This window comes from Amphibalanus amphitrite, unplaced genomic scaffold, assembly GCF_019059575.1.
Source record: "Amphibalanus amphitrite isolate SeventyFive unplaced genomic scaffold, NRLGWU_Aamphi_draft 000403F_arrow, whole genome shotgun sequence".
Lineage (NCBI taxonomy): Eukaryota > Metazoa > Arthropoda > Thecostraca > Balanomorpha > Balanidae > Amphibalanus > Amphibalanus amphitrite.
The window spans coordinates 352,821-495,461 of NW_024881897.1; the positions used below are offsets into that span (position 1 = coordinate 352,821).

The following is a 142,641-nucleotide window of genomic DNA, read 5'->3' on the forward strand; positions in this document are numbered from 1 at the left end:
TTGGCTGAAAAACAGCAGATGAGGTTATCTGGTTGCTCCGAATGGCGTCAAATTGTACTGAAGAATTTATCGTTATTTGAAGAAAGCTTTTGATAAACTATAAAGGGAAAAATAATTGTTGCACACCATGTAACACGATTAAATCTTAAAGAGGACTTTCCGGTTTTCGCTGCACTCAGTCTATTTGCCCGTCTGTTCATTTGTCCGTCTACATCCGTCTACCTGTTCGTCCGTCCGTCCAGCTGTCCGTCTGTCCGTCTACCAGACCAATCCGTCTGTCTGTTTGTTTGTCCGTCTGTCCGTCTGCCGGTCTGTCTGTCTGTCTGTTTGTCTGTCTGTCTGTCTGTCTGTCTGTCTGTCTGTCTGATTGTTTGTCCGTCTGTCTGTCTGCCCGTCTGTGCATTTGTCCGTCTGTCCGTCTGCCCATCTGTCTACCTGCCTGCCTGCCTGCCTGTCTGTCTGTCTGTCTGTCTGTCTGTCTGTCTGTCTGTCTGTCTGTCTGTCTGTCTGTCTGTCTGTCTGTCTGTCTGTCTGTCCTGTCTGTCTGTCTGATTGTTTGTCCGTCTGTCTGTCTGCCCGTCTGTGCATTTGTCCGTCTGTCCGTCTGCCCATCTGTCTACCTGCCTGCCTGCCTGCCTGTCTGTCTGTCTGTCTGTCTGTCTGTCTGTCTGTCTGTCTGTCTGTCTGTCTGTCTGTCTGTCTGTCTGTCTGTCTGTCTGTCTGTCTGTCTGTCTGTCTGTCTGTCTGTCTGTCTGTCTGTCCTCTCTACCGGCCCTTTTACCAACCTAAGCTTCTCTCCATGTCCGCTGGTGGCAGCACCGATCACAGCCCTTCCGCCCTGCACTCAGTGCTCGGTGCACCATTAGTAAACAGACCCGTCTTACTGTACTGCCGCACGGTATCACTTATTCACGACATGTGAAGCTCGCCTAGAAACGAATAAACACTGAGGTGCACCGGTCGATGCAAGTCGAGGAACCTTGACGCTATGGCCGACGCGACGGGGGCCTGCAGGACCATGGCCGGGTGGTGGGCGGTGGGTGGCGCCTGTGTTAGAAATACCAAGTGCTTGATTGCAAGGGATTTTTTTTAGATCTCAGCAAGCATTTGGCACCAATGTTATTAAATTGGTAAAAAAAATATGCAGTACAGTATAGGTATGTTTGCATTCAGCTCAATAGAAAATCATTGTTTGGAATTAAAATTATTTAGGTATCTTCGGTAAATGTACCTACCTACTCGTACCTACCACGTCTGACGTCTCGTTGATGAAAGTAGACACTAAGACAGGTGTTGTAAGTACAAATGCAGCAAAGAACTTTCGTTAATCCTTGCTTTAGAATAGTCATAAAAACTACTTTTAACTTAATAACATGCTACATTTGTTATAGTTAGTGCCAAAACTGGGCCCAAACGCCAATTTGTTTATGACATATATTTATTAGGTAACACTTCCGAGATAAATTCATTTTACAGGCGGGAAGTATCAACAAAACTTTTTCACTGCAACAGTCATGTATCCTCGCTTGAAATGTCACTTACGGACCTAATTCGCTTTCAATGGCGTGCGTAGATGGACAAATTTCATAGATTGTCAATTTTTGGACACCGGAAGGGGGAACGAAATTTCCTAATAACGGTGGCACAAAGCAGAGGCCAACATGCTAGAGGTTGTCATAGCCATGTTGCCAGCGATGTTGAGCTTCCGTGAATGGCCTGAAAGTTGCAATCATCGCATCCCCTCGAAGACTCGCGAACGGGACCAGGGTTTATAGTTTGATGGCTTTCAACAGACCAGATTGGAAACTTTGCCAATTCGCGAGTAAAATGTACCTTATTTGATGGCGGTACAGAGATATTTCGTTAAATGATGAAATCAAAATCAAAAGAGTCTTTTCAGACTTTTGTTATCCATTTACTAAAGGTGGAGCCAGAAGCGTGACCGTCTGAGAGTGCCCAGAACAATACAAAATCAATGCAACTTGTTTAATGCGTGCTCGACACTGAAACGTTTCTCGTCGACATCCCAAGGGTCTGACATTTTCTAATTAAAAACCTCAAAATCACGTAAGAGAGATCATGTTACATAACCGGCATGTCACAGTTACAGATAAGATTCACATGTTTTTCGCGTGAGGCGAACCTGTTATTCACACAGGTAAGGTATTCCTGTATTCTTGTGGGCGTGGTACAAAAGTCACAGAGCTAAAGGGCATTTGGCTGGCTAGCTCGGACGAAAAATCAGCCACAGTAAACAAGGAGATGCAAAATGTGTAACAGGATCGTACTTGATACCTGTGATATCAATGTGCTTCAATAAAATGAATAACAATTAACAGCCTCTCGAACCATCACGCGTTAAATTGATAACAATAAATCGTGAGCCATCAGTGGAGCTAGACCGCAGGGTCTACTTCCCTGCACATATAATTGAACGCGAGTTAATCAGGGAAACGGCATTCGCCATTTGTCGGCATCGGCATTGATAATAGCATAGATATAATAATAAATATCACCATTTCTTTGTTCACTCACACCGTCAGTATACACTCACAGCAGACACAAGGGTGAGGAATGCTAGTCTGTTGAGCCCGCACCGGCACGCGCCGCCGGAGACTGGACGTTCCCCTCCCCTCCCCACCCCTCCCCTCCCTAGCACCCGGTGATAATGATAATGAGAAAACGAGCGCGCGCCTGAGAATGATATGTCCGGCAACCACTGAGACGGCATTCGAGTCTTCTTCTGACGAGTGAGAACCATGTGCCGTTACTTCACGTCACCGGACGTCACATTCGTCACACTGCGTCACGATATCGCTGAACAGATCGGTGTGGTCGCTTCCAAACGAATTGCAAGGATATCGGTCGCGGAATACCATGCGTTGCCGATCGCTGGCGAAGTCAGATGTGGTCGGCACAGCACAAGATAGCCACCCCACGTCACACAGTCCGTCACCAGGACCGCACAATTCCACCCAGGTCTGCACAGTTCCGCACAAATCCACAGCGTTTCGCAGAGTTCCGCACAGCTCCGCACATTTCCGCAGAGTTCCGCACAGCTCCGCACAGCCGGCGCCGGTTGGCTCGCGCGGCGGCCGCCGCTGGCTCACCTGGCCCTCGGCTTCAGGCGGATCTTTTTCTTTGTGTCGGCTTCGGGTTCTTTGGGCGGCTCGCCGTCACTGCGGCTGAGTTTGGACTCGATGAGAAAGGAGGCGATCAGCGGCAGTCGCCACTTGCCCTTCTCACTGGGCCGAGGGATGCCGTACACCAGCAGCTTGTAGAAGCCGATCCGAGGAGGGTGAATGAAGAAGATGATGTCACCGTCCACGTCCTTCCGCTTCACCATCGTCTGCGGTAGAGGGATACACGGACATCGGTAAGGATGTCGGTAAATAGCAGCTTTGACTGACATCTTAATCATAGCTTCAATTTTTTTTTTTTTTTTGCTAAACAAAAATTGAGAAGCATTACTAAAATCGTACTTGTTCTTAGCATGAAGATAACAAAATCAGCTATTTGTTGCATACCTACCATCTGATCGTTCCTTCATTTGCCATGAAGTATTAAATTTTCTGCGTGAGCCAAGATCATTTACGTACGTTTTTTGTTTAAAAACATGACGACAGCTAGTGGATGCCGCCCTTTTCTGTTAGCGCATCGTTATCTCACCTTGGACTCGATCTCGAAGCCGTCGGCGTCGAAGACCTGCACCATGGTGAGCAGGTCCACCTTGGTCTCCAGCACCAGCTGCTTGAAGCCGCCCCAGGTGACGATTACGGGACCCTCCTGGTTGTACAGCGAGGCGCCCATCTCGAAGAAGAAGCCGTTCGGCCCCCACGGCACGTCACTCACAGGCCAGGGGCTGAACTGACGCCGAGGCTAAAGAGGAAAAGAACACACGAATACAAATGCAATGCAGATGTCTAGTGCAGTCTTCGAGCTATTGATATAACTCAAGCAAAGATAAGTTAACAAATCATAGCACGCATTCCAAGAATCGGAAGGTGTGTATGCTGCCATTGCTGCATGCAACGGTCATTATGGTCAACAGTGAGTTAACCTTGACAGTGTAAGCATGGTGTAAACAACACCAACCTCTCAAACATACTGATCAATAGCTCACCTTCCACACGCAAGCAGCTAACTTTAACAAGAAACTAACAAGGCCTTCCGGTTTTTACGGAAACGAACTTCCCGGTGAAGCTAATAAATGACACGCACGGAGCCACCCACACAATGGTGCAGTACCGATTGCATTTCCTGGCGCCTGCTGAGTGGTTGGCCTTTCGGCCGCGACCGAAGGGCCTGTTCCATGACCCCGGCCCCGCCCGAGACGCCAAGGGTGCGACCTTTTGCGCCCCACAGGTGATCGAGTCAGACCATTCATTCATACAGGGACGGACTTGCAGACAAAACACCTAAAAAAGACTGACGCTACCTCGTAGCGTAACTCTCGGCACCCGACGTGTGGGTGACGCTCTAGCGGTTGGGGTAAACATCTCGAATAACGCCTAAACGCCAGCGCCCGATAACATTCAAGAGCAAAGTGAAAGCAACCCGTCAAGGCACCAGGAAGAGGCGAACAGTTGAGAGGCATATACCATCACGCCTCAATAGTTTCATACTGTCATTGTGTGCCGCCGGTATATTGAACGGCGCCCTCAGTGTTATTGCGTTACGTGAGCGTCAAACCGTGACCGTGGGGGGGGGGGGGGAGGGCTGGCCGTGACGGCGTCGGAGCGCACCTTGATGCAGTGCAGCAGGAAGGTGGCCAGGTGGTCGAGCGGCAGCGTCTCGTCGTCCATGATGTCCTCCTCCGGCCGGCCGTACACCTTGAGGAAGTAGGAGCCCGTCTCCGGTGGTTGGACGGTGAAGCTGCCCTGCCGCCGGTCAGCGCCCCGTAGCTGGCAGAACACGTAGCCGTTCAGCTCACTGCTCTCCACCTGCGGGAAGGTCGAGTCAGGTCAGATCACTGCTCTCCACCTGTGGGCAGGTCGGGTCAGGTCAGGCCAGGTCAGGTCAGGTCAGGTCAGGTCAGGTCAGGTCAGGTCAGGTCAGATCAGATCAGATAAAATCAGATCAGATCAGGTCAGGTCAGACCACATGCTCCAACTGCGGGAAGGTCAGGTCAGGTCAGTGGTCAGAGCGGGTCACTGCTCTCTACTTGTGGGGAGGGGTAAGGCCAGGTCAGCTCAGCTCAGGTCACTGAGCCTAATTGCGAGCAGGAACAGGTCAGGTCAGATCAGACCATCAATGTCTACCATATGAGAGGTCAGGTCCACCTGTCAGGTCAGGTCAGCTCAGATAAGCAGCTTCCGCTCACGGTGAAGGTTGATCAAATCCAGCCACCGAGTCCAATCCAGCCGTCAGGTCCGGTCAGGCAAGCTTCGATACCTTGTGTCGGAGACCACACATGCATCTCCAACCATGAGTTTAGACGGTTACGGCGGCGTTACGCCCAGCTGAGGTCACGCCATGACCCCTTGTAACCGCGACTCCGTGACGCAGCGTCTCCGTGATGTCGTGACGCTGACGCCCGTGACCGTGGCCAGTGACCGGCCGGCCCGTGATGACGCCACTGCAGCCGTGTGACACGCTCTGACCGACCCCCGCCAGGGGGCGTGACGTCAGCACAGGTCGTGACCCCGGTCAGACCAGTGACATGCGCGCCGCCAGCCGGTATCGCAATCACGGCACATATATCAGGGTTAATAAAGGTAGTGTGCCAGCTTTCTTGGACCGTATGGAGTTAATGGCCCAGATAAGGAGAACCGGATTTTTAGAACTTATCCATACCTTCAAAACTCATGGAAACGTCTTAAATTCTTCAAATTTTGAGTACCCCAGTGCGAAATTCGCCCCGACGGGTTGTCGGTCGTACCCCAACCACATTTCATACCACTATGAACAATAAATGCACACACTGAAATCGCTATTACCGATATGCTCATCCAATCAAGTTTCGATAAACCCGTTCATCATCATCTCCTGCGGTTTCGAACACGCCTGTTAGGTGGCTTCTGATGCTCGTCGAGGTCGGAATTTCCAAATACGCGTGGTGCGTCGGGCCGCGCGCTCTGACTTCGGCCAAGAAAAATGCGTCAGCTGATCATTGTCATTTCTGCCACTTGCGTGTGGTGAAATGGGGTCATAACTTATAAGACGGCTTTTTCATATCAATTATTTTACATAAAATCATATTTCAAACCATAAATAATGTTCGACAGCCAAATAAAAGAAACAATACCAATACGGGCTTACAGTTTAAGCCAAATAAAAGAAACAATACCAATACGGGCTTACAGTTTAAGGCTCGACATTGTGTTGTCTACGATTAGACAGCTGATAACTCATTCCCGTACGTCGTATGGTCGTAACACTATAATGACCTTTGCTTATTGTCACAAGTGCGCCGCATTCGCGATTGTTGCCCGACGCCTGTTTGCAGGTGAGCCCACTACAGTTGTTATACATATCTAAAAACCGAAAAACTTTTAGGCGAAAAAGGCACTATTCCAGGCCCATTTTTGATTTTTTTGCGATATTAGGTAAAAACAGAAGCTTCTTATCCTAGGAAAAATAAAATGGGAAATCTTTCAAAGGTGGCACACTACCTTTAATCGATGGACTTTGTGGAGCACCGACTGACTGTAGCTGGGCTGTTTAGACGTTCACATGCAAGCAGTGCAGGCGCAAGTATGGACTATATTGCTCTTTATTTGTATACATCATGCAAGAAGGCTAGAGTGCCGAGCAAATATATCCGTCATTGCATGGTCATTTTATGGCGGCGACGACTTTGCAGCTTGCAGCTCATTCCTGACTGGGTGAACTCAAACGGAATGGCAATTTTATTTAAATGGAACTCCAGCTGAGCAGGGCTGGAATGCAAACTCCTCAACATGCATGCACTTGGCCTGAAGAATAAGGCTCTTGACTGTCTGCTGGCACAATACATGCACGTGATGAGACACGTGACCGTTTCCGTTGCTCTTCTGGGTTTGTTGCCCGTGTGCGGTGCCTGCCGCCTATGCGTCGGTGTAAGCCTCTAATGCGCCGGTGTTTGTCACCTGTGCACCACTCTTTGTCTCTTATGCGCCCGCCGTTGCTGTCGTTTATGTGCCACTGTTCATCGCCAGTGCGCCGCTGTTCGTGGCCCATACACCGTTGCCAGTCTTCAGTGCGTCTCTTAGGTGCGTCGCTGTCGCCACCGTTTCCAGCTGGTGCCACGTCTGTCGCTCATTACAGGTCAGTAGAACCCATGAACCTCTCACGTGACCAGACCATCGCCAGTGGGCGCGATGGGAAAGGGGAGGTGTGTGACCTTGGTGACCCTGGACGCAGCCGAGTGCCATTGGACAAAAACTAACACCCAGCGGGTGACGCGAGCGGGTGGAATTCGATGGATGTGAACGTCGGGCGAGCAGCACCGCCTTGGGGGCACACAGCGACCAGACAGGAACTTTGGCCGCTGGTCAGGTCTTGTACGTTCAAAGAACCCATAGGCGCAGGCCACACGTAGTCTAATTCTAAATTCTTATCCCTCTCCTCCAAACTTTCGCACGGGTGTCTGCGTCCAAATACGAGGGACACGTGGAGTCTGACTGCAGACACGGGTGAATGAAATGGCCTCTGACGGTCGCGTGAGGCCAAGTGGACAATCGGTGAAGGCCTCGGGGAGGGTGAGAGGGGGAGGGGGACGGACAGCGCGGCTTTTGGCCCACATCGGCGGCGCCGTCCCGGTTTGGAGCGGTGGCCATCAATATTTCACCGGCTGGCGCCACGCTGCGCCGGTGTCACGGCGAGACTAGCCGACTGGAGGAGGGGCTGGAACCGCTACCGTTCGACCCTCCCCGCCCCGACCGCCCCGGTCCGCCCTGTCGCAGGCGCTAACCTCGATCATGCTCACAACCCTGGAGGGAACTGATGCTTATTGTGACCGAGAACTACAAATCTGTCCGATCAACAACCATATGGTCAACTATCTCTAACAGCGAGCAACTGCGGAAAATACAATTGATATCAATGCGCTCGTTTCAAAATATCTCGACCGCTCCACTTACCTCACTAACTGAGTAGAACTTGTACTTGAAACGCATGATGGGTCCTTGGCAGAAGATCTCGATCTCGGTCTGATGTTTGAACGACACCGGACTAGCATACAGCCGTTTGAGGCGCAACTCGTTCATGAAGAACCAGGGCGTCACCTTCGGCAGCCGGTTGAAGTCCTCCAAGGACTGTGGCATGACGATCAGCTGCCACCTGCACAACAGACGGCATCGTCATCGGTCAGACAGTGCACAATGCTGACGTATGTCTCAGAGGGCAGGGCACATAGTTGACGCATCGGTCTCAGCACACGAGGCCAAACGTTGACATATCGATAATGGGGCTCGGGCTCACAAAGAATTGGCTTCCAAGCTGCCACGTTATGTGCTCCTTATAACAGCACGTAACTTTTACATGTCGGCTGTCGTGATTCGTGTTTCAATTAAGATCCAGAGAAGACGTGGTTCTCACCTGTCCTTTATACGTAACACAGCAATATTACTTGGTTGTTAGTCGTTCAGCATTGATGACCATGACCGAATTCTCAGAGGCGATCAATGAAACTGCTCAACGACTCATGAATTGGCGCTTCGTCGTACCTAAACGTGACATCGACATTATAGTCACAAACGGAACCTGGGTTTCTTCCGAAAACAATAGACAACTTCAAAAGGCCCTGATCACGCGTGTGGTATTTTCTAACCTCATTAAGTCAATTCCATGAGGCCGAGGAGAGGACGACGCTAAGCTCTTATCGTCACTCATCTTATTTTTGCTCTCTAAGCTTGATAACTAGATCAGCACCGATTTGAGCATGACTATGAAATGGGACAGTCATTGTTGCACAGCAGTTTTGCTATGTCGCGTTACAAGCACCGGTCTCTGAAAGTGACCGTGTGGGGTATAGGGCCAATTGAAATGAAAAGGAATGCACTGGGAAAAAGTAAACATTGTAAGGTAAATCCAAATGTATTTTGCAGGCCCTCCAGGCTGTATTTAGCGTTACGGCAAGTAAAAATTCTTATACATTCATGCGTCCAGCACAATTATATATGTATATGAGTTATACTCAAGCTTGAGTGATCTGGCCGGTGCAGTGGCAAGGCTCGTGGGTGGGCCACATATGTAGTTAGTAGCTCTAAGCGCAACTGCACCCGAATTTGACCCACGAAAAGTTTCGCAAATTATAATTATTATCGTGAGTAAAAAATTGTGTATAGTAAGCTAGACGCTGTGTGATAATAGCTATAGATTTAGCCATCGTTTTGCCCGACCGCGATATCACGAACATCCACCAAAGTCAGCTCCGCGCCCTGGCCGAATTCATCACTTGAGCGGACCACATTCATCACCGAGTGCATTAAATTCATCGCTGAGCACATTTCGGGTGGCCATCCGGGCCGCAGTCACGGCGCAGCTCATCAGGCTGATGTTTGGCCGTGCACCAGTCCCCCCCCACAATCAACCCCCCCCCCCCACCGTCGTCGGCCCCCACCGTGACCCGGCCGGTCGATTGCACGGCCGGCCGTGCCGCCGGGCCGTACCGAAGGGGCGTGCTCGGCCGTGCCGACCCCGACTGATGGCGGCTGATCAACTCAAACGACTCGTGGCGTGACCGGTGTGTAGTGGAGCTAACCGCGGTCAAGACGCTGCGGGCGGTGTGCTTATGCTGGGGAACGGAACGGGAACCTACATAGACGGCACGGAAGTCTGCGGGCCGGGAATTCACAGAGTATGGCGGTCCGAGAGTCGGGGACTTACATAGTGGGCGGAACTGCTCAACTAACTATAAAGACCGTGCTGATTGGTCCTGCAGGCGACCCACTGGGTAGGGTTTTCACAGAGGAGGGTACGGCGTCGTAGCAAGCCGGGGACTCACAAAGTAGAACGGCACTAATCAGCCGGGGTTGACTAAGACCGATACTGGTTGGCCCTGTCACATACTATTATATAGAGAGAATAGAGAAGTATGTAGCCCAGGGCGGCACGCTGGGCCGGGGGTTTACAAGAGTAGAGTACGGCGTAGTATTAAGTCGGGATTTCACAGAGTAGGACGGCGCTATTGCGCAGAAAGTTGACAGATTAGGGCGACGGAGCTGGGTCGGGGACTCATTGGGAAGGGTGGCATTGTTTTGGTGCCGTTAACTGGGACAGCCCTGCTGGCAGGGGCGGATCCAGGAAAACTGCAAGGGGAGGGTCATGAATCGAAGTGGTGCCCCTACCTATACCCAAAATTAAAAACTCAACGGATTTCGTCCACTTCATTTTGGTGGTGCCCCCATTTTCAGTTTTTTATTTTTATTTTTTTATTTTTAGTCAGTATCTTAACTCTTAGCCACAACCACATTTACCAATTGTAAGCAAGTATATATGAATGTGCTACGTGTATATGTTACGGGTCATATGCTAACTTGGGCAGTATGCAAACTACCCGGGCAGTATGCAAACTACCCAACAGCCCGGGCAGTATGCATACCGCCCGGGTAGTATGCATACTACCCGACCCCTTGGGCAGTATGCATACCGCCCGGGAAGTTTGCATACTGCCCGGGTAGTATGCATACTACCCACCTTTCAGCTCACGGGCAAGATGTTTACTCGGGCAATATGCTGACCGTGGCTCGTGAGACTAGTTAATGCAATAGCTTGCATATACATGTCAATGACAGACGCTTTAACCCGCGCCGGGGCGGTGCTCGGCGCCAGCCGTGCCGGGCTGTGGGGGGGGGGGGGAATTGAACACTCCTGCTCGGCTCCTGTGCCACTTAGCGGCACAGGAGTAAGCGGCACGTAAGATGCGGTAACCGGCATTCGAAATAGCGTAAAAAATCATGACGAAAATCATGACTCTAGTCACTTTTTTAGGTCAGAGGCCAATTTTACCAACATAAAAATAGACGCCTGCTGCAATTTCTCGCCTCAAGACGGCTTCACATACGGAGCGTTAACGGTAAAGCCCTATCCGCTTATGTGCCCATCGCGTTTACGTTCCGTATGTGAAGCGGTCTTCAGGCAAAAAATTCCAGCAGACGGCTATTTTTCTGTTGCTAAAACTGGCCTCAGGTCAAAGAATAGGGCACCAGAGGTCATCAAAGGTTAAATTTCCCCTTTTTCATTTTTTTTTTTTACAAAATTGCCCATAATTCAGTGTATTCGATAGCTCTTTTAGCGGTTTCTGGAATAAGCACTCAAAGTTGATCTAAGCTTAAAATTTGATCTGAGGTCAAGGTCACCAGTTTTACCAACAGAAAAATAGCCGTCTGCCGGAATTTTTTGTCCAAAGACCGCTTCACATACGGCGCGTAACCGCGATGACCACGTAAGCGGATAGGGCTTTACCGTTAACACGCGCAGTGGAAGGGTTGCGAGTACTACGCCCAGTGGAAGGGGGGCGGATGTCGCCCCCCCCCCTAAGATCTCAGCTCCCACTGGAGCTAGAAAGACGAAATTTGGAGGGTAGTTGGGGGCCCAGGTGAACTCTGTTGTGTGCGAATTTCATGACCCTAGGTCAATATCTTCAAGGTCAAATGAGGTCAAAAGTGGTCAAATCTGCCATATTAGCGACTTTTTTGCGCTTACACGCCGATAACTCAAAAAGTTACCGGCCGATTTTCTTTTTTCTTTCACTATACGAAAGAACATACATTTGTGAGTATGTATGATGAATTTCTTGTTAATCCAACGATAAATATGGCAGTTAGAAGCCTGCTAAGCGTAAGATGTCGCCGGCTGAAGCGGGATCGGCGGACGCGGGAAACGCGGCAATCACAATTTTGTGTTTACACACTCATAACTCAAGTTGTTACCGGCCGATTTTCAAAATTCTTTGACCATAAGATTGCCTGTACATTTCTTAGTCTTCTCACAAAAATTGACGCGAATCGAATGTAATCAGCGGTAAGGAGCGCGATGTAAAGACGGAACCGTCCCGCCCCGGCACAGTCTACAATTCAGGCGGCGCGTAACGGCTAGCGCCGGCCGCCGCGCCGCCGCGCCGCCGCGGCGGCAGGATGTTTGACTTTACACCGCTATTACTAGAAAAGTTGTGAACCGATTTTTTTATTTCTTGCACGAGAAGATCCGCAGTTCAATTCTGGACAGGTAGCCAAAATTTCACATTGATATCATGTTTGCGGCGCGAGTTATTGGCGAAAAACAGGAGGGGTGGGCGAAATCCGCCCCCCCCCCCTTCCACTGCGCGTGTTAACATATGTGAAGCGGTCTTTAGACAAAAAATCCGGCAGGCGGCTATTTTTCTGTTGGTAAAACTGGCCTCTGACCTGGTAACCTGACCATAATAATTTGTGACGTCTTACGTGTAAATGGTTTCATGCAACATTAGCTATTGAAACTATATTAACGCCCTCTACAGATCCAGGTGCCAAACCAAATCGAGTGATGACACTATAGATCTGTCGTCATTTCAGATGAAAATGACTTGTTGGCCGCCGGCTAATTAACAATAAAATTCTGGGAAAATAATTTTAAGTCTTTATATTCCAATCGTTACTCTACCCTTCAATCGATAAATCACGTTTGACGGCAAAAAGACTTCGCGGTTGACTTACGTTACTTAGATAGTCATTAATATTTTGAAAATGGACATGGAATACACAACTTCAATACAAGAAGCGGGCAGTATGCAAACTGCCCAAGCTTTTGGGCGGTATGCATACTGCCCAAGGGGTCGGGTAGTATGCATACTACCCGGGTGGTATGCATACTGCCCGGGCTGTTGGGTAGTTTGCATACTGCCCGGGTAGTTTGCATACTGCCCAAGTTAGCATATGGCCCGTAACATATATATGTTGTGGACGCTGAGTAGTGAGTATTTACCAGGAACGTTATCAGGTAAGCGAATCGTTGTCAGTCCGACGAACTTGACCCTGGCGTCTAAAGGGTCTGTCCTTGACACTTCAGGCTTGTCAGGGGCACCAAAGTCCTTCCAGGGACACCACAAACCTGTCAGGGGCACCTACGGCCTTGTAGGGGCGCCACAGGCCCGCCAGGAAGCAGGGGCACCACAGGCCTAGCAAGGACACTACAGGCCTGTCAGGGGCACAACGGGCTTGTTGGGCCCATGAGCACCCCTAGGGGCAGGGGCACCACAGTCCTTCCAGGGGCACCAGAGGCCTGCCAGGGGCACTACAGGCCTAGCAAGGGCACCACTGGTCTATCAGGGGCACCACGAGCCTGTCATAGCAAGGCATCTCAGGCTTGTCAAGGCCCAGAGGCACCACAGGTCTGTGAGGGGCACCAGCGACCTAGCAGGGGCACCAGTCAACACAGGTCTGCCAGGGGCGCCACAGACCTGCCAGGGGCACCACAGACCTGCCAGGGGCACCAGAGGTCTGCCAGGGGCACCGCCGGCCTCGCAGGGGCACCTTGGGCCTGTCAGGGGCACCAGAGGCCTGCCAGGGGCACTACAGGCCTAGCAAGGGCACCACTGGTCTATCAGGGGCACCACGAGCCTGTCATAGCCAGGCATCTCAGGCTTGTCAAGGCCCAGGGGCACCACAGGTCTGTGAGGGGCACCAGCGACCTAGCAGGGGCACCAGTCAACACAGGCCTGCAAGGGGCACCACAGACCTGCCAGGGGCACCAGAGGCCTGCCAGGAGCACCACCGACCTCGCAGGGGCCTGTCAGGGGCACCACGGGCCTGCCGAGGACACTTCAGACTTTTCAGGGGCACCAGTTCTCTCCGGGCGCAGGGGTACCAGCGGCCTGCCAGGGGCACCACAGGCCTAACAAGGGCACCACGGGCCTGTCAGGGGCACCTCAGGCTTGTCAGGGCCCAGGGACACCACAGTCCTTCCAAGGGCACCGCAAGCCTGTCAGGGGCACCAGAGGCCTGCCAAGGGCACCACTGGCCTGTCAGGGGCACCACAGGCCTGCCAGGGGCACCACCGGCCTTGCAGGGGCGCCTCAGGCCTGTCAGGGGCACCACGTGCCTGCCGGGGACACTTCAGGCTTGTCAGGGGCGTTACAGTCCTGTCAGGGCCCAGGGGCACCAGGCCCGTGGTGTCCCTGCTAGGCCTGTGGTGCCCCTGGCGGTCCTGTGGTGCCTCTGTCAGGACTGTGATACCCCTGATAGGCCGGTGGTGCCCCTGGCAGGTCTTTGGGCTTCCGGGCCTCAAGGGGGGGGGGCATGACCCATGTGACCCCCCCTTGGATCCGCCACTGCCTGCTGGGCGGGGGTTTTGCAGGCCTGGACGGTATTACTGGACTTATGTAGAATATCCAAGACAGTTAGGGTAAATGATAACAATAACGTTGTCATTTATCCTACTGGACTTATGTGAAATAGGGTGGTGCCGAGTGCTAACTGACTGGAATATCAATAATTGGGCGCCAATGATGTGTTCGAAGGAGCTGATGTGGTCAGAAATGCCACCACTTTCATATGAATTGGACCGTGTTGCTGGGGGATCTCAAACAAAGGCGGTATAGCAGCATCTAACTCATTTAATTTGTTTTCTTTCTAAACGAAACGCAGTACATATTCATATCATATCATTATTTTAGTACCAGCGTGCCAAGTATTTGAGGAAGCTGACACACATTGGACGAAATACATAACTCAATGACTGGCTTGCTGTCCTTGACCCAATTACCTATATTTGGTGACCCGTGGAATGTGTCGCGAATGACCCAAACAAGATCATTAGCCGACTGCTTTGCACAGGTTCAGGGCAGTACTCGATGGAAGCTCGGCTCATATAAAATGAATGTTTTCCTGTGAGTGAAGACGATGGAAAGACATGGTGTCAGTCATGAGAAGGCAAGGCACGTCACCATTCTACATTCAGCAGGAGCTATTAAAAAAAAAATGATACACTGCAAGCCCGTCACTCGAAAGTCATTAGAGAGTAGAGTCCGAACCGGTCAAGGCTTGTCAGATGTATGCTGGTATAAAGCCGAAGAGATATGTGCTAAATAATATCGTATGTAGAGGCACAAGTCGGCTGTCCACTTGGAGGCAGAGCGTCATTACGATTTGTTCATCCTTGCAACTTTGAAATTACCTCACTATTTGATAGCTTATAATTCTTCCCATGACTACATTTTTTTGCCTTTTGAAGATACTCAAATATAGACAAAATAAAATATCAGAGATGGAATGTTCTCCTCGAAACTTTATTCAGCACTTTGAAACAAAGCTTATGAGACCCATGCAAGAAGCTAGGAAAACGCCATTTGTTGGAATAAGGTCGAACAACGGCGTGAATCAAATACGAATTTACGTCTCGTTATGTAGTTGGCTTTGTTTCCCCACACTTATATCCTTTATCAAGTCAACGTGCAAGGAAACCATGAAATACAGAGCCAATACATGTTTTTGCCAAACAATAAATCGCATTCGAAAACTGACAGGAAAACACCACTGAAAATGATTAAACTGAACCCCATGACAGGATATATTCCGCAACGCATCGTATGACATCATGGTGGGCACTAATTTACAACAAAACGAAGTTGCAAGGCCGGCTATTATTAGCAAGTCACCTATCGAATGGTCTCGGAGACTGATTATCCAATTTATCCCGATTATCTCCAATCAGCGGCCGTGATTGTGTGAAGGCGACGGGCGTGTCAGGTCGGACAACATACGGCAGTACTCACGGCTGGCTGCACGTGCCAGCGTGGTTCAATTGGGAGGGGGAGGGGTGACTGGCCCAGGGGCTGCCGGATACTGGGCGGAGGGGATGGCCCGTGGTCTCAGCTCGTACTGCGTACGAGTACATATATAACGAGCTGAGGCCACTAGTTGTCGGGAGGGGCGGTGCTCTACCAGGAAGGAATGGTCCGTCGGGAGAGGGGTGGTCTGTCAGGAAAGTTTACAGGCGAGGTAGAGGTGGTAGAGATGGTCCGTCGGGCGGGGCTGGTCCGCCGGGCCGGACAGGGGCTCAGGTCCGCTGGGCCGAGTTTGGGTGGTCTGCGGTCTGCAGTGGCGGTCACTGGTCCATGAGCTAGCGAGTAGCGACCGGCACCGTCCCCCCCCCCCCCCCGCCGCAGCCTTGGGCGGTCGCCAGGCGTAATTCCGCGTTCAACAGTCGCCGCCGGCTGACGGCGGTGTGTTGAACGATCGCGCAGCTTCCGTCTGAGCCGACCGTGAAACAGTTCACTAGCCGCACTTCACACTTTATCTGACCTCAGAATCCACCAGTTTCCGGGTTCGGTGTAAATGTTCGGTGAACTATTGCTCATTTTCTACCCTTATTTGTGGAAACACGTTAGCCAGCGAAGCGGTTTCAGTGAGGGCTGAATCGGTGCTCGATGTGTGATATTGGAAAGAACCTGCTGCGCTCCTTTGCTCGACTATTTATAAATTCGCAGTCGAGCTGAGATAGAAGGGCCCGATTTGTCACATGACACTTTATACCATAAACCATGGAGCTCAGACGCATTCCGTGGCACTGTATAAAGCCAGTGCCTGGTACGTTGCATGCTTGGCTAAACGTCAAAAGCTCTGGGATCTAAAAACTATGGCTGGGGGCTATATGGGCTGGTATCCGATCCATAAAATGCATTCCAATTTACTCCTGTGTGAGACATACACTCCTGTGTGTACATAAAATACACACGAAATAGAGGCTGATCAATGATCATGTTATCTATGACTGAAAGAGTGATCAGGACTGATTTGACGAGCAGAAGTGGGCGCTGACGGACTGGTGCGCTGGAACTGGGGGCGACGGGTAGACGTCATTACCTCGTTCCAATCCGGCCGCAGTGGCCACGTCAACAATGACCGGCACGTCACGACCCCGACCCACGACCCACCGTGAATGCCACGCCAGGTCACAATTAACGGCCCACACTCCGCGACAACCGCAGCCAAAAGGTCAAGGACCGCACCTGGATATGGTCAGCGATACTGATCAATACGCTTATTAACATTATGCGGCAATGTTATATGAATGGTCCGAGTGGTTTTTGCCACTGACCGGCAAGAATACTTTATTTTCCTCACACAAAAAATAGATGTGGAATCGGTTGGTCTATTATGCGTCATATAACGCTCGCTCGTCTTCCCTGTCCCCATGGATGAAGTATTTACTCTATGGAAATCTCTAATCCATGCTGTCCCGTAACATACACTATAATAAGCTAGGTAATATAATAATTTTCACGCTGGTTGAGACGAACCTGGAGGTGGTACACATTGCTGTTGAATTAGACGGCACCGTTTACCAACTCCAGAAAAACTGACTCCCTCAGGTAGTCCTCTAAATCAGGCTCAGCATCTTTTTCATTTTGTGCTCTGGCAACAGCTGCAGTGTGTTTTCCATTGCTTTGCATGGCCAACGTGTCATACTGGAAAAGGAAGTTACGCTTCCCCCTTTCAGGCTTTTCATCGTGATATAGTTATCGTATAAGAACCTTCGAACAATTTGATAGCATTTGCAAGCGAAATTATATTTTGACATCGTTTTTTGTTGATGGTCATACTGCCCATTGGCCACACTCGCATGGCTGATCAAAGAGTGGCTGATGGGCTATACTTGCTTCAAAAAGTGCCTCAAGGCCCTGACCCCTGTCCGCCCTCGACCCAGCTACACCCTGTCCGAAAGGTGTAGCCCCCCGGCCCACATCTCATCACTCACCGGTCATAGTCCCTCTCGTTCTCGTCGAAGGGAAAGTGGGTCCAGCTGAGGTCCTCAGGGTCCGCCAGGAAGAAGAACTCGTTGACACGTGGCACGAACTGGCCCGTGGCGTCGGTGAAACCTGAGGGGAACAGTGAGCGCCAGTCAGCACGTGCACACGCGCACACAGACCAGGCTCATAGCAGCACGTGCCGTGCGTGCTGGCATTGAGGAAACGCACGATCGGCGTACCTTTTGGATTATAACCAATAGCCGGCGACCTTTCCATAATCTAACTACCCAGTCAGGCAAGGGGCAGTTCAAAGGAGCACGATCCTCCGTTGTGACCATTTGTGCATCTGAGTGGCGATAGCCTGTGCCACCGAATGGTATCCATGCCCCGGATTGGCTCGGGCGCTGCAGTAATCACTTATAAATCAGTCATCAACTAATGCACCGTCTTTTGTGCCGCCGTGACTTAATCAACTCAATATCTTCTTGTTGTCCTCTCAGCATACCCGCAGCGTTGAATTAGTTTCATTTGAAAAAGTGCATCCGAAAAAATACGAAGTGTGAAGTTATCGGCCTGCTGACTGCAGACTTTTTTAGGTTATTCGATGGCTTTCTCATTAGCTTGCTGCCAAAGCTGCCAAAAAGCGAGGTTTTTGTTTGTGTTAATCGTTTTTAAGTCTATCGCAAGTGAGGCTGAGCAGCGCATGAGGTCGCATGAGGTCATCTAATGACGCACATACTGTGGCCTTCGTTTTACCTAGCGTGTTATTGGGGAAACTGTTGCAGCAGCATCACTATTAACCCTCGCGGGCCCGGGGGGCGTTTTTAGACCCCTCCTGGCGAATATTTGCGATAGCTCCCGAACGCCTAGGGATAGGAAAGCGAAACTTTCAGTACCTTTTTCCCATCAATTTGACATCTTCTGAAGTAAAAAATTTGGACCTAGTCTCTTTGATGACGTCACAGGGTCGATTTTTCTAGACTCCTGCACGGCAAACTTCGGCGTCACAGACGCGAACTTCAAATAGCTGCTGAAAAGAGTTTTAGAGATAAAAACAAATTACGAGCACGGTTGTGTAGCGTTTGACCTAGACAAAAATAGAAAAATAATTTTGGCGACCTGAGGTCAGAGGTCAGGTCAACGACCCCGAAATGTGGTTTTAGTTTTTTTTTTTGCAAATAACTTCGATAAAAATGGTCCTAGAGCTACGGCAGTGGTACCATCGCATTCACCTGGTCAAGCCGCGTCGAATGATGTATATTTTGTTTGGAAAAGGTCAAGTTTTATGTTGACCTCATGTGACCTCGAATGACCTAAATGATAAAGCTGTATACTCATTATCATCAAAAGTTGAGATGTGAGGGTGCAGGGCACTTGTCGATTTGTCATGGAACGCCTCCTTTGGCTGACCTTGACACATGAAAGGTCGTTTATGATGGATTTGTACTCGCTGATCACGAATCTGGCATCTATTTTCCTCTAAGTCTTCATTCAGAGCTTCCGGATGGCAAAATTGTCTTATCTATTATTACTAACTTGAATCAGTGAAAAAGCCTCTAGCAAGGATACTCTTCTGTGACTTTGACCTTTGAGCAGCCTCGTATCTTAAGATGAACCTCAAATAGGAAACTGATAAGCCTCAAAACATTTCAAAACATCTTGGAAGTTAGCACGCAAGATGTACGAAAAAGTGCAAAGTTTGAGGTCAATTTTGAGCGTGACCTTGAACTTGATCTGGGCACATTTTCGGAATCCTCAGATCCTCTTCTTTTGTTTGACACCCAATTTTGCCGGTTTTATGCATCCTGGCTTCCTCTGGAACGCTTACTTTGAGATCACTACACATGTGCCGGTTTTTGCCTTTGACCTTGAACTCTGACCTTGAAAATTGACCTGAGGTCAAAAATTTTGGGTGCTTTAGAATCTTCTCGCAAGTGCCTTTCGTTTGGTATCGCTTTTGTTTCCGTAGCTCCCTTATTTACGGAGTTAGACAGGGGGCGATAAACGCCCCCCCCCCCCGGGCTGCGGTGGTTGGGATTACCCCCCGGTCCCGGCCGGTTTAAGCCCCTGGTTTACATCAGTCGGATCTTTCTATATCTTTTACTTATCTCTCTTATCATAGGTTACCTATTCGTCGAGTTGATTTGTTGAAAGTTGCACAGTTTGGGGCGTGTGACCCAGCCTTGATGAACCGTTTGTGGTTATCACTTTGACCTGACCTTATAAATTTGCGAAGAACTTGTGCGATTTTTCGGTGGCCTGAATACCACTAAATGCTATACGCTGACCAGGAGCACAAAATAGACCACCTCGCCCCAGGGCATCGCCCCCGCTAGTTGGTCAGCTGCCCCCACCCCCAACTAACTAACCAAAAAGCCGTGGTGGGACCCTTGCAAGTCACTCCTTTGGGCTGATATAGTGATAAATTGCCACGTCGGCGAACGTGAGGGGTTATTGTGCCTATGACCATAATTTGTATTCTATGTAGTACCTCTGTTGCACAATTATTGTACAAAATGAACTAGTTGGTCGGCAAATGATGCCAATTATGCTATGTTAACTGTTAAGCACTTACGAATTTGTATCTACGACACGTTTAGCTGATTTATCTTTAATGATATCCCAAATATGTGTCGATAAAATTGCAAAGCATAGCAACAGTCACAGCTCAACTGCTGCGTTGCGTAATGTTTATCGTGCATTGCTTGACTTTATGCTTGCAGTGCTTGTGAAGTTATTGAAAGATCAGTCAGGCGTGCATGTATAATAAAAGTGGATCTTTTATCTTTTACATCCTTCACTTCACGTCTTGGATCAACGATCGTGTTGAATGTGTGCATAGACATCCAATGTCTCAAATGGGACTCAACTACACCAGTAAAAGGAATATGTTGTCGTCATCCAGGAACAGTTGTCGTCATCCAGGAACACATGATAACAACGTGATCCAGGGGAACCCGACGGTGGTGTGACGACATACATGTCACACCATCCCTCGAGGAAGCAGCACGACAGAAGTACCATGGGGTCCATGATCCGGGCGCCGCGCCGGTCCATGATCATGGTCCACCGACCACCGACCACCACCTGATGAAGCGTCTACAACCCATTAGGATTTATAAATATACATATGGGCAACATCGGGAACAACTTTGCCTCCCTCCTGCTCAGGGGCTGCAGTTCCACTATCCACCGCCACTGAGCTCGACCTGTAACCTATGCGACACAGGCCACTGGGTGTTTGGTTTACCGGATCAATCGGTGACATTTGTTCAGCGCCGCTTTGTGGGAATAGCCCGTGCAGTACGGGGAGTAAGTGTTGGGACCTTCCGAACATGTTGACCAGCCGCTGTGTTTCAGAGTTCAGATCCGGATCGATTCCTCCGCCCTCTGTCAAACTCCAGTCATTTCTTCAACTCTCAGCCATCCCTCCAGCCCTCATCCCTCAGTCCAAAAACTCCAAGCCCTCTGTCAGACCCTCATAGCTCCACACAGTCCAGTGGCTTTCGGGGAATCACGGTAGCCCTTAGTCAAATTTCACATCTCCGTCAAATTCTCAGACCCCTGTCAAGCCCTCAGGCCCAAGTCCCTCGGCCTCTACCCCAAACCCAACCCTTAAACATCCGATCAGCCACCGAGGTTGAAATGCAGTTGACTTGGGAATGAGCTCAACCTGAGATTCCTGACCGTTAATTTTTATTCAGTAGTAATAACTGTAGTTTCACGGATTTTTTATTTCGTGAAGTTTTGTGGAACGTTACATGGATGCCGGGGATACCAATGATCAAGCTATCGTAGCGTAGCGTATTTCAGCACTGCCATGAGTGCCTATTCGCACATGCATTTAGTTACACATTATTTGTGTCCATCAAGCAAATGGGATCTTTTGGTTTGCCTTAGCTTTATTGTCTTACCCGTCCTTGAACTGAAGGTCAGGGGCGGGCTGTATAATAGATGCCTAGCGCAAAGCTGTTCCTTGCAGAAGCTTCAACCATTAGCCCTTTGGAATGCAGCCTTCTGCACCAAGGTCACATTGCACATTATTTGGTGCATCCTCAAGGACGCTCCTCGGTGGCCCACATGCTCCACTTTTGGCAGAAAGTTTACTCGGTCGGAAGTTGCCTGCGGGCAACTTCCACAATACCACAGAAATGACTTCATGAATCATGTGTTAATCATTTCCAGGCGATTATAAAATGTTGTAAATTGATTCATCACTCAATTTTGTGACATATACAATTTTAGTCTTGTGTTATAAACAATGTGACTATAAACAAGTATAAACGAGGTGTTGGAACTGGAAGGTGAATGGTACCCAAGAATGGTACCTTCCTTTTGATACAATTTTAGATATCAATCAATCTATTTTAATGCACGTGCTGCTTGGTGTGTGCCAAGTAACTATGTGGTTCAACATTCAAGTTGGCGGGACCTTGCTGGTATTGCTCTCTGTCACCGTTCACCACGGCCCATGACTGAGCTAGCCGCCGCGGCTCTGGTGGCCGGTGGCATTGCCAGCCAACTGTAAACCACACAATGAGGTAATTAGCAACAGGAACTGAGGCAACGGGCGACGGAAACCGCAAGGACGGAATGAGAGCAGGACATGGCGCCAGATCCGGAACGGCGGGTCTTCCTCGCCTGAACTGCTCGTACTTATAAATGTGTTTTTTTCTTTTAGTTGACGTTTATTTTGTAATTCATTCGAACTTCTACGTAATTGTGCATGAAGACTGGAATATTGATCCGTTATGGTTAACGGAATTTTGTTATGATCTATATTTTCCCTTATGTTTTTGATCCATCGACTCGTGAAATAATGGCATAACAATATTGTGTGACGTACGTGTCAACTTTGAATACGAAGGGCATCCTTGAACAATGGACAATCATGCATTTATGAAAAAAAAATCCTGTCATTGAAACCCCGTGGCTTATGCACACTGGGCCGCCGAGCACCAATGCCGTTCGTTCGACCATGTCTAATCAGCTGCTCCTGACGTCGCGGCCAGTCGGCTCACTCGCCGGCCGCCGCACTTCGGGTCATCACTCACGGTCGTGTGCAATGACGCACTGTGGGACGGTCCGACGGGTCGTTTGGCCATCATTCATCACCATTGACGCTCTATGTGACTGCTGGCACTTGCCTGTATGAGTGGCCAAAATAGCCGACCATCGTCCAGTGCCGTGGCTGATGCAAGTGGAGGTCAGCAAGTGGTATGCCCAGCTATGGATATCTATCTATAAAGAGGTGACGCTAGTGGAGACGGCTCGCAGGGGCCCGGAGCCGTGACATCACACAGCGAAATACTGGGCTGATGTCTGAGGTCAAAGGTCTGATGTCCTCGATTCTCGGTTTAGTGTTGACGACGAACTGGGGCTTCAAAAAATTATATATTTTCTCATTTCCGGCAGCTGACTCAGTATCGTTGTGATGTTAAAATCATCCATCAGGCATTGTTGTTTATCTTTTTTTCTAGGCTTTTAGCGAGCAGTTGAGCTATGTTAATTGTAGAATAATATAAATATGAAACAACCTGGTCTGAATCGGAAGAAAAGTGGTTTCTGAACCAGTGCAGATAATTTTTGTATTATTTCCCGGCACATCCTGGCTGGAACTAAAATGCAAGATCGAAGCTTGCCATTGAAAACACTGTGAATTGATTCCATCAATTTCTACTGCCTATTGTTGTCCCCAGTGTGCCTGATCAAGAAAGCCAGCGCAATACAGCGCAAACCAATGGTACATCATTCATCGAATTGATAGATCATTGGTCCATTTATCATACAATCTCCCATCCGGCCGGCAAGAGTGCACCTGTCTTGCAGAAGCAGCCAGACGCCAAGGGGTCAGCCCCATCCGTTTCCGTCCCGTCTCAATCTATCACTTCCTGTCCCATCTATCCCTTTCTGTCCCGTCCCATCTTCACTCAATATACCCTGGTCCATTCGTCCCACCTTTTCGTCCGTCCGTCCGTTCGTTCCCGTCTTTCCCATCCCTTTCCATCCCTTCCCATACCATCCTTTTCTTTCTAGTCCCGCCTTCCAGCTGAGCAACCCTGAACGACCGGCGAGCAGCGAGTGACCATTTACCAACGGTCACTCTGTCACGTCGTATAACGGCGTCTAACGACACGATAGAACCTCACTGACCGTCGGACCTTGCGACGACTGCAATCGATACGCATATTAAACAGTCGCGGCCGGTGTCGTCGACGGCGACGGGGACGGGTGCAAGGCGCACCGTCGGCACCGTCGCATCGGTACCGTCGGTCCTTGTATGTGGATCGTCGGTAGCCCTCCGTCGGGCGGCAGTACGGACCGACTATTTGCTCACGGCCTCGGTGTAGCCTATATCGGCGCTATGCGACACGCGAGCGCTCTATGCCGCACTGAGCCAGCCTGTCGCTTTGCTGACCGAGGAGTCTGGAGGGGGGGTCTTTTGGGTCGCACTGCAGCGGTGTATGTGGCGCCTTTGGGGTCAGACGGGTCTGGCACATAGTCAGAGAGCTGAGAAGCTTCCGTGTCCTTATAGGATCGTTGCGATCGTAGACTTCCCTCCTCCATGTGCGATGGAGTTTGGTCAAGTTATATGACGTTGAATTTGTTGCATTGATGCTGGTGTTCAATGCCTTCTGCGCGATAAGATGCTAATAGAAACAAAAATGCTAAGCTGGCTAAACCCCCTACATTATAAATTTAGACCGGCGCGGGATGTATAATATAAGCAGCATCGGTTTCTTCTGTCGTTTTTTTTTTTGTATCATCATTCATCACCTGCTGTCATCGTTGCATCATTATTCTTCCTTTACCTTTTGTCACATAATTGGTCGTGCAGTGCCATTTTCCACGACTGCCGGTACTAGTAGCCTATTCACTGTCATTATGCCGTACCGCTCCAATAGCCGGCTGACTGGTTATACACGCAACAGAGAGGGAAATGAACGCTTGCAGGTCCCGAGCTCGCATAAACTGCGCCTCTGGGAGCAGCCGGACACGGGGCGATTATGGTATATAGCCTGACATATTTGTCCTTCCCGCTCATCTATGATATAACACTATGTGTCTGTGTATGTGTATATTTTATCCATGTATTCTGCTCATCAATAGGTATGTTGCATGGAGACCGGAGCATATATTTTGTTCATCGATGTGTTTGCATTGCATGGAGACTGAAAAGGCTGTGAGTTTTCCATAAAGAATTCTTTTAGTGGTACTTAGCTGAAATTTGCAAGCAAGCAGCATGATTCTTGGTAAAGCGTGGTGACTTGCTTATTTATTTTGTATAAGGATACCCGCCATCTGTTCCATTTACCTTCTGCTCAATTTACCATTTACGGTGGTTTGGTGGTTTGCTACGGTGGTTTGGTGCTATGTTGTGGTTTATCTGCGATCAGGTTTTTCCAGTGTGCGTTCAAACACAAGGCCACCAAGCACCGCTATTGACGTAATGATGTTGACATTGTGAGCGTCTGATATCGAAATCTGCGCAAAATGGCGATATTTTCAGGGAAAGATTGCTGCTCCGCCGCACAACTCTTTACTACCACAGCGGGGGGCAGTTTGCGGCCTGCGGACGGTGGCCGTCGCCGTGGCGTCACCGGTTACCCCCAGTCCCATGGTCAGCGGGTAAGACTGCAGACCGTGCAGCGGCGGGCAGCCCACGCCGCCAAGGTCTCAGCCACGCCCAGGCCCAGGGGAACAGGCGCATTGCACGGTGGCAATGAATACCTCATTCGGGGCGAGTCAGAACTTCTTACTCGTTGGTGTGGCATTTTCCGATCTTTTGATCACTGGTCAGTCATTGTCTTGGATGTTATGGGCCTGTAAAGTTCGCTTCTCAGTGATTCGTAATTGTAAAATACGCATTTTTAACTATGCCGAAGTTTCAATACATTATCGAGCTCTTGCAACCAAGCATGGACATAGTTTGATGGTCCAAAACACCGAATGTTTTGGTCTTCAGCTTCAACCTATGCATTATGTATAACGCATCTGTTCAGCCAGTTCGGACTAGAGGTGGCAAAATGTGGACCCGAGGACCCGGTCCAAAGAACCAGTCTGGACCCATATGGGTCCAGACCGGTTCCTGGAAATTTTCTAACGGGTCCAACCGGGTCCTACCATAAACTATACATCTTGCACACTACACATCATTGCAAAATATGAAGTGAATGAAGTGAATCTTTCTTTGCACACAGTAGCTCATGAGTATTTCCAGTAGGAAATAGGCTGTTTTACATGATGCAACTAATGATACCTTCAAGTAGTATGTATTAATTGATTTGGGGAACGGGTCCAACTGGTTCCGATTCCAACTAGGTTCGGGTCCGACTGGTTCCAGAAATGTCCAGCCGGGTCTGGTTCGAGTCTGGTTCCCAAAATTTTCGTCTTTTGCCACCTCTAGTTCGGACGATAGTTGTGGTGTGCATCACATACATTGCAATGCTTCTCTCCTTGTAAGTACCCAGCATGACGTGTTAAGTTTGTGTCTTGCTGCAGAAGTGATCAATGCAATGCCTAACGAGCATCTTATGACTTATTCAATTCAGGGTGCATTCAGGTTGACGATGCAATTGCAACACATTTATAATATACTATCCGCGGTGTTGAGAAGCTGAATAACTCGAATGAATAGTTACATCCCCCTCACATGCACCTCATGTTATACAATCCTGGAACTGACCAGATCTGCTCCCCAAGTCCCCCATGCACCCCATGCCCAGGAGAGGACCACCTCCTGTTCCCGCCTCTGTAACTAACCTGCTCCCCACGTGCAGTCCACCAGCCGCCAGGAGCCCCGCACAAACACCGCGTTCCAGGCGTGCGTCGCGTCCTCCGCCTGCCGGAACTGGTGGCCCGGCTTGTAGTCGTGGTTCTTGGCGAAGCCATGCAGCCGCTTAGAGCGGACACCCATCAGTTCACAGAGCTCGCTAAAGAGCAGCACGTACTGCCGACAGACGCCGGCGCGGCGCCGCAGCGCGCCCGTCGCGTCCAGCTTGCTGTCCAGCAGGCTCCAGTCGAACCGGATGTTGTTCACGATCCAGAAGAAGGCGGCGCGTGCCTTGAGGAGTTCGTCGTCTCGACATGGCTGCGCGAGGTGCAGAGCTAGTTGTGTCAGCTCAGACGCCAGTTTTGGCGGCGTGTCCAACACCCAGCTGTCCACCATATCGAAGATGGACATGTCGCCGATCAGCTGTGCCTTCTTGAAGGGCGGCGGCACGGCAGCAAACTCGGGTGACTCGTCGGTGACCAGGTCGTTCTCAGTCTGCACCCCGGCGTCACGCCGCCGCACGCGACCGGGCCGCTCGGGGCGCACGATCAGCTCGTGCAGGCTCTCGTCGGCGCCGTTGAAGCTGCGCGTCAGCCGATCGGCGGGCGAGATCACGTCACGGCCGTGCGTCTGACTCTCCTTAGCCTCCGCCTCGGGCACCATATCCACCTGACTCTGAACATCCACACCTGCGCCCTGCGGCAGGGCACCCAGTGCCGCGTCTAGCCGCGTCTGCATCGACACTGGAGGAGGTGAGGAAGCATCCAGCAGTTCCGTCAGCGCGTCACTGGGCGCCGGAGAGCCATGACGCGTCACGGTGCGTGACGCCGGCGTTAGCTGCAGCAGCTCCGTCTGCGTGACTCGGCTGACGCGCTCAACCACAGTCTGTGTGCCGGCGGTGCGGGTGAACCGGGCGCGCGGTCGGCCGGCCACCTCACCACCGCCGGCACCGTGCATGATCTGCGTGAATCGCACATCAGTCTGAACACTGACATCGGCGGCGAGCTGATGGGGGAGTCTATACGTCTGCGTCTCGGCGTCGGTCCGGTCGCTGAGGTCCCAGTCGAACTCGTCCTCGTTGAAGACGTTGTCCGTCTGCGACTGGGACGACTGCATGCTCTGCACGGCCGTGGTGCGGCGGCCGCGCAGCGACACCATGGGCTGCAGCAGGGGCGTCAGCAGCGGCAGCGCGCGCAGCTTGTCGGGCACCCAGGCCTCGCGCGGAGCGCTGCTGCCGGCGCTGCCGGCGCCGCTCACCACCAGACGGTCACCCTCGGCTTCGTCAGTCTCGTCCGACACGCGACTGCGACCACATCCCATTATCTCGGACCTGACGGAGGAACAGAGATGGTCAGAGAACGTAGTCCAACTATCCTAGAACTGTCTGAGGGGCAGGGTCTGGTCAGGAAAGAACCTCCCATAATCTCAGACTTGTCAGAGGCAAAGGCTGGTCAGAGAAGATATAATAAAATGGGCACAATTAGTCACCTTAGACAGATCAGGAAGAAAACTTCTCCGAAGTTCCATCACTGGTAATCAAAACACATCATGGGCTTGTCGAAAACCAAACACGTTTTCCTTCTCATCTGCCCTGAATGTGCAGGATAAGCCATCCCGATTGTCTAACACGTTCAGCGCAAGATGGCCTCGTGTAACTTTCTGCACTCTGTCTGAACCTGATCCAATATCAGTCAGTTAAAATATCATATGCAGCAGATTTAACCCGCGCCCCACTGGGGGAGGGGGCTATTCATAGCACCCCCTCCCGTTTTTTCTGCAATAACTTCCAAACCGCTTGACGTATCGACGCCAAGCTTTCAGTACCTTCGGCTGCATCAATATGACACCTTGCGTCAAAATTTGAGCTTCGTACCTACCATAGGTCGGCCGGAAATGACGTCAGAGTGACGTCATGTTCGGCCGATTTCGACGCAAAACATTGAACCACGGCAATCGCTCCCAAGAGCTCAGTTTTTAAGCTAGATCCAATTTCTTTGCATGAGAGGACTCAGAATAGACTGCGCTATCAAACTGCTATCTCGAATTTTCGAAATCTTGAACATTTCGAAAATTTAATATAATAAAATTCAAAATTTATATATTTACATTTTTTCAATTTTTTTTTTTGTATTTTCGAAAAAACCGGAATATATGTGATAGAACGCATTATTATGACTAACTCTAGTAAGTTTAAGCTAAATATCTTCAAGAATGGCCAAGTTATACGCATTATTGCAAAAAAATTCATAATTATTAATTTTTCAAATCAATTTTTAGCACGTATTTGACATCGTACGCCAATATAAATAGCACCATCGTGTTCCTGAGCTCAAACTGCATCCAACAGACACCTTTTTTGTTGAAAAATTTCAACTTCAAAATTTGACCTTTTTTGACCTGAAAGTGACCTGACCTAAGCTAAATTTGACTCAAAATGACCTTGAATGACACAGACGACATCAAATTCGAAATTTTTGGCCTAAATGGACCATAAAACATGTGTCACGTGAGTCGTGACCGACGCATGATATAATATTTTCGTGACCTGTGATGACCTGACCTTGACCTGAAAATCAAAGTACAAGTTTGGTACCCTCAGGGTATCTAGAGCATCTGTTCACGAGTGTGTGAACCAAAAATGAGCCTGATCTGATTTGTAAGACGGCGGTCAGAGCCCAAAACGTGAACAAGCCAAAATGCTAATAATTTTTACTTTGACCTGACCTGTGACGTCATCGGTGACCTCGAGGTCAATGAAATTAGGTTTCGTTCGACAGTTTTTCCGGGGCTATCAGACGCCGTTTGAGTTTTGACGATCGGCCCAGTAATTTCGGAGTTAGGAGGGGGGCTATGAATAGCCCCCCCCCCCCAGTAGGGCGTGTTATACGCAGACCCCAGTGGGGCGCGGGTTAAAAGAATTATTGTTCGGTTACATCAGACTTCAGCGTAGTGCCCATGCGAACTTCCTAGAAAGCGACCCTGCGCGTATCCACCTTCTAAACGCTGCACGAAAACCTTGCTTTAATGTTGAATGAAGTGTGTCCACTGGCTTTTCTTTATTTCAAGACACCAAATGGTTTGTAACAGTGCAAAAGATTTGTTACTTTAGATAATGCCTTTACTTGGGATGATATTTCAATAAATTTTGTCTCCTGGCCATGTGACTCGTGACCGTATTTAGTGATCCTGCAAATGTGCATTATGCACACATTTCATATTAAATGCTTCCTTTTGCATGTGCGGAACCTGTTAACTTTTTCATAAGTCCATTCTCGGCAACCGCTGGTCACCTATTTGCACTTCACAGAAAGTTTACCTTTCGGTCGTTACTATCTCTTTATGAAGTCTTTGAATTTCCTCCGACGGCTCTTCCATTTTGCATAACGTTAGCTCTGCATAATGTTAGCTCTGCGGTTCCGTGAGCAATGCGTCAGCGGAAGTGCACGTGGCTGTTAAATTATTATCCAGCCGGCTTCCTTCACACTCGACTGGTCCGGGTCACTGCCTGAACGGCTGATCAGCTCAGCTGGTGCAGTGCTTCCAACAACGGAGCGTCGCGTGGCTACGGTCGCGCCGTGGCTGCACCAACACGACGCTGGCGCCGGGGCAGGGCGCACACCAATGATCAATGGTGCCGTCAGCCAGGTGACCCTGGACGTCATGTAGGTGCTCGGTGAGTAGGGAAATGCGAATATAAAGATTCGGAGATAGATATGAATGGGTGTGTGCCACGGAATTGCCAGAGTGAAGCTCGGCGAAATATGTCAAAAGATAGATCTCGTTTTGTAAGGACATTGGAGAATAGCAGACATTGAATAAACTTCGTTCAAGCGGCATGTTACAGATGCTCAAAATACCTTAGAATAGGTGCTTTTAAAAACGGTAGGTATAAGGGCAGATAATTTGCATTTGTACTCTGTTTATTTGTGCAAGACTTATTTTAATGTTGACGGAATTTTAACCGTTTGAAAACAAGAAGATGACCTGGGCGACGAACCTATTTTACTCGCAAACGTCATTATGTAATAAATAGGACGTCTGTGGCACGGTCCATTTTGACCCGTTTATTACCTGATTCATTGTTCTAAAAATTTTATGATGGTAGGGGTCACGGTTCGCGAACAGAATAACAGCATTCGAAATAATTTTGACGTCATCCACTGCAACGGTGATCTGGTATTTCCAGCTCATAAGCCCGGAAAGCGGAAAGAAGACTGGAAAGTTTACCGAAGTGTGGCATACCTGGTTGATTTGTGATGTCCCAAGACAATGCTGACATCAATGCCGGAATCGAAAGTCATTCAAAAACTTTTCCGTTGATTCTAAGAATAACCGCAGCTGCGTTTCAGGCCATAGCCTAAAGACCACCACGACAGATTCTACGCCAGACTATCAGGCGCCCATATCCGATCGTGCCCTATACATTGTGCTAACTGGCGTGTCCATGAACGGTATATAACGGTGACGAAGGCTCGCTTGAGGTCAATGCTGAGGGCCGGCCAGGGTGTGGTCCGGGCCAGGAAGCCATGGGTTTGCAATGCTCCTTTCATATTGGCCCAACCACAAGTTCGACCTAGTTCGGTCGTCCGTGAACTTCATATAGCGTTGGCTTTGTGTCCTTCGGTGCTAGCGCTGCTCTCGCGAGCTCAATTCCACATATCACTGTCGACATAACCGTCAGAGCTGGTATAGCTCAATTGACCAGCCGGGCTACGGCCAACAGTGTTGTGTCGTGTCTGATCAAGCCCTGGACTACTTAGGATGGAATGCCCGACGCCGAAAATTTAATCAAGTCCATGCAAGAGCTCAAAAGCAATGCTATTGCATCTGTCCGCGTTATAAATAAGTATTGGCTATTTTTCTAATGAAATTTTGCAAGAAAAGTTATTTTTGGATTGCTGGTCTGAACTCATGACCCTGGTTGTGTTATTAAAATGCTCGCAAATAAATGTTAACCACGAATCAAGACCATTTTTATTCAGACCGTCCTCACAAGCACATCAAACTTTATCCCTCGCCGGCACAGGCCATTTTGCGTCCTTCGACGGCACTTCGACTGGCCTTTGTCACTGGCCGACAAAGGCCAGTGGCCGAAATATCACATATTTTCTGTCAATAAAGTACATTTTTCGGCACTTTTTTATTCAATATCGAGGAAAGGTCATGCTTATATATTTTCAAATAACGACTATTCATGTCCATCAATTTTTCAAAGCGGTCACATCTGGACACCAGGGTCAGCTGCAGATGATACCCGCTGAACGACAAAAGCCAGTTTTTGTCGACCATTTAACAAGACTGGTTTTTAGGTGACAAATTGTTGAGATCAGGTTCAATCAGGAACGTCAAGGGCAAGAGCATCGAACTGTCATGCATCCAGCCTCGAAAAAAATAAGACCGGATAGAATGCACGCAACATTTTACCAAACACTTTACGCCGAGAAGCAAATATCTCTCCGAACGAACAGTCAACACCCTGCCTCCTTTGCTGACTCCCTTCTCACCCTCCCCTCCCCCTCCTCTGTCCCCCTCCCCTCTCACCGGTCATAGCTCCATGCAATTGCGGGCGCTCGGGCCAGGCTCGCGGGTCTGGTCAGTCGGCGTCACCATACCCCAAGGCACTGTCGTGTCGCCGCCGACGCCGCCGCCGCCGCCGCCACCGGCACCGGCGGGCCCTGACGCGTTGACAACCAAGTAAACACAGCCGAATCCGCTAACTGGGTGGACAATGAGTGTGCTATCGACCGGTCGGTGGTCGTGAGCCGTGACCGAGGGGTACCCCCGCTCCGCCACCGGCACTGCAGGGGTTTGCGAAGGTCACACGGTAGCACCGCGCTGGGCCGCAGGGGGGGCAACTGCATGACCGCTGCACGCAGCCACAGGGGGCACATCTTACCGAGCGTCGTGCGAGACACCCTGGCGTGTGTCTATAGACTTACATACAGCTGGCACCAAGCGTAGTTTGCTTCCTGGTTGTCATTATTATATTCGTTTGATAACTATTTCAGCATTCTCAAGTGGAGCTCTAATACCAAAATGGATTAAAGTACGTACCTACAAATACTTGAACAGCTGTCTTCTAAGAAGGTGTTGTTTTGTAATTGGAGACTATCATCATAAAACGCGTGAAAAAGTCGTTGAAAGGTAGACCATTAATTGCTCATTTAGAAAAAACGCAATTGACTTGGTTTTAAATGCAGCCCAGCATATTTTCAGCACTTCTCACATGCAGCTGATTTCACCAGAACCGATTGGCATCTATTTAACCGCATGTCGGACGTAAATACGTCAAAGACCGCGACATGATGTATGTATAATTACCATACCGATTATTTCTGCGAGTGCAAGGCCAATGCTGCAGCGACAGCGTAACGACTGAACTGACGGCTGACGTGATGGAAGGAAAATTTATTAGATCGACGCTACCCAACTATTGATTGTGCCATTGGTGTTTTCGTCGCATAAACTACACACAGAGGAAGCCTCTGCCACCACTCGGCACTTATGCCATGATAAATGATTTTTTTTTTTTTACCTTGATAAATGATGATAAATGATTTTTTTTATCTTTTTATTTAGCTTGTTTTATAGAACACACATTCAAGCTAGATTAACTGCTAAATAAGAACACCTCCTCGTGTGTCTTTCTATCTGTGTGAGCAGTTCAGCAGAGTCATAGCCAGGGCTGCGGAGTCGGAGTCGGAGTCGGAGTCGGAGTCGGTCGGAGTCGACAGTTGTGACCGGAGTCGGAGTCGGAGTCGGAGTCGATTTTAGAAACCCGAGCCGGAGTCGGAGTCGGAGTCACCGAAAATCTGTCGACTCCGCAGCCCTGCTAGGTCTGCGGAGTCGGAGTCGGGAGTTGGAGTCGGTCGGAGTCGACAATTCTGCCCGGAGTCGGAGTCGGAGTCGGAGCTGGTTTTTGAAAGCCGGAGTCGGAGTCGGAGTCGGAGTCGCCGAAAATCCATCGACTCCGCAGCCCTGGTCATAGCACTGCACGCACAATGTCATAGTGCAGAACACGGATACGTCTCTGACCTCAGAAAATGTCCGGGGCGCTCCTGCTATTTTCCCCAGCTCAGCGGATCGTGTCCTCTGGTGGGAGCACTGACCACACCTTGGGCCCTGCAGGCTTAAAGGTAGTGTGCCACCTTTGAAAGATTTCCCATTTCATTTTTCCTAGGATAAGAAGCTTCTGTTTTTACCTAATATCGCAAAAAAATCAAAAATGGGCCTGGAATAGTGCCTTTTTCGCCTAAAAGTTTATCGGTTTTTAGATATGTATAACAACTGTAGTGGGCTCACCTGCAAACAGGCGTCGGGCAACAATCGCGAATGCGGCGCACTTGTGACAATAAGCAAAGGTCATTATAGTGTTACGACCATACGACGTACGGGAATGAGTTATCAGCTGTCTAATCGTAGACAACACAATGTCGAGCCTTAAACTGTACATAAGCCCGTATTGGTATTGTTTCTTTTATTTGGCTGTCGAACATTATTTATGGTTTGAAATATGATTTTATGTAAAATAATTGATATGAAAAAGCCGATTTATAAGTTATGACCCCATTTCACCACACGCAACTTGACGCAAGTGGCAGAAATGACAATGATCAGCTGACGCATTTTTCTTGGCCGAAGTCAGAGCGCGCAGCCCGACGCACCACCACCGCACCGCAGAAGCCGCGCCCAAAGCCAGGGCCCCGGTAACGTGAGGCATCCCCGCGGGCAGCCCCGGGCTATCACATGACACCGGGAGGACGCGCGGCTCCGGCTTGGGTCAGCGCACGCTGCCCTGACTCGGCTACCTCACGTTACCGGGGCACTGGCTTTGGGCGTGGTCTACCGCACCACCTAACAGGCGTGTTCGAAACCGCAGGAGCTGATGATGAACGGGTTTATCGAAACTTGATTGGATGAGCATATCGGTAATAGCGATTTTAGTGTGTGCATTTATTGTTCATAGTGGTGTGAAATGTGGTTGGGGTACGACCGACAACCCGTCGGGGCGAATTTCGCACTGGGGTACTCAAAATTTGAAGAATTCAAGACGTTTCCATGAGTTTTGAAGGTATGGATAAGTTCTAAAAATCCGGTTCTCCTTATCTGGGCCATTAACTCCATACGGTCCAAGAAAGCTGGCACACTACCTTTAAACGTATGCGGCCGGTATTGTTACAAACAAGGGTGATTTGGGGTGTTTAGAACCGGTGGAGTCAGAGTGAGTTGACAGAAAAGCAGAATAATCCGTGTCTAGCGTGGCGAAATGGGTACCCCGCTCATTGTTTTCCCCCTTGTTTATTTAGGCTGGTAGAGGAATGTCATACATAAATACATTCATTTTGAATGATGTAGACGTACACGAAATGTTGCACAACGTACATACCACATGGCACATACTATTGAAAATAAAATGAAATGTAGGAAAGAAAACAGCTGAAATATCAATAAATTTTAGAAACTACTAGAAAGAGAGAGAAAGAGAGAGAGGGGGAGGGAGGGAGGGAGAGAGAGAGAGAGAGAGAGGGAGAGAGGGAGAGAAAGAAAGAGAGTGAGGGAGAGAGAGAAGGAGAGAGAGATAGAGGAAGGAGGGGAGAGAGAGAGATAACAGAGGAAAGAGAAATAGAAAGAGAAAAATAAAGAGAGGAGGAAGAGGAGAGAGTAATTGGGGGAAGCCAGATGAGGTATTTTGCAATAGCAGGAGAAAGAGGGAGAGGGAAAGGGAGGGAACATTCTTGGCATATCCCAACGCATTCAAGCATCACCACTGCTTCAACATTCCATAAGTTACCAAGCAAATTGCGGTACTTGTAGACCATAACACTCATCTTCTGTGATGGGGATTGCTTGTTTCTTGGTTATTTAGCGGTGCATCAGTCAGGCTTGACTATTAGCGTCGGTTGTGATGAGGAGCCCTCCCGGAGACCATCCTCCATTCAGGCATCTCCGCGCCCATCGCCCGGGGGCTGGCCGACGTGATTCCGCCAGCAGGAGGGCTGTGAGGCGGCTCAGAACGTGGCGGCCACAGCCACGCCTGTGCCCTGGGGAGAGTGCTCTCGGCTGACCTTGAGACTGCTCCGAGGTCGCTGCACCCTCCCCTACCCCTCCCCCCTGCCCACACCTTCCGCCCGCGGGCGTCTCAGCTGCGAGCCTTCCGAGCTTCTCGTTCTTCCCGTCGCGCTGGTGTGTTGGTTGAAGACCAGCTTCTCAGTTACTAGCCAGCACACACAAGAGGCAATTTAGCAAATAAATTACCGCGTCGTTAGGCAGCGACAGATCAACATTGAAAATGTCTGTTTTTAATCGTGCACTATTTCAGTTGAAAATGTTTGTTTTCAATCGTGCACTTTTTCAGGATTCGCTCTTCACTAATGCTGCGTATACCTACCTAACTTCCGGGCAGATACAGAAATACTTGTTCGATTGCGGTCAACCTGCAGGTTTGTGTGCGGCATTGCGCTTCAATGGTTTCAGTGAGGTCGAGTCGGGAGTGGAGACCGACCTCACACTTCCGCCGCGCAAATATCAGTCGCTGAAATGACATTGGTCAGTGGCGGCGTGACGCGACACTTTGACACCAGCTGCGCCCAGCTGTGGGCCTTGGCTCTGTCCTCGCGACTAAGCCGCCCTGTGATCTCCGTGTCGACGAAATATCGGCCACGGGACCGATATCGAGAACAGATTATGGGTGGCTGTAAGATCAGATCAGAATCACAAGGTCCACGCGTGTGACACGGTCAGTCTCATGGCTGCTATAAGCTCTGACTTGCTAGTTGTGGTCAGTTTTGTTCGCCTTGAACCCGAACCTGAATAGTCATGTTAAGTCTACAGGATTATGATCGATGTGTGATGGTTAGGTCTTCTGATAAATGTTTCATATTTAGTTGTGACACCTTGTGTTGAAGGACTAATGAAGAAATACATTCATCTTCTCTTCTCGCATCCCTCTTCAAAAATCATAGGGACACGGAAACCTTCAGGACATTACACGCCTATTGCCGTCTCTTGCCAAAATATATAGTGGACAGCGGTCAGCGGAGTGGCATAGCTATCGGCCGGGCGGCACCGTGACCTCACCGTGATGTGATAATGGCGTGTCACTGCCTCGGGGGAATGACGGGTCATTGTTTCCTAGCGACAACATTGCTGTGGCCTAGTTGATGCTGATGATGCCAGTTGATTGTGGATATGAAAAACTGAGTACTTCTTATGGTTTGCTAATCCATTACAAAAAGTACATGTATGATACATTTTTTAAAAAGATGATAAGTTCAATGAGTCTGCTTTAGTTTGCATGCTTTCGCATGCTTTTAGTTTCAAGTACGATCACAGCACGTCAAGCTGTTGGCTGATCACTAACTAGCTTTATCAAGTTTCTATTTTCATTTGCTTGAAGTTGGGGCATTTCGGCGGAAGAGACCATCGCATGCCCTGTTTTGTCAAGTGCTAACAGCATCAGTATTGCACGGGGGACAGGTCACGGGCCGACCCTGACCCCGGCGCGTGCGTGTATCGCACACGGCTCCGTGCGGGTCAGCGGGGTTACCCAAACCGTGTCCTCCGCTGTGTGTGTGGCCATAGGGTCGTGACCCCGGCTCGTTTGGAGGCACGCACTGACCGCTCTGTGCTATCAGACGTGGCGACGGCACGACAGGCCACGTGCCGGGGGTCACAGGTCACGCAGATTGACCTCAGAGGCGCGGGTAGTTAGGGAGTGAGGTGGGGTCGATATTCACGGCATTTAGACGAGCAAAGTGATGTCGAAAACATTTAAGCCAGTTTTGAATCAGTACGATCACTTTTAATAGGACTTTATTAGCATCGTAAACACTTCAAATTGTACGAACTTTAGGTAGTTATAGCCATGTTTTAACCCTCACATGTGTAAGGGGGGGTCGGATGGACCCCCCCATGGTTTTTCGCGAATAACTCGCGTAAAAAGCGGCTGATCGCGACGAAACTTTCAGTACCCTCGCATTGATCAATTTTACACCTACCCTGAAAATTTCATGACCTTGACCCAAATGATTTTTGACCTGTGACCTCTTTTCCGAAACCATGTTTCGCCGGAATCGCGATTCGGCGTATGTCGGCTCGCAATAGCCGCGCGTTTGCAAGCTTTTCGTGGTTTCAAACGTTCAAACATGTGATTTGATGCTGCTCCCATGCATTAGGGTGGGTGTCAAGGTCACCTGAAGGTCAGGTCAGGTCATTGACCTTTGGTGACCTCGGGTGACCTCGGCTCACTTTTTCGAGTTTTACATGTTTCTAGGCTAGTTTTTGGAGCTGAATTCGAATTTAGCAACCATTTGAACATTTACGAAGTAGTTTTGGTGCCTTCGTAACATGTTACGAAGCTGTCAGAGGCGGTTGACACGTACTACGAATACCCGTCACAACCCCTACTGGTTGACCTGATCTGACCTGACCCGACCTGGTCTAAATGCTTAAAGACATCATCTGTGATCAAAACTAACACGATATTCGTTATCAGCACCCCGAAAAACCCCTTAGCAGCCACACTTTACGACTTTCTAATAGGTCCCGATTTTCCCGACTTTGGGTCATTGACCTGACCTGGAAGGTCAACCAATGCCCTAGGACCTTAAAATTGGGTATGATCGGCTTCCTCTCATCACGGGCAACACGCTCGTTTTTTCCGCGAAGCTCTAGCTCGATCAGGGGCCAAACGGCAAGGGGGGGTCCAACCGACCCCCCCCCCCCCCTACACATTAGAAGCTGGCAAACGCCGCACACATGCGAGGGTTGAAATCAACAATTTAGATTGTACTTCTTTCCGACCGTCCTTGACTTTGAAAGATAACCACTCCGGTCGGTCCACAGTCAAATTTATGTTCAACTTTTCTCTCGTCTTTTACGGACAAAAATATAAACAATTAATCACGATGACTACCCGTGAGCTTTAACGACTCGTGTGTGAGACCCGGCGGCAGAAATGGCGCACTTTGTCTGGGAATGGCGCCGGAAGGACAGCTGGCGCGCTGGCCACGCTGCACGAGGAAGGTGCGCCGTCATTGTGGGCCCGGTGCTGGGGGACACGCCCTGGCCCGAGGCGACCGTTCCCGTCCCCTCCCTCTTCTCGGGATGGTAGACCGCGCCTGGCTGGGCTGGGTGCCCGCTGCCCCGCTGCTAAGCTCTGTCCCCTCCCCTGGACTGGGCAGTGTAGTGGGCAGATCAGCCTGAGCACAGCTACTAGCACGGACCGCGGCCGTTAGGTAAAGCTGGTCTGGTTGGTTATTGGTACGAAACATTCCTGGGAATAGATTCCAACTGGTTAGCACATTAGCACTTTCTTGGGGTCGCTGGTTAGGAATCCGGTGCAGCGGTACAAATTATCAGTGGTTGGCCAGTGAGTGAACCATAATGTCATCCGATCTCTGGCGAAACGGCGGGAACCCAACACCACCTTTTAGTAGTGTCGAAACGGTTTGTGGTGAGGTCCCACGATCAGTGTGGGTACGTAAATCGAGAAACATTGAGAATGCAAGACGCCTGAGGTTTTACGTTGCAATGTGTAATGTCAGCTATATATCTATTGCAGTTGTTGGGCGGCGTCTTGCGTTATTTTCCCGTGTGTGTACTCAAGCGAAAACATTTGGTGCCATTCACGGGGCTTTTTATTGCCATAAGGTGAAAAGGTTAAATGTGTGCTTATTCAAAATGATAAAAAATAAGGAAATGCATCGGCATACCTAGGGTACATTTTGTCAGTTTATTTATACCTTTCTAGACTAAATGCCTACGTCATTCCATTCGCATTCCCGGTATGCCGTGCATATAGGAACGTAAAACCTTTGCTTATTGGCTATTGCCTTATCAAGATGCATTATCCCTGAATTTATCATAGCATACTTTGTGAAACATTCCAGTGCCTACATATTCGTTCGCTTCAAATGTAATGTAATTAGCTGAGTCAAGACAGATAATCCAGATATAATAAGCTGACTCAAGTGACGCAGCTGACACTTGTGACGCTAGTCTGACCAATTCTCACAGGCGCCAGTGCATTGCTCATTGCTCAACGTTTAGCTGCCCACCGCAGTTACGTGCTAACACCCAAAGGAAGCCTACAATGACACCTATACACCCGTTCGTGCGAAGTGCAACACTCAGCACACGATTTCTGCGACACATGAGCCGGCACCCTGCCATGATCGAAACCAGTCGTACGACAAGACAACGACCGCAGTACAACAGCGGTTGAGCCACGATTCCGCTACCGAATCCTGAGACAAACAGCCTAACGTGACGAAAATCGCCACGGCAGAGCCCGCGGCGGTGACAGTGTCCCATAGAGACGTGACCCAGGTCATGACCCCGTGACCTCTGACCTTTCAGCAGGGCGCGGTGGGGACAGGTTTCCAGCCCGGTGCTCGGGAGGGTCCCGTTAGTACGGGGCCTGCCTGCTCAGAGGGGAAACCCAGGCCTGCCTTTCACCCAGCGACTCCGGTCAGCAAGTGACGTCATTGATAACGTCACATGGAATCTCCGGTTTGGTGCGGACCTGGATGACAGGGGAGAGCCGCAGTGCGCATTGTGACTCATGTCTCATTGTGATGCCACATTTCCTCAAATTATATTGGCGTGAGAAGCCATGCTAAGTTGCAATGCTATTGGAGGTAGGTACAGATCATCGCAAAGTTCATAGCGTTTGTCCGTAATTGATCACTCTTACTATCTACGAATCAAAAATGCTATGGTGATGCTGTTCATGGATTAATTAAAGTAACTACCTGCAACTCTTATTAACTTCATGACTGAGGTTACGAACTTTATAGTAATTATAGTAAACTGAAAAAATAGAAATGAATGAAGTATTTCCACCTAAATCGTCGATCACAAATGAGCAGGAATGTTTCAATGCATATTCATATTCTACTTTACTTTGATTTTAATTGCAATTGATATTTGACTCTCTTTAACCCTAGAACGCCTAGGGGGGGGGGTTGTATCAACCCCCCCCCCCCTGAGGTTTTTTCGAAGTGCACGCTAAACGGCTTGTCGTAGCGGGCTGAAATTTTCAATACCCTCTGGGGCAACCTTTGCGCATCTTTTGCCGAAAAAAATTGATCGGGTCATGTCAGGTCACGGAGTTATGACGTCATAAGAGGTACAGCCTCCGGCCGACAGTTACCAAACGTGTGCGCCGAATCCCTAGGTTTTCTGCCGGTGATACCCACATTGTTTGATGGATCATGATGAAACTTCCCATGCATGTTGGGGCAAGCATTGGCTATCGTGTGGTGCAAGAAAATTGACCGGGTCAGGTCAGGTCACGGAGCTATGACGTCACAAGAGGAACAGCATCCGGTACTATTTTTGAAAAGCGCCCGAACCACTATTTTGCTAATTCTTGTCACCTCAATGGGAATATGCAGCAATATTAGCTTCTATAGGGAGCAAATGGACCTCCCAAATCCAAAAATACAATCAGATTTCAAAAATTTAAATTTTAATTTTTCGAATTTCTGCCGCCGACTGTGACCTTGCCGACTTCCGGCGCTCTCAACGCGCCATTTTTAGAGCTAGGGAAACGAAATACATACCAAACGATAGAGAATTGATCAAGGAACACGATAGTGAAAGTTTCAAGTCGATATCTCCCACCGTTTTGCCGCAATCGCCGCGGAAAGTTGAAAAAGTTTGATTTTTTCGGAAAATTTGACCTTTGACCGGTCATAAGTAGGTCAAATGTTGACCTAGGACCAAAAAATATACCACCAATCGCGAGATCTCGTTGAGAGCAATCCGTTGGTTTTTTCCGCTAAGCTCTACGACCTTCCGTTTCGAAACGCCAGGGGGGGGTCGTAACAACCCCCCCCCCCTGGTCGTTCGTGTTATGAGAAATGGCCTGGTCGTGCGAGGGTTAAAACATTGGGCTTTCCATAAAACAAAATTGGGGTCTGGTTCCATTTTTCATGCTCTTCTTACATGTAGCACAATAGTCTGCACAAAACAAATTATTGTGCACAATAATCAATGCAGATATCGCCGTTCATAATGCTGATAGCTATCTGCATTATGAACGGCGATATTAAATGTGTTTTATTCATAAGCCTGAACTTATTGCTAAATTTATTATTAGCAGTGCTCTACAGCTTCTTGTAATCGGAACATGATAATCGACGTTTTTTGTAACCCAGCGCCCGTTAATATTGAATTAGGAGTTTGAGACCATCCCGGATAGGGTCGATCAGATAATGCACCGACGAACGTTCATGTTGATAACAGGCGTGTGGGCACGGCACGTTTTACCCTTTATCGCACAGAGAATGTGAGAAAAGAACCTTTATCGGGTGTGTCGATCAGATCCTCATAAGACTGTTGCAAAATAATGCACCGTATGAATGACAGTGCAAAATTGTTGGACAGACAGCTTGGGCATCTCTTTCCTTCTCACCAGAATAAGGTAACATACTTTGTTGCGGATCATCATTGATTTCTGTGATGTAGCCTATTACCGCATTATTTGCTGTTGCACATGTCAGCGGCAAGTTCTGAATAATCTTGTGTGCAGCTTCGCCCCTGAGATGCAGCGACTGGATGTGTTCCAAAACATTGCGGACTGACTGTGATCAAACCTGTTTGATACTTCTGTTGCAAAACTGCTGAGGCGTCGTAAGCATGACAAACGCCCGCCAGATTATTGCACAAGGCAAGCGGTCAGGGCATGGCAGAAGATGAACGGACCGATAGTGCACCCGGTCAGAGCTCAAACTCGTTTAATTCTCATGATCTGGGCGGAGTATGTCCGACTAGCATGACCCCGACTAGGCTTGGGAGACCTAAACGACCTATGTTTGTGACCCAGTTCGCCTGAGGGGCTCTGCGAGATCTGGGGACCCTTAGGAAGTTGGTTTATTTGGGTGGATCTGCTGCACTCTGCAGGACTTGCCTTCCATTGACCTTCTTTTTATACCACGGCAAGACTTGCGATTCTGACCAAAATAGTAGCATGCAACACAACGAACTGAAGGAGATACTCGATACGATACAGGACCTCAGTGCACTTCAGCACGGAAAACGATATCAACTGAACTTAGGCTTCTGCTGTAGCTATGCATTTGCATATGCTTAACTCTTTCAAATGAATAGATTATGGCGAGAGCAGAATTCACGCTAAGCAGAGATCACCGCTCAGGCTCTTGAGACTTACAGTTCAATGAGGAAATCTGCGGAAGACGTCAAGACTCAGTGGCGAAAGTTGAACTTGTTCGCAATTTGTACCGGGACTGTCTGATCCGCCCACTGATTTCAGCAATTGCGGAACGCAATCGCTGCCACTAACTAAAGTGATCCTCATCGGAATCTGGAGCTAGTGAGCGTAGAGCCTAGTTGAACTGAGTCGACCGCTCTTCGCACCATTTCGTTAGTGTAGGATTCCAACTCAAACCTGTTCAACAAACTGAGGCTAGAGCCTAGAAGTCATTTGAATTGAACATCTCATCTCCGAGTGAAGTGTAAAATATTTTAATGTCTTGTTAAATTAACGTTAAGCTATTACTGGTAGTTCTATGTTCGGGACAAAGACCGCGGCACGAGGAGAGGGCTGAGGTAACGGGAGTGTCTTGCAGAGTGGCAGAGTAGGGTGTGGACCGACGAACTCTGATCGGCGGGGTGTGACTGACGGCGAGCCACCCGTCTCCTGAGAACCTCGGTCAGCTCAACCCACCAACACCCATTCGTAGTGCAATGACGGCATTGCACGTGGAGACGTGCTAGTCGCAAGAGACTTGCACAAGATACGTTCTTATTTCTTGGGATGGTTTTAATGTCATCCCATTGTTTTATTTATTGTTGTTCAGTTTTAGCGTATGACTTAGAAAAATGACTGTCTTGAAACTCAGTAAGAGAAAAACCAAAATGATTTCAATGTTAATCACACTGATTTCAATGTTAATAAGGAACTAGGTCTGCACATATAACTATATGCCGGTATGAAATTGTTGGTCAATCAATGCAGTTACGGTCGTCCCTATAACCTATACCATAGATAACAGTAGAACTGTTCTACTGTTATCTATGCCTATACCTATAACCCAATCGAAGTATTTACTGATGTAGTGAGAAAGTATAACAAGTCACTTTGTTTATACATGATGATAAGTACCAAATATCCTCACACAGCGTTAGCTGAGCAACGCTGACTCAGCAAAAGTGCAACAAGGATTTTTAGGTCTGTTGCAGAAGGCGAGGCACAAACGACAGAAAAATGCGCAGCATTTCCGACAATACTCAACGGAACGTGAAACGGAAAAGGGCGTTCAAGGGTGCGAACTGGCAGTGTACAAAGACTGCTATCCAATCATTCATATTATCAATTGACATGTCGAACCGTATGTGCACTGCATTGTTCACCACATACACTGTACATTGTACAATCCACGCGTATACAGTACAGTACAGTACAGTAGTACTGTATACGCGTGGTATAAAATACAGTAGGCAGCCGTTCATTTTATACAGTTGTTGATGCTTGCAACTTGTGTTCAATTTCATACAACATTATATGCATGTTTAGAAAAAGTTAACCTACTTTACGAGCAAGCGGAGCAGCGCTGATGTGTTATTACCAGCGCTATTTCACATTTTATCTGGCTTGTGGGCATTACACAAAATAGAAGCAGAGGGACTCGCGAAATTCGATATCAAATTAACTGCGGATGAACTGACAGCTACCCCTACCACTCGAGTTCAGAGGAGTTCATCGGATGGGTAAGCTGATTCATGCCGTGCGCGATTGGTATGTATGGCATGGAACGACATACTCTCCATCACCGCGAACTTTTACTTGGTTCCGATCGAATGCTCTATGGTCAGAATTCAACGAGTGATGAAACCGGTCACTCGTCATTAGCTCATTCTAGGAAATTTCTGGCCAAATTAAGAAGCATGTAATGGCAGTAACCAGGGCTGCGGAGTCTGAGTCGGAGTCGTAGTCGGAGTCGGTCGGAGTCGACGGTTGTGACCGGAGTCGGAGTCGGAGTCGGAGTCGATTTTAGAAACCCGAGCCGGAGTCGGAGTCGGAGTCACCGAAATCTGTCGACTCCGCAGCCCTGCTAGGTCTGCGGAGTCGGGAGTTGGAGTCGGTCGGAGTCGACAATTCTGCCCGGAGTCGGAGTCGGAGTCGGAGCTGGTTTGTGAAAGCCAGAGTCGGAGTCGGAGTTGGAGTCGCCGAAAATCCATCGACTCCGCAGCCCTGGCAGTAACAAAGTGCTTTTGTCCTCTGCACAGAATATAGCAGGTACTGAGACTGGCATACTCATAAGGGGGCTTTATGGCCGTCAACATTCATTGCAAATTACAACAAACCACTTCCACAACTCAACAGGAATACAGCGATTTCTTTAGTGATTTTTATATTGTATTTTTAGTCATCATGTCCTTAGAAAGGGCAGCATTTATGCAAATGTCTCTTTCACGGGCCAGCCAGACCGGCCCTATCGAATAAGTTAATTGTCTAACTCTAATCTCCACATTTTTTTTTTAATTTATAGGCATGGCCAATAGATGGCACTAGAAACCAGCGCCTGAATGTATACTGTTCCGCATGGCTTGCTGCGAAGGACTGTCTCTCCAAACGCGATAAACATTAACGGTTAGCGACGCCAATTCGCTGTTTTCTTTTTAAATGGAAAGGTGTTACTCAAGCTGTGAAATTCGGTGACTGTAAGTCAGCGCCGGAACTGGATTGACGTGCTTTTGCGCGTTTTTGTTTTCTAGGTAGGCATCGATGCAATATGACAATGCCGTCCGCTGCGCTTGTTTTCCCGCACTCTTATATTGCCTGGAACTGGGAAAAAGCAATAGGAAAGTCATTGATGTTCATATGTATGATAGGGAAAGGTGACAAAGGCATGGGAAACGCGGGAGTGAACAATTAAACGGATTATATTTGAACTGATCCTCTATATGTTTAGTTAAATATTGAATGTGCTTTTTCAGCTCACACTAGTTAAGAGCTTAAACAGTCGAGCTTTAGGACACTTGTGGTGGAGGATGATTTGCATATCATGATAATTACCTCAGCTGCAAATGGCGACAGTGCCGTCCGGCTAGCTTCATAGTAGTGTACATAGTGGAGAACATAAAAGCGTGATTTTAGGTGGTAGAAACCATTTATGCGCTTACCATTAAGCACAAATCATGTGCCCAAGTGATACACTAATTGCTGTGACTATAACCATAATATTATAGCATATAATTACCTTCTGACTCTGTCACTAAACTTCGTGCTAATCATCTCCGGGGTCCAGGTTGTCCCGTGTGTGTGGTAGTAGGTAGTGTTATTGCCCATGATGAATTGAAGTCTCCGCCGGTAGGTTCTGCTCTCTGCCGTCCACTCCAAGGTCCACTCTATCTCCGCTGCTGTTCCTTCCGTACGCTGGCGTGCCGAAGTTACCAGCCGCCGGTAATCACCAGCCGCCGGTGATTACCAGCGGTGACAGCTCGGCTCGGAGCCGTGCCCCTAGTGACGTCACGGTCACGGTCGGGGGGCCCGCCCGGCCCCGCCCGCCTGGCCGTCGGGACGGGAGCGCTGCTGGCGGGCCGGTCTCCGCCGGCGGTCAGTCGAGTCCCAGCGTCTGCCTCGAACGGGTGGAATCGGAGAGAGCTCTGCGCAGTCAGTCGGAGCCGGACCGCAGCAGGAGCATCCTCAGAGCAGCCCGATAGGTGAACGGACGGAACGACCCGAGCGCAGGATCGGACAGAATGATCAAGGTGGGTGCCAGGGTAACAATTCAGCCACCAAGTCATCGGAGTGGAATGTGCACTTATGCATTATGTGATATTTAAGAATGTATGGGGATATTTTTCAGTTTGAATGAAATTACCTACGACTAATGCGCATTCCATAATATCCAGCATTTAACCTCTTGCAAAACATCTTGCTTGACATTAGCTCTAAGCCTGTAACCGACTATCTATTCATCATATCAGATTAAGACGTCGAGCAATTAGAGACGCTCGTGCTCCACCTCCTTTAACATAGTTCACATTCGTCCGACGCAATTAAACACGACTAAGCTGTTCGATCCCTGCTACCGGCGTGGTGTAATCTGCTTACCTGTTGAATGCGAGACCATCCGATCGATCTAGCGCAGTTACGCGAAAAAGAATCTGTGACACGTGTTCTGGATTATGAGCTCTGCAGCACCGATAGACCTACCTGCAGTCTCAGCGGTGGGGTTATATCGTGATAGTTAGTGTAGGTACTGAGCGGGACGCGTCGCATACTGAGTCTTCTGAGGGGGTAGTACTAAGAGGGACCCTCCTCATCCACAGATCTCTGACATTTCTAGGGGCACATCTCCAGCTGAGATTTGTGATGTCTCTTTGATTTATTATATGATTCCAAGAAAACATATATTAAAGGCTGAAACAGACTCATTCCGCTTTCAGGAAATCGCATGCGAGAGCTTATTCAAATAGGTACCTACATTATAATTTTCCCGCATTAATCGCTTGGGATAGGTGCGTGCGATTAATGCGAGCGTGCTTCCATGCATTTGAATTGGCTCTCGCATGCGATTTCCTGACTGCGGAAAGAGTCTGTTTCAGGCTTAACAATTGCCCTTGATGTTCTCTCCTCGCAGTGCAGGGAGGAGATCTATCCACTCTTTTCTCTGTTCACTTTCCACTCAAATCTTTCCCCGTATCTATGTTACCCTGTCCTTCAGAGGGGCTACCCTCGGTCCTGCCTGATTCACGTCACTGACTCGTGATGTCACGACCACCTGTGGCCGTGTCACATGACGGTCACCCCTGTGCACGCGCGTAGCGTGGCCCCGTCCGTAAAATACGACACACACTATTACAAGAACACTTATGTCGATACGCTAATTGATATTCGTAGAAGGATCATCGTGATTTTCGATGAATCCTTCAGAAGAAATATAATGCTCATTTATGAACATTAGAGTTCCGGCGGGGTATCTAATATGTGAAATTTAGTTGCTCCGTTGGAATCAAAGCATTGCTCGGCATCTAAGCCCAAAGCGGGCCAGGTCAAATCAGGAAATGCCGGGATTGCATCGAAGTTATCTCTATCATGTGTGTTCATGGGGCGTTGCAAAGTACAATGAATTATGCTTACTCACTACTCAGCATTTAATCAGACGAATACGTTAGACACGCCCTAAACCTCAAGCAACTGGTGAATAACTCTGTAGATTCGCTCATAAGCTTGTAAAAGGCAAAAGTGGAAAATGGTTCGGCGTAAATGAGCGCTTTGCAAATGACATAACGCATACACGCAATAAGTGCTACCCTGTCAATTAACTACACGGTGGTTTCAAAGTGATCACTTCTGATTGCCCGTCATACAAAGTATAGGAACTATGCAGTCGCCGAGAGTAATCCAGCATGTGCTGTAATGTGCCGATCAAATGCCTACATTCCGAACAAGAAACGTGCTTACTGCCGTTACTGCTTAACCTTGGCCTCGCACGAGAGCCCATGCAAGTGGCATGTTGTCAATCAGCATCAGATACCAATAATTCCTTTCCATTTTTAGGATTGAAATGGCATGGGTGCAAAACGACCTGTCAATTGGCGCGGCTAAGGCCCAACTTACTTAATCAAAGCTGTTAAAGGTGGTGCACGACTCTTGAGCTGAAACATTACGGCGTATTAATTTGTGTATCACCATTTTTCAAGCCAAAGTTTGTTTCTTTTCAAATGCTTTCCCCGTCAATGAAATGTAAATAGTGTTGTGCTTTCGCTAAATGATTATGATATAAAACGCCGCATTATATCGTTTAGTTGAAATAATTGTTTTCTACTGATGCATCTGTCCTCGGCAGAGCATCTGGCATTATCCACCGTCCTCTGTATCCACTCCACCCCTCATCCTGCCACCATTCCATCCTCATTCTTCCGTTCCGGCCTCACGTCTTAAGCGCTCCGTGTTTACGTTTATCCTGGTCTGATTCACCGGGCTCCGGTTCACCGAAAGCACGTGACGCAGATGACGTCAGACGCGCTAATTATGTGATGCTTATGAGGCCACGCCCGCCAATCACGTGACGTATAGTGTCCGACGTGAATTCCCGATCAGGCGTCACGACTCAGTCACGGTGCATATCTGGTGAACTGGAAATGGGATCTGGCTCTCCTCTAGGATTAATTGTGGTTCGTGAGTGGTGAGCAGTGAGCTCCTCCGCCGCCCAGGAATCAGGATCAAGAGGAAAAACGAGAATTGTAGTTACTACAGTTGATTATCTAGCTGCAAACGTTTCTACATGTGGAGCAGCATTGCTTGAAGCCTGAAGGTCAATACATCTGGAGTAAGTCACATGCAATGCGGTAAAATAATGCTGCTTACAAGATATTCCTTCCTGACGTATTTTCCGCTCTGACTGCTCTCCTTTGAGGAAAAGTAGACCACGGAGTAATTGTTATCAAAAGAAGGTAGACATGAATGCACTCCTTTGCACAATGCTAACCTACATTTATACCTTTTTTAATTGTGGTGTTGCTCACGAGTCTTGATGCACAGTCGTATGTGCTTACTGCACAATTGCTTGCCCGTTACCAATGATTAAGGTCAAATAAATATTTTTTTATCAATGGAAAGAATAAAAGTTCATTGGTAAACAAACATTCCTACCTGTGGGACACTATCTGCAGCAGTTTGCAGAGTTGGTATGTGCAGAGGGGCCGGATATAGGTGTGACTGCTCCCCTGAGAGGCCCCTCGCGTCCTTCAAAGTGCAACACAAAGGGTAATATCGACGACCATGGGTGGAGGAATGAGTCATTTGTGCGGGCTGCACAGAGCACAGCAAAAGACACGGACTGCCATCACTGAGAAAAAAATGAGGCATGACGGGATTTTCATGGATTCAACATGGGATGTTTTGCGACAGGACTCGCTCCTCTAATCAGCAAAAGCATGAAGCGCGCACATATAGTAAAATATCGTCACTTTTCATGTCGCAAAAGAAAAAAAAAACGGGAAACAATATATCTGTTACGGTCAATACAAGAAAGTTAATTTCGGTCCGTTGCACACAAGAAGCACAATTACCAAACATAATTTTTTTTAGGCTATGTAAACAAAAAGAAGACAGTACAAATAGGTAATTTAAACCGCGTGCCAAACGAAACGCTAGCGATACAGTGCTGTTAGAAACAGACACAGCTGAAAGTGTCTGCGGTGATGCACTAAGACGTACGTTTTTTTTTTGTCTCACACGTGGTCTCACGCTTCCCAAGATGTTATGGACTGGACGGACAGAGAGGAAATTCCGACCGAGTCTGTCTTTCCGAGAGTGGCTTAGGTTGCTTTCCTCTCCTCTCCATCCGTCTAACATCGATTGCATCGAGAACAAATCGTGAGCTGGCTGCGGACCACGGTACCATCTGCTCTGACTATTTGGTACATGGGCAATGGACATTGTCCAATGTCCAGTGAGCTGACTTTTATTGTACCTAATTTCCACCAACAAGAAATCTGTGACAAACCGGGGATGAGGAGATGGAAACGAATCCAGAACTTTGCACTTCAATCTTCAATTTCTTCCACGGCATTGGAAGAGATTCTTTTCTCGTATGGCATTCACGGCATTTAAGATCGGGGCCAGGAGTCCCAATCTAAAAATAAAAAATTGCTGTTAATGGACTATAAATATAACGAACAAAATTATTTGGTTGCGTGTACTTGCAAATAATATGGCATGTGGGCACTTAGTTATCCATGTAACTGATAGGTTTGCATGATCCTAGGTTCAGGTGATGCAGCAATTCAAACCTGTTTTGTAGAATTTCTTTCCGATCTCTGCTATAACTGGGTTGCGAGTTTAGTGCCTCATTGCGCAACGTACAAATGTTCCGTCTTAACCTTTCCTTGCTTCTTCTGCGGAGCCTTACTGTATTTATACTGCCTCTTCACAATGGTTACGGGTTACGTCATACCCAAGTTGCAGCATTCGTCTCGCACCTGGCCAAGGAGCTTTGGCCAGTCCGGTCTTAGATTCCGTGGGCGAACAGCACTGTATGTATATGTTCGTCTGTTCGAACATAAAGTGCTGCTCATGTGAATTCGCTACTGGTAAAGCTGATACTCTTCTAGGATGCGTCAGAATAAACCACCGTCACGCAGAGTCACACGGGCGTCACGGTAGCCGCGTCACGTCAGCGAGTCACGAGTCCGACTGACGCGGCCGCCCCCGCACCCACTGACACGCAATCTTACGCAGCCGTCACCCGACACGCTACTCTGCGCGGTAGTCACTACTGCTGCCGCAGCCCGCGCGCTACGTTTCGCAGTTACGAGGCGTAACACCGCAGCTCGTATAAAGTGCGTCTGCAAGTCTGCGGTCGTTGGGTTATGCCTATGGCAGGAATTCATTCATACGTGATTTCCGCGATCACGCACTGCTGCCTGCTGGTGGACAGAGGTGCAGAATCATACCCCTTGGATGACAATGATCACGACCAGTGCAAGGTCGTTCCTAGGTTTCCTGAGTCTGCGGTAATTCCCCGTGGATGATTCAAAGCTACAATTTGTAAACGGCGCTGCGCCGGCAAGTAAAAATGGCAAAGTTCACAGTTCCTTGCACGAGATCACGGAATTAGTCGTGGATAGGTTATCTTTCCCCGCAGTCTCTATACAGACCTTTGAACTGCAATACAGGACGACCTGTAGACTGCACCGAGTGGCCTGTGAATCTTCCCGTCGGATGTGCGCGCCGGTGACCGGTCTAACCGGTCGACCGATGTTTGCCCACAGTGCCGGCCCCACTTTTTGAGCTCCCGTTCCTCGGCAGCGCTCTGGTGCGGTTTTTGTTCCGGGGAGGGCAGTCCACTGAGGGCGGCGTCCGGTGGAGTTTGACATCCGTAGACGGAATATTGAGAACTGAGCGTCATCCGGTTTTATGCTTGATTAATGTCCAGTGAACCCTTGCTGATTAAACTGACTTCCGGCTCCCTATACCGCACTCGTGGCTGGAGAATGTAATGAGTAAAGACGCTGCTAGAAAAATGAACTGGATTGCACTCGGTAATTCGTGTACCTACCTGGAAATATCATATTAGCTGAACTATTTAGAAATACAATGTGTAAGACGCTAGTCACTTTAATCATTGTCAGTTGTACAAAGCTAGCGCTTAACTTCCTTATAGCTCTTTACTAAAAAAAACTCGCTCATTCAGCCCTTTGGCTCGTCCTTTTCACCCCCACACCATTACTGTCACCCTGAAAAGACGGTTCGTTTGTTTGACTCCGCGGAACGCTTCTGTTCGCAACAATACGCGTCATGGCAAGTGGGTCACGTTTATGGGTCCATTGTTGATACAGAGCGCCGCTGGTGGTGAATGCTGAACCTGGTGAACAGCGCCTACTTGGTATGGAGACGGGTGTTTGAGACTGCAGCTGCAAAAACTGAATTTGTGTTTGCTTAGTCGTGATGCACGTTTCGTGTCATGCTTCTGAACTATGACGGATAGCAGCCTACTGGGCACTGCAGAGGTGGGTCGGTTATGACAGTGGTTGTGACTTGTGACTGGATGGCAGATGCAAGCTGCAGGGATATCTGGGTTAACCTAGGATGACACTCTCCGTGGGTCGTAATGGTGTCGCCATTGGCTGTGTGTCTTTTCTGCATTGAACACCGGTTCCAAGCCCATGTGTAACTCTGTAAGAGCGGACTGCAGCGCGAGCCTGTCTGGGACACTGAGCTGCACTGAGAGGTATGATCTTAGCGCAGTTTATCTGGCTCATTCCGATGGAGAGCCGAGGACCGCAGTGACGCGAGCTACGGAGGGATGCAATAAGTGATGGCCCAACCTAGCGAAGAAAAGCAACAGGCGTCAGCACCCTGCTCACAACTCTGTGCCAGGTGAAGGGGCATACGGGGAGCCGGTCGCTTATCGCACCACGCCAAAGGTCTTACGGTCGCCGAGGTTTGACATACGACTGTAAGCGATTTTGAAAGACGACTGACGGAGGCTCAATTATCCATACCGTCTAGCCAGAGTGATCCATTTAAAATCCCGTCTTCCATTCACTAGGCCTGTCATTTATCTGTCGTAGGAGCCGTCATCTGTTCAGCGTCATCTTCTCGGAGTGACGTTTTCCATCGTCTATCTGACGCGATCAGCGCATACCGTACATGACAATTTGACATATAATACAGAGATCAGTGTTGAGTAATATCACTTTCTGTCACTATTGTTCAAACGGACCAGCAACGATCCTCGGCAACTTTTCATGCTTGCCGAACGCAGGGCGAGGCAGATTATAATAAAATAGGCCTGGATACCGGGATCTGGCCTCTCGCTCAATCCCTGCCCCAGTTTGGTTTACGGAACCATCTCGGAACAGAATGCAGTGCCAATCATGGTGAGAAGTCTGGCGCGCTAAGACGCCTCTCGTGTGTGGGGGTGTATTTCACGAACTCGTCCGAGCCGGTTCTTATAAACCCTTTCACGGCACGAGCTGAGAGGTAGAGTGGCCTTCTCCGGTCACAAGAGGCGCTTTGTCATGTCCTAGTTAGTTAAACTCAACAGCTTTAGTTATTTTTTATGTTTTATGTATTTTATTTTGTGATATACTTCGTGGTCGAGAATGAACTTGAGTTTGACGCTTCTCTCTGAAAAGGTTCAAGTAAATATGCTGCATTTCTATTCTTTCTTTACGGCGCCATTTATTATAAAAGATACAATCAAAAAACATATTTAAATTTGTGGCAAGTTCGGAAGCTTCTCCGTCCACGGACTGCTTGTGATGGCTAATGTTTGACTGACGTCACGTCCCACGGGCTGTGCGCCTGGCTCTGGTGGGAGCTATATGCATTACCATTTGACTGAAGTCGTCTTCCACAGGTTGTGCTGCTAGCTCTGGCAGGAGCTGCTGTTATCCATTGTATTTGACCGATGTCGTCTTCCACAGGTTGTGCTGCTAGCTCTGGTGGGAGTTGTCGTTTCCTAAGTATGACTGAAGTCGTCTTCCACAGGTTGTGCTGCTAGCTCTGGTGGCGGCGGCCGCGGAGGCGCTGCCGTTCGGGTTCACAGAGGGAGTGGCTCAGTTCAGGGCCCATCCTGGCTCAGGTAAGAGAATCTATCGTAATCCTCCATGTTTGCCGTAACTCGAAACAGACCTGCCAACAACGTAATGCATTAGTATAATCTCAACGCAGACAGCATTGCAGCATAATTCCTTCCAAATCCCAGATTTAGACGAGCGAAAACGGCCAACCTACCTCAAAGGTCAAGGTGAACGAGGGATATTCGCACCCGTTGATGCTTGCCATTCTCTGACGTTATGAGGCACAACATCTGACAACATGATCTGCTTCTTTAGCTGCTAATTTTTTTTTTTTTTTGGAGCAGGCTCAGCGATTAATATCTGGAAGCATTAAAGCAGTCGAACAATCAATGCAATCAAAACAATCAAACTTTCATTTTATCATGACTAAATAAGTATAATAGCAAAATTCATTTATTCGTCAATCTACGTAGATCTTGCATCACGAACCAGTTGCGCAAGTCCGTTTGGGGACAGAATTAGCATGAGACCGTTTCGACGCCGGAATGACTGGACACAGTTCCATAAGGAGCTGGGTTGGCTCCACGGTGACTGCGACACACCTTTCACGCTGGTCACCTTATTCACGGTGGTATTAATGGTACCACATTAGGGCTACCGTAATCGACGGGCAGCTGCGAAATGATAGGGTGAACGTTCTACCATATCCCACGTCAAATGCATTGTCGCAAGGTTTAGTCGGGAGGTGACCTTGACGTGAACAATGAAGAAATGTGGTAAAAAAGTATTCCAAAGAGCGTTTTTTTTTTTTTCGACGAACAGCTGGTCAGAATTGATTTCACTTCTTTAGTTTAATTTACTCTGAAGTAAAATGTGAAGCTCAACGGCTATTGCGTAGCCTTCATTGTCAATGAAAAGCATTTAGCCGTGCCGGCTATTTCGATCGCAAAAGATCGTACGTTCTTCATGGCCAATGATCCCTTGCTCTGTGTCATGCAGCCCGCGCCAGTTACGGTCCTCCCAGTGCGCCGTCGGGTCCCCTCGGCGGTAACAGTGCAGAGGTGGAGCGCTGGCTGCGGCTGCTCGGCCCCCTCAGCACGGCGCCCTCCAACTACGTCCAGGACCGCGAGGGGCCGTCCATCTACGACGACTTCTACCCCAGCGTCAGCCCGCAGGTGAGACTGCTGAAGAGAACGTCAACCCGATACTGAAGTCCACTGTCTCCCCTGGTCAGCATTGTTTTATTGAGGCGCACTGAGTGCTCAGTAGTCAGTGCTGTACCAACCCATCGCTAAACGTCCACGACATCATCCATGATCCATATTGCCGCTCGTACCATCCCTTGAATACTGATCGATAGGTAAACTGTACCACAGCCCGCCTGACTCATGGCCCTCCCGGATGACACAGATTCCCACCGCTTGCCGATTTAAGTTGGGTAAATTTCTGATGCTTATCGAAATGCGATCTGCATTAGTGTCACCGCGGTGAGCCGTGCTCGAACGACCTTGCCCGCATTTCTTTCCGTTGTGCCGTGCCGCTCTCCTTCTATGAGAGCATTTCGCTGAAGTATGGATTGCTATCTGTCGTGAGTGCCTGTTTGTCTGAACACCTGTCTGGATGCCCGCTAATTGTAAGCAACGGGAGCTCGCTGTCCGTTATAACTCCTGAATCTTAGTTTTCTGTCTGTCGTGTTAGTTCCCCTGTTTGTCTTTTCCGTCTGAGTGTCTGCGATCAAAGACTCACGTGTGAGTGCCCATCACCCCCGTGTGAATGCCAGTCACACTCTTAATGCCAGATGATGTGAATGCCAGATGCCTCTTAATCGCCGTCTGGTCGTCACCCGTCACCACATGCTCTTCTTGAGCCTCCTCACCCCTCCTGCCGGCGGTTCTTACCCGTCTCCATAGGGGGGACGGGGTGCAGGGATGGGACGCGGGTGCATTACTGGAGCTCTGTCACGACTCACGAGCACGACACAGGGGGAAGGAAGCCGGTGAGAGTGAGGTAGTCAGACGGGTTAGAGGGAGGAGAGAGGAAAGGGATGCCAGCACGGTGCAGTGCTGTCAGACATCAGACATTGCGAAGGGTGAACCATGCGTTGACCATTGCTGTGCAGTGTGCCGGTTGGTTCGTAATGGTTGTGTCGTTGTTTGTCCTCTTCGTTTGTAGGGGTACGTGAGCGGTTTATTATCTATTATGCTATCAATACCTTAATCAGTCAACCATCATCAATATTCAATACAATCAATACCAAAATCTCTAATCCATTTTTATACGATTTCTGACCTCGTTCATTTCGAGGTTTCGCTGATAACTTTGCGCTCATTGGCTGTCATTTCGTCACCGCGTTGCGTCCAGCTGTCATTCGGCCTGTCATCTCGGTTTTCATTTGTCAGTTGGAGCGTCACCCCTGCAATCCCGTGTCCATCACCAGTCGTTCAAACTCATACCAGCCGACAATAAAAGTGTCATCAGTTTGGCCCGACTGTCTCAGTTCAAAGTCCTCAGATGTCATCAGATACGATGATTAGGCAGATGAGAAAGATGGATGGGATGGTGTTATCGTAAGAACGTATCAAAGGCGGATGTCAGTGCGTGTGTGAGGGGGATGGGAAAGGGGATGAGAGTTGTCCCGTCCCGTGCTGTCCCGTCTACTGTCAACATCCAGTGCTCTCTCGCCTAACACAAACGCCTCCTGCAGTCCAGTCTGACGCCCAGTGTTGTATCTGACTACCCGGCGCTGTATGTGACTATCCTTTGCTATGCCCGACTACTCGGTGCTATATCTGACGCCCAGTGTCGCATCTAACGCCCCACGCTGCCCTCAGGCGGCCGCCTCGTCACGCACGCTGTGGTTCGAGGAGTTCCCTCACCGGCGGGCCGTCCTCAACTGGCAGGAGAAGCGCATCCAGCAGGGCCTGCCCGTCTACAAACTGCTCTCACAGCGACCCGGCTTCCCGTTCTACCAGGGCAACTGAGCGAGCTAGCGACCCACGGCGACACACAGTGACCAAAGTGCTGTGAGAGCCTGACGGCCGGCGCAGAACTGAGGAAAAAAGTGAAAATCGCGATCTCCCAACTGCGAGAACGGCACCCGTTACGAACATTCACGTCTTCCAGGGACGCAAGGTGTTTTTATGAGCGGGCTTCGTGTCGCTCAGTCTTCCCTGCAGGATTTTAGAGGCGAGAGCTAAAACGGAAGCAGCGGGTGCCATAAGTTCGCAGAAGGGAGTGATGGGCGCGTCGGAAATTCGTTGGTGCGCGTCAGAGGGCGATCGGAGGGGCCGAGGACCCGCGTAATGTGTTTGTGGAGGCCGAGGGATGCGGCGCCGGTGTCCCGGTGTGAGCTTTAAGTCGGATGAATGTAGAGCGAGCCGGTGACGACGAATGACGATGTTGATGTTGAAAATCGCGCCGGAGGCGACTGGCGTAGAGCCAGGCTCGTTGACAATACAGTGGTGAATTTTGTAGTTGCTTGGTTTTACACCTGTTCTCTCAGGAGCAGTAGTGTTATTCGAATGGCTGCTGGAGGGAAGCTCGCTTCAGCTTTAGACTTATCTGTCATCACACTCGACACAACCGTGGATCTGTCCGTTCGTAAAGACGACAAAGATAGGCCGTTAAAAAGTCTCACCACAGATGAGAATCTAATTAGACAATACAAAAACAAGCCATGAAAGGCATAGAGTATACTTTCCCAGTAAACATGACGACGTCGGCCCGACGTCGGGCCGAGGCTCGGCCCGACGTCGGCCCAACGTCGGTTCAACCTCGGCCCGACATCGGCTGCACGTCGGATATGCCCGCATGTTCCGACGTCCAGCCGAAGTCCAGCCGACTTCGAGCCGACGTCGGGCCGAGATCGTTTGCCGAGGTTGACGAGATCGTTTGTCGTTGGACCGACGGGGCCGACGTCGGCATGTTTATTGGGACAACGCGCCAAAAATATCAACCGGCGGCGGGATTCGAGCCCCCCCCCCCCCAGTCGCCGACGTCGGCATGTTTACTGGGACAACACGCCAAAAGCATCAGCCGGCCTTGGGATACGAACCCAGTGTCATTCGAACGCGAGTTTAGTGCGCTAACCACTACACCACGCAGCCAGTTAACGAATGTGGTTTGTTTTGTTCGGTTATGCCCTTTCGGTCTGACAAGACCATTTCAGAGCCGGAAGGATCATAGGATGGAGACATTGGTCTTCTTGGCGAGCACCCTGGGTCCAGTTCATATAGAGTCCCTGGTCCCATTGCTGTTACGTGACACTTATTGGAAAGGGCGACCCCACAATGGATTCATATAGCCACTCTTACACACCTGCACCAACGTTTCCCAAAGTGTCCCTTTGATAAGTGGCACTTTGGCAAAGTGACACTTGCCGACTGGCCTTTCTATATGAACTGGGCCCGGCCCTGGTGAGTTGCCGGGGCTGAGCCTGACCAAAGGATAGGCCGAGCAGCCCCCAAGCACTCACCGCACCCGGCTACGGGCGAGCTCGGCTTACGGGCAATCCCAAATGGGATAAAGTTTCCCGTCCAGTCCGGATCAGGGGGTTGCGGCGTGGAGGAAGATTTGAGTTTCCTGAGGATATTTTGAATACAGAAGCTCTTTATGAAACATGAAACATGCATTTTATATTATTTTAACGGTCAAAACAGCGGCCGATGTCGGTCCGACGTCGGCTGGACCTCAGCAATTGATCTCGGTCCGACGTCGGCCCGACGTCGGCTGGACCTCGGCTGGACGTCGGAACATGCGGGCATATCCGACATCCAGCCGACGTCGTGCCGAGGTTGGACCGACGTCGGGCCGACGTCGGCATGCCGATGCCGAGTTGCCGACGTCACCCCGACGTCGGCCGACGTCGGGCCGACGTCGGCATGTTTACTGGGTTTATTCACCAAGTACCCTGGAAAGACAATCCTGATAGTTTGGATCCATTCCAAACCACTGATATTTGATAAACAAGGACAAATGCTCAATCCGAACCGTAGCAAACGCTTTGAAGCTGTGCAAAACTCGACTGAGATTCCCTTCTTGACAATAACACCCGAGTCTGCGCCTACTACGAAGTGCGTCGCCGTTTTTTCAGTTTCGTTGATCCATCAGGAAGTCTCGCTTGTTTCTCCTATAAAACCTGGGGTCACCTGGAGCCGGTTTAAACCACAGGTACACAGAGGAAAGCTAGCTTGTCCTGGGAACCTCCCCCACAACTCGGGAGACCAACCACCAAGGGGTGGTGACCCGAGCCTTGCACGGTGCATCTCAGAAGTCTGCAGTTTGCACTAGTTCTCACGGAGATGAGCTGTCGACGCGAAGAGACAAAGCGATGAACGGAAAAAGGCAGCATATCTACCAACGCGACGAACCGGTGGGCCAGCAATGAGCAAAGCTTGCAATTGCGTCACCGGAAAATTGAGCACTATAATCGGAAGCCTGAGGCCTGAGCTTTCCTCCCACGTTAGTTGGTGCAGCGTACCGCATTCTGGATTTGCAGTCGCGAGGGGTGCTGTTTTTTTTTTCTGAAGATGCTGAGACTCGACACCGAACAGCGTTACCTGGCGTTATCTAAAACAGACTGCCACCGATAGCTCTGCTCCTTCTAAATCCCAACCCTGGGTCGCCATCCACATATGCCATTTTTAGTAAAAAACGACACCCTCAGGACTCAAAAAGAAAACAAGCAGGGCAGTTTGTAATTTGTATCATGCATTAGCCGGCAGTCCTGTATAATAATTATCTGAACACATATATGGCCATAAACACTCACACAATGACTCGCAATGGATGAGATCTGACGATTTGCCACCGTCAAGCTCGCACGCGAGGGTCTGCCAGTTCGTCCAAAAAAGGGACAAATCTTCCCCCCCCCCTACCATTACACTCATACTACATCACACACCACAGTCAAGGCCCCGCGTTCAGAAAAAAAAAACTCTGGGATGAGAAAACACCGAGGGTTGTAAACTAACACAGCCATCACATCACACAGGCCTGAGTGGGCCGCTGAGCTCCGTTAACGATCTGAGCTACGCCGCGCAGACTAGTAACACGCTAGCCTCTGACTCTGCTGTACCACCGACCCAGCCCTCTCCGAGGTAAACTATCACGGGAGCCCGCTCACTTACTGACCGTCTCGGTGACAGCGGTCTCCGGCGGCGCGTCTGTCCTTGCCCCGCCTGTCGCCTGCTGCGGAGGACCGGTCGCCGGGTCGGCCACCTCCCGGGGCGGCTCTGTCGCCTGGTCCACTCGAGCAGAGTTCAGCAGCACCTCCCCCAGACCGGGCGAAGAGTGGAACTGGGCTGACTTGATGCCGTCCAACAGAAACTCGGCCTCCTCCTGGAGAGCCTCCGCCTTCTCCAACAGCAGCATCTGACACCAAAACATCGACAATGTCACCAACAACGCCCATATCCTCATCGAAACACACACATCACCAAAAGATCGACACCAAAATCAAGATGACATGAGCAGGCTCCGGTATAATCAGGTGATCAATGGCGACAGAACAAAGGCTGGCAGCATCTAAGCAAGATGAATGACATATTTGCATCTGCCTGTATGGCATGGGTATTTCTTGTCATGCGAGATGAAATTGCGATGTCATTTGTTAATTTCTTTATCATTAAATGACAAACTTGATTCTAACCCAATCAAACTGATACATACACGTGTAGTTATTTCTTTTATTTTTTACCGGTACAAATGTTGAAACGATCCTAGATTACGACACCCAAAAACCGTACTATTATGAAACATCATCCATGTTCGATGATAAAATCTACGGCGACCACGGACCTCCAGCTGGGATTCGGCCCCAGACGCCAATCATATATCATCCATTCAGTCGTGATCGCAATGAGTTGCTGCAAATCCACGGTATCAATGAACCACCGCTAAAAACGACTATCAATAAGTGATTCTCATGGAAGCCCCGGAAAAAGGCCACATCCGGGGGTAGTGTTTCTGTCAATTATAAAACAATCGGTGTAGGATCGGCCCCTTTAAGTCCCCGACATTGGTGACATATTCCACGGACAAAAAGTGATATATGTGCTGATTGTTGTCGCCCACACAGAGATGAACATTGGCGATAAAAGGGACGATCGCGATCCTAGAGATCGTTCACGAATCGTGGCTGAGATGACCGCGTGACCAAGGACGGTCCAAGTGAGAGGCAGCTGTGCAGGCTCAATAAACAATGGCCGTCGTGCCGCACAGAAACCAATGATGGGACGATACGATCTATACGGCCAGCATCTACGTGGAAAGCGCAATTTGCAGTGTTCGGCAAGGTTATCAGTAGAATCGTCTGGTCCTGCTCAGTGGAACACGAAAAATAAATAAGATTTGGCATTGTAAAACGGTCAAGGGCATGCTTTTAAAACCCGGTAATTGGCACCGATATAGATCCAAATCACTCGACAACCTTCCTAGTTACGATGATTAAAGCGTTGATGAACAGGTGTGGCGATTTCAGACTAAGCTTATTTACGCTTTCTCATTAAGGTTTCTTACAGAAACATTCACAAACAGCTTGTGAAAAACACAGGACCAAAACACACAAAATACGTCGATACCAAGGCGCGCAGACCATCATTGATAACCTATCCCCACCAACTGTAAGTGTAACTTTACTCTAAAACAACGTTCATTGAGTCTCAGCATTCTATTGGGAAGTCTCACCTTAGCCGAGTCGACGATCTGCCGGGCGACGCGGCGCGGCAGGTGGTCCAGGGTCCGCACCAGGGCCTCGGGATCGGCGTTGGCCACGTCGGCGAGGGTCCGGTAGCCAGCGGCGTACAGCGCCCGCGCCCGGCCCTGGAGCGGAGGGAAGACACGGGGTAGAACACCACGGACTACGCTGAGGGACACAGCTGCCGAGAGAAATGGCTGACGAAAAAATAGACAAGAGAAATAGAAAATGGCTGCAAATAAGATTATTATCATGGCCCGTGGTCAGCTGAACAATAATTTGGCTTTCAGTCATACATGCACCATGAGTCATCCATTCATACGTACACTCGTATCGAAACAACTGGTAGGTATTGTTGATTTGTGGCACAAAAACAAATTTGTCCGTTTGATCTACAGGATCCGTTGATCTGTTTGATCTTTGATCGATTTGATCTGTAGGAATGTCATAATCCCCTGGCATCGAACACAGGTTTCAGTCGCTTATGTTAACTTCATGACATTACCGAGAACACATAATTTCAATCGGATAATCACAATAACCACCTCACAGCTCACTACCATACGCCGTCCCCGCCGCACCTGTTTCACGGCGGGCAGTTCGAGCAGCTGGGCCAGCTCAGCGGCAGCTCCGGTGGCCAGCTTCCTGTTAAACACATCCAGCAGCTGTACGAACGGCCACAGCTCGTCCAGCTGGCGGCAGAAGTGGAGCACAGCCGCCGAGAAGGCGCCGGTGGACTGCAGCAGCGCCTGCAGCTGACCTCGCTGCAGCTGACAGCGGTGGGCCGCGTCCCAGAGGGAGCCGCCACGAAGCGCCTCGTACACGACGAGAGTTAGGTAGAAACGGTGCGCCACCGGCATGGAGGACGCCTGAGTGGCATAGGGTTAGGGGTTAGATGCAGTGGTCAAGCCGGGTCAGGGGCAGGCCAAAGGAAACACGATGGGGCAGGCCAAAGGAAACACGATGGTTCAGGATTCAGGACCCAAGGGACAGACTGGGAGGTTAGAAGACATGGCAAGGAGGGGAGACAAGAGTCCTGGTGTTGGGATTAGAGGTCACATGACAACCCAAGGGAAGGATAGCGGCCAGAGGAGAGGTCACGAACCAAGGGTGTCGTTCAGTGGTCCTGTGTTTGAGGGAAGCAAGTAAGAAATAATTGAAGTATAGTGGGAGAAGAGTTCTGAGTTCAGTCTACACCGGTATGACCAAGCTTAAGAAAGCTTCCGGCCTGAGTAGGCGACCTGTCTGGTTTTATTGTCTACCGAGAATGTCGAGTCATGCACTACCAGCGGTCAGAGAAAGGCCGAACGACATTTCTGCGGGGTCGGAAAACCCTGCAGCGGCCAGCCTCCAAAGTCACCCTGGCGTTGATGATATTGTGACCAAAAGGCACGGCTTTATTTGTCATGACCATATCCTCACCGGATTATCAGCTAAATTAATGATGACCAGACTGGGAGGTAATTTCGAAGCATTAAAACAATTCGAAAATCGCGTCTTTCGGATGCTACCGAAAAAGTGATTCATTTTCACTCGAGCGTTAACGAGGGAGCAAACAAGTTGTTGCTGACCTTGCCAGTGAGTCATTTATAAGTGTTTTTGAATTGTTGAAGTTTGTTTGTTTCCATAGAATACGAAAGCGCCAGTAGCCACTAGAAAACAGAGTCCTGTGTTAACCAGAGAGAGAGTAGGAGATCACCTTTTTGCCGGACATCATGCGGACAATCTGCGCCTCCGTGACCCCAATCAGTCTGGCCACGGCCGCCTCCTCCTCGTTCAGAGCAGAGTACTGTAACGCACAGACGGATTACAAATTACACACGGGCGCCGGGGGTTAGACAGACTGAGATAGTGAGATAACAGCAACCAGCCCAGTCACAGCCGCTTCCTCAGCGTTCAGAGCAGAGTACTGTAACGCGCAGACGAGTCAAGGGAAAAGGAGCATTAATTGATCAAGTCACAAGATCTCCTCAGCATCCACAGTCGTGTACTGCAACGCAGAGGCGGGTAACTCAGAGGGAATGATATCCATATTCTATCCACTTTATCCATCCATCCACCCGTATCCACTATATCCACCTCCACTCACCATATCCAGGTAGGTGACGGCGCACGGCTGGATAAAGTCCATCATATCGTACGGCGTCACCAGGTACAGCAAGTGCAGCTGGTTGATCACAGCGAGAGCCGCCTGAGCTCGAGACAGGTCAGCGTACAGGCGACCGGCCAGTCGCAGGTCCACGTTTCCTGAAAGAGGTTAGGGTGGTTAACAGGACGAAATCAAAGTTTGCACCTCTACAGTTACCAATAGCTATTTTCTAAGGGCTGTTCAATGCATCACAGGTCACTTTTTCACAACATCCCTCACATCCTCCAGATTCTTTCTCATAGCAAGCGTTCAGCGGTAGTGGGCAACGTAACACCGAGACGTCATGGGCACTGGGCATCGAGTGGTGAGAAGGCTTCCAGCACACAGGGCCACCCACCCAACCACTATCTTCAACACAGTGCTACACCGTTAAAGGTAGTGTGCCAGCTTTCTTGGACCGTATGGAGTTAATGGCCCAGATAAGGAGAACCGGATTTTTAGAACTTATCCATACCTTCAAAACTCATGGAAACGTCTTAAATTCTTCAAATTTTGAGTACCCCAGTGCGAAATTCGCCCCGACGGGTTGTCGGTCGTACCCCAACCACATTTCACACCACTATGAACAATAAATGCACACACTGAAATCGCTATTACCGATATGCTCATCCAATCAAGTTTCGATAAACCCGTTCATCATCATCTCCTGCGGTTTCGAACACGCCTGTCAGGTGGCTTCTGATGCTCGTCGAGGTCGGAATTTCCAAATACGCGTGGTGCGTCGGGCCGCGCGCTCTGACTTCGGCCAATAAAAATGCGTCAGCTGATCATTGTCATTTCTGCCACTTGCGTGTGGTGAAATGGGGTCATAACTTATAAGACGGCTTTTTCATATCAATTATTTTACATAAAATCATATTTCAAACCATAAATAATGTTCGACAGCCAAATAAAAGAAAAAGTACCAATACGGGCTTACAGTTTAAGGCTCGACATTGTGTTGTCTACGATTAGACAGCTGATAACTCATTCCCGTACGTCGTATGGTCGTAACACTATAATGACCTAAACCTTTGCTTATTGTCACAAGTGCGCCGCATTCGCGATTGCTGCCCGACGCCTGTTTGCAGGTGAGCCCACTACAGTTGTTATACATATCTAAAAACCGATAAACTTTTAGGCGAAAAAGGCACTATTCCAGGCCCATTTTTGATTTTTTTTGCGATATTAGGTAAAAACAGAAGCTTCTTATCCTAGGAAAAATAAAATGGGAAATCTTTCAAAGGTGGCACACTACCTTTAAACCCCAGAACAGACAGCGCAGGAACTGTCAAAGCCTGCGCCGATACCCACCTTTAACGGCAGCCGTGCCGAGTCGGCTGACCTTCAGTTGCCACGTCTCCGACCAGGCCCGCCCGTCAGCGGCCAGCTCCTCCGCCGAGATCTCGCCCGGATCGTAGTCACGGGCGGCGTCACGATCGGCGTCACGGGCGGCGTCAAGGGCGGAGTCACGGGCGGCGTCAGTGTTGGCATCACGTTCGGAGGCTGTCTCCAGAGCAGCAACTGGCTGAGGGTTGGCCGTGTTCGTGCCGCCGTCCCTCCGACTGATCCGGAGTAGTCGCTCGCTCCTCAGCGCAGCCACAGTGTCGGTGACGAGCGCGGTGAGGTCCACCTGGCGATGGATAGCGGAGACGGTGTGATACGAGAATATGACTGCAGATGACAGTGCTTGGTGTGTGGTATTATTTACACGATGAAACATTTCAATCGCATAAACTTGATGCGATATGACAAAAAAGGTGACGTAGTGCCTGAGTGGCTGGCCAGCAGTGTGCGGCGTAGCAGGCAGACCAGGGGGGGGGGGGGGGTCTCACCTTTAGCGTCTCAGCCTGTTCTGCCAGCAGTGTACAGCCTAGCAGGCGGATCAGCAGAGGTCTCACCTTTAGTGTCTCGGCCTGAGTAGCCAGCACTGTGAGGCCCAGCAGACTGATCAGTCTCACCTTTAGTGTCTCGGCCTGTTTTGCCAGCAGTGTGCGGCCCAGCAGACGGTTCGGCTCAGGGGTCTCACCTTTAGTGTCTCTGCCTGTTTTGCCAGCAGTGTGCGGCCCAGCAGGCCGACCAGAGGGGGAGAGGCTCTCACCTTTAGCGTCTCTGCCTGTTTTGCCAGCAGTGTGCGGCCCAGCAGACGGACCAGCGCCGCCGGCGAGTCGGCCAGACCCAGAGCCACGGCGGACAGCAGCAGACGCCTCAGGCCGTGGCCGTCCTGCTCCAGCAGTGTGGAAACACACCGCTCCATGGGAGCGGTCAGCAGCTGTCCCACCTGGGCACGGGGTTAGGGTAGGTCATTTAAGGGCAGCAGATGTTCCACCTGGGCACATGAGTCAGGGCGGGTCACTGCAGGTAAGCAGATGTCCCACCCAGCGCCAAGGGTTTCAGCAGGTCAGATCGCCTCATGTCAACAGCAGACAGGGTCACACACACAGCGTCACGACTGGTCAATTCAGCTGACAGGACAGCTGGTCACTTCGGATTAGCAACAGACATATATAATGCCAGCAATGACAAAAAAGGCCGGCATAGGTTGGCAAAGCAGTAATTCAACCCTGTATGACGAAGTTGCAGCAGCATGAGCTGGCAGTGAATGACACACCAACAGTATTTGCCCCAGCGTTTGTTTTTGTTTTGTTGGGTTAGGCCCTTTCGGTCCAGTAAGACCATTTCAGAGCCGGGAGGATGATAGGATATAGGGGGAGACATTGGTCTGGGCAGGCACCCTAGTGAGTCGCCGGGGCTGAGCCCGTCCGAAGACAGGCCACCCAGCCCCAAGGCACTCACTGCACCCGGCTACGGGGTGCGCTCCCTCGGGAGCAGCGGTGCCGCTCCAAGGGAGCAGCCCGCATGAGATAAAGTTGCCTGTCCAGCCCGGAGGGGGGTTGCGGTGTGGAGGAGAAGGATTTCAGTATCCTGAGGATAGAAGCATGGAACGGTCTGCCCCAGCGTTCGATCGCCTGGGCCTGGCTCTGCCGTGGTGCGCTGTGCTCACCAGTTTCGCGTCGCGGGGCGAAACGATGAGGATCGACTCTCCCGAATCATCGATGCCCGCTCGGCCAGCCCGTCCCACCATCTGCTTGTACCGGCCCCGGCTGAGGAAGGCTGAGCCCGTGTACGGCGACCGCAGCACCACCTGGTGACACGGACGGGAAAGAACAGCGTCAGCGGGGCTGGGAAACAAGTCCAATGAGAGCTCCACGTATGGTTGGCAGCTAGCAATGATTTAGAGATATGCAAGTCTATCAATTAGGAGTTAATGTGTACATAATGTGTAATGATAATGTGTACATATACAACCAATTAGGAGTTAGTGTATGGCAAATGTGAATCGATAAAAAAATAACTGACATTGGACCTAGCCCTGCAGCAACTCACAAAGGGTCAACCAAGAGGTGACCACGTCACCGGCTTCCCAGCAATTTTACTAGAGCGATAAGTGCATTCGTGCATCGTGGGAGAACAACACACCGGTCAACACTCCACCGATTAGCGAGTGTCCCAGCAGTCCCATCCCACCGCCAAGAACCGACGCGGCGCGGCGGGACGTACCCGTTTGGCCGGCAGGTTCACCCCGGCCGCTAACGTGGAGGTGCAACAGAGACAGCACAGGGTACCCTCCAGGTAGGCCTCCTCCAGCAGCTTCCTCTCGTCAGTGGTCAGACCTGCCGGGTAGTGATGTCAATTACGGAAAATCGGAATACCGATACCATGGATGATATAACACTGGATTGGTGTCTCGTGGAAATTAACATTGGGATCCGCGACATTGGGAGCAGGCCTGCCATCTAGCGAGAGAATTATCGTAAGTTAGGAGCAAGCCGAGTGAACGCCATCTCTCAGCATTATGACACACGTGGGTGTAGTGTGTAAGTTGGCTTAAAGTGCATATTCCCACGAATTGGAGGTAATCTTACTGGACTTGAGACGATAAAAATGTCTTAAATGCTTGAAAGTCAAAAATGTCAAGCAGCATTTAGGTAATAACGAAATAAAATGCGTAAGACGATGTGTGTATTGAAACGCCCGGTCCCATCGGCTTGTTCGACCTTTTCAATGGTCATTACTCACAATGATACAGCAGTTTGACAGTATGTCATACATATTTGGTAGGCTTATTCCTTCTTCTCCGAATTTCGCTCGATTTTCTTCATCTTAGTTAATTGTTACGGCACGTGCCACGTGCCAACTTAGGGGTGTCAAAATTGTTCCACATAGAGTAACTCCGCAATGGCTGGGCCCATTACAGTAAAACTTCGTTAATAGTTAGGCACCCAGTGGCCAATGCATTTCCATGTGTCACTATGAGGGTGCTACTGCACGTGCGCACGTGCGGGGTGCCGCTTCCATATCTCAAGAACAGCTGGGCGGATAGCACTCAAACTTTGTACACAAATGTCACATCGATGCTCGCACTGCATTGATCAGTGCTTACATTGGTGCAGAGTCGTAAAGAAAACGAGAAAATGAGATGCGTGGTGTTTATGCCTTTCTGTTCCAGCAGTTGATTGATCCGCAACTGGAGATCCTTGTTTGTGAAGGCTTCGTCTCCCTTTTCCACCCCTTGTTTAAAATAACATTAACAATGTACTTACGAAGAAGATCACACATCAAAGTTGTTTTAGGCGGCTATCTCGGGCCAGGGTTGCGGAGTTGTAGTCAGAGCCAGCGGTTCTGTTCCGACTCGGAGTCGGTTGATTTTTAAAAGCTGTAGTCGGTGTATGAGTCTAACGTCACCGAAAAGTCATCGACTCCACAGACTTACCAGGGCTGCAGAGTCGGAGTCATAGTCGGAGTCTGTGTGAATCGACAGTTCTGCCCGGAGGAGTCGGAGTCGATATTTGGATACCGGAATCGGAGTTGGAGCCAAAGTCACTGAAATTTCATCGACTACGCAGCACTGGTTGGGTCCCTTTCAAAGAGCGTCTTGAATGACATGTTGAGCGGCAATGACGTTAGCAATGCCGTTCAACTTTTTCATTAGACTTATAGATAGTACTTAACGTTCGTTTTGTTCTTTGATCGGGCAATTTGTTTGATTTAGGCCAAGTAAAGACTCATGTGAAAAATAGCAAACACGACACGTGCTGGCGAAGTCTCCAATAACTCCCTGTTTCACGATTTAATCAGGAAATAACATGGAACTGCTTATCTTATTACTGACGCTGCACATAAATCTATTAATTTCTTCGCTTTAACTGACATATAAAGACATAACCTTTTGAAAATTTGCAAAACAAGCCCGCTACTACACCACACTCCCGTGTGTCACAATGCTAATCAGCGGCGTTCACTCGGCTTGCTCCTAACTTACGATAATTCTCCCGCTAGATGGCAGGCCTGAGCTCAATGTCGCCAAAAACTGCGAAGACACCAATCCATTATTATATCATCCATGCCGATACCAAACCAAATACCAACCAAAACCGTGGGGAAATACCGAAACCAAACCAACTTGGGAATATGAGGAAAATACCAACTTTTTACCAAGTTTTCAGCCTGTTATACATTAGTGAGGGTTCATGATACCAACAAAATACCAAACACATTAGCATTTAAATACCAAATACCATGTTGGTATCGGTTTGGTATCGGTATACAAAAAAGTTGGTATCCGATTGACATCTGTACTGCCGGGGGTCATGGGGGGGGGGGTCATTGAGCATTGAGGGGTCACCGGCGGGGGGAAGCTGAGGGACTGTAGGGTCATCACATGACAGAGCGCTTCGGGCATGAGCAAAGTCCTGAAACAGGAAGACAATCTGAGCATCGCACGAGTCAAACTCGACAGTCACAATGAAATACATACATGCAGACTAAGCTACTGCGGCTCAGTCTGCACAGCCCTGCAGCAGGCATAAATCAAAGGCAGTTCACGATAAAAGCAAAGGCTAAGTAGGCATATCTTTTGATCAATGCCTACTTGATCAAAATCTTTCGCATTTCCTCTTGTGGTAAGTTTTCAGCTACGCAACATTAACAAATAAGAAATGAGCATGTCTCTCGATTTGCTTAGTCATCATATGTACACGTACCTGAGTGGTGGTACGCCACGCCGTAGGGCAGGGTCTGTCTGAGGACAGGACACACCGTGCCGCCTCCCTCGGTCACCAGCGCGGCGTACAGTGATTTCTTCTTGTCCAGCACGTGCTCCTTCAGCTCACTGGAAGAGGGTCGGGGCCGATGACAAATTGAGGAGACTGGGTGAGTGAGAACATCGGACACTTTTCGTCAAGTGTACGTTCTATTCTTGCTGGTAGGTGGGCTGGTGATGCGACTTTCGAAACCAGCAATAATGAGAAATAACACCATATTGTGGAGAAATTACCAAAATCTCACACAAAGGTACACAAAACTACACCCCAAATCATTCCACCAACAGAACAGGTGTCAGGAACTTCCCAACACAGGTAAATGGAAAGGTGTGCCATTCCCCTCTTCCCACTAAATCAGAATACATACCTCTTCAGCGCTAAGCAGATGAGCCGAGCGACGGCCTCGCAGTTCTTGCGCGTAGGGCAGAAGACGAGACAGGAGTTTGCGGGGACTACCTCGGCGACCAGGCCGCCTACGCCGTCCGGGTCCCGCTGACGCTGCTGCTCCGTGTACTGGGGACAAATTGAGAGGATGTTTATACCGCGGACATGGGAGAGGTAATCATATTGGGACAACATGAGACGGATTATCATACTGGGACAACATGGGACGCATGGTTATACTGGAACAACTTACGTCGGATAGTAAATATAAGGGAGCGGTCCACTGACCGAAAACAAAGAGACGATTCATTATACTGGGACAATATGGGACGGTTAGTTGCATGGACGCGAACAACGAGATCTCGAAAAATATTTGCAACGCCCTCACCTGGAACAGCGGCGTGCGTCGTGGCGTTAGCAGCGCCCGCCAGTCGTCCGCGTCGAGCGGGGGCGCCTTGGGCGCCGGTCCGGTCACCTCCAGCAGCTGACCGTCGAGCAGCACGTGCTCGCGCAGCTGGACGGGCCGAAACTGGCCCTGGTACACCTGTGCCTCGAGGAAGGCGGCCAGGTCGTCCATGTTGCCAATGGTGGCGCTCATACCCACTAGGTGCGCCTCGGCTGTGCAGGAAAGACGGTGGGGGTTAAAGAGTAATCCTGGGTAAAATGAGAGGGTACATGTTGGGGGGGGGGGAGCGCCCACTCACACCATGATGATGCATGTATTGAACGATAATTACATCGATTTTATTGATCATTTGCAATGCCAACAGTATCGCACGCCAAGATAATAATAAATGTGGTCCCAGACTGACATGATATCAAAATACCTAAACGCACAATCACTGTTTCAGTCCACGCATCCCCACCCACTCTCTCAGCACTCCAGTTCTCTCTCTCTCTCCCCGTTCCGAGTCCACTCACGCGCTGCCGCCTTCAGTTTGGTGATGAGAATCTCCAGGGTGGCGCCGCGTCCTCCCGACTCTCCGAGCATATGGACCTCGTCGACCACGACCAGACCGAGCTCCGAGATCCGGTCGGCCTCCAGTAGACTGCTTACCAGACCGCTGGCCTTCTCGATCGTGCACACGTACACCACACGGCTGTCGGAACGACGGGACGGGCAGTTCATTCTCATTGGCTGAGATGGAGAGACCGGGACAACGAAGCGCATTACCAGGCAGTATGTTTGTACAGTTGAACTCAAACACGATGTTTTCAAACACACTGCTACTCTTCCAAACAATATTCGATAGCCAGCAAGGCATGCAATTAAGAACATTCTTTCACATTGCACAGAAGTACACGTAAAATTGCTACAACAATAATCGAAGGACCTCTGCGAGGCGCTAAATCAAATAGATCAACAATAGAAAAGTGATCGTTGGTTTACACAGGCTCACGCCCTGCGTCTGCTCACCGTTTTCTGCGTTTCACGGGCGGGAAAGCCCCGCGACTTCCCGCGTACTCCTCGATCAGGAAACCCAGAGCGATGCCGAAGGGAGCTAGCGCTCGGACCTGCCGGTGAGATACATGATCACGATTAACTCATAAATTCGGAAGTTTACATTGCTGCTTGCTAGTTGATAATCGTGCAATTAGCGTATCAAAATTACTTAATTACTGTTGCTATATATCGGGTATATCAAATTACTGTTCATCAAAAGGAAAGCGAAACATAAAATAGTATCATACCAGTGACCAACAATTATCCCTACCCCCAGTCACCCCGTGCCCCTGTCACCAGTGTCACCCACCTTCTCCTGGACGATGGCCACGTAGGGCAGCACGAGCACAGCGTCACGATGTCGGCAGAGCACCTCCTTCAGGATGAGCAGCTCGGCCACCAGCGTCTTGCCGCCGCTGGTCGGCAGGCTGTAGACGAGGTTGTCGCGCTTCAGCACGGCCGGCAGTCGCAGACACTCCTCCTGCCACTCGTACAGCGCCGTGATGCCGCGCTGCTTGGCCAACAGAGTCTGCACCAGCGACGGAAGGCCATGGAACGGGCCCACGGCGGAGCACGGCGGCAGCTCCGTCTCGGCGGCCCGAACCAGCGCCGCCCGCCGCCGCTGGCTCTCCGCCTCACACGAGGATGGGGCTCCACTGATCTGTGAGACCAGCGCCGGGCTGACGCCGTAGGACGGGAGGGGTAGTGACGGGGAGGCGGCGCCCCACTGCGACTGACTGGAGGCAGCCAGACGCCGCCGGAGCCGCTCAATGGCCGGCACGGAGCGCGGACGAGGAGTCAGCTGGCTCGGCTCCTGAGAGAAGTCGGCCGGCGGCGGGCTGGCGGTGCCGCGGCCGGCTGGGCTGGGTGTCGACCTCACCCGGCATGGCCGCCGACGCGAGACCGAGGACGTCTTCCGACACAGCACTGGCGAGGTGAGCGGTGCAGCAGCGCTGGGTTCGGCACCGGTCTGGGCTGGTGGACTGCAGATGGATGTGGGAGACGCCGATACTACCGGCTGCTGGGCCCCAGACTCTGGGGTGGACGCGACAGCCGCCGGAGAGAAGTTGAACAGGTCTGTCAGCGAGCTGTCCAGGTTCAGAAGTGCCTCAGCTCCCGGACTGGTTGGGCAGGTGGATCGCCGACGCTTTGGAGCACTTTCTTCCACCGAAGACATTTTTAACAAATCCTGCAATGCAGAGAAGAAGGGTGGTGAGTTTATGAGCTATGCTGGCCTTATTAATAGTACAAGTCATACTCATCCATTGTAAACTGTTAGTTTTTTCCCCCAATACAATTCATCAGATTAAGATGTTAGCAATATTGTTAACATTATAAACTCAATCTTCTTTGCCAAAATGTGTAGAATGTAGAGCTTTCTCAAAGTGTTTGTTCAAATACCTATGACTTCTCATTTAATGTTTGCCTCAATATAACACACCAAATATCCATGTAATAAAAGGTCTCGCAGTCCATAATGAGGCAGCAAAATATAAGAGTACCTATGTTAACCGGTACCTACAGGGTCTTTCATAATGAATGTTACTTTTGAAAGAGCTATTTCTCAGGACATATATGTTCCTCATGTAATATGTACCATCACATGAAACAGAAACACATTAGCGTTTTTGCACACACAACTTTCATTTGAATGCTCCTCAGGAATTTTCCACTGTATCGCCCTTAATTAAGGCACAGGTTTCGGCCCTCTGACGAAGGTGTCGCACCCCGCGCCTCACAACGTCTGGGTCCAGGCTTCCAGCAAACCTCTCCACTGTGGTTCGCAGTGGATGGCTGCAGGAGGGTTTTGTCTCAGATCTGCCAATGCGACTCCCCAAAACCATATAGTCCAGCGGGGAGAGGTCAGGACTCCGTGGTGGCCATGGTCGCTCGGTGAGGCGGCTGATAACGCGCTCTTCGAAATTCTCGATCAGCCACTGGCGCAACAGCTGCCGTGGTGTACACTGTGGCACCATCCTGCTGGAACCACAGGCCGTCTCTTTGAACCTTGTCCCTGACCTGAGGCAGAAGCATTCCTGGAGCAGCCTGAGGTAAGCCACCCCGTTCAGTGTTGACCCAGGGGAGAGCCAATGGATGAAAACTTGTCCGTCGACCGTAATCCGTAATGCGTTTTAGTGGTGTCGACATACTCTGCTTTTCCGTGAAGGAAAATTGGCGTTGTGAATTTTTATTTCTTTGGGACAAAACCCTAATCAATTTGCAACAATACGCACATAAAATTCACGCGAAAGTGATAAATTAAGAGCTCCTAACTAAATGTTCAAAAGTAACATTCATTATGAAAGACCCTGTATGTTAACCAGCACGGCGCGCGTGCTGGGGGAAGGGGCGTTTGTACGCTCCCCCTCAGGCTTTTTCGCGAATATCTCAAAAACGGCGGCGCGCTGCGCGCGTTTTTGGTACAACTGTTCATAATCTTTTCCACATGTTTTGAAAAATTTCAGACCGGGGCCGTTCAAGGTCAGGTCACCAGGTCACGTCAAAGGACCTTACCTCAGAAAAGTTCAAAGGCTCGCTACCGCTACACCGACTGAACGATCACTTTAAAACCTTCAGTGATTGATGAGAATAAAAGTATGCATAAAATGTATATCTCATTTTTTATATCTGTGACCTAAGGTCAGGTCAATTTTGCAATCTCTTCATTATCAGTCAAAGGGAGAAAATTGAAATGAGCCTCTTTTGGACGAATGTCGTTCAAAACCCTCTCAAACATGGTTTATTGGTAAACATGTCACACTGAATTGAAAAAATGCACCTGTGACCCCTCTGTGTGCCCCTGAGGTCATCTCAGGCCACGAACGGTCACCAGCAGTTTTTTTGCTACAACTTTTGATAGAGACGTGCTAGATCGGTGAAAACATGTCAGATGTGTTCAGCTCGATGATACTACGGACTGAATGATATGCAACATGACCCTTTCCAGTCAGCTCATGACCTTGAATTGAGGCCAAACTTTCAAATATGACCTTTCAAGGTCAATGAATGATTCATTCGATGCGTCTCGATGAGAGGAACACGATGGTGGCAAAATTAATGTCATGGCTCTCTTAAGTCAAGTGTTATTACCTACTGAAAAAACATTATCGTAAAAACAGTTCTTTTTAGAGTTTTTGCCTTCTGGCTGGAGGCTAAACTGTTGACCTGAGGTCAAATCTTAGAACAATACTCAGAAATGTCTATAAAAGGGCTATCGAATATGCTTTTCTGCGGCGCTATAGCTCTATAGGTTCCTGAGTTAGCCATTGGCAGTTTCCAAAATTGTTGAAATGTACTAAATTTGACCTTTGAAGACCTCTAGTGAACTGACATTTGACCTGACCTAAGAAATGACCAAAGTGTTTCCTGCATTATTATTTACTCTCTTTCGATTGCCGCTTACTGTGTGTCGCTACATGGCCCAGGAGCCGAGTTAGACAGGGGGGCGTAAAAATGGTCCCCCTAGCACGACACGGAAGACACAGCCCACCATGCACGGCGCGTCGGCGCGGGTTAAGTGGTGGAGAAGCCTCAACTCTCCTCCTAAAGTTTGTCATGTATTGCGAGAACAAGGCTGATTTTGATTGGGCATTGGGCAAGCACTAGTGCTGCATGTATGAAGTGCTATAATTGTTGTTCATGAACTCCTTGTAACATGATCAAACAAAGTTTAAAACTGACAAAACAAAAGCACATTTGGTAACATCAAATAAGAAAATCAAGTTGATGCTGTGTCTTCCTTTAGAAAACATCCAAATGATGGCACTGCTGGTAGGTGCGTTGCGTCTGCCTGTAAATTTCAAATTTTGCGGCTAAAATCGGGCAGGAAGTCCTCACCCGGTTACTGATTTGACACTGATTGAATAACGCTACTGAAGTACATAATTTAAACACAAACACAGTAAAGATAATCTATTTTTTCTATAGTACCAGTAGTACCACATGACATGCAAATGACACATCATCAACGGATGACAGCGCATGACAGCGAAGCTTGTGACATGACAGCCAAATGACAGCGATGACAGCTATCAGCTGATTTCTTGGTGCGGCAATAGTGACTTGTTCTATTTTTAAATCGTCGATAGCTGACAACAAATATGCACAGTGGTAGGTAAAACCATGGATTACCTACTACCTGGATCGGCAACTCCGCGGAATTCCCATTGTATTGCGCGACCGCCCGAAAGTGCTGCCACCTATCGAGCAGACTGATCCCTGCTAAGGACAGCCCGCCGCCGCCGCCCAGTCAGGCAGCGGCCAATACCAGCAAAGTCCGAAAATGACCGGCAAGTTACATGGCCTGAACCAGCCGCGGCTAAGTTTGGCATAGGCCAACAGTGTCGGGTTCCGGAAGAGCGGTCCAGGGCGGTTCCATAGACTATGTATCGTTTTGGAAAGAATGGTTTGGTGGGTCGTTTACCGAGCGCGACTGGCCGATTTTACCTCAGCACGTCGTATTGTTAGCTCTCATGGCCAGGCCAGGCGCCTTCTGCCAGCTGCCTGAAAATACCTTCGATCAAACGACTTTGTCTATCACTCGGGTTGCCCCTGATCAGCTTGAGCATTCCAACTCAGTCGTCGGTAGACCGCAGAGGAAATGTGCCGTCCGCCGTGAAACATCCAAATCATTGCTACAGCCATTTTGACTGACTTATAAACATCAAGACAAATGCTGTCATATCGATTAACGAATATCTGCACCACTGACAATTTCTATCAAGAAGCATTCCAGGATTATAAGCTTACCATACACCGTTTCGTTAAAAAACTGTTTCCATATTGAACTTATATTTGCCGTCGCATGAGCGAATTGCCTACTGAGTACAGGCTGAAACCGATTCTTTCCGCAGTCAGAAATCATGTGCGAGACCGAGAGCCTATTCAAATAAACCCCGGTCGCACGCGCATCCATAACACGCACCTCCTTGCGTGCGATTGATGCTATTGCAACTTAATGGATTTGAATAGGTTCTCGTGTGCGATTTCCTGACTGTGGAAATAGTCTGTCTCGGCCTGAAGTTCAGAATTTAACACAGGTTCAATGACAACTAAGGTGAACGATGACACACAATGTATACAATGCATATTATTGCATAGACTGATAGGTAGGTTTCGAGAAACGACGTGCCACATGCCTACTAAACGATGTCGTAGCACCAAGCTGGTTTCCAATTCACACCTACCACCAGAGTATATCGGGAATAAATGCAAACACGATGCACACGAACGCATTATCCGCTCAATGGGTATGCCCGTAGTGGGTATGTTAGTCAGTTACAAACGCTGTAATACCTTAAACATTTTCGGCCGAGCCAGTTCACAGTTCACACCTCGGCTGCCTGCTGCCGTCACGTCACACGTGTCCGCAGTGGGCGTGCACCTGCGAGTGCGTGCATCATAATTCACATCACAAATCACAGGATGCCAATTCAAGTCAGCACACCGTGGAAACTGAACCCATCTCTTTGATCTGAAACGAAGAGTGAGAGAGGGAAATTAGATACCTGAGCATACCGTAATGAAATGGAGAGTGAGGGCATTCCAAGGCAAACTGTTTCCCCACAACATCACAAAAAGTATTTTACATTGCGATGATGTTGGCAAAAAATAAAATAAATAATACCTTGACAAGATACTCCCAAACAAAAGTACCCAAAAGCTTAACACCTTATCTGCTAGGCTTACATAGTTTAAAATGGCTTTATCTTACTTAAATCTATCTGCTATCTACACACAGTTTGGCTAGCACTCGTTCTAAAAAGGTGATTGTTATATATCATTCAATAGAGGGAAACTCACAAACTTCTTCGTACTACTCTGGACCTTTTGGCTTTGAGAAAAGAAGGAAGCTGATGTCAGGGACCAGGGTCGGCACTCTTTTGTCATTTGTGGTTGACAATGGCACTGGCTGCCATTAGGCTTTCTTTTTACTGTCAAATGGTTCAGTTTTTCAGGCTGAGAACATGATTTATTTAAATGTGTTTTTTTATTCAATATCATTCAACTATTTATGAAATCAGGGCATTGGCAAGCAGGTTATAAAAATTAGCTGAAATGACATGATGCCAGTCAACTGCTCCTGAAGTGTGTTGCACTCTAGTCAGCCGTTCAGAGAAATAGGCCCGGGCAGCGCTTGTCGAACAGCACTGCGGATCCGAAGGTTGGGACTTTAATTGTGAAAAACCGCCCGCCCGCCGCCAAACGCAAAACCGCAAAACGCACGCCCAAAACGCAAACGCAAACTTCGCAAAAAAACAATGGCCCGCCCGCCAAAAACCGCAGAAAAAACGCAAAAAACGCCGCAAAAAACGCCCGTCCGCCGCAAAACGCAAACACCGCCTCCGCAAAAAACGCATCGCCCGCCGCCAACCGCGCAACGCCGCAAAAAACGGACGCCCGCCGCAAACCGCAAATCCGCAAATAAAGGCCGGCCGCCGGCAACCGCAAAACGCCGCAAAAAACGGCCGCCCACCGGCAACCGCAAAACGCCGCAAAAAACGGCCGCCCGCCGCAAACCACAAAACGCCGCAAAAAACGGCCGCCCGCCGCAAACCGCCGCAAAAAAAACGGCCGCCCGCCGCCAAACAAACACCGCAAAAAACGCAAATACCGCCGCAAAAAACGCCCGCCCGCCGCCAACCGCAAAACGCCGCAAAAAACGGCCGCCCGCCGCCAAACGCAAACACCGCAAAAATGCAAAAACGGCCGCCCGCCGTCAAACGCAAACACCGAAAAAACGCAAACACCGCCGCAAAAACGCCCGCCATAGGCAAAACGCAAACACTGACGCATTAAGACAAATATGGCGCCCTGCGGCATATGTGGTGCATTCATGTCTGCCGTGTAAGCAGCCATCCCTTAATTACAGCGCATCCTAATCGTCCAATGTTCGACAAAGTTGCGCAAATTCTGCGCTTTGCGGCAAAAATGGCGCTTTGAGACAAACGTGGCGCACTGCAACAAACATGGCGCATTCGTTCATGTCGCTTAACAATTCATCCACCCAACAAATTCTAGCCCAATCGGACTTAAACTGAAAAAGTTATGTACATTTGAATATTTCACATAAAATATCTCCGCAACGGAGGTGCCCAGATTTGCATAGTGATTGTTCTTAATTGAAAAGTCCCAACCTTCGGATATCCGAAGGTTGGGACTTGAATTGTGAAAAACCGCCCGCCCGCCGCCAAACGCAAACACCGCAAAACGCGCAAAACGGACGCCAAAACGCCAACGCAAATGCCGCAAAAAAATCGCCCGCGAAAACCGCAAAAAAAAACTCAAAAAACGCAGCAAAAAAATCAAAACCGCCCGCATCGCACGCACCCCAAACGCCAAAAAACGCCCGTCCGCCGCAAAACGCGAAAACCGCAAAAAAACGCAAACCCCGCCGCCGCAAAAAAAAAACCGCATCGCCCGCCGCCAACCGCGAAACGCCGCAAAAAACGACCGCCCGCCGCAAACCGCAACACCGCAAATAACGGCCGGCCGCCGGCGACCGCAAAACGCTGCAGAAAGCCGCCCGCCGCAAACCGCAAAACGCCGCAAAAGAAACGGCCAACCGCCACACACCGCCGCAAAAACGGCCGCCCGCCGCCAAACGCAAACACCGCAAAAACACCCGCATGGCCCGCCCGCCCGCCGCCAAACACAAAAACCGCAAAAAACGCAAACACCGCCGCAAAAAAACGCCCGCAACGCCCGCCGCCAACCGCAAAACGCCGCAAAAAAAACGGCCGCCCGCCGCCAAACGCAAACACCGCAAAAAAAAACGCAAAAACGGCCGCCCACCGCCTAACACCGGAAAAACGCAAACACCGCCACAAAAAAACGACCGCCGTCCGTTAAACGCAAACACTGACGCCATTGACCTCTATTGACCTCTATTAGGTATTATAGAGGTCAATGACTGACGCATTAAGACAAATATGGCGCTCTGCGGCAAATGTGGTGCATTCATATCTGCCGTTTAAGCAGCCATCCCTTAATTACAGCGCATCCTAATCGTCCAATGTTCGACAAAGATACGCACATTCTGCGATTTGCGGCAAAAATGGCGCTTTGAGACAAACGTGGCGCACTGAGTCAAACGTGGCGCATTTGTTCCTGTCGCTTAACATTTCATCCACCCACCAAATTCTAGCCTAATCGGACTTAAACTGACAATGTTATGCACATTTGAATATTTCACTGTAAGATATCTCCGCAAAGGAGGTGCCCAAATTTGCACGTGTGCCATGTGACCGCCGGTGGTGTAAGCAGGACTTGTCCCCTCACTGATTGCACCATTTCAGTGTTCCTGGCTTGTGCTGTTTTCGTGCTATAAGGCCACAAATCGGCAAACACACGATAATCTGGGAGGTACGCGACTCAAACACGTGGCCACGTGGCACGTGCCGGACCTCTGATAGCTTCACCGCTCACGCCACGTGATGACCCATCGACGTGGCCATCAGCATGTAAAAGATGACCCCGGCCGGTGTCACCGTCTCTGAACAGTGGACGGCTAAACTCGAAAAACGGGAAAATTTAGGGAAATTTCACCTTTGAATATATAATTTCCCCAGAATTTTGAATTTTTCATTTTACAAAAAATCCGAGATAGCAGTTTTTTAGCCCCCTTCATTCTGTGCCTATACCCGTTTTCAGATCGACCCTATCATAAAACCTGACGGCCTGACGGCTATTTCCCCCATTCCTTGCATTTCACAATGCTAGTATATTTAAGCACCAAAATTGACCCCGTGCCACGGCACGTGCAATAGCACGTGGGCCACGTGACCACTAGTGCGACAAGCTGGACTCATCTGCTCACCGGCTGCACTGATTTGGTGTCGCTAGGTGGAGTGGTTTCCACGCCATAGGACCCCCAGTTGGCCAATGTCGCATTTACCACGAGGTTACCCCATCAAACACGTTTGCACGTGGCACGTGCTTTTCAATCGCCCCATATCTGACCCATACCACGTGGTAGCCGACACCCCGGGACACAACATATTCGAACATTTTCAAAATCTAACGTGGAAATTTTTGGCAAAATCGATTTGAAAATAATTTTTCGAAAATGCCATAGGCTCAACATGGGGTAACTGTCGGCGTCGATTACCCGAAATTTTGTCATTTATATTTTAAATAATTACCCCCAGAAGGTGAGGTGCCAGCCAAAGAACTGACCCTAAAAATGTGGACAAATATTACTGAACAGATTTTGCGCAAATCGCATTTTCAATTTTTCCCCATGTTAACCCTATGGGAAAATGCACGTGCCGATTACCCCAAAACGGGTTAATTATATTTCAAGCAACCGGTACCAGCCGGTAGCTCCCCCATAGGGGACCAAACGCTGAAAATGGCAAGAAAATCTAACGAGCCGTTTTCGAGGGTATCAAGATGTCCTAAATCGCGGCAGAAACGCTAAACACCCCCCTAGAGAGGTAGCTCAGGTTGGGATTTTCAATAGAAAATCACAATTCTAAAGAATAGTGATTGTCTAATTGAAAAGTCCCAACCTTCGGATACGTAGGAAACTGATATGGGTGAGCAGTGAGTCTGAACAGTGAGCAGTTGACCAATTTATAGGTAGGTATTGGCACTACACAATATAAAACAGAAACCATTTTCAATAGTTGAACAAATATTGAGTTAAAAAATAATGGCACACTAACTGATTTTGCTAAACTAAAAACTTAACAAAAACTTAAGCAATTCACAACTAACAATGCATCATCCACCACCTATCATGCGCTGCCAAGACCGAAATTGTATCACAAGCAAAACCATGGCTATATCAGTCGGGCGCACTGTGGTATCTCCGATTCATTTATGGAGACGTTTCTATTATTGGAAACGTTTCCAATTTTGACTACTCTTCTGTTCCAAAAATGGAAACGCTCGTTCCATAAATAGAAACGCTAACATCTCCGCACATATTTTCTTGCCGAGGGTGGCTGGATTTGATGTCTAACGACTGTTTCGCGTAAAACAAGCTCAGATACACCAAGAGCACTTGTCTTCTTGCATGGAAAGCTGTCGTATGCATTCAAATTCACGCCTTTAAAATGCTCCTGAATCGTATCCATTTATGGAGACGTAGTTTCCAAAAATGGAAACGCCGATGTTCCAAAAATAGAAACGCTGAAGTTCAAATGTGTGCAAACTTAGCTTAAATGTGTTTTTAAAATTCACATGCAACTAAAAATTTGATGTTTTGGGACTGGTTTAGCATCTCGGCTCTCGGCAGTTACTTTGGACGTCGGGTTCGATAATAATACATTACGCGCCACAACTTAAGCACATTCAAAAGTCAACTAAAACTAAGATTTCCCAGAAACTACTGGACAGATGTGGTCCAAAGTGGGCAATACATAAAGCGTAGATATCATTTCAATATATAAAATTGATATCAATGTTACACATGAGCTAGAATGAATAAATTCATCGTCAGAATACAACGATATTTGGTGTGACGACGGTGCAGACCTTATTTCCATCCTGCTTTTTACGTATTTGCACGGAGATTTACGTTGATCCGAGCCTACGATCATATTCAGCACATTTGAAATATCATAAAATGCCCACTTAAGTCTCCAAATAGGGCTTTGCAACAACTTTCATGCGATTTAATCAAAGATTGACGACCACCAGGCCGCTGGTACACCGGAAAATGCAGCGTGAAAACGAATGAAAAACTGAAGTTCCCGGTGATGTGGTTGTTCCAATCAATGGGCCAGTCTTTCAGTAGTCTGTTAAAAACGTTATTTTTTGTTCAAAACATTCATCAATGTTATAAATTTCGATTAGAAAAAGGTGTGATTTTTTTTATCACGTCAACATGTTATAAGCATCGCCTCGTTCGTTAACTTTCGGTTTTCTGATCGGAAAGTCGGAGAACAGGAACATAAACTAGAATGCTGGCTGTCGATTGGTGGTATCCTGTGCATGCCAAATTGCACCAATCAATGCCCAGTTTGCTTTATAGGTAGCGATGCACACAGCGTCTCCATTTATGGAACAGACCGTTTCTATTTTTGGAAACGGCGTATCCATTTTTGGAACATTGTTCCAAAAATGGAAACGTTTCCATAAATGGATCGGAAATACCACAGTGTGCCCGACTGATATCAGCGGCATGTATAAGCTTGAGATATGATGTGTCAAACATAGGTATAACAAACATATAAAAACATAAAATTAAACATATAAATAAGTGATTAACCATTCAATTACGGAAATTATACGATTTTTAACGACATATGGCGAGAAGCAATGTGCGCCAGTATCGTCAACAGCCGCTCTTTACAGTCATATTTTAAGCCACTCAGACCCTCCAACCACAAAAAAACCTTACCAATCTTACCTTGCCATCTTCCTCCATCTTCTGAAACCTTCCAATCTGCTCCAAAGGGGCTTAACTTTTCAAAAAACAAGGCAAACGATCCTACGACGCGACGCCGACCATTGTTTTGAATAGCACCCGCTCCCCCGCGTCCTTAGCGCTCGACACCACTGCCACCTAGCGGTGGTCACAAACATCGAGGAGTTGCCGATCCAGGTACTACTTCATCCATGGTAAAACAAAATCGCTCCCATGTCACGGTCGTCAAGTTAGATGTAAGTGAATCCTAATCTATAATCTAAGATTCGGAATCAGGTGAGCCCCTACGATTTGGACCAAACTTGGTCAGTGGATAGTACGTAACGTCCTGATTACGATGCACCCAAAATCTAAGCTCGGCCCGCCATATTTACGAAGTTACGGATGTTTCAATTTCAAGGTCATTCGGGAGAGCCCCTACGATTTCCGTCAAAATTTGTGTACGGACACTCTAGATGCTCCTCATTACGAATATCACAAAATTTAAGCTCGGCCCGCCATATTTACGAAGTTACGGAGGCTTGAATTTCAAGGTCATTTGGGTGAGCCCCTGCGATTTCCGTCAAAATTGGTATACGGACAGCATATTTACGTCTGGACAACGAGTTGCGGGGAAAAGTGCTGTTTGTGTTGCAGTTTTAGGAGCCGGTGATTAGGCTGGATTTTTTTGGTTACTTTTTCGTTCCGATTCATGTATTTCATAGTGTTTGGCTTTTGAATATTTTAGTTCTTTCAGATAAATATTACTTGCCTTACAACTTTTGTAAAAACGTTTCATTTTTTATAAGCCGACGTTTAGAGTCCTAAAAATACATCAGCACTACAATCATTGTAAACAAACAAATGGAGCACCACTTGGCTCTGTTCCAAGGCCATTTTTTAGTTTATCTGGTGGTTTTCTTGCTCTTGTACGTCGTTTTGTTGGATGTTTTGAATCCCTTAAGATTTACTTATATCATATTTAAGAAGCATGTTGACTGAAAACAATCTGAAGTATCCAGGAGGCTGACATAGGTCCTGATAACTGAGCAATAGCAATATCAAGTTGAACAAGTTATGAAATTTTGGTTGATAAACGCAAGTTGATCGGGCTCATATATCAGCAAGAAAAAGTAAAATTAAAAGAGCTTATTGTCTAAAAACAAGCTATGATATTGCATACCTTGGAGCAATACTGAAGAGCACGCTGAGCAGGATCATGCCAGAAAATGTTGACTAATGAGCGCATATTGATGTATTGGTATGAATATTGAATGATAACTTACAACAGCAAGATAAATTAGTGCTAACTATCACAAGTTAAAATCTAGAATGAATGGACTTGGGCAGTTTGTTAGATGCTATGCAGATTGTAATGTGCATCAGGTACTCAGTGTCTGGCAAATGAAACATGCGATCATTCCATTGCTACTGGAGGAGAAAGCTTGGATCACTAAATCCACTTTATGTTGATTTTGATGTTAATCATCATCACTGTATTTCTTGAAAAAAGGATTGTAGTAAAATTGTCAATGTGACAATCCATGCAACGATGTAATCATATGTGTTCATAGTCATTCGTGATAGTCATTATTGGTCCAATATACAATGGCAAAGCTCTCAGTCTCAGCGTTTCTTCCTGTGGATGGCTAGCAGTGACTCAGAGCTTAGAAGTATTAGTTTTCTTCACAGGGCTGGGATAAAAAGTACTGAGGGTAATCTTCCACCAAGGAACTTTGACATGGTATGAGATGTAGGCACAAGTAGGTAGGTGCTCAGTTCCTATAGTTAGTAGTTGTGTATGTTTAGTCGGATTAGCTTAGATCAGATTGTTAGTTTTTTAATTTGCCAAATGTCCATAAAAATGTGACCTGAGCAATGAGCATACCTGAACCTGACTAACCTGACAGCTGACCTAACCTCAATCATCACACATATTTGCAGCCTACCCAAGACCTGCATGGCAGTAGCACCCAGTTATAGGTAGGTACTCACCCTAACTCAATCTTACCTGCTAACCTTCAACTTGCCAAAAGTTAGCTCACATTGCCAAGCTGTGTCCAGGGAAACAGTCAACTGAGGAACTGGCTCATTGGGTGGCTGGTGCGGCTGGTGTGAGTCTGTGCATTTAAAGTGTTTCTTCTCTGAAGCTGCTCTGCACTGCTGTTTGTCATGTTAGATGCTCAGAAAATGTGGGAAATGATTACTAAGCTACTTTAGTGCTTTGTTAATGCTCGAGACATGAACAAGTACAGATCCTGCAGGGTACAGCTATGAGTTAGGTGCTAGGTGAGTATGTTATGTGAATGTGCTGTTCCCTGTTTGACCGTAAGTATACAAACAAGCACAAGTTCACAGTTATATTCAATCTCCACATAAACATACAACAAAAACGGCCATATAGCATAACTCCGAACACACCACAGATAACTTAAGCCTTTGAAGGCACAAAAATGTTTTGATTAACAGGACAGGTTTACAATATATCCTCTGTCCTTGGGGGATCTTGCTGCCAAGTTGAGGTATGATGACTGAACTTCAGGATTGATCAACCTTTTCTTGGCCACTGCTTATATACGAGAAAGACCAAATGCTTGTTTGTTTTGATTTACAGGACATTTATACAATATATCCTCTGTCCTTGGGGGATCTTGCTGCCAAGTTGAGGTACGATGACTGAACTTCAGGATTGATCAACCTTTTCTTAGCCACTGCTTATAAACGAGAAAGACCAAATTGAAATGCTTGTTTGTAAACTGCGTTGAAAATTTAATGATCCACCTTGAATTCTGACATGAAGGCACAAATGAAATAGTTCCCTCTCCTTTTGGAATACACAAAGCAAAATATTTAATAAATTTTAGTGGATGGACAAGAGCAATTAGCATAGCTTTCCCTCAAGTTAACTTCTGGCACTGGCTGTTGATGAATTATTACACTGACGCTTATTCGCTTCACATTTTGTAACAAACGCGCTAAAACTGCAATATAACAGCACTATATGCTTCTTGACAAAATGCAATATTATTAAAAATTTAGCCCTGATGGCATTCATTCTTGGTGGAAACGTAATTACAAAATATTTTGTAGTAACTATTGAATTCCGGCCGAAAACAGTGCACGGTTTAAAAAAGAATCATTCCAATGACGGTCCATTCTTGCGGTCCTGAAATCGCCACTATTTCCGGCCTCTCCAACGCAACTCGTTGTCCAGACGTAAATATGCATACGGACATATTCCATCCCCCTCATTACAAATATCATAAAAGTTAAGCTCGGCCCGCCATATTTTTCAAGTTACGTAGTCACAAAGTTACGGAATTTCAAGGTCATTCGGAGAGCCCCTCCGATTTTCGTCAAAATTTGTATGCGGACACATTACATGCTCCTCATTACGAATATCGTAAAAGCTAAGCTCGGCCCGCACTATTTCAAAAGTTAATGAAGTTTGAAACTCACTGAAATTCAAACCTCAGTAACTTTTGAAATAGTGCGGGCCGAGCTTAGCTTTTACGATATTCGTAATGAGGAGCATGTAATGTGTCCGCATACAAATTTTGACGAAAATCGGAGGGGCTCTTCGAATGACCTTGAAATTCCGTAACTTTGTGACTACGTAACTTGAAAAATATGGCGGGCCGAGCTTAACTTTGATGATATTTGTAATGAGGAGGATGGAATATGTCCGCATACCAATTTTGACGGAAATCGCAGGGGCTCACCCAAATGACCTTGAAATTCAAACCTCCGTAACTTCGTAAATATGGCGGGCCGAGCTTAAATTTTGTGATATTCGTAATGAGGAGCATCTTAAGTGTCCGTACACAAATTTTGACGGAAATCGTAGGGGCTCTCCCGAATGACCTTGAAATTGAAACATCCGTAACTTCGTAAATATGGCGGGCCGAGCTTAGATTTTGGGTGCATCGTAATCAGGACGTTACGTACTATCCACTGACCAAGTTTGGTCCAAATCGTAGGGGCTCACCTGATTCCGAATCTTAGATTATAGATTAGGATTCACTTACATCTAACTTGACGACCGTTCCCATGTCATTGGGCAAGTATTTCAGCTTTGAGCTGAAGTTCGGGAAATGAAATTTCCAATGAACACGGTCCACATATAACTTGCATTGATATGACCCAAGCGTATTTACAAACTGCAACCGAGCTCCGCCGTAGGGTATTTTATTTCCGCCGTAGTATATTTCAGTTGGGGTATTTTCTACCATACATCTGCCTGAGCTTGAGGTAATTACAATTTGTCGGCGACGTTAAAAATGATGCACCTTTTTTCGCAGTATAGGTTATCGCATGTGCATATTTTAGCCTTTTTGGTTGCGCTTTTCCCTTGCCCGTATAGGGGTAGGCGTTGAGCGGACCCCATCGGTTTTTCGTGAGTAACTCGCGTAAAAACCGTCCGATCGCGACGAAACTTTCAATACCCCTGATTTTATCAATTTTACTCCTACCCTGAAAATTTCATGACCCTGACCCAAATGACCTTTGACCTGTGACCTATTTCTCGAGACCATGTTTGGCCCGAATCGCGATTCGGCGTATGTCGGCTCGCATTAGCCGCGCGTTTGCAGTCTTTACGTGGTTTCAAGCGTTGAAACATGTTATATGATGCTGGTCCCATGCATTAGGATGGGTGTCACATGAAGGTCAGGTCAGCTCAATGACCTTTAATGACCTCGGCTCACTTTTTCGAGTTTAGCATGTTTCTAGGCTAGTTTTTGGAGCTGATTTCGAATTTAGCAACCATTTGAACATTACAGGGGGTGTAACGAAATTATCCGGACATCTTTCTTCCCGCTGTAATTAAAAAGCAAAACATTGTGGTACTTTTTATTTTGACTGAGCATGTAGCCACCTTTCATAAACACACAGTGGCGAATGTTTTGGAGCATTTCAGCCAATGGATTCTCCAGCACACTGGCTTTGATGCGGACCAACGCCGTCTAAACCTGTGCCTGCGGTTGGGTGGTGCTTGTGGCGGGCGTCTCTTCAGTCACCTGCTGAACAAGAGCCCACAGGTTTTCGATTGAATTGGGATCGCGACTTTTTCCAAGTCATAAGCGTTAGCCCAGAATGATTGAAGGTTCTATCGGCATCACTTCCCGTTCTTTTAGGGACTTTTAAGTAGCGCACCGCCCCGCATGAAGACAGCGTGGCTTGAATCAGGCATCAGTGCGCGTTCAGAAACCGAGCCCTCCTATACCGTCTGGTTGAGCGCCTCCGACTATTCATTGGCCAGTATGTTTCTCCGGTAATACTTACGTTGATGGTGGTATTATGTGACACTATGTCCTATTGGAGGATCGCTAAGCAGCTGAACATGCTCCAGTTCTGGATATTGTCCGGATGTTTGACGGCGGCGAAGGCCAGCAAGTTCGAGCGGCTGGCCGCCCATACATGGCCGATTTGACGGTTCAAAGGAAAATACAGCTCGAACGGCTACCCATCCAACCAGACCACCTCACCCTTATCATTCTTCAACCAGTGGACGCGATCTGGCGTGAGGCGAAAGGTGGTGAACTGGTTGTTTTCCCGTCAGTTTCGTTGTCTTTTTCAGTTTGAAGGGCACTAGAACCAAGTTAAAGGGCGGGTAGCGGTAAACCATGATATGGGATCTCTTATTATCTGACTTGGTAAGAATTCGAGTCAATTTGCGGATTGGTTGGTGCCGTTTCCTTGCCGCTATCTTGATGACTCTCCTCACCACTTGACAAAGGGCGGCTTTTGTGGTCGCGACCAACCGATAGAAGAGGCACGTATTCATCCAATATTCCCACTTCTAACATCAGAAAGGATTAGAAAACTGTGCAAACAGATATGGCGAAAAAATAGATGTCCGGAATCGTTACACCCTGTACTGAAGTAGTTTTAGTGCCTTCGTGACATGTTACGAAGCTGTCAGAGAAAAAATAGCGTTCTGCCCCTCCAACTTTTGCTTATTTGTAGAGCTTCGTTGCTTAGCAAACCACTATGTTGTTCGCATTGAGGAGCTTTGAAATGTCTGTGTAATTCAAAATGTTAGTTCTGTAATTAAAAGAATTGATTCAGTGTTGCACATAATCTAACTTAACAACCGAGCATTGCAGGTTTGACAGCTTTTTGCCCCACCAGCACCACCTTCCCTGGAAAAGCTCCACCCTTGCCTATGGGGCAAAACATAAGGGACAAAAACACAAAACAAGACAGATAAAAAACAAAACAAAATGAACTTATTACCAGGGATGCGGAGCCGGAGCCGGAGTCGGAGCCGGAGCCGCCGGAGCCGGCATATTTTGCCCGGAGCCGGAGCCGGAGCCGGAGCCGGAGCCGTGAAACAATATAGCCCGGAGCCGGAGCCGGAGCCGGAGCCGCCAAAAAAGGGGCGACTCCGGCTCCTTTTTATTTTTTGAAGAGGAAAAAAATAATTGACCTAGTTCGGTTTGACAGTACAAAGCAGTAAAACATATGGTACTATTGGTCTCAAGATAAGAGCCCAGGCGACCTGTAGTTTTGATGCGGTGAATACCTCACCCTCGCCACAACTCGAGTGGGGGTGGCGCTGGCTGGGAGGAGGGGTGCACTCGGCCCGAGTTGTGGCGAGGGCAATGGTATTCACCGCATCAAAACTACAGGTCGCCTGGGACCTTATCTTGAGATATAGTACGTCATGGGCCATCAAGTGAATGAAAAAAGCCGAATATCCCCAGTATCCCACAGTACGCAATGAACTTCCTGTCTGCTCTTCCCCCCCCCCCCAACGTCTACTGCATCCCCAGAACATGAGGACCGGTCATCAGGTGACGGCCATTGTTTTTAAGCCAGTGCAGTGGACTGCGACTCCCAGCACCGTCTCTTCCCACCCCCACCCCCACCCCCCAATGCAGCTGAGACGGGTGTCAGCTTACGATGGTTCAGTGAACTCCGATTCGCGGCGACTGCGTTTCCAATGCTATCGCTTCCTAGTCCTTTGTTCCTAGTCCTGTTGAGAAAAATAGCCTTAGTGGCTAGTTGTTATGCAAATACAGAAGCAACGTGTACCAATCCAATTTTTCTTCCACCCGTATTTAATTGATTGCATAGCCCAGCCAGCAATTCGCTTGGGCTGAACTGTGGCAAGCGTCGGGCAGCTTGGGCTTAGCTTGGGTTTGCCCACTTTGATCAAAACCAATGTATTTTTTACTAGGGCTGAGCGGGGGCATGCCGCAGCTATGCCCACGTGCGGATAGCAGTAGCTCAGCCCGACATCTGCCCGCGCATCCAAAACAGGCTTAACTTGGGCGGAGCGCGGGCTGATCAAGCTGGCTGTGTCCTTTGGCTAACTGGAGTAAAGCCGGAGCTTAGCCATACTTGTTCGGCTGTTCGCGCATGCGCAGTTCTGCGCCAATCATGTGCAGCGTTTGTGACAGTCTGCGCGCTGTGCGACGAAACGACACACCGGTGTTGGGGCATTTGGTGGTTGATGTTTGGGCGCGTGTGAGAGCGCGAAAAAGGGATAGTGCTCACTGCTCTTATCAAGTGGACTGGCATGGAGTTTTACGGTAGGTAAGTGTATTGAATGGTGCGCTTGATCGTATGTAAACGTCATGATTTTGACTGAGTTTCACACCATCAAACATGAAGCTGAATAGCTGTTCAGCCTGGCGACTCATACCCTCGCTCAGAAAAGCTGCATTCCGTGCCTTTATATCTTTGTGAAATACCAGCACTTCTGACCCAGGAAAATGAAATACGAAACACAAATATTTATCTACTTATCACCGAGCACGCTCATTCTCTGTCCGCATTTAAAATCAAATGAACATTTTATACGGATCAATGAGAAGTGCTTTTACAGTATTAATGCATCAATAAGTTATTTTTCAAGCAAACATGCAATGTAAATTAAACCAATGAATCTCTTTTTCAGGTACGTACCATTAGAGCAAATGGTTCAAAAAATAAAATAGTTATACAAACCAGGACCGGGTGGACGCCGCAGTCGCCCTCGCCAAGTGGTTTAGCGGAAACTGCCTGCTTATAATTAAGTAGGTATACCTATGTACATAGTTATACGGAAACTGCGCCGAAAACTGGCCGGCCACCTACTGCAGATGTGTGTGTGTGGAGGAGCCAGACGCCTCCAAAGCTCCCATTCACCAGAGTGAAGTTCCTTATAAACGATTGTTTGCTTATTGCTTTATGTCTTATGAGCGATTACTTGCTGTCCTTACTTTATGCTTTCGGTTGAGTGCTTAACCAAGTATTATGAACGGGGAGGGAGGCTAGCGGGCCTTGTGATTGTTTTATAGTTTTGATGGCGTTTTTTCATGACTCATGCCATATTACTGCTGCAGTTTGCAGTCCACTGTTTCATGTATTTGTGTTTCATTTGACGTGTTTGTAGTCGTTTGAAATATACATTCAATCAAAGTCAACCACTACTTTCCTTTTGCAATGCTCGAGCCTCGATGACCGGTTAACAGAGCATATGAGTGACCGTAACAATGTTAAATATGCATTGAAACCGCACAACCTGCTGAAAGTGCATTGGCTGCTCCTTGCTACTTGATCCAGTGTGAAGCAAAAGCAAGATGAAGTCAAGTCGAGACTTGAGAAAACAGGAGCCGTCACTCGAGCCGAACCCGAGCAAAGCCACAGCAGTTTGCAATGTATAAACCCCATTCACTTCTATGGCTTAAGTCGGGATAGACAGGGCACACAGAGTGGGCTTGCCGGAGTTCAGCCCGCTCGGGCCCAGAGTAATCTCCATTATATAAATGGATTCACTGCTCGGGCTTAAATCGGGCTAACGCCAATCGTCGCTCAACTAGGGCTAAGCTACGGCTGTCCGGAGCTCGCAGAGCGGGCATACCTCCGGCAGAGCATGGGCTTTAGTCGGCGTTTTTGTGTCATACGCCGACTTTAGCCCAAGCCCCAGCCGACTTTAGCCCGACTAAAAATCTCGGGCAATCCGAACTTGAGCCTGCTTGGGCCCGGAGCAAAATTGCTGGCTGGGAGGGGATGTACTGAGACGGAGCCGGAGCCGCCGGAGCCGGAGCCGCCGGAGCCGGACCATTTTACTCGGAGCCGGAGCCGGAGCCGGAGCCGCCATAACATTTCACCCGGAGCCGGAGCCGGAGCCGGAGCCGATTTTTTTCTCCGGAGCCGGAGCCGGAGCCGGAGCCGTCTGAAATTTCCACGGCTCCGCATCCCTGCTTATTACCAAAATCAACCTGACCAGGTCTTACGGTCTGACCTGATCCTAACCGCCTTACTTCACCTAACTTAACCCAATTCAACCTAACCTACCACAACACCTGCAGAGGTACCTTCCTGGAAAATGACGCCCAGGGAGCTGTCCAACTTATTGGAATTTTACCATGATTGCTTGTCAAAATGTGTGTCATCATGCTCTTGTTTGACAAAAAAAAGTGTAATAAATGTGACATTCAAAAATGGTCTCCTGACTGTTGAGTGATCAGAATATTCAAATAATCAGGGTACAATGCTGTGCATCATAGTCCACACTAATCATGTTGTTTTTGTGTAGGCCCTATGCGCATTATTGTGTACACTGCCATGTGCACCTTAAGGAAAACAAGTGACTGGTGGTACATGAAAAAGGTTGTGCAACTGTGAAGTTCATGCCCTTGGTCTTGCTGGAGTCAAATGCCTATAGCTATAGCAGGATCATACACTGTGAATTGAAGATATTGGCACAAAGTTCATCCATAATTACTATGCTTAACACCTGATGTAAGAAGCAACATAAATGCCCAGATGATACAGCTCTCTGGTCAACATCACACAAATTTATTGACATACTTTGCAGGTACATATTTACAATCATAGCAAATACTTTCAATTTGATTCAATTACTAGGTGCTAGTAAGCTTGCATTTTTGTAGGTACAATGAACATATATTTAATCATAAAAAAACTTTCTTGTGGCAATGGCATTCATCACATACCTTTTTTCCGAACAAGTACCTATCTACCATGCAATGATTCTAAATTTTATCCGCAATCCACCAATATCTCAACTGACACATTGAAATTGAAATACCCTTACAAAACCTAGAACTGTACAAAAGAAGAATGCAATGTTACAAAAACTATGAAGTTCTGAAGTTATTCTCACATGCTGGAATGTTGAAACTCTACTTTTGTCGTCCATTTCCACGTTTGATTGTGATTGAGCCATCATATAGAAGTGTTTTCGCTCTTCAGTCAATAAGCTTTTGCACAAATCTTGAATTTTTACACATCATCTTGAACCATGCTCCAGTCTTTCCAACAAGGTACCATGGAACATCAAAGCAATTTTGATTTGTTACAACAGCTTCAGATCATAATAGGCTTGAAGTTTGTTACACCATTTGCCAGACAAAGCTCTACAAAATGTGTATCAATTCCCAAACTAAGCTATTGATTATATCAGTATTTGCAGTTTCCACACAATGCTTCATAATATTATTCGATTTTTATATCAAGAAACCCAAATAATCCACAAATTGTTATTGAAACACTCCCACACTTCAAGAGTTCACAGCAATAACAATACAAGTTCAGAAGCAAATAAACATTGCGCCAGATTTCGTATGAAACGCGCCATCATCCAGAAGTTTCTACCACAGACGGTAGCTCAACCGCAGCCGTAGTGCGAAAACCCCTGCCCACCTTACCCCACGGCGGAGCTCGGTTGCAATTTGTAAATACGCATGACCCAAGGACACGTTCGTATAATTGCATGCAGATTGATATCAATCTCGTACATGCAGATTCCGGACCCTTTCAAATCGCCTCAAAATTGGCATGTAGACCAAACAGGACACGCTGCTCACGAATCCGAAGTCCGTTCCGCGGCACATATGAAACTTTTCCCGTAATTGACGAATTACGGATCTGCATGCAGATTCCGGACCCTTTCAAATCGCCTCAAAATCGGCATGTAGACCAAACAGGACACGCTGATCACGAATCCGAAGTCCGTTCCGCGGCACATATGAAACTTTTCCCGTAATTGACGAATTACGGATCTGCATGCAGATTCCGGACCCTTTCAAATCGCCTCAAAATCGGCATGTAGACCAAACAGGACACGCTGATCACGAATCCGAAGTCCGTTCCGCGGCACATATGAAACTTTTCCCGTAATTGACGAATTACGGATCTGCATGCAGATTCCGGACCCTTTCAAATCGCCTCAAAATCGGCATGTAGACCAAACAGGACACGATGATCACGAATCCAAAGTCCGTTCCGCGGCACATATGAAACTTTTCCCGTAATTGACGAATTACGGATCTGCATGCAGATTCCGGACCCTTTCAAATCGCCTCAAAATCGGCATGTAGACCAAACAGGACAGGCTGATCACGAATCCGAAGTCCGTTCCGCGGCACATATGAAACTTTTCCCGTAATTGACGAATTACGGATCGGCATGCAGATTCCGGACCCTTTCAAATCGCCTCAAAATCGGCATGTAGACCAAACAGGACACGCTGATCACGAATCAGAAGTCCGTTCCGCGGCACATCTGAAACTTTTCCCGTAATTGACAAATTACGGATCTGCATGCAGATTCCGGACTCTTTCAAATCGCCTCAAAATCGGCATGTAGACCAAACAGGACACGCTGATCACGAATCCGAAGTCCGTTCCGCGGCACATATGAAACTTTTCCCGTAATTGACGAATTACGGATCTGCATGCAGATTCCGGACCCTTTCAAATCGCCTCAAAATCGGCATGTAGACCAAACAGGACACGATGATCACGAATCCGAAGTCCGTTCCGCGGCACATATGAAACTTTTCCCGTAATTGACGAATTACGGATCTGCATGCAGATTCCGGACCCTTTCAAATCGCCTCAAAATCGGCATGTAGACCAAACAGGACACGATGATCACGAATCCGAAGTCCGTTCCGCGGCACATATGAAACTTTTCCCGTAATTGACGAATTACGGATCTGCATTCAGATTCCGGACCCTTTCAAATCGCCTCAAAATCGGCATGTAGACCAAACAGGACACGATGATCACGAATCCGAAGTCCGTTCCGCGGCACATATGAAACTTTTCCCGTAATTGACGAATTACGGATCTGCATGCAGATTCCGGACCCTTTCAAATCGCCTCAAAATCGGCATGTAGACCAAACAGGACGGGAAAAGTTTCATATGTGCCGCGGAACGGACTTCGGATTCGTGATCAGCGTGTCCTGTTTGGTCTACATGCCGATTTTGAGGCGATTTGAAAGGGTCCGGAATCTGCATGCAGATCCGTAATTTGTCAATTACGGGAAAAGTTTCAGATGTGCCGCGGAACGGACTTCCGATTCGTGATCAGCGTGTCCTGTTTGGTCTACATGCCGATTTTGAGGCGATTTGAAAGGGTCCGGAATCTGCATGCCGATCCGTAATTCGTCAATTACGGGAAAAGTTTCATATGTGCCGCGGAACGGACTTCGGATTCGTGATCAGCCTGTCCTGTTTGGTCTACATGCCGATTTTGAGGCGATTTGAAAGGGTCCGGAATCTGCATGCAGATCCGTAATTCGTCAATTACGGGAAAAGTTTCATATGTGCCGCGGAACGGACTTTGGATTCGTGATCATCGTGTCCTGTTTGGTCTACATGCCGATTTTGAGGCGATTTGAAAGGGTCCGGAATCTGCATGCAGATCCGTAATTCGTCAATTACGGGAAAAGTTTCATATGTGCCGCGGAACGGACTTCGGATTCGTGATCAGCGTGTCCTGTTTGGTCTACATGCCGATTTTGAGGCGATTTGAAAGGGTCCGGAATCTGCATGCAGATCCGTAATTCGTCAATTACGGGAAAAGTTTCATATGTGCCGCGGAACGGACTTCGGATTCGTGATCAGCGTGTCCTGTTTGGTCTACATGCCGATTTTGAGGCGATTTGAAAGGGTCCGGAATCTGCATGCAGATCCGTAATTCGTCAATTACGGGAAAAGTTTCATATGTGCCGCGGAACGGACTTCGGATTCGTGATCATCGTGTCCTGTTTGGTCTACATGCCGATTTTGAGGCGATTTGAAAGGGTCCGGAATCTGAATGCAGATCCGTAATTCGTCAATTACGGGAAAAGTTTCATATGTGCCGCGGAACGGACTTCGGATTCGTGATCATCGTGTCCTGTTTGGTCTACATGTCGATTTTGAGGCGATTTGAAAGGGTCCGGAATCTGCATGCAGATCCGTAATTCGTCAATTACGGGAAAAGTTTCATATGTGCCGCGGAACGGACTTCGGATTCGTGATCATCGTGTCCTGTTTGGTCTACATGCCGATTTTGAGGCGATTTGAAAGGGTCCGGAATCTGCATGCAGATCCGTAATTCGTCAATTACGGGAAAAGTTTCATATGTGCCGCGGAACGGACTTCGGATTCGTGATCAGCGTGTCCTGTTTGGTCTACATGCCGATTTTGAGGCGATTTGAAAGAGTCCGGAATCTGCATGCAGATCCGTAATTCGTCAATTACGGGAAAAGTTTCATATGTGCCGCGGAACGGACTTCGGATTCGTGATCAGCGTGTCCTGTTTGGTCTACATGCCGATTTTGAGGCGATTTGAAAGGGTCCGGAATCTGCATGCAGATCCGTAATTTGTCAATTACGGGAAAAGTTTCAGATGTGCCGCGGAACGGACTTCGGATTCGTGATCAGCGTGTCCTGTTTGGTCTACATGCCGATTTTGAGGCGATTTGAAAGGGTCCGGAATCTGCATGCAGATCCGTAATTCGTCAATTACGGGAAAAGTTTCATATGTGCCGCGGAACGGACTTCGGATTCGTGATCAGCGTGTCCTGTTTGGTCTACATGCCGATTCTGAGGCGATTTGAAAGGGTCCGGAATCTGCATGTACGAGATTGATATCAATCTGCATGCAATTATACGAACGTCCCAAGGACTTGTTTGTTTTCTAATTTTTGTTGGAATAGATGTGGGCATGTGAATTGCATTTCAGTCCCACGCACAAGGGGGAAAAGCTCAAATTATTGAGCGCTCAAAAAATTGAGCGGGCCCCATTATGAAGGAATAGGCGAAACGATGGTATTTTACAATGCCTCTAGCGTCACACTACGGCAAATATCGTATCCAAATAAGGTATCAATGGCAAGAGAGAGCAACAAGGTTTCTTCTCGAACACTCGCCGTGATAATTTATATCGGTGTTTTTGGAAAGAAAATGCCCTAAAGACGCTCAACTTTTTGAGCGCCACTTGTCGTTCGGGACCGCGATACTCAATAAATTGAGCGCCACGACAGACGACAGTCAGCTGGCGCTCAAAAAATTGAGTGCCGGCCAACATCTACACTCAATTTATTGAGCCTTCTCCGTGACAGGTGAAGCCGGTACTGGCTGCCATTTTTGATGTTATGTTCGTTGAAATACGTTAAACTGAGTTGAAACAGAAATGCAGGAAGTTGAATGCTACGTGGTACCTAAACTTTTCACAAACCCATGGCATCATGTCACATTTTCCGCTAGTAGTTTTATCGGTCGCCTTTCGGATTCGGCACACCTCAAATAATTATACAGGGCTTGAATAATCCGTATGAATACTGTATTGATATTTTCTGACTGTACTGGGAGAAGGGAATACGTGATTACAGAAAGATATCCACCCACGCTTGAATATTGGAGAATTATACAGGAAAAACTGTATTGCCACGGTTACAACTTACAAGGCCATCGGCCGCAAACAAACAAAAATACTATACAATGTGGGTTAGATTCACAAACATCATCAAGTGTGGAACACAGAGACGAGCAAAACAACATCACATTATCGCATGCCAGCCCGACCACATTGGAACCGGGTGACCTGCGACCGGAACCTGCGTCTTGCCAGCATACATCACAAAAGCAGGAGGCAGTGTCGTACTGCTTTGATCCAAAATATGCCATATAACAAATGACATAAACGACCTAAGCTCGGACTAAGCTTATCATTATCAAATCCTTAACATGTAAAAGACGAATGGAAACATCGAGTCTCGGACCAGCAGTAGCAACCATCACAGTAGCAACATCACAAAGAACACGCGGCATTATCAGACAGCCGTTTTGTTATCGGGCTACAGGCGGCGACGGCGTGGTTGCAGACCAGCTGCGAGGTAGCGGCGTGCGGGCAAAAGGCGCGGGCACACCTCCATGTGGCCGTGCGGACAGTGCGCGGTCGGCGTCGCATAGTGGGCGGCATCGGGCTGTCCCGGGGCCGTCGAAGCCGCACAGGTTGTCGGCGCATGTGGGCGCGCGCGGTCACCACGGCCAGCTGCTCACCACCAGCACGGACTGCGCAGCGTCGCCGCTCCGCCGGCCAGAACACGCAGACAACCCTTCTTGCAGTCGCACAACACGTCGCCAAACTCATTCACCTGCTCCACCATGTTGTTGATGTCACCGAGTCGTCCAAGTTGTGGCTCGTGCCGTCGAGCATGACCTGCCCGATCGGACACGGGTCAGCGGCTTCCGCTCCAGCGAAGTCTTCATCTTGGTGACGTCTTGCTGATCTCCACAAAGGCTGAGCAGATGACCTTACCCACAGGGACGGCCGACGTCCTCGCCAGCGACCGCTTGGTTGTGCAGACCTGCCAGAAAAAGAAAAGCTGTTTGGTGATCTCAAACGATTTTTTTTCTTTATGCAGTGGAACAAAATGGAAAATATGTCATACAACAGGAACTAAAAAAAGATGCAGCCTGGGTCGTCTAAGAAATGGGTGCAACATTGATAAAATTCTTCCTTGAATGAATTCTACAAATGCTTTTGATAAAATGTGTGGTGATTTTAAGGAGACCACTTTACTATAAAATTGCTCAGGATTCCCTATCTGGACCTGTCAAAAAATCCAGACTGCACACCAACAATGAGCATTAAATCCGAAACCTCTACCAGGTACCTAGGGATACCTAATTAAATTCTGATTCAGGAAAATATTTCACATCATACAAATAAAAACCTTTACTATATTGAAACTGAAAATGTGATGCCGAACCAGTGACCTAAGGGTCTCAAAGTATAATAATGAATTAATCTATTATAAATTTGGTGGTGACTGCCAACTGGCGTCTGGCAGCCTAGACCTTGAGGCTTGAAAGTGGCCTTCCTTTTCCGTTGACTCCGATCCTCCAGATGGAAATGATATAAGGGATCATTTTTATCTTATTTCAAATGAGCCAGTCAGCAAAGTGGCTATCCTGTTTCAGCATTCACACACACAATAGTTGACTGTCAGTCTGTCGTGCTGTCAGTGTTGTGAACTGTGAAGTAACGAAGGAGTTGAGTTTTGTTGATTATAAATTGTGATGTTATGTAAAGGACTGGAAAATGAATGTGAAAACTATGGAAACATATTGGCAGAGTATTGTCACTTACTATCAGGACATATGGATAGAGAATACATTCAAATTAATAAGAAATGCCAAATATCAAGGTACTCAATCACTGATAGCAGTGGACTATCATATGTTTTAATGTCAATTATATGAAAGTTAAGACTGAAACTACCTTCTACTTCATCATACCTAATGAAAAATTGTGTGAAGAAAACATTCACAGCCTCTTTGAAGCACTTAGACCACTTAAAAACAAACATTTTCACGTAAATATGTTGTGTCTCTTTCCCTCAAAACATCATATCGGATGGCGCCACTTTCGTCGACAGTTACTTATCTGCACGCAAATCGAGGAAAACGTGAATTGATTGACGTTTACGTGTTTCCAAATTTAAAATCACAGCATATTCAAACTTTTCAGTGTACCTTTTAACATCTAAATATAACTAAAACGATAAAAACTTACCTTCAACACAAGGACGACGACAACCACGCGGCCGGAGACGTCGCGACGAAATAAACAAACGGCGCCGCCAAATGAAAAATATTCTCCGATATGGGTGATGTGAAATTGAGTCGCAATCATTTTGGGTAGTATTAAAAATGCTCTTTCCAACAGAACCCTAGTAAAAAACGTGAATGGACAAAAAATAACTTTTATTTCGACATAAATATTGGCCTGTTTTTAAGGCATCCTGGTATGCCGTAAGATTTCGACCTAGAAATTGGTGTTCCCCCAATCATTGAAGCTTGAGCAGTGAAAAATATGAAAGCCTAATCTGTTTTGCATCATTAGTGATTCTCCTAGGGTGTTGCCATTTCTCCCTAGGTGTTGCGAGTTGCTTTTGCAAAACGTGTTCCTGAAACGGCTCAATTTTTTGAGCCCTCAGCATTACGCCTATGGGAGCCTCTGACGTCACACGCTCAATATTTTGAGTGCTCAATAATTTGAGCTTTTCCCCCTTGTGCGTGGGACTGATTTAGGTGACTCTGGCGCTGCTAAGGTAATTTTTGGTAGCTGCAATGATCGTTTATAACCGGTTTTTCTACACACTTTAGCTTATTTCGAATCCTGAAAAGAAGGCAATCAATCGATCCATGTATCAATACCTAGCCCAGGGCCCAGGCCCCAGGGTACAACATTCATTTTTAAGTGATGTTAAATTGCTTTTCATTTGTTTTAACTATATTTATTTTCACCTAAACATTGCCAACACTTGGTTCTGCTTGGTAGGTATGATTAAACACATTGCGTGGGATTTGGATTTTGGAACGTCTTACTCGTAGGTACCTAGGTAGGTACAAATGTTATTGTATTTATTTGTTTTAAGTTTTGTTTTGTTTTTAGCATGGAATTTCCCATGAAATTAAAAGAAGACATACATGTTATCATCAGATCAGTCCCTTCTCCCTGTTACCATGTCAAGTCGGCTCCTCAGCTGCATGTAGTCAGTCTTAAAAGTACCGTGCAACAGTGCAGGGGATCCATCAAGCCCAACCGTGGAAGGACTGCTAAATTTGAGTCACTGAAGCGATTGATATCCTTGTCCATTCCTCAGGTCAATTGGTTCGGTGACTTTTAAATTATAGCATAGCAGGCCTTTCCTTGGTCAGGCTTGATGGATCCACCGCACTGTGGTGGGGTACTTTTAAGACTGACTGTACCTGTCATTTTCCACTAATCATGACTGGCCACACCATTATTCATCTAGAAAGAATAGGTACCTACCTTCTCAGCTTTTTGGATAACTCATTTGTAGCACTCATCCCCATGACCCATGACTACTAACTGTACAATACCTTTTTAAGACTGTCATGATTTGAAGGCTACATTTTACCTAAAAGCTTCTGATTACCTGTAAAACAAAAGAAACCATTAAAAAATGCCTATGCAGTGACTGAAAACAAGTTGTGTTTGTTGAACCTTTGGTGCTGAAAAATAAACATTTTTGGCAATGGCTGATATAAAGCTGAACATGGTTTTAGTTCAGAAAAAAAAAATCCACTTCATGTTTGTGTATTGGGAATTCATTTTGAAGTTGGTTTCTTGGTTTCTGCTAGACCTGGCACTAAGTAGACCCCAATAATCAATATTTGAGCCAGGTCTAGAAGCACCTAACTAGTGAAACTAAAGACTGAAAGGATGAATACAGTTGTGATGTATGCTTACTGTGGTTCCTGTAACATTAAATTGGATACCATCCCCAGTGTGGGGTATTTGTTTAATTGGTTTGCAGGTTTCAGCTTGTGTGAATTGGAAAGCTAGGAGCCTGGATCACTGGGCAGAGAACCAGAGGATATTTTGTGGTCACAGCTCAACAGCTGCCTTTATTTAGGTAGGTACCTCAATGCAAAGTTAACCTGAAGATTATTTAGACAACACCGTTACACCTCAGCTTACAATTTTAGTTCTGTTTTAGTTCTTGTCAGTTGTCAGTATGCTAAAGTCACTATGATATGATATAAGAACTGCATCAGTAACTGGGCATTGTTTCTCCACAGATTTGTCAATGTGGCATTCACTCAGCTAAGATATAAACCGTGACTGTGTCATCGGGAGGCTCGCTGAGCTTCGCCTCCCCATCGAGCCAGGATGCGCTGCCACCAGATCCTCACCGGCGCCTGCAATGCCAGTACCGACTGCTTCGCCGTGGGCACGGTGTTTGGCGTCCCATTCACGGTCAGTACAAGAGAACATGAACTTGGTGACAGTTGGTCTTTTCAACGGTGGGATACTGTCATGTGGTGACAGTTGTTCTTTTCAACGGGGTAACTGTCATGTGGTAGTGTCTGGTGTCTGATATACTGTTTGATATCTGATATGCTGTCTGATATGTGATATGCTGCTGTCTGCTGTCTGATAACTGACTCATTCTTTATGTAAAGCTACCCTTGTCATAAAGTTTTCTGGTGAAGTTGATACTCAGATGTAATTTTTCGTTGCAGACCGCTTGTTACTGTCGTTCACCGTCTCCGAACTGCCGCATGTCCCATATCTTTTCCGACTCGAGTCCGTCCCTCTAACATGCCCATTTCACGGCACCCCGTGCCTTTCCCCACAGGTGTACGCCACCGGCTGTGACCTGGTCATCATGGACCAGAACTTTGACCGGGTCCAGATCATCCCGGGCGTCAACTATGATCAGGTGCAGATCAGCTGCGTCGACTGCAGCGCCGACTGCGGAAAGATCGCCGCCGCCTACAGCAACCGGGTGTGCATCTTCGCGCCGGTGCCGTACCGCGCCGGCTTCGGACACGGAGGCTGCATCCCCACCAGCGTGAGTGAGGCGGGGGATGGGAGGGGGTCGGCCACGGCGGCTGCATCCCCACCAGCGTGAGTGTAACGGGGGATGGGAGGGGGTCGGCCACGTAGGCTGCATCCCCACCAGCGTGAACGTGACGGGGGAAAGGGGGATGGAGAGGTAACGGAGGCTGCACTTCCACCATCCTTAGTGAGGGGCAGGGATGGGAGGGGGCGAATGGGATGTGAGTTTAGAGACAGAGTGAATCTTCTTTGCACGGTAATATTTAGAGATTGTCTTCTATCGCAGGGCTGCTGCTGCCGTTTGCGTTTTGTAATTTGTCTTATAATCGTCGCTGTGACGGAAGTGTCTTACCCTGCTGGCTGTTGCTGACATTGTGGTCTATTCTGCGGACAGCTGCTGCAGGCACGCTGGGAGCTGCAGGACACGATCCGCGCCAACTGTGCCATCCACAACCTGTCCTGGAACCTGGAGGGAACGCACCTGCTGACGGGCGGCGACTTCCTCCAGATGTGGATCAAAAAGGCCAAACAGGAGGAACCCGGTGAGTCGCCTGCACCAGAGTCCAGCACAGCAATGCGAGGGGAAATAAATAACTTGTGGTCTTACGTTAATTACCTTGGAAATTCATTGCTGTAGCGTTCGATATAGTTAGCATGAGCTTCTCTCGTTCACCGAAGATTCAGTGTTTTATTGTACTATATAGTCAAGTGTATTCTGAACACCATTGTGTACTTTCCACAATTATACTGCATGCATGTGATACGAATCCTCTCCATTGAGTGACCAGGCTATTCACAATTCTGTGCGTTTCGTGCCCCGCTCAGGCGATGCCCGGCGCGTCAAGTTCGCCGTCGGTGAGGATGCCGAAGACACATCTGACCACGTGTGGGAGTGTCTGTGGCGGGTGCGTACCGCCGAGCCGGTCCACTACATGGCCTTCTCTCGGGACGGAACACTGTTCGCCACTGCCGGCCTCGGCGACCAGATCGTCAAGGTCTGGTACGAGAAGAAACAAGGTGGGTGTCTGGAAGGGAGGATGGAGGATGGGAGGTGGTGGGGACGTGGGGTGGAGCTAGGTGGGAGGTGGGGATAAAAGAGGATAAAGTGGGTTGAGCGAGGGTGTAGCGGTGGGATTTAACCCGCGCACCGACGGGGGGGGCGGATATCCGCCCCCCCCCCCCTGAGGTATTCGGTATGACTATAACCTCATCAATTTTACACATGGTGTGCAAGTTTGAACCTCCTACCTTTTAAGGTCAGGTCACCAGGTCACATTGAATGACCCAACCTCAAGTCACTTTTTTGCAACTTTGTCACCGTGCCAGAGCTACAGTAGATGTCGGAGGCCTTTGAAAGTCGCAGGATATTATTAGGTCATTAGTAGCTACAATTTGTATATCTCGGAATTTTGATATCGGTGACCTAAGGTCAGGTCAATTTCGCGACCTCCCCATTATAAGTCAATGGGGGAAAAATCAACTCCCTGTTTTTACCACTAAAACGGGTCGGAATGGCCCCATATACCATACATGACTTCATATACGATCAACCTTCACTATCTTGAGGTCTGTTTTGCTGTTGGGCAGCTTTGAGGTCATGTGACGTCATCAAAGGTCACCAAAGGTTTTTGGCCAATAACTCCGTACAGGAACAAGATACAGACGCGTGGATGGTCTCATTGTGTTCAGCTCGTCAAGACGCATCGAATGATATACATGATGACCTCGAGGTCACGTGACCTGAGGTCAACCTTTGACCTTGACCTTTCGAGGTCAACATATATATCATTCGATGCGGATTGACGAGAGGATCACGATGATGCCCTTAGTTTGTTCCTATCTTGACTAATTCGAAAGTTATTCGAGAAAAACTCTCCATATCTAGCGCCGCCATTTTGACTTTTTCGACCCCTGTGACGTCATCTTTGACCTGACCTGAAAATGACCTTAATAAAATTGTAGATCTTGGCCGTGCGTATCCGATGCCGTTTACCGCTTGTCGCTATCTTGCTTCGTTCTCGGGATCTCAGGGGGGGGGCGGTCATCCGCCCCCCCCCCGTCGGTGCGAAGTTGGCGCAGACCCCCGTCGGTGCGCGGGTTAAGAAACGGACTTGTTTTGGATGGCACACTGGTTGTTGTGAAAGCAAAAGCCAGCTGTGTATCGTTCGTTGTATTCAGTCTCTGCATAGCCGTATCACAATCGTGACTGCTTGGCTCCGCCCCGGGCCGAACGCCCACTTGGCGGTCAAAAATAAAAGCGCAGCTGCGTGCCATAAAGTGACCGGCCCGCGGCAATGGAATTATTACCCGTGTGACCGTGCGGCTCAGGCTTGTTTACAGCTTTTCAGTTTTCCCAAACACGCCACGCAGCTGTGTTATGCTTTCGCACTCCCCAGACCTAATATACAAATGACTTTACTACGTTCGTGTAACAGGAAGTACTCGCTTCCATCCGCCGTTTTGTCAACTCCACGAAAACACTCCACCGCCTCGCTCGGGACAGATATCTGAGGCATCCGAGGAACACGATCGCTTTCGCAAAATGATTGCAGCGCTGTCACTCATCGTCACATTCAACGCTAAGCGCAAGCTTGCCCTCATCCGGCTGTGGTAAGACTGACAGCATCAAGTCTCCGTTCACGGCATTGCACATCATCAACATCCACGCACTGCCGAAACAATGCGGCTCCACCCGCGAGCGTTGCTTCCAGTCCTCCCCTTGACCACGCCCGCCGCCGCTGCGTCTGTTCCAGCACCGAACCTCACGCAGTTTTGGGCACTCAACGTTAGGCAGTGACACTCAACATGATACACTCAAAGGCATAGTGGCATCCGTGACACTTCATTACGTCCATTTCTTTTGCACCATTGGTTCTCGCCCACTGCCATTCCACTCATTTTATCCCGACTCTAGGTTCGTTCGATCTACCAGCAGTTGTGACACACACAGGCTGTACATTGTGTTTAGCAGAGTATCGCAAGCTGAGTTGTCTCTAGATAATCGCGCATCGGACCATGTCCCGCCACTGGAGACCGGGGGAGGAGGAGGACGGGAGAGAGCCTTCTGTCCTCCGATATTTACTGGAAACCACGAGATGGTTTGGCCGGACCAGTTTGCAGCAGTGTTGAGCATGATTTTTGATGAACCTGCAAGCATAGCCCATATAAATATCCGAAGTTACATCGCTTGAACTCTAAAAAAAAAACTTCAGTTTCGCCGGCCGTGGACCCTTGTCCTCAGTACGTGCCCGATACGAGTCACTGCTCCAGTACTCTAACCTTCATTTCCATTAGCTATCGCCCTATATTGCATTAGCCATTGCCTACGGTTTCACCAACCCTCGCCGTATCCCTCTCCCTCCGGCCACTCTCTGAGGCTATGAGCTGTCCTTATTCTCGTTTTCAGCGCACCTGTCGCACCGCTCGGCGTCCAGCTGGGCCGACTGGGAAGCGGTGACGTACGACTTCATCTACCTGGCCCACCCGCTGCCGGTCACCGGCCTGCAGTGGAGACACACCAGCCGCTTCATGCATAGGTGAGGTACTGGGGGTTCCCCGGTCATCGGGCTGCAGTGGAGACATACCAGCCGCTCCATGCATAGGTGAGCTGTGGGGAATCAGAGGTGAGACACCAACACCAGTCGCTTCATGCATAGGTGAGAGTGGAGTTACTCAGCGGGTAACGGGTCTCCAGTGGAGACACACCAGCCGGTTCATGCATAGGTGAGCTGTGGGGAACTGGGGGTTGACACACCAGCCGGTTTAGGCATAGGTGAGGGACAGGGGGTACTCACCGGGTCACCGGACTCAAATTATGGTGACACAACAGTCGCTTCATGCATAGGTAAGGTCAGCGATATGATGTGTGTGGGGGGGGGGGGGGGTACTCAGTGCCCACCGGGTCACCGGACTGCAGTGGAGACACTAGCTGCTTCATGCATATGAGGCTTGGGGAATTCAGGGGTATCGCAATAGCCTCAATAGGCAAGCTGCGGCACCATGTCGTTTGCTAACGTCTGCTAAGAGTCCGTTAGGGTCTGGGGCAGTACGCCAGCCGCTGCATGCGCATTCCATGAAGTGAGAGGCTATGGGGAAGAGATACCTGTTCTCAGCAATGTCTTTTCGCTTTCTCGATGGAAGCGCTTTCTCCTGTATGAATTTTGTTTTTTATCTCTTGCGCAGTGACCTTAGGTCAAAACCTACGATCCTGCCAGGATTCGAACCTGGAATCTTCTGATCCGTAGTCAGACGCGTTATCCATTGCGCCACAGGACCACTGATTCTAGGGGGGTCACCCCTCTTTGCGGCCATGGTCCACCCACGCCCCCCCCCCCACACACACACTTATCGCATGACCGCCGCCTAGTTATGCTGGTGGAGTGCGGTTCAGGCGTCGGCAGGTTGAAATGTTCAAAAGCGGTTGTTGTGCGGGTTGGTACTCACAAGTCTCAGTAAAACCCTACGAACTTGACAGTTTTTTTTTTTTTTGTACGAACCGAAGATCATCATGCTGTGGTAACTGGTACGCAACAGAATGATTAGGTACTATTGGTAAAAACGGCTCTCAAAGAACCGGTCGCTCGTTGAGGTCGCGATGTCCTCGGCTGGTTGCATGGGCGATCGCTTTCGCACGCGCTAGACTAACTACAGACTTGGAGGTGATCTCATTTATGTGAAGAGAAGAATGTGCTATGGGTAAGTACCTGCATGAATCTTCTTGGATAGGTATATGGGAGCTGGGCCAAGAGAGGAGAGACGTGGACACTGATGCGTTTCTTCTATATGTCGAGTCTGCGCAAGGCGCCAACAGTTGATCGTCGTGATGCGCCTTCCATGGTACGAAACGGTGCTGGACACTATACTATAAGATGATTTTGACTTTTTGCAATGTAGGTTCTCCTCAATATCTTCATTTCTTCCTTCCACCCGTTTCTCTTTCATTTCGGGCGGTGTTCCGTCGGTCCTGTGGCGCAATGGATAACGCGTCTGACTACGGATCAGAAGATTCCAGGTTCGGATCCTGGCAGGATCGGTCACTTTTAACCTGTCGAGGGCAGAATGGGTCAAGCCAGGGATCATTGCCGTTATCTTCTTATACGACTCTTCTAATTGACTGCATGGTTACACGGTGTCATCACTTTTCAGTTATGGTGCTGAATCCGGCATCCGCAAAACGTGACTCACCTACCTGGTACCACTGTATGCCAAAACCTCTTGATTGTCTTACCCAGTCTTACCTACCAGTGGAAGTCTCTATGACCGATGAGCAGTAACTCTTCTTCGCTGACCCGCTCCTTGCTGCACCACGTCCGCCAACATTCCCTGACCGTCCGTCCCCACTGCAGGGGCGCCGTGGCCAACATGCTGGTGACCTCGTGTCGGGACAACATCTGCCGAGTGTGGGTGGAGACTACCCGCGTGCCCGACGACGGCATGGTGGACACTGGGTGGCTGTCGGCCACCTCGCACGACAACATGCACCTGCCCAGGAAGCACAAACAGCACAAGGTGCTGCAGAAGTTCAAACACATGAGGTGAGTGATGGTGCGCGGGCCATAACTTGGTATGCTTGGTAGGTCGAGGTGGTTTTCCTTGGGCTCGACCAGTGGCTTGCTATGGCGATCGAGGCAGTCTTGTTTCTTGAACCGTATGTTTTGTTTAGTAAGATGTAGTATCTTGACAATGCTGCTTGACATAGCTTGAAGCTATCACCGTTTTGATCAAGGAAGTGAACGGCGATGCATTGTTGCCTTTGTGACGATGAACGTTAGGTGATTTCTGGAGAATGTGCCACTGAACACTTATCCACTCCCCTCTTACCCTGTGTATGACCCTGTCGTTGCCTGTGCGTCCGGCAGGCAATGCTTCCACCTGCGACGGCCCCGCGCCAGCCAGCAGCCCGACTGGCGACTACTGGAGGCCATGGCTGCAGAAGAGGCCGCCGGTCAGCCCCGCACGGCGCTCCAGACACTGCACTTTCACCTGGCAGCGAGCATCAGCGCCGAGTCAGGTCAGTCACCCTGCGGGCACAGGTCGGGTCAATGGTGATAGGCATACCATTGGTCATGAGCAGATGACACTAAACTCAAGGATTTCATGGTGACATGGGGCCCAGGTGATCAGTGGTCCTGTGGCGCAATGGATAACGCGTCTGACTACGGATCAGAAGATTCCAGGTTCGAATCCTGGCAGGATCGGTCGTTTTGCGCGCCCGATGCCTACTGGGCCAGCTCTGAAGAGCCAGAAGTGCAAAGAAGTGCTTAGGACATCATACAACATGTCACGGCACTTCGTGTTTTTGCGATTGTTATCGTCGATAAGCAGGGATATTTATGTAGTTCCATAAGGTCAGTCGTCGCGACATTTCGTATTTCGCAGGGATGAACGGCTCGCTAGTATGGCTATTCATATTCAGTCTTGGCAGCCAAAAAAGGAAAATCTCACAGCAGTCGATAATCATATCATGTATCACGGTCGCGGAGGAATGTTGTCGTTTTTACAGGTCGTAGAAGGGTACGGTACGGTTGATTCTCGGCAAGCAGAGCCTAGCGTCAGCTATCAGCCGATGGAGAATGTGGGTGTTATATTCCAAGTGACTGAGACCGTTGAAATGTCTCAGCAGATCGGGATCGGTATCATTTTGCAGAGGACGGAGAATGGTGTCGGGTTTCAGCAAACGAAGGCATGGTATCGCATTGCAGTTGAATGAGAATGCTATCGGCTTTCGGCGATTTGCAGCGCGTTGTAGTGCAATTGACAGAGAATGGTGTTGGTTTTCAGCAAGTCAAGTGCGGTCGGATATTATTGCGGTAGATGAGGCATGGTGTCACTTTGCATACATGTCGGTAATCGGAAGACAAAAATGGAAGGATGGAATTGATCAATATACAATGTAAGCTGGAGGCGACCAACCGGCTGTGCGCTCCCCGTTCTGAGAGCGTAAATGGTTGCGCAACATCTTCCTGGCTCACGCACTGGCACACGCGACCACTTAATGTCCTCAGTTGAGTTCACGTCACTGTGCGTACAGAAAGCAGTGGGCACACCGGTAGAGACGAACGAGCAACGACCAAGTGCCGAGGGGAGCGAACTTTTCCCGTCGATGTCCAAAGGGGAAGTGAGCTCGGCCAGTTGGGATCCAGCTTATATACAATGTTATTGGTGGACGACGAGTGTCATATAACTTTATAGCTGTTTTGCTTCAACCCACAAACTACCATTATCATTAGAGTAACGAGGCTCACAAAATGGAACAACACCAGGAGAAGGCGTTCAAGTTCCATCGCCCCTCTGACGAGAAGTGCTCGCTGATAAGTCACGTACGTGCTTGTTTACGCTCTCCGGCCGTGTGGATGACACCCATAAACTCGAACCGGAGCTGACTCACGGACAAACAGAGCTGGACGCGGCGGACGGCTGGAGGGGGACTGGGGTGGGGCTGAGGGTGAGAGTGAGGGTGAGGGTCGAGGGGAGAGGGAAAGCTATGGAGAGTAGCGGGTCCTGCATCTGTGGACGGCACAGAATGACGTTGTGCCGGCTGCCGAATTTCACTCATGCTGATATTCTCGAAATCAGCATTGGGCGTCACTTCAGATAAGGAATGAATGTTGCCTAAATTGTTGCTGTTTCTCGGACGTTTCTCAAATACAATCTTGCATGTAATTTTGATAACGATATCTTTGGCCCCGGAATGGTCATTTTTTCAGTAGCGCACCTATTATAATTACATTCTCCCGTCGCCTGACTTCACTCGCTCTCTCCTTTCCAGACATTCCGCTGGTGCCCAGCATGGGGACCTCGGAGACGGGCTCGTCACTCAACTTCATGGTCCACTGGCTCAACAACAAGGAGATGACATACACAGACGCGATGGAGCGACTGGCGGCCGAGATGGACCGGCTGGAGCAGCAGCAGCACGAGGCGGCCGACAGAGGTATGTTAGATTGGATGAGACACGAGATAGGGCAGAGGACAGAGGTAAGGTGAGGGACGAGGGTAGATCAGCAGCACGAGACAGCCGGCAGAGGTAAGTTAGACCGAGCGGAAGTCATGGGGGACAGCAGAGTGGGAGAGGATAGAGCAGCAGCACCAGCAGCAGCACGAGGCGGCCGACAGAGGTATGTAAGGTCGAGTAGGAGTGGGGGTAGAGCAGGCCGGGTGGGTGAGGATAGAGCAGCAGAAGCAGCAGCAGCACGAGGCAGCCGACAGTAGTATTTATTTCAGATGTGCTCGCGGTGTGTGGGCTTGTCTTGAGCAGTAAGTGTATTTAATACTTTGTTTGAAAACGCGACGATGTTTTTTATGTTGGTGATGTTTTTTATGAAAAAGATAGAGTGCAAGTAGATCAGCTAGCTAGCCATGTCACTGTCGCATAACGATTTCGTTGTCGCTTCCGCTAGCTTCCTTTTATGCCAAGCTTCGATCCAATATCAATGCTTTATAATGCCTCTCTCCCCTCCACCAGACCACTCTCCGTCGGGTGACGGCTCCGATGACGGCGTCACCCAGTCATCGCCCAACCTGTCTGCGGTGTCGTCATCCAACACCCTGGAGGCGGTGGCGGCCGGCTGCGTGGGCTCTGACGAGCTCGAGGGTCGGCTGGCGGCCCTGCTGCGCGACTGGGAACAGGGCTCCGATCTGCTCTTCTCCATACACCCAGTGGATGGCAGCTTCCTCGTCTGGTGAGTACGACGGGGAGAATCGGGAGAGGGACGGGTAGTGGCGTAGCGGCAGGATTTCTGGGACAGGGTGGGGGGGGGGGGGGGAGGAGCTTTGGATTTAGAGTGAAGGTGGATCGTGTCTGATAGTCTAAAAAGTTATCGAATAAATGCGATATGGATCGGTGAATCTCCTGAGGTGTCACTGACGAATGTCACTCACCAAAAGCCCAACTGGACTGCGGAAGTTCTTCATTTTCTTCCGTCTTATTTGCTGCTCGCGAAACCTGGTTGTTCTAACTTCTAAGGTTTTCGACGCTTGAGATTCACCCCTTGCCGACAGTGAACCTTCCCAATGCGATTGGGCCTGACGCTTCGCCGCCATTTCTTTCGCAGGACGATCGACTACCTGGACGAGCACCACCCGTCGTTCCGGCAGGCGCAGGTCTCCTTCTCCTCCCGAATTCCGCAGGCGTTCCCACTGGGAGACGCCATGACCATGTCCACCAAACTGTGTCTCTTCGCCCCGACCATAATCCAACCCGAGGCCGGTGAGGCTCCTGCCTGCCCGGTGCCTCTGCCTCCGGCTGCCTTCCCGAGCATGGCAATGGTGAGCAAGCACGACAACGGATCTCTCAACCTGTGGTGCATCACGTTCAGTGAAGAGTCCAAGTTCAAGACGGTGCTGAATGTGGCGCACGAGCGGCGTGTGTGCGGACACAGGTTCCGGGTGAATGATATCACCTGTCACCCGGTGCTGCCGCTGATGCTGAGTACTTCACATCACAACCCGCAGCCGCGAGCCGGTCAGGCGACAGAGAGGCCGGCCAGTCAGGTAAGAGACGAGGGTTGGTACTGAGAGTAGACAATGAATGGTTCGATGAGGTGGAGTAGCTCTGGTAGGCTGTGGGCTGAGATGAAGAGTATTGAATTGGGCACTGGATAAGTTACATTGGCATTTCGGCAGTTCACATTTTTTTCTTGGCGTATTCTTGTTTAATTATCCTTCTTCGAGGTTGATCACCCCTCACCATAGGCACCGTTGACTCGTATTACAGGATGGACATCATGTAAATTTCCCGACTGCTATAATTTCATTGCCACCAGTTCACTCACCCCTCCGCCTGCCTGCCCCTCCCCCAGACGTACACCAGCGAGCTGATCCTGTGGCGCGTGGACCCGATCGGACCGCTGTCCCGCACCTCTGGTGGGGTGACAGAACTGACCCGTGTCAACGTACCGGAGATGTCGGCCTTCTCTCACGTGGCCTGGGTGCCCACCCTGCTGCCCAGGTGAGCGTCGACGACGGGCGCACCAGAGAAGGATGAGGGTAGATGAAAGGCGGAAAATGCGGAGTTTTGATTTTGTGGACGTAAGGGAGGGATCTTGAGGTTGTTATTGTCATTGCTGGAATTTTGCAAGATTTGGGCGAATGTTTGGCCTTCTTTGGCGAACCTTTTATCTCACAAGTGACGTTTTGACAAAACATAATGGTAAAAATGCCTACCTAGCTTTGTTGCCACAAAGATGCCATTTCCGTCATTTATAATAATTTTACCACTTCACTGTTGTTAGGTGTCCAATTTGCTATAGTTTCCACTTCTCTTGCACCGCTTTTGTTATCCCGCAGCGGGTAGCCATTCCTTTCGCTCGTAACCATGCCAACTCTGGTCTGTCCTTCAGCACCACTCTGGGTCCGATCTGCAACTCGCCGTCGACATGTTTCGTGGCCTCGGACGGACGAAACCTGAACCTGTACCAGGCGGTCATCGACGCCAGGAGCCTGCTGGCAGAGATCAACAACGCCAAGCGGAAGATGAAGCGTATGGTGAGCTCGAGAACTGACCGCCTGCAGAGTGTTCGATAACTCCAAAACAGATATAACTGTGAATCTGATAAGTACATTTGTTATGAAATGTTGTTTTATAAATGGTGCTTCTCGATTTGTCTCTGCTGCTCGCATGATTGTATATAATTTGCCGGTTGTTTGACCACCCCATACATCTATCTCACTGTTCTTACAACAGGCATGTCCCTATCCCCAGCCATTTCCAACACTCACCCCACTCATTTCTAACCCTCGCTTTGTTCTCTCCGCCAGGGTTCGGGTATGAGCGACTCGTCGGACAACTCGTCGATCCCTGCGCAGCTGAAGCAGACGGGTCTGTCGGACGCGTTCCGTCTGGTCTCTCAACAGTCGGCCTCCCGGCCCGGCTGCGTCATCCACCTCAACACCATACCCGACGTCACACATGTGAGAGATTTCTCCGCCGTGGTGATATAAGCGCTGATGATGGAAGTGATGGAGACGATTCGTGTAGTGGTCGTCCTGCACTCGTGGAGTTGAATATTTTTTATAGGGTTACGGTAAATCGTACGCCCTTATGTCACGTTTGAATGTAATCTGTCGATTCTTGAGGGTAATAATTGAGTGCGACGAATCACTGTTTACCTGTCATTTTACATCGTAAAAGTCGGCAATCTTTACTCGATGAGCCTCTCAACAGTGACTCCACATCTTCTTTTCGCCCGTCCTCTATGGCCTGTCTCAAGTCTTTGTGACATCTGACGTGACCCCCGTCCTCCACCCGCCAGGACTGGGAGCACACTCAGTTCCTGCACGTGTACCAGGAGCAGCTGATCGTGGGCCGGGCCAGCGGCGCGCCGACCAGCCGCTCCTCGGGATGGTACCCGGCAGACCCGAGCTTCTCCGCTATCGTCGACCTCCACCAGACGGAGAGCTTCTCCGAGCCGTTCTACATTGTGGTTATCGAGCGCGACACGCTGGGGACCATGATACACATGTGGCGAGTGGTGCTGTCCTCCCAGCCGCTGCAGGGTTAGTACCGTGGAGCAGGACAATTCTTCCTGCAGTCGGGAATGATAATCGTGCGATGCGAAAGGTTTTTAATGTGTTTAGCCGCCAAGCTGAATTATGGGATGCCGTAGTATATTCTGGGATCCTGGGATGTTTCCGCTTTGCACTTAAGAGTGGCCTTCACCGAGAATCTCTAGTCTTACGTTTAGTCTTTTACCACATGCCTAGCATAGGCTCCCGTTATCGATTCGTCTGACGCTTCCTCTCACGGTCTCTGCCCAGGGGAGAACGGCCAGACCGACTCACCCGGTGATCACCCCAGCCCCGTGCTCAAGCCCGTCTCCATTTCAACAGTCAAGGTAGGCAACCAGTAACCGCTCGTGCCCAATTCTCAAATTAGAGTGATTTGTGACCACCTTGTGATTGTGGGCTTGGCGAGTTCCAACTTCAATCAATAATCACGCATAAGACGGGTTACACAGCACATTGGCTGGACGCGTTTCGTCTAATGCATGTGACTGTAGATAGTCTCCCTTATGGTGATTATTCGGATTTTTAGACGGTCTATCAAACATTCCTAACCCCGCTTCCTTCCCTTTCAGGTGTGCACCCAGCGCCTGCCCCTGCCGGAGGGTGTGGAGGTGACATGCGCCACGCCGGCGGCCGGCCACCTCAGCTCGGCCTCCATCTACCCGGCCTGCTTCGCCACCTACCACGTGGTGACCGCGTGCTCTGACAACACCGTCAGGTGGGTAACTCGCTGCAGAGAGAGAACTCGGGGAATAGTGTAGTGTAAGCCGCCAAGGCGTGGGACGAGTGTGAAATGAATGCGGGACTTCCAGGTCCCCAGGTCGATCGCTGGGGAACCGAAGCGAGAAATGCACGATAAAGGTGCTGTTGTGATGGAACGTTGATCTGCCATGAAGTTACCACAGACCCGTGTTAAGCATGAACCAAGCTGCTGAGTCATACGCCCTTCGGTGCTGGGTGTCAACACATAATATGAATGCGGTACAAGCTCTAGCGCTGCACGCTCTCGTGTGTTCACGTCGACAGGTTCTGGAAGTGCCGCGTCTCGGAGAGCGGTGGCTCGGCCGACGGCGCCGCGTCCAAGACGTACCAGTGGTGTGAGTGGGAGATGACCAACTCGACCAGTCGCAGCTCGGCGCTCAAACTGCCCGGTGAGAGAACAGAGGACGGGTGGTCCGACAAACAGCGGGGATGTGACGTGCCCTGTCGCTCTCTGGCGCCCGAGGCGACATTAATGACTACGCCCACCATTCAATCTGAATAATGCTGGGACATGGAAGTTGGCTGCGTCTTATTCATTGAACACAAAAGGCGAAAGGAAAATGTGGTGATGATAAATTGTGTTGTAGGTTGCTATTAAGACCTCGTACTTCACCATGCGTCTTTCCCTCTCAGTTCGTCTTTTTTTCTTTCGTGGCCATTTTTCTTCTGGCTGCTTCGCTCGTTCATTTTCTTTTTTCTTCCTTTTTTTCCCTTCTCTATCTTGCCTGAGTCTGACTCTCCCGTCCCGTCGTACTACAGGAGTGCCCCTGACGGTCAGTGTGGCGTATAGCGCCCGGGTCTCGTGCGCCTACAAGATCGGACGCTCCTTTACCAGGAAGGAGCAGGAGCGAGGCGCGCGCTTCATCAACCTTGGTGTGGTCATCTACGAGTGCGAGTCCAGCGGAGGTGAGTCTGGGCAGTGGCGCAAATGCGCTGTGGGCGTCCAGTAGTGTGAAACCGATAATAAGGAGTTTTAGACGTCAGTGTGGACTTCTACAGAATATTGATCCATTTATCCGGTTTATGAACGTCGCTCATTTTAAGTGCCGGTTGTGATAACGTACCGTCCCAGCTGAATCTTCATTGATGTGGGTAGACGTGGACCGTGGAGTCGGCTAGGCTAGTTGTCATAATTTTCCCTAAAAAAAAATGTCAATGGACTTGAAAATGCACTGCCTTTGTCTTGTCGCACTCCAGCTCACCACCTTCACCTCCCTCACATCTTGTCTGTCTTGCTCGCCAGGCTCTGAGTGGGTGAAGGAGGACACGATCATGCTGCACAACGTGCCGCTGCCGAGGCTGTACACTCCCGGGGACGCGGATACCTCTCTACTGGAGGCCGGAGGGCACCGTTACGTGCTGTCGGGAGTAGGGACGCAGCCCGGCGGAGAGGGAGACGAGGACAAAGGTGAGGAGGAGGCGAGGGCAGATGGGAGGGGGCAGATGGGGGTGGAGAGATGATAGACAGAGACGAGGTAGAGGAAACAAAGTTAGGGGACAGAGGGACACGAGTGATGCGAAGGGGAACAAAATAAGATTGAGTAAGGCCGAGAGGGTGAGAGGCGACAACGCGAAGGAACGCGAAGTTGTGGTTGCTCTTAGGTCGGTCCAATACCGCAAATAAGCCGCCAAAGAGTCCAGTGAATGAAACAACGGTATTTAACTTCAGCGGAACACGCGCTTACCATCTAGGTGCATGTTTCAATTCAGGTGTGTTCTTGTTCACGCCCTGTGTCGCCTTCTTTCCAACACCTTTGACACCTATCCCAACCTCTGACCTATGTCCTCTGACTTTTGCCTCTGCAGCGCTGGGCATGCGCACGGCGCCCAGCTTCATCAACGACAACACGGTCAAGTCAGCGATCGCCGAGGAGGGCAACATCCTGATGAGCGTGGCGCACAAGCACCTGGTGCGCATCGACTGGGTCTCCTCGGAGGACGGCTCTCACATGCTCACACTCGGCGTCGGCAGCAAGGTGAGAAAGGTGGTGGTGAGGTGGACTGGTGAAGCTTGTTCAACTGTTCAGTGTTCAGGCATGGGGAGATTATTGCTGTTTGGATGTGCGGAAGTGTTTGGTGTGGTGCTCATCGTCTTCTAGATAACACTGGTGTAGTATATATAAATTTAGAGAAGGGCTGAAGACTGAGAAATTGTCATGAAGTCAAGTCTTGGTGTTCTCTCCGTTACCTGAGATCCCGATGTCCCTTGCTATCTGCCGCATTTCTGACACCTCTCTCAGTAACTGTGACAGGAATGGTGCTGATGTTTCTCCCTTGTGTTTTCTGCAGCTTCTGATGTTCTCTCTGTTCTCAGATTCTGATGTTCTCTCGCGTGTCGAGTGACATCACGGTGGCCAATATGAAGGCGATGAAGGAGAACCAGCAGACGGCGAGGCCCATCCTGCAGAAGGCCTCCTCGATTGCGCTCAGCTCCTTCACCCCCGACCAAATCAGGTAACACACAGAGACTGTCATCAAGAACATGCAATGCGGGTTCCGTGCACTCAGGCCTCCAAGGGAAAGAACTCCCGGCAAAGTACAATCAAGCCACCACCAGAATATTGAGTAACAAACAATGACCAGCTTAGTCAGCGTGCCTGGACTGGGGCGAGCTCAGCTTGCACAATACACACCGAGACTCGGTCCCGTCTTGGATTTTCTTTCTTCCTTGCAGCCTGTGTTGTTTTTAGAGTTTTTGGGTTTTCGGGTTTCTTCCAAATAAAAGAATACACTATGCTGAGTGACCCACACAACCATGTAACAAGCGAGTCTGTACGTTTTTAGCATACGAGCCAATTAGCATCGCATTCCAAAAGCTAATTTTGAGTCAACTTTCGATTTTCCTCGCAGTCTGCTGTGAGGGCTGCGCGTTTTGGTGTTTTGTTGAAGTCGAATTTTGGTTCGTTGTGCTATTATTGCGATAATATGCAATTTTCTGAGGGTGTACTGGCTTCTTTGCACTTATTTAGTGACTATAAGAGAATGGTTTAATTACTCCATGAATGAGTATTATACCCGTGAATCCAAAACCCGCAGCCCCGCAACCCGCATGCGAGGTCCAGCGTGGGGCGGCTTTGACGCGGTCAGCACTTTCTCCGCATGAGAATCAGAAAACGCCGACCGATCCTGCCAGGATTCGAACCTGGAATCTTCTGATCCGTAGTCAGACGCGTTATCCATTGCGCCACAGGACCACATTTTGGGGTATTCGAGCCCCCTTTGGGCTCAAAATGTGCCCTTGCCAACAAAAGGGTACAGGAAGACCAGTCAAGTGTAACGTGTTCCTAGCCAATTTTAGCTCTCCTCCAAATTCGGCGCTCGACTTTCCGTCTATAAACACCTCGATTGCACTCCCCCAACCAACGCATGCTACCTTTCTCAAATGCCCAAATGACATTGTGTCATCATAAATAGATGAGGATTGAGGGGGCTTGTCATCGCAACCCTCCATGCGCTTCGATCGTATTTGCAGAATATCATCTCATTCTCTTGCCCAGCACAATGGTTGCAGCAAAGAAAGTTAGGGGCACATTTTTAACAAGAATCATTTGGACCACGAGAACTCTTTGGACCTTTGCATAGACTATTCAGTGCACTTAGACCGTATCCGCCACTAAACGCCGTAGCTGCAGTCGCCTGTCCGCGAAGGGCGGACATCTGCATAGCAGACGACTCCGCCGACCACCTTCGACCATCTCATGCTAGGATTTCGATGTCAGTCGGATGATCTGGAATACGACAGGGAACTGGTGCATATGCGGATCGCCGAGAAGTGGTCTTTTATGGTTTTCTGTAAGGAAGACGATGGGAATGCATTGGGACCAATTTTTGGTCGTTTGAAGCGCGCGCGCGGTTTCAAGGGGTCCTGTGGCGCAATGGATAACGCGTCTGACTACGGATCAGAAGATTCCAGGTTCGAATCCTGGCAGGATCGGTTGGTTTTGGTTATCTTTCTCAGTTGCCCAGGATCGCAACTGCTTGAAACGTTCTTTATTTGTTTGTTTGTTTTGTTGGGTTAGGCCCTTTCGGTCTGGCAAGACCATTTCAGAGCCGGGAGGATAATAGGATAAAGGGGGAGACATTGGTCTGGGAAGGCATCCTAGTGAGTCGCCGGGGCTGAGCCCGTCCAGAGGACAGGCCACCCAGCCCCAAGGCACTCACTGCACCCGGCTACGGGGTGCGCTCCCTCGGGAGCAGCGGTGCCGCTCCAAGGGAGCAGCCCGCATGAGATAAAGTTGCCTGTCCAGCCCGGAGGGGGGTTGCGGCGTGGAGGAGAAGGACTTCTGTATCCTGAGGATAGAAGCATGGAACCGTGAAAAACGTTCTTTAGTCTTCTTGACCTCAAGACTAACCAATGTGAGGAGTTTGCAGATCTTTGATTCTTGGAGTATAACGGCTCCTGTCATGTAAACCTTGGAGACATCACACATATAGCAACGCTCGACGGTTGACAATCACATCACGGCCACCTATCACCAGACAGAGTCTCTCGAGTTAGTCCCGAAGACCCAAGTTTCCAAGATGGACCGATTACCTCTAATCTTGGACTCGCGGCTGAAGTCAGACTCTCTAGGACGCACGCTTAGGCTGAGGACCCCATACCGGCCTCTGAGGGATTCACACCGACTTCAAAAAGACGGGTCCACAACGGACTCCGAAGGGAGTGGGACGGGCTCACGCTCCACACGTCAAAGTCCAGCTTTTCCTTGTTGGAATATCTACGTCATTGGAGGTCTGACGCGCATTGCAGCGTTCCAAAGAAAGCTGAGAAATTCTGGGGTGGCAATACAACGTTCCGTTGACCGTTGGCCCTCGGGTGCGGTGCATATATGTAAAGATGAACTAAATAAATAAATGGGACGGAACGGGTGCTGCCACGTGCGTTTGTATTCCTGACTAAAACTAACTCAGTATAACACAGGACCAGAGCATGCATAACAAAGCTGACATACCTTTTCAACGAATTGCCTTCCTTCATTCTTCAGAAGTGTCTGTCCGAGCAACATGGACGGCTGTCTGTACTGATCCTTGTCCGAACCATGACTTTGCAGGCATTTTTATCATGGCTAGCTCAAAAAGCCAGCAACTGACATTTTCAACAACTTGCGTCGAAGGTTTTGTTGCACCGCTTCAATCAGGCTAGCATGACTTTCGTCCTCACATACCCATGTGATGTCGGGGGCGTTCCTCTCCTCACACTGATTACTTGTTAACAGTAACACACCAGCCACGAGTTACTGTAGGCGAGCCACGTATCTTCCCTGCGTATCACTGATGCCCTTCCACCCACATCTACCACACGTCAACAACACCACTGTGTCAACCACTCGTGACCGCGCAGTGCGAGCGACTAACAAGCCACCCATCCGCCTCCCTTTGTTCTCCGCGCATCTCTGTCGGAGGCCATTCGACACCCTGCGTCATCTGAGACCGCCGCGCTCGGCCGGCGCTGGCCTCTGACCCACTCCCCCTGCTCCCCTCGTAAACCCGGGGCCGCCGGCTCTGTTGCGTGGGCGGTGGAGTTGGGCTGGCATTTCCATTGGTATGGTATGGGAATGAAATCGGGAAAACTTGTTGATGTCGATAACGAAAATGGAGCTATCAATTAGCATGCGAATTCAAGATAAAGCGATTAAATTATGATCAAGGTAGCAGCAATCCCGTCAACTTCCTTCATCTTTCATCGTTCTTTTTAGCGTTGATAACAGGATAGACGGCAGTCTCCGCAAATTTTATCATTTGACTGAAATATCTTCACTTTCCATAACCGTCCCGGATTTTTGTAAGCATTGCTGCGGAACGCGCTCCGAACGTCGAATTCGCAAAATGACCACCAAGGCACCAACCCGTACCTACTACCGGTCGTTCCCCAGAGTTCCAGACCCACAGAAAACCAATGAAGAATGGAAAGAGAGCTTCCTGGGAATAAAAGTACGAAATTCCCGGTTTCGTCTTATGGGACTTCATGTGTAACGCTACGACAATATGTGACCTCAAGTGACCTGTTTACACGCCCTGTGCCCTCATTTAAAGGGACCCTCCCACCTTCAAAAAAGTTAATGAATTGGCATGAAAGTGATGTCGCTCGGTTCAGAAAGAGCAAAAACGAATATCTACCAAATTTCATCGAAAAATATTCACCGGTTTTCAAGATATTAGACTTTTACTTTTGTTTACTTTTTGGGATCTCCGCTGTTCCTAGCGACTTTATTTGAAAGTGCGGCATTTGTTGCGCGCAAAGCAGCATATACCACCGCGTGCTACCAAACGTTTTAGTAAAATATTTAAAATCGTTAGATCTCCGCTGACGTCACAAATTCTAAGGGGGCATACCAATGCATTAGCCCCTTAGAATCCGAAAACTGCAAGTTTGAAATTCGATATCTCCGAATTAAAGCATTTTTCGATGTTGTGAGTGCCCAAACCGGTATTTTCAGGCCATGGCAAGGCTATATAAACCAGGTAGAACGCTCCGGGAAAAAAAGTTGGAAACAATAAATTAGTTGCGGCATTCCCTGATGACGCGAATGTGGGTCAGCGGCCGGCGGCCGGCCGCCGTTAACACTGTATGAGGAGGGATGCGCGGAACTTTTGCTTGTTGGTGATTGCGCTAGGCAGTTAAATGGTAATGTTAGGATATGTTTCGAAAGTAAATTGAACGACGCTTCGAACGCCGTCAATGAATTTGCGATACGACGACTATTTGTTTAGTTAGAGCCGGCGAACTTTTACCTTCCGACCGCGCGGGGAGGCGATATGGTGCCACACTGGCGGTTTTTACGATAGTTCAAAATTCTTTTGAGATAAAGAGATGAAATTTGACATGTCCTATCTTTTGATCAAGCTGGATCTTATGGTACAAGTCGCATATTTAAGGTAGGTCAGGTTGTTGACCTATGTTGTCGCTCGTGAGCCTCTGCACAGTCCAAAAACAACGCAATTTCTGAACACTCAGTGCCAAGAAATCCTTCACAGAAAGATGACACTTGGCAGAAAGAAGAGTTGTCGGTTTCTTACCGTTCGTATGTGTCGTGTTTTCACAAGAGTTTAGTAAGGTCAGGTCCGTCACGTGACCTCCCCTCATAACTCAATAGGTTTACTATAATAGAAGCGTTTATCAATCGCCGGAAATCTTAGCCAATCCCACTGGACACTGGATCCATATTCCATACCCACATGGGACCCTCCTGACTGGCCACTCCCTCGGAAATCCACAATAACATTGGGCTGCGGCCACGGTTATGTATTAATGCTTTTCACTAACAGAAACACAACTTCAACCAGCACAGTGCACGCCGCCACAACAGTCCGACCCACGTCCCTGATATCGACTAGCTCCCGGCCGGATGCACATACGCGGAGCCAATCAGTCCGAATGTGACCTGCAGCTTACAATTGCTGTGTCGCATGGCGCATGGCACAGGACGATTCCTAGCAGCTGTCGGCTGGAGTGGAGAAACAGCACGTTGCGACACACCGCGCCGGCGACAGAGCTCAGCAGGGCTGGTTGGAGGCTGGAGCCGGAGGTAAGGGCGGACACAGGCACAGACATTGCAGGACAAATAACAGGATGTCAGTTAGGGATATAATTCAAGACGAATGATTCAAGACGGACTGAAATAACACACATTTTGCTCACTTGGATACCAACTTCAAACTTGACGTTTATGTATAGCACCATGGAAACAATGGGCACACAGGAAAGAAACAAAAGATGAGGGTTTTTTAACTCAAGGAAGTAAAACAGCCCGAAGTGCAGACAAGCACATACTTTTGGTAATAGCTATCAGCTGTCCTACTCCTCTTCTCCCTTCATCAACTACTGGACACATTTGAAGCATCATATATAGCACCAATGTCCATAACCAAAGCTTGCAAGTAGTTTTAAGTTTTAACTTCTATGAAGCCAAGGGAAATGTGCCTACATTATGCATGTAAACTCAAAATTACACATGCATGACAAAGGAAGCTTATGTAAAGAGAATAGTTGACAAAAGCATCTCATGGTTAAAATTATTCAAAACTGCACACAGGGCAAACATAAAAAGCAGCAAGTGTACTGTTCTGTTATGCTAAGAAATAGTCCAAAACAAAATACAATCTTTTTGTAATAGAATTGTGTTATGAATTAGTAGAACGTAGCGTGCCTTGTGTGTGTATTGTGCGTGTGTGCTTATGACCGTGTTTGTGTGGGCGCGCCGAGGCCGTGGGACCGGCGGGCCGCATTTCCTGCGCCTGCGGCGCTAGTTTTATGGCGCACAGCTGTGTGTGCACTGTGGACCGCCGGCCGGGCTCGGGCGCGCGGGCGCAGTTGGCGCCGCGACACGATGACGTAAGGAATACAGCGTGTGAGAGGTGGCTCGGTTTTCTACAAACTATTTCGGCTTTGTGTGAGAGACAGAGAGTAAGAGCCATGAAGGACGAGAAAAGTGCGCCTGAGAGTGGAGTGAAGCCGGCGAGTACGGTGGACGCTGCAGCCGATCTCCGACTCATACCTGAGTTCGACGGAGCGACTCAGCCTGTCACAGAGTGGCTGGAGAAGGTGGAGCTGGTGTGCCGTCTACGTGGCATCGACGCGCTGCACGTCGTCGTTCCCCTCCGTTTAACTGGCGGGGCGTTCGCTGTCTATCAGCAGCTGGACGAGCAGGACAAGGCTGGCTACGAGACCATCAAAAATGGCCTGATTTCGGCTTTCGCAGAGGATAAGTTTGACGCCTATGACCGGTTTGAGAAGATGAAGCTCCGTCGAGGTGAGCCGGTGGATGTCTTCGTTGCAGAGCTGCGTCGCCTGTCCGGCCTGTTTGGCGGTATGTCAGACGGCGGCCTAGCCTGCGCGTTCGTGGCAAAACTGCCGGAGACCACCCGCCGTGTGCTTCGTGCAGGAAGCCGCGTCGAAAGCATGACTCTGAGCGAGCTAATCAGCCGGGCCCGAGCTGTGCTCGCTGATGAAGAAGAGACTGTCATGGCAGGAGCGACGGGAGCAGCAGCGCGGACGTCGGCGGCGCCACCCCGCGTGACCTGTCACTCATGCGGACAGCCCAACCACCTGTCGCGGGATTGTCTCGCTGCTCGCGGTCAGCGGGAGCGCGGCGGGGCCCGCGGCGGTCGGCGCAGTGTGCGCTGCTTCCGCTGCAACCGGCCCGGTCATATCGCCTCGTCCTGTCCGGAAAACGACGGCGGAGAGGAGGGCTCGGCGCCAGCCTCCTCTCCCTGTCTCCAGTGAGCGGGGCGCTGCCCGTTGTGCGAGTATCGGTGGACGGCGCCACCTGTGACGCCCTGCTGGACACGGGATGCAGCTTGTGTGTAGCGCACGTGTCGGTGTGTCGAAATTGGAATCGAGACGCAGTGAGCGTGATGACGGTGAGCGGTGACCGATACTGGTGCGAGGGAACGGGTGTCGTGGAGGTGCGATCGCAATCTGGCGAATCGGTAACAGTGCGCGTGCTTGTGGTGTCACGGAAGCCGCTGGGCTTTGAGTTTATCCTGGGGATGAACGGCGTGAGTGCACTGGGTGGCGTGACGGTGAGTGCGGAGAACCATGTGAGGTTCGGAGCTGAAACGACCGGGGTGGCGGCGGTGGCCGAGAGACGGGTGCCCGAGACGGCGCCGGCGGCAGCAGGGACGGCGGCGGTGGCCGAGAGACGGGCGCCCGATACGGCGCCGGCGGCAGCTGGGACGGCGGCGGTGGCTGAGAGACGGGTGCCTGAGGCGGCGCCCGTGGCAGCTGAGACGGCGGCACTGGCCGAGTCGACTGCACCCACCGAGGCGGCGGAAGCTGGGTCAGCGGCAATTGGGGCCCTGACAGTGACCGAGACGCGGGCAATGGCGGCGCCGGAGGCGGCGGCGGGTATATGGCGCGAGGAGGAGAAGGACTTTATTGTGAGCTACGATGAGAGCCAGAAAAAGTGGTCTGTGCAATTGAAATGGTGTGGGGATGAGCCAGGACAGTTGTTCAACAAAGCGGAGGAGTACTCAATACCATCAGAGGCCAGGCAGGAGTATGAGCGACAGCTCACAAAGTGGGTGACAAACGGATGGCTTGTTCCCTATGACGAGCGTGTCCACGGACAGGCAAAGGGCACAATACCGCTGATGGCGGTGATTCAGCCGAACAAAGACAAAGTGCGCCCGGTCATGGACTTCAGAGAGCTGAATGAGTATTTGGACTCGCATACGGCTGCCACAGACGTGTGTAGCGAGAAAATTCGCGAGTGGCGCCGGTTCGGACGGAACGTGTCGCTTCTGGATCTCAAAGACGCCTACCTGCAGGTGCATGTGAGCGAGTCTCTGTGGCCCTACCAGACTGTTGTGTTTCAGGGCAAAAGGTGGTGTCTGACGAGACTAGGGTTTGGAATCGGCTGTGCGCCGCTGGTGATGAAAAAAGTGCTCAGCATGGCTCTCGGGCTGGACCAGAGAATAGACAGCGCGACATCCTCCTACGTCGATGACATATTTGTGAATGAGGAGGTCGCCACCGCAGCTGAAGTGAAGGCCCATCTCGAGAACCATGGCTTGGACTGCAAAGCGCCAGAAAGTGTGATCGATGGTGCCCGTGTGCTTGGCCTAAGGGTCTGGGGGGAGCGAGACGGGCTGTTCTGGAGGCGTGACAGAACCGACATCAGCCCGCCCCCTAAACTGACGAGACGGGCAGTCTTCTCTCTGTGCGGACGACTCACCAATCTTGTTCCTGTGGCCGGCTGGCTCCGCGTGGCCGCGTCATATCTGAAGAGGCGTGTCACCGCTGTGTCCAGTGGATGGGATGACGAGGTCACTGACCCGGAGCTCTGTGCAATGGTCATTGAGATGGTGGAGCGTGTGAACACATCTGACCCCGCGCGGGGCCGGTGGGATGTCTCTGGAGACGGCGGAGGTGTGGTGTGGGTCGATGCCAGCTCCCTCGCCATCGGGGCCGTGCTGGAGATCAACGACTGCGTCGTTGAAGACGCCTGCTGGCTGCGGAAGAGCTCGGACACCCACATCAATCTCGCAGAGCTAAATGCTGTGATTCGAGGGCTCAATCTGGCACTGTCCTGGAATTTGAAGAATGTGACGATCATGACCGACTCGCGAACCGTCTATCACTGGCTGTCCGACGTCCTGTCTGGCAGAGCCCGCGTAAAAACCAAGGCAGCGAGCGAGATGCTAATTCGGAGACGTCTTGAGACAGTGAAGAAGCTGGGTGAAGAATATGCCATGCAACTCTGCGTGAAATTCGTCCCATCGGCTGAGAACCGGGCCGACGCGCTCACGAGAGTGCCAAAAAAAGTGGCTGACCCCGCAGGGCGCGTCGATGGTGTGCGGTGCCGTCGTCACAGAGCCCGACATCGCACGGATTCACCACACCAGCGGCCATCCTGGCATCACACGAACCCTGAGACTATGCAGGAGGCAGAGCTCTGACGTCATCAGAGCTCAGGTGCGTGCCGTGATCCGCCAGTGTCAGGCGTGCCAATCGGTCGACCCTGCGCCGCAGCGCTGGGTGCGCGGCACGCTAGGGGTGAACGAGTGCTGGGAAAGAGTGAGCATGGACGTCTGCCACGCCGACAATCAACTCTACCTGACCCTAGTGGATTGTGGGCCGTCTCGCTACGCGATCTGGAGGCGCCTAAAGCGACAGGACGCTGAGAGTGTCATCGCGCAGCTCGAGTCAATCTTCCTGGAGCGAGGCGCTCCCACTGAGCTGCTGACGGATAACTATCCATCGTTTCGAAGTGCCGTGTTCAATGAGTTCGTCAGTCGGTGGGGAGTCTCCGTTCGATACCGAGCAGCTCATGTCCCGTCCGGTAACGGCATCTCGGAGCGCAACCACCGCTCCATCAAAACGTTAGCGGCCAGAAAGAAGTGTTCGGTGGTGGAGGCGGTGTATCGCTATAACGTGATGCCACGCGCGGAGGATCAGAGCTCCAGCCCCATGGAAACGCTGTTTAATTACCGAGTGAAAGTCCCAGATGTAGACACGCCAGCTGATGCCGATATCAGCCGCTTTACGGTCGGGGACAAGGTTTGGGTCAGGGACCCGAGCCGCCGCTGTGACGTGGCCAGTTCACTTGGGACGGTGAGCCGTATTGTGTCTGTACAGTGTGTTGAGGTGGATGGAGTGCCGCGCCATGTGCGGGACCTGAGGCTGGCCGTTCTCCCACAGCCGGCCGAGGGCAGGAGTCCGCCGATCAGTGAGAGTGACGACGAGGGCGCCCCAATTATCTTTTATGAGCAGCGTGTCACTCCCGACGCTGCGGCTCGAGGCGAGTCGGAGGGGGCCTCGCACGATGGCGAGGAGTCGGCAGCTGCTCGCAGGAGCACGCGGGAGCGGCGTCCCGCTACACTGACGCAGTATGGTGATTTATAAATCAGGGGGGAGTGTAATAGAATTGTGTTATGAATTAGTAGAACGTAGCGTGCCTTGTGTGTGTATTGTGCGTGTGTGCTTATGACCGTAGGGCTGTTCACGGGCCCTGTGTGCGGTCGGACCGCACACAGCCTCCAAGCTCCGCCCACTGCGTCCCTACGTCAGCCTTCCGTCACCGCACACAGCGATCGCTGTGGCCGGTCGGGACTGGCCACAGCGGAGCGTCCACCGCACGCAGCCGTGACGTCAGAGACGCCTACCCATCCCCTACCCCCACGCCTGCTGGACGCACCGCACACAGCGCACGCAGCAGTGTGCGGTGCCCGTGAACACCCCTCGTGTTTGTGTGGGCGCGCCGAGGCCGTGGGACCGGCGGGCCGCATTTCCTGCGCCTGCGGCGCTAGTTTTATGGCGCACAGCTGTGTGTGCACTGTGGACCGCCGGCCGGGCTCGGGCGCGCGGGCGCAGTTGGCGCCGCGACACGATGACGTAAGGAATACAGCGTGTGAGAGGTGGCTCGGTTTTCTACACTTTTCATGTTTGAACTGGTTGTTCTTCTATGCCCCTTCATCCATATCTTGATTACAGATGGGCTGTTACTGTAGGCTGATGAAGTGACACTTGATTGCCTTTGTGCGAGTTTCAGTTGCAGCCTCCTTGGTACTGCACTGGAAAGCAGATTGAATTGAATGCCTCTGAAAGATAGGAATACAGGCAAAGTTAGCTGTAGTAGTGTCAATGATAATAGACATGACATTTTTGTCCTTTGACATACATTTGTTGAAGTACAAAAAGGTACAAAATAAATTGGTTTGTTTGAAGACATGCACACTGCACAAAGCCGCACAGATATTACACAGGCATATGAAATTGGTACACATAAAAATTGATGATTAAAAAGGTCAAAACTTGCAATAATAATTGAAGTAAAAGTTACAATCACAATCATTTGATTTAAAATGACTTGACATATAAGTCACAAGACGCAACGCTCCTATTCTTTCATGCTTTCATTCATGGGTGTCGATTTGTATACCTTTGGGGGTGCTGCAGCACCCCCAATGCTCAAATGAGCACCCCCAATGGTTTTCCGGGCACCCCCAATGATTTTGTCCCTCAATAACTCCCACTAACTCTGCTTGAGGAAAATAATTGTTCTGCAGTCTTTCACTAATAAAAATAAAACAATTACGCAATTTACAAAGCATGAAATAAAGATGTAAAGCCAGAAAAGTTAGTTTTAAGAAGAAGAGCGAAAAAAGACGTTAAGTTGTAAAGACACTGGTGTGGGTCCGTCGTACACGGGTGTCGGACCCTTAGAGCTGCTGGCGCGTACCCTTTACAAGCCAGCAGGGGGCTCCAGAGACCGGCGACGGGCCCTCAGAGGCCGGCTAAGGGCCATCAGAGGCCGGTGGTACCTTCAGAAACCCTGTGGGGTCGTCTTTAGAGACCGGAACGGACTTAGACGCCGATGGAGCCCTCAGTCGCCGGTGTGGGGCCTTCAAATGTCACCGGTGGCAGGGTGGCCGTCACATGCGCACTTGTGGGGCCTTCAGAAGCTACGATGTTGGGCCCTCAGAGCCACCGATATAGGGCCTTAAGAGGCACTAGTGTGAGACCTTCAGATATGGCAATGTGGGGCCCTCGGACTGGAGGCGCCGGTGTGGGGGCTTCACAGTCGCCGGTGACGGCCCTCACAGGCGCCGTTGTGGGGGCTCTCAGAGACACTGGTTTAGGGCCATCACAGGCGCGCGTGGGGCCCTCAGAACTGCTGTTACGGAACGGACCCTTGCTTCATAGTCCGACAAGAAGATATCAAGAGGTCACCGGTGCCTTCAGGAGCCTTGTGTGGTTCTCAGAGACTGGCATGGTGCGCTCAGACGCCGCTGGGATCCTCCGAGTCACCTGTGTAGGGCCGTCAGGGTCGCTGGTAACTGACAAGGGCCCTCAGAACCGCCCATGTAGGGTTTTTAAAGGCATTGGTGTAGGGCCTCAGAGTTAGGGGTGTGGGGCCCTCAGAGACGCCGGTGTGGCGCTCAGGGGTGCCGGTGAGGGCCCTCACAGTCGCCGTTATAGGGGCCCTCAGAGAAATGGGTGTGGGGCCATTACACTTTACAGGCGGGTGTGCAGCTCCTAGAGCTGGCCCCCTATAGGCCGGTTAAGACCCCCAGAGGCCGGCAAGTGGCCCTCAGAGGCTGGCTTGGGCCCTTATGGAGATCTTAATGTTGGTACTTGTGGGCCCATGAGGTGTTCTTACGAGCCCTGTGGGGCCCTTCTGAGTCCAAATATAGCCAACCTGGACCCTCAGCGGCCAATTGGCGCCGCAGTGCCCCTCAGGCCCGAATAACCCGATGGGCCCCTGAACCTAATGGGGGGGGGGGGCATGTGCCTCACGGGCCCACCTGGCTACGCCACTGAGGAAAATCGTAAACCCATAAATATCGAAATGCGATCACCTGTCATTTTTTTCAACGATTATTGCGATCGTCTGATTAACGCCAGAGCCTCGTAGCTATACCGTTGCCTCCCGCGCAATGTCCGCCCCTGTGGACCGCAGGGGCTGCTGCACCGGTGCTAATCGCGATCACCGGTTTGTCACCTTATTACAGAGGTGCCGGGGCTGCTGCCGAGCTGCCGGCAAATGTACGCGTTTTTTTCGGAAAGATGTTTATGTAATGAGGTAGCCAAGTACTAGGACGAGCAGAATGATTTTGAAGAACGTTCAACCTTTGGGAAATATTAGTGGAAATCCCGGGATTATCAGTACCTTATGGGGATACCCAACCATGCCTTGTACGGTTGTGCCCATGGCAAAGCTGCAATCTTTCACCCGGTGCAGGGGTTGAGCACCCCCAACCATTTTGAGAAATCGACACCCCTGGAAGATCCTCCACATATCAACCAGCTTGATACCAGGCTGTGCAATAGTGTGTACATAACCCCATGTTGCCATTTTATTAGAGCAAGTGGGGTTACAACAACAATGCTAATGTCAAACCCACATCTGCAACCCGTACTGCAGTTTCAATCACCTTACAAGCACACCTTCCATGGCAGTTTGATAGGCAGAATGGTCATTACTACTTCCCCTCATATTCAACACATATTCCCTTTATACAGATACAGTTAAGACCTGGTTATGGCAAGCACTTTCGAGAAAAGATATGATTAAAGTCCAAGACAAAGGTCGAGAGAAACAACACCAACATAAAACACCGACTATGTAGCACTAATACTGTCAAATTTCATAAAAATATATACATGAGTCGATCAAAAATTCACTGTAGATTTCGAAAATGGTGTCAATTGCCACTCAAATACCCCCATTCGCATGTACGAAGCAATAAAACACTGACCTTCAATTCCGCGTGCCATTCTCCATAGGCCACTGTGTATTAAATAACGCGTTCACTGATAGCAAAAAAAGAGACCCACATATGACGCGTTTGCTACCAGCCAATCAGCGCTCGAGTTACCGAGCGCTCATTGGTGGAGAGGAGGGCCGTCGTCAGCAGCTAATTACACGTTGTTTTCCTTGAACATGTGCGTGAGCGCTGATGCTGCTCACGGGCTGTTGCCATTTTTCGTAATGCTGAAGGCACGGGAGCGAACCCCCCTGGGCCATGGCCACCAATTTGGCTATCTCAACTCAAATCTAATGTTAAGGTGGGAGGGTCCCTTTAAAGGTAGTGTGCCACCTTTGAAAGATTTCCCATTTTATTTTTCCTAGGATAAGAAGCTTCTGTTTTTACCTAATATCGCAAAAAAAAATCAAAAATGGGCCTGGAATAGTGCCTTTTTCGCCTAAAAGTTTATCGGTTTTTAGATATGTATAACAACTGTAGTGGGCTCACCTGCAAACAGGCGTCGGGCAACAATCGCGAATGCGGCGCACTTGTGACAATAAGCAAAGGTCATTATAGTGTTACGACCATACGACGTACGGGAATGAGTTATCAGCTGTCTAATCGTAGACAACACAATGTCGAGCCTTAAACTGTAAGCCCGTATTGGTATTGTTTCTTTTATTTGGCTGTCGAACATTATTTATGGTTTGAAATATGATTTTATGTAAAATAAATGATATGAAAAAGCCGTCTTATAAGTTATGACCCCATTTCACCACACGCAAGTGGCAGAAATGACAATGATCAGCTGACGCATTTTTCTTGGCCGAAGTCAGAGCGCGCGGCCCGACGCACCACGCGTATTTGGAAATTCCGACCTCGACGAGCATCGAAAGCCACCTAACAGGCGTGTTCGAAACCGCAGGAGATGATGATGAACGGGTTTATCGAAACTTGATTGGATGAGCATATCGGTAATAGCGATTTCAGTGTGTGCATTTATTGTTCATAGTGGTGTGAAATGTGGTTGGGGTACGACCGACAACCCGTCGGGGCGAATTTCGCACTGGGGTACTCAAAATTTGAAGAATTTAAGACGTTTCCATGAGTTTTGAAGGTATGGATAAGTTCTAAAAATCCGGTTCTCCTTATCTGGGCCATTAACTCCATACGGTCCAAGAAACCTGGCACACTACCTTTAACCCATCTAACCTAATGTGGCCCGTTTGTCTCATGATTACCAGAACTTGTGTAACCCTACGTGACCTCCGACCACCTCAGGTGGATGAAGATCCGTCAGGTGAAGCTGGAGTCGGCCGACGGCCTGCCGCCGATCCCGATGCAGATGAGCTGGGTGCGCGACGGCGTGCTCATCGTCGGCATGGATAACGAGATGCACGTCTACAGCCAGTGGAAAATGCCGCGTGAGTGCGACAGTTTGGGTCGGGCTAGGGTTCACTGACGAGAAAAGTAGTGGAGATGGTTAAGAGTTTGCTTCCGGCGATAGTTTCAGTCAGGGGCGGATCCAGGAAAACTCCAAGGGGAGGGTCATGAATCGAAGTGGTGCCCCTACCTATACCCAAAATGAAAAACTCAACGGATTTCGTCCACTTCATTTTGGTGGTTCCCCCCATTTTCAGTTTTTTTCTTTTTATTTTTTATTTTTAGTCAGTATCTTAACTCTTAGCCACAACCACATTTACCAATTGTAAGCAAGTATATATGAATGTGCTATGTGCATAGATGCTATGTGTATATATGTTGTGGACGCTGAGTAGTGAGTACTTACCAGGAACGTTATCAGGTAAGCAAATCGTTGTCAGTCCGACCAACTTGACCCTGGCGTCTAAAGGGTCTGTCCTTGACACTTCAGGCTTGTCAGGGGCACCAAAGTCCTTCCAGGGACACCACAAACCTTTCAGGGGCACCTACGGCCTTGTAGGGGCGCCACAGGCCCGCCAGGGGCACCACAGGCCTGCCAGGAAGTAGGGGCACCACAGGTCTAGCAAGTATACACGACAGGCCTGTCAGGGCACAACACAACGGACCTGTTGGGCCCATGAGCACCCCTAGGGGCAGGGGCACCACAGTCCTTCCAGGGGCACCGCAGGCCTGTGAGGGGCACCAGCGGCCTAGCAGGGGCACCAGTCAACACAGGCCTGCCAGGGGCACCACAGACCTGCAAGGGGCACCAGAGGTCTGCCAGGAGCACCACCGACCTCGCAGGGGTAACTTGGGCCTGTCAGGGGCCAGGGGCACCACGGGCCTTTCGAGAGGCACTTCAGGCTTTTCAGGGGCACCATAGTCCTCTCCGGGCGCAGGGGTAGCAGGGGCACCAGAGGCCTGCCAGGGGCACTACAGGCCTAGCAAGGGCACCACTGGTCTATCAGGGGCACCACGAGCCTGTCATAGCCAGGCATCTCAGGCTTGTCAAGGCCCAGGGGCACCACAGGTCTGTGAGGGGCACCAGCGACCTAGCAGGGGCACCAGTCAACACAGGTCTGCCAGGGGCGCCACAGACCTGCCAGGGGCACCACAGACCTGCCAGGGGCACCAGAGGTCTGCCAGGGGCACCACCGGCCTCGCAGGGGCACCTTGGGCCTGTCAGGGGCACCACGGGCCTGCCGAGGGGCACTTCAGACTTTTCAGGGGCACCAGTCCTCTCCGGGCGCAGGGGTACCAGCGGCCTAGCAAGGGCACCAGAGGCCTGCCAGGGGCACCAGCGGCCTAGCAAGGGCACCAGAGGCCTGCCAGGGGCACCACAGGCCTAACAAGGGCACCACGGGCCTGTCAGAGGCACCTCAGGCTTGTCAGGGCCCAGGGACACCACAGTCCTTCCAAGGGCACCGCAAGCCTGTCAGGGGCACCAGAGGCCTGCCAGGGGCACCACAGGCCTAGCAAGGGCACCACTGGCCTGTCAGGGGCACCTCAGGCTTGTCAGGGCCCAGGGGCACCACAGTCCTTCCAGGGGCATTACAAGCCTGTCAGGGGCACCAGAGGCCTAGCAAGGGCACCACAGGCCTGCCATGGACACCACAGGCCTGCCAGGGGCACCACCGCCCTTGCAGGGGCGCCTCAGGCCTGTCAGGGGCACCACGTGCCTACCGGGGACACTTCAGGCTTGTCAGGGGCGTTACAGTCCTGTCAGGGCCCAGGGGCACCAGGCCCGTGGTGTCCCTGCTAGGCCTGTGGTGCCCCTGGCGGTCCTGTGGTGCCCCTGTCAGGACTGTGATACCCCTGATAGGCCGGTTGTGCCCCTGGCAGGTCTTTGGGCCCGCGGGCCTCAAGGGGGGGGGGGGGGCCATGACCCATGTGACCCCCCCCCCCCCTTGGATCCGCCCCTGGTTTCAGTTATGGCGGCTGCGAAAATGTTTTGTAGGCAATTGACCTATTCGAATTTGCGTCTTTCGTTGTCATCGACTGATTTTTTCTATAATGATCATCGACCGTCAATGTGTTTGAAATGCGCATCGTGCATCTACGGCATTATCACCACCTTCAGCCTTTCGAATTACTGTCTTGGTTCCATGTGTCTTGCCCTCGTTCATTTAACAATGAGCTCACTTCCCTGTCAGCTTCCTTGGCCGCTGATGCCTGTCTGAATGTGCGCTTATGCCTGCCCCTGCAGCGTTGAGCCTGTCCCGCCGCAGCACGACCGACCTGCAGCCGCTCACGGACGACTTTGTGGCCTCACGAAACCTCACCGATCAGCAGCTGTTCACATACGCATCGGTAAGACGACCTATGGGGGCTCGAAACCTGCTGAACAGAACAGAACAGATTTATTTGAATAAGATCCACGATTACATGGCTTTTCACTTACTCGCGTCTGAATGGTAATACAATGGGAAGTTGGAACAGGCACACGGAAATGACTACAAACATTCGCATACCATGCATACACTCGCACCAGAAACGATATCGTGAATCAGAGAGATCCAGCGAACAGCCTGGCATCTGCCCGGAAAGACAAAGTGCCAGGCTCAATGCCGCTGTCGTTCAGCAGCGACACACCGCGGTAACAGAGTCGCCGCCTGCCGGCCTCCACACGGATGGCCGGAAGGGTAAACGAGTCCGCTCGCCTGGTGTTATGATCATGCCGCTGGTGGGCTCGCTGTCCGAAGGTCTTAAGAAGAAAGTCCGGATGACCTGACTTCATCGTCCGCTCGACTGCACACAAGGTATGGTAAGCCACCAACTGTTCGGCCGTGAGCCAGCCGAGGCTCGATATGGCACCCGAGATGTGATCACATCGCCTTTTCCCGGTCACGACACGTGCGCAGAAGTTGATGGTCTTCTGTACACGGTGCAGCTGTGTGCTAGTACAAGACCCATACACCGACATGCAGTAGCGCACAATGGATAACACTAGAGCTTCTGTGATGCCCTTTAACACAGGTCTAGGTATGACGTGACGTGCGTGACTTAGGGCTATCAGAATACCGGCGCACTTATGGGACATATTGTCTATCTGAGCCTCAAAATTTAGATGCCTGTCAAGTTGAACACCGAGGTTTTTAACTACTCCTGAGTCTGGAATGACATCTCCATTGAAGGTCAACGTCACAGGTGGTACATTGCGCAGCATTGAGGGGGTACCTAGCACTAACATCTGCGTCTTCTTGGAGTTGAGCTTCATCCGGTTGAAGCAAAACCACTGGTACAACATGTCGAGTGCGTGCTCCATACGGGCGACGAGCTGCGGTAAGTCACACTTTCTGCCTGTCACTATCAGTTGTGTGTCGTCAGCATACTGGACAACACTAACACCGTCCGGCACATGCAAGCTAAGGTCGTTCGCAAACAGCATGTACAGAATACAACTGAGGGCGCCGCCCTGGTATACACCGATCACATTGCTCTTTTTATCAGAAAGTAGCATCCTTCCGTCTGCGCACCGTACCTGCACCTGCTGCGCGTGGTCGGCCAAATAGTCACGGAACCATTTGGTAGTGATGCCGTAGAGAGACAGCTTTTCTAGCAGCTTGTCATGCGGAACAACGTCAAAACATTTAGATAAATCGAGAAGTACTAGAATACTTATCTCGCCGTTGTCCATAGCGTGAAGCGCCAGATCGGTGATCACGTGCAGTGCGGTTTCAGTGGAACGGAATTTACGGTACCCGTGTTGACAATCGGAGAGCAGGCAATTGTCCTCGAGATAAGCAATGAGCTGCGCCTGTACAACGCGCTCGACAATTTTCATTATTGCTGGCAAAATCGAGATGGGTCGAGTATCGGACGGTTCGGTGGCAATTCCGGCTTTAGGAATGGGTGTGACTAGCGCATGCTTCCAGGCGTGCGGCACTGTACCGGTGACAAGGCTCGAGTTTACAACGTCAAGCAGAGCATGTCTCACACCCAAGAAAAACTTTTGCAGCATCAGCACGCTAATGCCGTCAATTCCTGTTGAATTGGACGGTTTCATCACCGCGAGCGTGGCACACAAAGTATCCAGGTCGATTGTGCTGACATCGAAACCACAAGTTGACACACGTGGGACGCGCGTGGGGACAGCCAAAGCGGCGACCGGCACACTAGCAGCAGTGTTGAGCCCCACTGCGACATAGTAGTTGTTCAACGCATTCGGGGTTATCCGTGGAATATCGCACTGCTGCTGTTTCCGTCCGATAACGGGCCGCAGCACCCGCCACAGCCCACCGCGACTGTTCTCCCTGATCTCCCGCTCGTACCGCGCGCGGCAGTCACGGCGGATGGCCGCGCGGCACAGCCGGTTTGCCTCCTTGTACTCGGCGCGGTCACTTCCAGCGAGCGCCGCGCGGCGGCGCTGCAGCAGCCGTTGGGTGTCAGCGGACACGGGCGGCGCAGAGCTCCGCCTGTCACGGACACGCCTGAGCGGTGCGACAGTGTCCAGTTCAGAGAGGAACGCAGTCTGGAAGTGCGCCCACTTGTGCACAGTAGTGTCGCTGTCAAAAACTCCGGTCCAGTCGGTATCAGTATCAGTGCCTTTAGTGTGCTCAGCTGACTGGAGTTATTCACGTGGGTGTCGATAGACAATATATGCGAGCAATCTGCTGGTGCCAGAAGCCTTGGTTTCTGTCGTAACTCGGGTATTGTCCATGGGTTCAGATCTACATAATTAGTTGTTTGACGAGTCCCTGTCCCTGCCGCTAAATCCGCTCCCCTGTTTCATGCCGTCAGGACTCGATGAAGAAGCGCATCATGTCCGTGTCTTCCCTGGCCAACATGGACCTGCTGAAGGGCCGGGCGGCCGAGTCTGCGCGCGGCGCCACTCAGGACTACATGCCCAACTACGGTCTGTTCGTGGCCAGTCGAATCGCATTCCCCGTGCTTCCGCAGTACCATCCCAAGCAGCTGATGGAGCTCCTCAACTGTGGCAAGGTGAAGCGCGTCAAGGCGATCCTGGCGCACATTGTGCGTTACGTGCGCAGCCTGTCGCGTCAGTCGCGACTGGAATCGTCCACAGCCGATCCCGATCTGGATGATCCGGACATTGTGGAGAAACTGGCCCGGAGCCGCGGCATGTCCGTCTCGCTGCAGCCAGGTAGGTTCACGCCGGGTGGCAGTGGAAGTGGCAGAGGCTGGTGCTGATTTTGGAACGGGTGGTTGTGGGTCGTTTGCATCCTTGGCACGGTGGCATCCTTTACTTGCTTCAATCAATGTCGTACCTCTTTTAACGGTAACTGCTTCGAATCAGTGCGATCGTAAGAGGATGAGAGGCTGTCTTTTTTAGTTCCTTGATTCTTAAATTCCATCTTTTACAGACATGGTATCCTGGGACATTTGTGTGTGTGTGTGTGTGTTTTTTTTTTTTTTTTACTGTATAAGCGGCAGCCACCTGTCGATCTGTGTACCACGGATACATAACCCCGTTGCTCCCCGCTACCCGACTCTACAGGGAGCCCTCTGGAGCGTCAGCAGACGGAGGACATCCGACCCGACTACGAGGAGATTGACTCGGTGCCGCCGCTGCCGCTCTGGATGCTGCTTGCCGCCGACCGCGACCGGGGCCTGTCGGCACCGGCGGCATTAGAGGAGGAGGTTAGTGTGGCTGGGAGGGGCAGGATAAGGGCAGGAGCTGGGAGAGTTTGACCGCGACCGGGGCCTGTCGGCACCGGCGGCGCTGGAGGAGGAGGTTAGTAGAGCCCGGAAGGTATGAACAGGAGGTTGGTGTGGCCGAGATGAGTAGGAGCTAAGACAGGAGCTGGGGGGGGGGGGGGGGGGTGACCGTGACCGGGGCCTCTCGGCACCGGCGGCGCTGAGGGGGAGGAGGTTAGTCAGTTAGTGTGACCGAGAGGGGCAGGAGCACGGGGTTGGTGTAGGCGAGATGAACAGGAGCAAGAGGGAGGCTGGCCGTGACTGGGGCCTGGCTGGCGCCGGCTCCGCTGGAGGAGGAGGTAAGTGTGGCCTGGAGGGACAGGAGCAGGAGGATAGTACATATAGGCGAGATGGACAGGAGCAGGCGGATGTTTGATCAGGACAGGGGCCTGTCGGCGCGCTGGAGGACTGGAGGTTTGTGTGGCCGAGAGGGGCAGGAGCGGGAGGCTAGTGTGGCTGGGAGGACAGGGGTAGGAGGGAGTTTGGCTGGGAGGGGCAGGGCTAGGAGACGCATGGTGTGGCCGTGACCGGGGACTGTCAGGGCCTGCGCTGGTGGGCGTCGTCATGGAGCTCAGCTGCTGTCCCCTAGCCATGTTCTCTGCACGGCTGGGATGTGTCCTGTCGTCTCACTGACCCGCGACTGTAACTCTGCCTCAGAGCTACGACGACCTTTTCAAAGTGGACGACGGGGAGGCCACACTGGAGGACATCATCGGAGCCAACAAGAAGAGGCGCAAGTCCACCGCTGGCCCGCCGGAGGGGCTGAGCTTCTTTGGACCGCGCGAGGTAGGCAGACAGTGTCCGGTGGCCGGAGGCATCAAAGGTGTCACTCGCTCAGCAGCTAGTGCTTTATAGGTGTTCTGTCTCAGTTTCCAACTAGTTGTTAGAAAAGATTATTCGTTAGCAAGTAGATAAGTATTCCTTAGAGAAATGGTTTCTATGCACTGTTTATATAACACTTTTTCGGGAGTTTACTTAGGTACCAGTCAGTCGCCTATCAGATATCTAGTCTACTACAGTATTAGATACTTTCTTGGCTTCTCGGCATCTTTAACTGTTTATCGGCTCCAATTTATAATCGCCACATTGCTTTTTACTTTGCTGCAATTGCCTTTATGTTATCAGCACCGCGCATGCCTTGCCTAGCACACCCAACTTAGTAGCTATTGCCGCACTGAGTAGTGAGTCGCGCACATCCACGACATTCACCCGGCGGCCGAGTGCCGGTGTTTTACCACCCTCTGACCCCTCCACACTGGTTCATGGTCCCGCCGTGACGCTGTTTCAGGCCATTGGCGGGGATGTGGGGCCGCAAAGTCGACGGGTAGGTGCGCCGCCCGCGCCGGCGCGGCGTCGCGCTGCGCCCAGATGTTGTCTGTGATGTGACCGGCCCGACCCTCCCCCTCTTTCTGTGCCGACTCTTTTTCGTGCGAGCTCTCATTTTTTCATCTTCTCGTGCGTACTCCTGCTGGAATTCGATTGCTAACGGGAGAAGACAAGCTTACTCTCGGGCCCTATGCCCGTCAGTGTTTGTGTGTCTGTCTGTGATTGTGAGTCTGTCAATCTGTCACCCTGCTCCCTGCTTTAACCGTGCGGCCCCGTGAGTTTCCTGAGTGCTGGAGAGGGCGGTCGCCGGTCTGTTGTACAATTGTACATATGTACAGCGAGATAATCCATGTTTTCATCCACTACCCGTTCGCTTCACATCCATGTCTTTCAAGAGTGAAGAATATCCACATGCCACGTTCCGACGTGACACTGATGAATTCTCCCTGGAAGCCTGCGAGCCTGTGCCCGATTTAACCAGCCGGATCTAATTGGTATCATCTAGTATCTTACCTTCGTTTCCTTCAAAGTTGTTGGTGCCTCAAAGTCAGCCTTTCCTCCTGACTCCATCGGCGGTCTTCTTTTGTCCTTGTTTAGCCTGACCTCACGTCCTCATCTGACGAAATTTATCAGTCGGAACAGAATATTTACTGCGTCTGCTTCGGACGTGTTTCAAGTATCATCAATCGAGCATCGAGTACCAGGCTGTCGTCAAGTCGAGCAGACTAGATATTCGTGACCCGGTTCGATGTGTGTTGCGATTGTTGTTGTGGTCGAACCCTCTGCCTGATTGTCCGAATGTGACCGTGTGACCTCAAACCGTGTTTGCCCTCTACTGAAGCATAAACCTCTGTATCGTTTACAGGGCTCTATGACCCAATTTTTTACTCCTAATCATGGATTGACTCTGAACGAGACGGATCTTGAACAGGGTGCCAGCTGTCTCCGTGATAATTTCTGCACTGAGTCGTAGCATTGTCCAGCTGAACGTTGTTATCTGACTCATCCACCCGTGATACCAGAAGTTGTACGTGTTGTAATTAACTCAAGTGACTGTGATATCATGCTCTTCGTGTCCCCGTCGCAGTCCCAAATCCTGACGAGATGTGATTGCTTCCGCTGCAGTCTCTGATGCTCTATGCTCGTCTCCATGACAGTCTCTTACGTGATTTATGTATCTTTGCCTCAGTCTCTGGCGCTAGCCATCTGTCTCCGTCGCAGTCTCTGATGCTGGCGTAGTGTCCGACGTACGCATCTCACTATTACATCTCTTGGCCACCATGCGCTGCTCTCTGAAGTTCCTGCCGTGGCTTACGTGTCTATCACAGTGTCTGACTATCACATCATCTCTATCGTCATCTATATCATCATCATCTATCACTTCACATCTATCACAATCTCTAACTCTGTCCGTATTTCGGCTGCAGTCGCGGATGCTGACGCAGCTGCTCACCCACTGCCACCTGCCGGACCTCACCTCCATCGACCAGCTCTACCTGATAGCTCTGGCCGACACAGTCGCCTCCGTGGACGCCGATCTGGCCGACTGCTTCGACGAGAGCTCGGATGACGCAGCAGAGGCGCAGAAGAGCCAAGGACCCACACTCGGTGGGTAGGGGAGGATTGTGTGGGATTCTTGGGATGTGTGTGAGTGCGTCGGTGAGTTTGGGTCCAACCTGCTGCATGATGTGGGAAAGAAATAATTTGCTTTTCTTGACGCGCTTTGAGTAGTTTTTGTTTTACGAACATGTGAACATTATCGAAGCTACCAACAACTGTTCTCATGTATCACTACCTAGTAACTATGCGGATTAGTTACCTTAAACCCCGCCGAGGCCGTAGTAAGCACTGCAGCTGTCATAAATAACGTGCTCGAACGGTGTCCGTCCCCAGACTCTGTGGATGACTCTGGCCTGCGTTTCGTGCTGGCCATGCGGAACTTCACGTACCTGTCCAAGTGTCTGCCGCCGAAGGAGAAGGCCGAACTCAATTCGCAAGGCTTGACGTGAGTGTGATCTTCTGACAAGTGGCGAGCGGACTGTTGCTGTGTGCCTGCTGTGCCCACGTCCCACTGTGGCTCTTTTAGTATGTATGTTTTGGAGTCAGTTCGACTGTATAAACGTTATCATTATTGAAAAGATTCGCGCTAGGTTCAATCCACTTAATTGTCCTATCGAGGACTACCATCGATAAACTCAATCTATAATCCTTTTGCCACACGTAAACGCTTTCTTTGATGGAGTTATTCGCGCATCTGTATTTCAAGTTGTCGGTATCGTCTAATACCACCTCCCCTATGTCCGCAAGTTCTTCGTACGTCGTGGTGTGGAACTTCCATTTGCTCACCTATATGTAAAAACTGAGCTAGCTCCTACATCTCCCCTGGCCTTTAGCTCGTCGTACGTGGTGTGGGGCTTTCACTCGGAGTCACAGGAGGAGCTGGTACAGCTGGTGCCGTGCGTGGCGCGCGCCCAGCCCCAGTGGAGAGAGCTGCAGCAGCTCGGCGCCGGGTGGTGGATCCGCAGCAATACGCTGCTCAAACGCATCGTCGAACAGGTTAGATGGAAGGGATAGAACATGGGTGACTGGGAGGGACCGGGGCGGTGGGTGGGGCGTTTATTGACTTGCCGTTTCCAGTTGGAATGTGGATTGTGGAGTGTACCGATGATCAATTTGCTTTCAGCTGCTTTTAACATTATGGTCATCCGTCGTGCAGAAATCTGCTTACGATACCTGATGGCACAGGTAGACGCGGATGACTGGTTTCAGCTAGCATACACTATGATTAAACACATAATCATGGTATGCGGTGATGGGATGTCTCTGCCAGCCGGCTTCAGCTGATAATGCCACAAGTCCTGCCTTTGACGCTTGTCTTTTTCCGTTGTCAGATTGCCAAGACGGCCTACCAGAAGACCAAGGATCCAATGGACGCTGCTCTCTACTACTTCGCCATGCGCAAACGGACCGTCATCGCGGCGCTGTACAAACAGATGCGCGACGACCGGCGCTACAAGTTCTTCAGCAAGGACTTCACCACGCCCGATGGCCGCACAGCCGCCAAGAAGAACGCCTACCAGTGTCTGGGCAAGCAGAAGTTCGAGTCGGCGGCGGCACTGTTCCTGCTGGCTGACAGTCTTCCCGACTGCGTGGAGGTGATCCTGACCAAGTTACACGACCTGCAGCTGGCCATGTTGGTCTGTCGGCTGTATGACGGAGAGCTGGACAGCTGCCCGCCCAGCCTGCAGCAGCTGCTCAACAAGGTGGGTGGGATTACGGCGGCAAATTGCTGGGTGGGGGAACTAACCTTGCCTTGAAGTGTCTTTTGATCATTTTTATCACCTTTGTTACTTTAACCACCGTGGTGAGGTTCAACGAGCTGAAACGTATGGTGCTGTAGGAAACCTTTTATGAGTTTTTGGTAAAAAGAAAGTTCCTGCAAACGACAACCAGATCATGTATGACGGCCTCAGAAGGTCCAGGATGTTAACCCTATTCCTGGCGGGCTCCGCCGGGACAAGAAACTGGCGGGGGGGGGGGCCGATTCGGCCCCCCCCCCTGAGATCTCGAGAACGAAGCAAGATAGCGACAAGCGGTAAACGGCATCGGATACGCACGGCCAAGATCTACAATTTTTACTAAGGTCATTTTCAGGTCAGGTCAAAGATGACGTCACAGGAGTCGAAAAAGTCAAAATGGCGGCGCTAGATTTGGAGAGAGTTTTTCTCGAATAACTTTCGAATTAGTCAAGATAGGAACAAACTAAGGGCATCATCGTGATCCTCTCGTCAATCCGCATCGAATGATATATATGTTGACCTCGAAAGGTCAAGGTCAAAGGTTGACCTCAGGTCACGTGACCTCGAGGTCATCATGTATATCGTTCGATGCGTCTTGACGAGCTGAACACAATGAGACCATCCACGCGTCTGTATCTTGTTCCTGTACGGAGTTATTGGCCAAAAACCTTTGGTGACCTTTGATGACGTCACATGACCTCACAGCTGCCCAACAGCAAAACAGACCTCAAGGTAGTGAAGCTTGATCGTATATGAAGTCATGTATGGTATATGGGGCCATTCCGACCCGTTTTAGTGGTAAAAACAGGGAGTTGATTT

At 49.7% G+C, this 142,641-nt stretch overlaps 4 protein-coding genes and 5 non-coding genes across 12 annotated transcripts in view; 5 read left to right on the forward strand and 4 right to left on the reverse strand.

Annotated features, from left to right (window-relative positions):
- Window positions 1-2,647: 2,647 nt before the first annotated feature.
- Window positions 2,648-29,798, reverse strand: LOC122390624. The gene is made up of 7 exons (XM_043383771.1): window positions 29,740-29,798; window positions 26,414-27,753; window positions 17,659-17,779; window positions 8,064-8,262; window positions 4,746-4,943; window positions 3,670-3,879; window positions 2,648-3,349 (listed from the first exon to the last, which is right to left on the reverse strand). The coding sequence occupies exons 1-7, from the start codon at window positions 29,796-29,798 to the stop codon at window positions 3,107-3,109; spliced, it is 2,370 nt and encodes a 789-aa protein (XP_043239706.1). The 3' UTR covers window positions 2,648-3,106.
- Window positions 29,799-45,985: 16,187 nt separating this feature from the next.
- On the forward strand, window positions 45,986-56,905 carry LOC122390632. Of its 2 annotated transcripts, XM_043383778.1 has the most exons (5): window positions 45,986-46,163; window positions 53,337-53,354; window positions 53,419-53,494; window positions 54,432-54,607; window positions 56,264-56,905. In XM_043383778.1, exons 1-5 carry the CDS (start codon window positions 46,155-46,157, stop codon window positions 56,411-56,413), a joined length of 429 nt encoding a protein of 142 aa, XP_043239713.1. In that variant the 5' UTR covers window positions 45,986-46,154; the 3' UTR covers window positions 56,414-56,905. The 2 variants fall into 2 exon arrangements, with proteins under 2 accessions (XP_043239713.1, XP_043239712.1); XM_043383777.1 differs by lacking the exon at window positions 53,337-53,354 and having other exon boundaries at window positions 45,996-46,163; window positions 53,401-53,494.
- Window positions 56,906-59,120: 2,215 nt separating this feature from the next.
- LOC122390635 (helicase POLQ-like) lies at window positions 59,121-82,750 on the reverse strand. Of its 2 annotated transcripts, XM_043383779.1 has the most exons (16): window positions 82,548-82,743; window positions 71,499-72,377; window positions 71,162-71,259; window positions 70,666-70,844; window positions 70,133-70,362; window positions 69,728-69,873; window positions 69,301-69,428; window positions 66,818-66,930; window positions 66,261-66,401; window positions 65,358-65,537; window positions 64,571-64,889; window positions 63,218-63,375; window positions 62,828-62,917; window positions 61,710-61,997; window positions 61,119-61,253; window positions 59,121-59,804 (listed from the first exon to the last, which is right to left on the reverse strand). In XM_043383779.1, the coding sequence occupies exons 1-16, from the start codon at window positions 82,563-82,565 to the stop codon at window positions 59,553-59,555; spliced, it is 3,354 nt and encodes a 1,117-aa protein (XP_043239714.1). In that variant the 5' UTR covers window positions 82,566-82,743; the 3' UTR covers window positions 59,121-59,552. The 2 variants fall into 2 exon arrangements, 1 of the variants encoding a protein (XP_043239714.1); XR_006258191.1 differs by lacking the exons at window positions 59,121-59,804; window positions 61,119-61,253; window positions 61,710-61,997; ... (10 more) ...; window positions 71,162-71,259; window positions 71,499-72,377 and adding an exon at window positions 76,173-76,661 and having other exon boundaries at window positions 82,548-82,750.
- Window positions 82,751-99,870: 17,120 nt separating this feature from the next.
- LOC122390636 (dmX-like protein 2) overlaps window positions 99,871-142,641 on the forward strand; it is a 59,776-nt gene continuing 17,005 nt past the window's right edge. For both annotated transcript variants that reach the window (XM_043383781.1, XM_043383782.1), the window contains exons 1-31: window positions 99,871-99,896; window positions 101,395-101,572; window positions 101,955-102,170; window positions 102,552-102,699; window positions 102,983-103,174; window positions 105,564-105,693; window positions 107,503-107,691; window positions 108,016-108,167; window positions 109,926-110,090; window positions 110,622-110,838; window positions 111,211-111,649; window positions 111,958-112,106; window positions 112,498-112,642; window positions 112,916-113,068; window positions 113,410-113,653; window positions 113,915-113,991; window positions 114,235-114,380; window positions 114,689-114,813; window positions 115,184-115,330; window positions 115,668-115,832; window positions 116,231-116,400; window positions 116,739-116,878; window positions 131,399-131,541; window positions 133,746-133,849; window positions 136,280-136,643; window positions 136,998-137,140; window positions 137,855-137,983; window positions 139,951-140,131; window positions 140,417-140,528; window positions 140,917-141,079; window positions 141,415-141,786. In XM_043383781.1, coding sequence (XP_043239716.1) covers window positions 101,486-101,572; window positions 101,955-102,170; window positions 102,552-102,699; window positions 102,983-103,174; window positions 105,564-105,693; window positions 107,503-107,691; window positions 108,016-108,167; window positions 109,926-110,090; window positions 110,622-110,838; window positions 111,211-111,649; window positions 111,958-112,106; window positions 112,498-112,642; window positions 112,916-113,068; window positions 113,410-113,653; window positions 113,915-113,991; window positions 114,235-114,380; window positions 114,689-114,813; window positions 115,184-115,330; window positions 115,668-115,832; window positions 116,231-116,400; window positions 116,739-116,878; window positions 131,399-131,541; window positions 133,746-133,849; window positions 136,280-136,643; window positions 136,998-137,140; window positions 137,855-137,983; window positions 139,951-140,131; window positions 140,417-140,528; window positions 140,917-141,079; window positions 141,415-141,786 — 5,307 coding nt within the window. In that variant the 5' untranslated portion in view covers window positions 99,871-99,896; window positions 101,395-101,485. The remainder of the gene's footprint in view (window positions 99,897-101,394; window positions 101,573-101,954; window positions 102,171-102,551; window positions 102,700-102,982; window positions 103,175-105,563; window positions 105,694-107,502; window positions 107,692-108,015; window positions 108,168-109,925; window positions 110,091-110,621; window positions 110,839-111,210; window positions 111,650-111,957; window positions 112,107-112,497; window positions 112,643-112,915; window positions 113,069-113,409; window positions 113,654-113,914; window positions 113,992-114,234; window positions 114,381-114,688; window positions 114,814-115,183; window positions 115,331-115,667; window positions 115,833-116,230; window positions 116,401-116,738; window positions 116,879-131,398; window positions 131,542-133,745; window positions 133,850-136,279; window positions 136,644-136,997; window positions 137,141-137,854; window positions 137,984-139,950; window positions 140,132-140,416; window positions 140,529-140,916; window positions 141,080-141,414; window positions 141,787-142,641) is intronic.
- Window positions 106,360-106,432, reverse strand: Trnar-acg. The gene has a single exon. It is a non-coding gene; the product is annotated as a tRNA-Arg (tRNA).
- Trnar-acg lies at window positions 107,117-107,189 on the forward strand. Its single transcript has one exon. It is a non-coding gene; the product is annotated as a tRNA-Arg (tRNA).
- Window positions 108,282-108,354, forward strand: Trnar-acg. The gene has a single exon. It is a non-coding gene; the product is annotated as a tRNA-Arg (tRNA).
- On the reverse strand, window positions 117,546-117,618 carry Trnar-acg. Its single transcript has one exon. It is a non-coding gene; the product is annotated as a tRNA-Arg (tRNA).
- Trnar-acg lies at window positions 118,286-118,358 on the forward strand. The gene has a single exon. It is a non-coding gene; the product is annotated as a tRNA-Arg (tRNA).

Excerpts from the sequence above, each read along its gene's own strand:
- LOC122390624 (XM_043383771.1), bottom strand. The coding sequence starts at position 29,798 with ATGGAAGAGCCGTCGGAGGAAATTCAAAGACTTCATAAAGAGATAGTA. Across the intron at positions 27,754-29,739 it reads GAGATAGTAACGACCGAAAG|GTCCGAGATAATGGGATGTG; the intron begins GTAAACTTTCTG and ends TTCCTCCGTCAG. Across the intron at positions 4,944-8,063 it reads AGTTCTACTCAGTTAGTGAG|GTGGAGAGCAGTGAGCTGAA; the intron begins GTAAGTGGAGCG and ends ACCTTCCCGCAG.
- LOC122390632 (XM_043383778.1), top strand. Across the intron at positions 53,495-54,431 it reads CAGGGCCCATCCTGGCTCAG|CCCGCGCCAGTTACGGTCCT; the intron begins GTAAGAGAATCT and ends TGTGTCATGCAG. Across the intron at positions 54,608-56,263 it reads ACCCCAGCGTCAGCCCGCAG|GCGGCCGCCTCGTCACGCAC; the intron begins GTGAGACTGCTG and ends CGCTGCCCTCAG.
- LOC122390635 (XM_043383779.1), bottom strand. Across the intron at positions 71,260-71,498 it reads TGGCCATCGTCCAGGAGAAG|GTCCGAGCGCTAGCTCCCTT; the intron begins GTGGGTGACACT and ends TCTCACCGGCAG. Across the intron at positions 70,845-71,161 it reads CCCGTGAAACGCAGAAAACG|CCGTGTGGTGTACGTGTGCA; the intron begins GTGAGCAGACGC and ends TCGTTCCGACAG.